This window comes from Lytechinus pictus, chromosome 11, assembly GCF_037042905.1.
Source record: "Lytechinus pictus isolate F3 Inbred chromosome 11, Lp3.0, whole genome shotgun sequence".
NCBI lineage: Eukaryota > Metazoa > Echinodermata > Echinoidea > Temnopleuroida > Toxopneustidae > Lytechinus > Lytechinus pictus.
Genome location: NC_087255.1, coordinates 17,183,503 through 17,316,948, shown reverse-complemented (window position 1 = coordinate 17,316,948; position 133,446 = coordinate 17,183,503). Strand labels below are relative to the sequence as shown.

At 35.8% G+C, this 133,446-nt stretch overlaps 1 protein-coding gene and 1 long non-coding RNA gene across 4 annotated transcripts; both read left to right on the top strand.

Annotated features, from left to right (window-relative positions):
- Positions 1 to 16,070: 16,070 nt before the first annotated feature.
- LOC129270904 (GTP-binding protein Di-Ras2-like) lies at positions 16,071 to 97,948 on the top strand. Of its 3 annotated transcripts, none has more exons than XM_064106890.1 (2): positions 16,071 to 16,207; positions 93,359 to 97,948. In XM_064106890.1, exons 1-2 carry the CDS (start codon positions 16,094 to 16,096, stop codon positions 93,986 to 93,988), a joined length of 744 nt encoding a protein of 247 aa, XP_063962960.1. In that variant the 5' UTR covers positions 16,071 to 16,093; the 3' UTR covers positions 93,989 to 97,948. The 3 variants fall into 3 exon arrangements, with proteins under 3 accessions (XP_063962960.1, XP_063962961.1, XP_054764213.1); XM_064106891.1 differs by lacking the exon at positions 16,071 to 16,207 and adding an exon at positions 91,092 to 91,395; XM_054908238.2 differs by lacking the exon at positions 16,071 to 16,207 and adding an exon at positions 92,831 to 93,120.
- Positions 97,949 to 109,006: 11,058 nt separating this feature from the next.
- LOC135156021 (uncharacterized) lies at positions 109,007 to 127,794 on the top strand. Its single transcript, XR_010295164.1, has 2 exons — positions 109,007 to 109,437; positions 124,446 to 127,794. It is a non-coding gene; the product is annotated as an uncharacterized LOC135156021 (long non-coding RNA).
- The last annotated feature ends 5,652 nt before the right edge of the window (positions 127,795 to 133,446 follow it).

Here is a 133,446-nt window from a genome sequence, read left to right as displayed (position 1 = left end):
GACGTCTCAAATAAAAAACTGTGTTTTTTTTTTACTCTCTTAATCTACGGTGGATTTTTCTGAAACATCCGCAAGTATTTTTATTTTTTCCTGGCATTTTGTATAAACAAATTTTCTTCAGGGTAAACCTCTCCTTTAAGTGTGTTCAGAAATTATTAGCTTTTGCCCATATCCTTTACTTTTAGTATCAACAATAGCAGGCAGATCTGATTCGAAGAAACTTTATGGCAGATTTTATTTTGGAATTAAACAGAAAGGAAACCTTACTATACTTATCATCATGGTTGAAACTTTCTTGTAGACTCACCAAGATACATTTTACTTAGTAATTCAATTTTCGATAGATCACAGGATCAATTCCTTCTCACCTATTTGATTACAACTTTCAGTCTCTGACTCTCAAGCATGATCCTTATCTTCAGATTAAGTAAAAGGTCAGTTTCACATGCATTTTGCAGATTTAAAAAATAAATAAAGGCATATGTTGTGTAGCTCTTTCCTTGTGTTTTAATTACAAATCTTACAATCAATGTTTATGTTATGAAAAATTAGACAAAGCTTATATTTATGTCGATAGGCTGATGATTAAAGGAAAATAAAACATTAGGAACAAGATAGCTTGTTCAAAAACAGAAATATCAAAGAAACAGATCAACGAAAGTTTAAAAAAATTGAATGAATAATAAAGTTATGAGCATGTGAAATTTAGATCATTATTGTAATGCAGATCCTCCCATTGGCAATGCGAGAAAGATGTGTGATGTCACATGTTAACAACTTTCCCATTATTTTGGTTATATATTTCACTCAATCTGTCCTTTTTATCACATCTATCAGTAGATAATGAATTCTTTATATAGGAGAGTATGTCATACAAATTTTCAAAGAATGCATTATGGATGAAGATTTTGTATTACCATAAGAAGAGCAAAAAGAGACATTTGAGGGTATGTCATAGTTCATCAAAGGGAAAGTTGTTCACATGCGACATCACACAACTTTGTCGCATTGCCATTGGGAGGATCTCCATAGCATTAGAGATCGCAATATTCAAATGCTCATGTCTTTCTCATTTGTCCGATTTTTCTCAAACTCTCTTCGGTCTTATTCTTTGATTTTCTGTTTCCACACAACCCACTTGTTCCAAGGTTTCATTCCCCTTTAAAGTTCGAAGCTCACTTTCCATTAAACTTTTACCTACCAATGATTTTCATTATTATATCCATGATTTCGTTACTACTCACATGAATAGTACATGGTCGTCAGCATCCTTGATCCTGATGTCCAATTTCATTACCAATTCCTAATTGCACACAAAAAAAATTAAATTGTTTTTACTGTATCGAACGGGATTCACGTTGTCAAGTCCAGTAATAGCTGCTTGCGCGTTTCGAAGGAATTTCACCATCGAAATAAAACTCATGATAGGAGTTTGGGGGAAACTGTCGTCTATTGTCGCATTGAGCTCGGGGGATACTGTCCGTTCTCAATGCAGTTGAGGATTGAGCTGTTTTTACTTCCTCGGGAATTCACGGTGACTTTCTCTGATTATTAATATGGACACAGTCATTGATGATCAGCTGGGCTGACGTGAACCCCATTACCATGATTCCATTTGCCCTGATTTTTATGAGTTTCCAAGAGTTGCTGAGGTGTTTGTCGGACTGTGCAGATTTCAAGACAATTATTTCGTCTTTCTGAAGACAAGTATGACTGCCTGTGGAGCTGAATGTGGGGAATCCACCGTATTTTATGGTATATGTATGCTTTAAAACAGAAATAAATACTACTACTTCAACGTGCATATTGTTTATTTATTTCCGTTTATCTTTATTTTTGGTTAGTACCAGCTTTATTTCCATACAAATTCGACGATATTGTTTTTAACTTTTATACTTTAGTTTCCTATCAATATTTAGCACTACAAGGTTCCCTATTTTGGGCAAGGGTGCACAAGAAGTGGGTGTTCAATTATTTAACAGATACGAAATCAGTTCAGTCATTGGATGAAACCTTTCAAGAAAAGTTAACTATCCCACCCTGATATTGTCTTTCCTATCTTATTTAAAACTGTTTTTCCACACTGGATACCATTTCATATTATTCACGATGCCGTATGTGCGATGAGAATAGTAGTACCGAGTGAGTAATAAACTGTTCAACTTTATGAAGACATAACAATGATTAATGTGTGGTTATGTCTACTATTCGAATTATTCTTTCCTCCGATATAAAATTCGATTTCTGCCAACTTAGGTGTGACCGCAATGACTGAATCCAGAACTCCATAATCCTACATGAGTTACTGTCCACTTCAATATTAATTAGCTTTTCAATTTCTAATCAAAATTACATGAGGATTTATAATAAAACGTGTTTATTAAACAATTCTCATGTTAATGTGAATTCATCTTGATTCATCTTGTTCAGACAAACCTTACTCTGGCACAAATGGAATTTTACATCATTCCGTATGATTATTCAAATGTAAACATATGCCACATAAGAATTGTATTAAATTATTTTGGAGGAAATATTTTTTCCAAGACATGTTTGATAGTTGTGTGTGATTTTTTCGATTTTTTGTTAATTTCATTTATTGAAAGAGGACATCGTAGATCATCTGATGATACAAACCTATTTCGAAATGTCAAGTAGAACTAAAAATATCAGTAAACTAAAGAGGACATACAAATATAATTAATCAGCTTCCCGCCAGACTGGACTATTAAAGCGGTATTTTTTTTTTAATTCGCCGGCTTCCCACAAGAAGGGACTTAGGGGTATTTTTTACGATTATTATTTTTATTTCACATATCGATAAAGTACATCGTAGGCTATCCAATGACGCAAAGTTATTTCATAATTTCAGGTGAAATTTCTGGTGAAATTAAATTATCAGCAAATTAAAAAGGGCATGAGAAAAATATATTCGTGAAATTACCCCTAAGTCCTTATTTGCGGGAGCCGATGAATTATCTTTGCATACCCTCTTTGCTGATACTTTTAGTTTTACTTGAAATTTCGAAATAGATTTTGCCTCATTAGATAGCCTACGATGTCCTCTTTAAATTTCCGAAAAAAAATAATCGTAACAAATTTTCCTTCTTGCGATTAAATAAATGATTAGGTTTTTAGGATGATATTCAATTTAAAGGCTAGAAAGAGTGTATTTTTAAACGGATGACGTCCGATAAATGACCAGCTACAAGCAGCTTGCCGTGGTGAGGTGAGACCAACACTCACCTCACTGGTTGATATGGTTGAACGGATTCTACGTTCGAGGCATTTTGAATTTTCGTCACCACTCCCAATGACGAACTTTGAAGCTGCCTACGATATCGTTAAAAGTTGAACTTTTCTTTGCCGATTTATCTCAGTTGATTAATTTTTACAGCATTTGACCTTACTCCACATGGTTCGCTAATGAAGCTATAACAGAAAAAGATGCCTTTGTGTAGGGTTTTTATATGGCGGGTGTGGATAAAGTTGTCATGTTTCAGAATTACTTAACCTACCTAGGTAATAAATATTTAATACCTTGCCTTTTTTCGATTTTAAATAACCCAAGAGGCCGTTCATAAGAACAGAATGTCCATTTAGACACTCTATAAGCATGATAAGAGTGTCATAAATTCCTTAACTTTTTTGGAAATGCATAAGCTTTAGATAAATTAACATAGAAAACAATCCGTGGCTCGATCAAATAAAGTACTTTCTTTCATTCATTTTAAACCCTTTCATATTTTCATAAGTATTGCCATAATTATTTTTTTCAACGTACGCCGCTTGAAAGTTCCCACTTGTTCAACATGTTCGAGACGTACTTGTTTTGTAATGTGTACGCCAGTATCTCAAATAATTTATATCAATATATTTGTATTTCAAATACTTTTTAATGATTTAAAACTGGTCCGCTTGAAATTAGCTTACTCTGATTGGACTCGACTGCGTATTTTTGGACGCTTTCAGTGTGTGTTTCTTATGCCTACTTTACATTTTCTACAGGCATCGTATAATGGATTCGTCTACGAATTTAAGGACACCGTTTGTGGCTACGGGCTACGAATTTATGTTTACGCTTTTTATTTTACAAACGTCGCGACGCGTCGGTACGATATTATGTGCTGGGCATTGTAGATGGGCCAAAGTAAAATCTGTATACATGGTATAGGGGACGCAAAGATATCGTACAGATACTGTTCGATGGTCAAAGGATCGTACATGTTTTCCGGCTCGGTTTCAGTGCATATTCACTTAAATTGTATAGAGATCGTGCAATACTCGTACATGGTGCGATTACCCTGCGCTAATCGTTCGATGTGCTGAAAAAGGCTACGATCTCACCATTTTGCAGTCTGTTATGAGTGAATGCAAGTATTACTGTGACTAAATAAATACAATTTTGATCTGTAAACGGAGCATTACGGTACAGTATTATCATACGATGTACCGACACGGTATGATCTCTGTATGATTTCCGAGAATAGGATATTTTTTTTTGTATTAACTGAGCATAAATGCACCATTTCCTTCCGTCGTACTATAGTCGAATGGCCTCTGTACGGCTTTTTGTGTGTTGTGGTCGTAAACAATATAACATTATAAATCGTAGCAGTATCCGCACACGAAGCCCCTTCCAAATCTTACACATCGTACAAATACCGTAGCATATGTAAACTTGTCCGTTCGCTCAATCTACATGTATATATCTGCTATATTGAATGTGTAAGGCTTTCCCGTGGCTTCAGACAAGTAATGCAAGTGTACGACAGATCATAGGTCACCGATAAACCAAACAATACTTAATGACTATTCGTTATGAATTCCGTCCAGTTTCTGGGTACGTTAGCTTAGCCTCCGTGAAGTTTGCGAAAGTGCGAATTAAGTGGTCGAGATGTGCGACCGAGTGTCGCAAAATCCACGGCACAGCCGATTAAAGAAAGTTCAAAATTTGGAAATTTACAGGGCAAAAATTTGTGTTTAGCTGCAAATATTTTCATGACTACGATGAAAGCATGGCCTTCCGTTCTAATAGTTTTATATGCATACAATCCCACTGGACAGCGTTATGAGAGGTATATTAAAAATATAATGAATAAAACTTTTACCGGATTGAGGATTTGCTTTCGCTTGTGAGGCAGCAAACTTCATCATGCCTTTATCGTAGATGGTGTAGATTCTTCTTCTGATAAAGTACAGTCCACCGACTGGTGTATTGTCGTACTATATTTGGCAGGTCTGGTGTGGAGTTTGTACAGTGCCATTTTAAAATATTATAAAAAGTCACTAAGTGCAGCTAAAAAACCATGCTCCTCTCTTAGCGAAGCAGGATGCTCTGTACCACTTGTTTGAAGAGGCTAACAGAGGTGACATTGGGTAGTAGCTCATCTGACGACGAATTCCATAACCTGATGGAGTCTAGAGATTGCTGATGGAGCACGTTTTCTCGACATGGCTTTCAAGCCAATCAAATGAGCATATTTAGTGACAAAATATTTTGGTCCTTCTTTTTATTTATTCAAAGTATAAATCGTTGTTGAAATCTGCCTTTCCTTTACTTACCATGCAGGTCTGAGGTTGCCTTATCGAGTCACAATGTACGTACGAACATCACATGAATACGTATGGTTTGCTTCAACCTTGAGAAACTTTTATCATATATCTACTGTGAACTGGACAAACTGAATTCAATAAGTGGATATATCTGATCCTTAAGAAGCCGATATAACTTAACTTTCAGACGTCATACTCTTGTATGTGCTACTGAAACTATACATGCGGACAGACAACATTCCATGTTATTGGTACAGTGATCATGGTGATAACCATCGTTGTGTTAGCATATTATGAACGAGGGGCGACTGAAATGTTTGAGCCTAACATAGAAAGGATTAAGATATGAAGAGCAACTTTGATCCGTAAAACTTTTCACAATTCTTAATCATACCCACCAAATTTCTTGGTCATTGCTGTATTGAGTCCAGTTTTACAGGTTCCTGTATTATAGTGTGAAATAAGAGATGGACAAACTTGAGTTGGCATTATTTGGGGTTAATGACATGGGATGATTCAATTGTTTTTGCTGCTTCTTGGTCTCAGGGTGATAATAATGAGCCCTCCTCTCATCCATAGTCACAACTTATTCTAAGAAATTAGATGGGTTACTCCCAGTGAGTGTCAAGTCTCAGCTAGGATCATCCATTTCAGCTGCATAAACTTGATAAGAGCTCGATACTTTGGTTTGTCTATTTTAAATGGGACACCTGATACAGAAATTTTGTAAAATAAGACTAGATATTGCTATAACCAAAATATTTGATGGGTAGGATTAAGAAATGTGAAAGATTTCATGGCCCAAATCTGGTTTTCATATCTTAATCCCTTCTATGCTAGGCTCAAAACTTTTCAGTCGCCCGTCGTAAATGTATTGTACGCGTGTGTCTGTGTATTAATTATTGTACCAATAACAAGGTAACGTTGACTACCATCATTTGTATTTCCAGTGTATGATTGCCAATCCTGTAAAGACATTTTGAGAACGTTTGAATAGTCTTGCTGTTTAGGAAAAGTGTTGGTTTATACGAGCGATTGATTTTTTTTCAAACATCTCCATTTATTGAAGCATGTTATGACTGCGTTTAATACTTCCCCTATAACATTTTATTACCACATACTTTTTAATAAAAACGATGTATGTATGAAAGAAGAAAGCGTGTATGTCGCCATCCAAACACATTAGCACTAACTCCCTGGTAATCGTAGATCGCAATGCGTTCGTTGATTTTGCGGTCATTGTGAAGAAGTTCGCTTTAACATTTGCAAAATTGTCCTCAAGTATATGCCAAATGGTTAATTCGTCTACACTTTGTCCATCCGGTTCCTTTATTAGTTTGCATCATTGTCGTACCTCATCGTAACATGTTGCTCTTAAAACCCTCCATGTTCTGTTTGCCATGAGAATGTTCTGTGATCAAAAGAATATAAAAAAATACATACGACATGACAATATTCATATATAGATAAATTAGCAATCATGTAAAGTACGATTACAAAGATATAATTTTTTTATATGTCTATACATGTATAATGGTAGTCCTGAAGCGTTTGATCACAGATTATACCACCGTGAATTTTGCATTCACTTGTTACTAATCAGACTACATTTACGCTGTCTCAAAAGTAACTATTTCGTAACTTGTCATGCTTTGTCGACAGGTTTTGGTTGTGTATTGGCTAGCAGCTAAACTTGCAAAAACAGAAACATTAAGTCGCAAAGTTGTTATCTGGGTTCCTTTTCATGAAGAGTATTGTAATGGAAACTGTCTATTGAGACACTCTAAAAAATAAGGTGCTAATTTTGCACTTATAGAGCTTGTATAGTAACTGCCCTTCAGAGTCCTGATATTCTAGTTCAAATTTGAATTATTTAATCAGCACTCCGAAGTACATGCATGCTCCTTAAGTGCTAACTTGGCAATTAATCTTTTTTTAGAGTTTAGCTGTAATAATGATAATGGAATTCATTATGTTTATTGGCTGCGGGGCATGGTTGCCTTGGTTGTTGCCATTGGATAGCAAAGTTACCATAACCCGTACGCTACGGGACCCAGATTATCAACTGTGGCAAAGTCGTCGAATATATACACAGTTAAACGCTGTTTTACATGTTTATACAACGCTGATTACCCTTACAATAGTTGTTTAAACAGTTTATACAGTTGTTTAAATGTTAAACAACGAACTTTGATTTTAAATATGTTATGCTCAATAAATTATGCATAACAAGTGGTAAAAACGTTGAACAACTATTGTAAGGTTATGGTAGTAAACAGCGTTGAATGAAATTTTAAATAGCATTTTAACTGTGTAGTAGTCGGACAGGTTATGAAACAAAGCGTGTATGTTACATGAGAGGGCAGGCAGTTAGCCGGTCGTCTTAGAGTTCGTTGCAAGAAAGCTTGGCATGGAAGCCAATTTAGTTTTCCTCCATCATTAATATTGTTAAAACTGAACTTATTTAGTAAATATCAATCAGATTTCTTTAAAACAAATATAATGAATAATTAATGTCCATTTCAATCGATTCATTAATATTTGGGAGCATACATGTACACCTACTTTACGGAACAGATGCATCGAGACATGATGGTTTCACTAACGGACCATGTTGACCACCTTTTTTATCAATGTGCATCATGTTTATCAAGCGTTCCAAAACTCACTATAAGCATGAGACTTTCAAATCCTGCGTAAAAAGAAGAAAGAATGAGTTTCATTATAAATTTAATTACCATGCACAGGATTTGTTAACGTTTAGACGATTCGACTTTAAAAGTTTAACTCAAGATAATTAATCGTAAAGTTATAATTATGAATCAATAACAGTCTTCACAAATGAGTTACCAAGTGAATGGAGGATGCTTTAAAGAGGATGCTGTATCACGTTTCGTATAATCAAATATATGCGCTCGTGATTGTGACCGAGATTTCTGAATAATATATGGCACCCACAACTTCGTTATGCCTACAGTAGGAAGCTCCATACTCCAGATCGAGATAGCAATCTGCCAGGCTTTCTTCTGTTCCTTCACAACTGACATAAAGAATGTCACCGGTTCCCTGCCCAAACCTAGCCGAACCAGGCGCTGCCAACGCCCCGTCGAAGCCGAGCATTCTGCAGACTACCCTTGCAGCTAATAGATCCCAACCGTAACGACTACAAACTGTTCCCCATGATCCACCGTACAAGACCTCCACTCTTCCTTCAGCATTGCTGGCGCCATTGACGAGGCGTACGTCTGGGTGGGAAAATAAAAGAAAATTGGGACGAAATGTGTCAGATTTATTTGGGCGCTATTGAGGTTTATCATTCATTATTATATTCATAGTGAAATACTATAAGTTGGTTTATTCAAAGGGTTAAGGATCGTCAAATTAATGGTAATTATGGAAGTAATGTCTATGTCTATGATAAGAATTTTCAATCGTAAATGGTACTGAAGAAATGGTAAGTTTGCTTCCAATATGACTTGAATAAACAATTTCAGATATATTCGACAATGAGCTGTAATTTCTAAACTTTTCTTTTAAAAGCGCCATTCTCGACATTTCTATGATAGTGATAATAATCTTTAATTTTCAGATATTTGGGGCTTTTCTAAGAGATCAACCAGGTTTGTGTTCCTTTTCCAGATCATACGAGGATAACATGTATATTATTTGTTTTTTGTTTTGTAGTGATCTTTATTATTCATTCAAATAAATGTTATATATACACAATCAAGGAAATATAAAACAAATGATAATTGCAGAGACACAAATTAAATAACAGTGTAATAAACATAGCAGACAAATTGTATCAGAACAGAGACATAATCCGAAATCATGCAAAAATAAAATTTCAAGAACTAATGTATGCAGCTAAAGCAAATAATAATGATAAAAAGACGTAACTACTCAAATTGAAAGAATGGATGTTACTTCATGATTAAAGATAACACATTAAAAAAACTTATCTTTTTTGGAAAATGAACTGACTTTCTTTACAAAATTGTTAAAATTGTATTTTTTTCAGGCTGCAGTATGTGCATCTTTAATGTAGGCAGTTATCACGTAGTTTTGATTTTTTTTTTTTTTTTTTTTTTTTTCATTTACGTTTTCCAATTTTTTTTTTCTTTTAGTGTTTTTTTAAAAACGTGAACAATTATTTTTGGTTTGACTTCTTTCTATCCAAACAATGAAAATTAATATAGCGAAAGTATCATGATCATGGCAGAACTATAATATAGAAATATAATGCATGACAGATACTTCTTTCGCTAACTGCTAATGCATTTGTTTCAGCTGACGATATAAAAGACACCATACTGACAGTAATTCATAAAAGGAGTTCAGTGGGTTATTTCACACTTCCCTATTTCTTATTACACCCATGAAATGTTGTTAGACAAACAATTTTTGTATCAAATTCATTTTTTTAATAGATATATCAGTTTTCCATACAGAATCAACAATTATTTAAAAGTGTTTTTATTTTCTCACGATGGAAACACTTTTATAAAATGATGTTGAAACGACAATATTAATTCAATTAATTATGGGCTTTTGTGTTAAAAGCGTGCAAACCGTGATACACGATAGTGTTAGACGAGATACTTTGTATTTATTTTGGAGAAATCTTTGGAGCCGTCACATTACTGAATAATTTTTAAAAAATATTTTAGTAGTATACTGCGATGGTAATAAGTTTAATTTCGAACGCAATTTTAATTCAAATAGTTCGACCTTTCAATTTACAATGACACATATTGCGTTTCTATTCATATTTTAACAAACATCACAATAACCGTATACATAGCATGGGGCGCCTACGATTGATAATCATTTGCATACCTCCGTTGATGAACATTTAACAAATACACCAGCAAAAATATTTTCAATATGTATAAAATCAAATAAAATGATAGGGAAAGAAGTACTTTACGATGGGTGTATAGAAATCTTTCTTGTCATTATAAATTTTTGTAAGAGATTTGTAAGACATGAATCGATTATTGATGAAGTTGTTTTGATGAAAGCAAAAGCACTTACGAACCATTCATATATTTATCATGACAATGCTTGTCAATACCTTAGAAGTACCACAGACCGCATCTCGCGACCACATCATGTATTGGTTTCTATAAAAACAGCTCATTTATTTAAGGGACTCATTAATGATCATGACGAATGATTATTCTATTATAGTTCACTTCCTCAGTCTCATTTCTAAAAAGAAAGATAATGTAAATGATGCAATTCATTTTTGCAGGGGGAATCGATATTTTCATACCATTACGACAAAATAGATAAAGAAACAAAATGAATGGTAAAACTCGTTGATCAAAGTGGATAGATAATTCATCCGAAATATTGTGTAACTTGGTTTAACTTTTACTTTGTACTGTGTATTATGCATTCATGAACAAATATTTGGATTTTCCTCAAAAATTGTTTAATCTGCTGGACTATTTTCTATATTTCTTTTTAAATAAGTTTGGCAATTATCATTTTCTTGGTGTTTATATGAATGATGATCAATGGAAATACATTTCCTTTTCGTATCATTCTGCAGTGTAGAATTTGCCTTCTTATATTCTCTAAAAAATTCGAGGGCGTAAAATACCTACTTTGTTAAAAATAACCTATAAAGAGTGTCTTTGAATAAAATCTAACAGCAAAGAATTAAAAGTGACATTATAGATCTGAATATGATAATACAAACATAAATTGATGTAGGCTTTGTTGAATAACTTTTAAGTGTACTAGTTGTTAAGGACTGATTATAAGATTTCGAAATCAATGAGTATGTATGCAATAAAGAATAATTTTTGAAGTGTCTTGTATCAATATCATCTCATTGAAATATTAGTAGTGTACTCGAGTCGTTCGGATAACATGCACATGCAAATGATTTTCTTCATGTATAGTAAATTAATGTTCAAAATTGAAACTATACTCTCTTTGTTTTCTTTGAAAGGCTTCATCCTTATCATTCTTTAAGAGTCTCTCTTAATTACTCCTGTTTGTGACATTAATCCATCCTTCTTACAATGTAGATTGTTTTAATGTTTGGTCAAGTTTTTGTTTCGAACTTCAGAATCAATCAGGGTTACTTTCATTTTCATTTCGTGACCAACTATGGGTGGGCGATGATCTGGTAATTTTTTACGCGCCAAAGAGAGGCATGTAACTTAATTGCTAACGAGCAGAATATTAATGTTTGGACTTGATGTTGACACATGTCGCTTAAATCCCCCCTTCAAAAATAGAAATAAACAAGTATGTTAAAATAAGAAGGAAATTACAGTATATTTGTATGTAGTCATCGGGTTATTGTTGTACTTTTGTTGGCAATCGATTAATACTGCTTGCTGACATAAGAAAGTAAACAGATACATTTTCAATATAGCAGTTTATGTGAGGGTAATATTATTTGAATTCGAATAAGAATGAACGTAACCGCCGCAACAATTAAATTGTCGTCGTGTTTATATCTGATATCAAGAAATACGACTTAGGCTCGTTAGGTTAGACAAATCAAATAAAACAGATTGATACACAACCTGTGATTTGTTAAGATCAATAGCATATTAGGTTTTGGTAGTTGACATAATTTTAATTTAAGAATACTATGAAATATGAGATTATCAAAATATCTTTTTCCTCGATACACGTAAATCGTTCAATGTTGTGGTGACTGCTCATTTTAATCTGAAACAATTCCTTTTTTAAGGATAGCTTTATTTGTTTTCAGTGTTATTTTGATTTTTTTGTCGCTTTCATTGAAAGGTTCTTAGACGCCATACAAAATAACATTGATTTTATAACATAATATTAGTTTACATTATTTAGAAGCAAGTACAACATTAGAAGATACAAAAACATTCGAATCATATTACACTTAAGAACATTGAATTTATAACATACTATTAGATTAAATTATTTAGAAGCAAGTACAACATTAGTAGATACAAAAACATTCGAATCATATTTCACTTAAGAACATTGAATTTATAACACAATATTAGATTAAATTATTAAAAAGCAAGTACAACATTAGTAGATATAAAAACAACCTTCACCTCAGGTCATCCACGCACAATTATATACCAATATAAAATGATAAGAACAGTACAATCTGGCAGAAGTTCAGACAAGATCAATTTTAGAGAGAAAGAGAATATATTACATGAATGAATAAGAATATAATGAAATTTTATTCTGTTTTTCCCAAGAGTATTTAGAAATAATCTCTTCCGAACTTACATTGTATTCTTAACATGCCATATAGTTTCAAAATGTCAAGGTCTCGAGATTGTACGATGTATTACATTGCCATTCTTCACAGTTATTACATGATTACTGTGATGTTATTGGGGCATATTCTTCTTCACGTTTTACCTCTTTCTGTTATATATGATAGAGAACAGTCTGCTAATGAAATAACTTTGCACGAATATATCCATAAACACAATTATTATGATGAAGATGGTCATTATACATGTTATATGGAATAATATTCTGGCATTTCGGAAGTAAAGCAACTTACCTGTAATAGTTTGTGCCGCAGTTTGGTACCAGCAAGATACAGCTATGCAGACATATAACAGGTAAACTCTTCTCAGCCCAGTCATCCCCATGCTGTTTGAAAAACAAAGAAACGAAAATATCTTCCAATTTCTTGAATTTGACTTCTTTGGCAACTTCGCACACACTTCGCGCCTTTCAAAAACTAAGGGCAGAATGTTAAGTTTGAATTCCAGTATGCCTTTATCATTACGACGCATGCGCACAAAGCCAACGCCCAACACTTCGGAAGTCTTTGAGCATACTGCATGGGAACAATCGCTGGAGTTCGAATATGCAAAAAAAAAGGGAAATCAGGGCGACGCATGCGCATTGCAATACAGTTCTTGAGTCAAATGAAGAACCAAATGACAAATTGTGCACTAAGCGTCATCTTTTGTGATTAAATTTCCAAGAGACTTTCGTTCACTTTTCGGGATAATCTTTATTCTCTCAAAGAAACCCAGCATGTATTCGAAATGTAAGCAAATGAAAACGAAATAAATCATAATCCAGGTTGTCCATCCCATTACATCCGGATCGATAATTCAACCAAAACTTTGAAATTAAATCACCATACATAAGGAAAGAATAATATCAACGTACATTTGGCACTTCGTACTTTTGAAGTTTTCCGCCAGTGGCTCACACTTGTATGTAATGTTCTAAGACATTGCATTTTATTAGAATGGAGCAACAATGAATGAATCAGGATATCTTAAAGAACGAAATGATGTATGTAAACTCCCTATCATGAAAACGCCTATTGGAAGTTACAATGTATTGACATGATTGATCGAAGTTTCTACACACTGAAGGCTTTATTATGAAGTCCGTTGCTTTTAAAATGAAGATGATTGAATGTCCCGTGTTTCCACTTGAACCGAGAACAAAACTCAGGTATACAAAACCACCGATATGGTGTCTATTGTCTGTATAGCATGATGAATGACTAGATGCATTTTACCATTAAATTTAGAACGAGTCATATTTATATTTCATATCTTTGCAGTATGTATTTTGATTCTTGTCTTTACATCAAGTTTTAACATTTAAACATTCAACTGTAGTTGGTTACTTGTTTACGAAATTTGTTTGTGGCAATTCGTTTCTACTTAAACTTTGGTGCTTTTAACTTATCCTTAATCACGGGATCTGCATTCCTTTATAAATGGTTGAAAACCAGAATGTCTTTATTATTTTTCTTCATATGATTGTGTTGAAAGTAAGGACTTAATATGGTAATGGTGGATCTATGAAGATACATGAATGAGCGAAAACCTGTATGGATTTTACAAAATAGATAATCTATGAAACAATATAGAATATCAAATTTTAAAACGTATCGTCAAACAAATTATCTTTACAAATTCACATTAAACCTAGGGGCTTGGTCGAAAATAACTTGCTTACTGTGAATTTGAAAGGAAGACAACGATAATTCGATTCATCGCTATAATCGATTTAATTACCCCAACCAAATTGTACTCTTTTTTCATCTTCTGAGTACTCAATTAATGGATGGCAGTAGAGGCCGAGCGCCGTCTCGCATTCTTACCAGTTAGTCGAGGATTGGTTCTTCTCTACTTCGCTGACATTTTTATGAGAAACACAGCCTAGCTATTTTCATATCCGTTCAAGTAATCCCGGCACGTCCTTGCATTATAATACTTTCAAGAATGTTTAGTTTTATAAAATGATGATATAAGTATCGTATTTTGCTAGTATAATTTACATTACCCAATTTTTGCAAATGTAAGGTCCTTACTTTTGTTCATTTTTGTTTGTAATTGTATTTATGTATTTGTATTTGTGTATTTTTTATTTATATGTGAAAAATGGAAAGAAAAGAAATGAAATAAATCAATAAATCTTAAATCTTAAAAATCTTAAATCTTAAATAATACATATTTTCCATAACGAAAAAAAATATATAGACCAATTACAACAATTTTCAGAATTAAGAATTACAGCTCTACAAAAGATGATGATCATAGCGTATATTTATATATTCCTGTTTGAATGCCTTATATCTTCTACGCATTCAAAATACTCTTCTAATGGGCTAATGCTATTTTGGGTTTTTTCCTCTTCATTTATGAATAAATTTTGTGTACGTTTTGTACTTCCGAAAAAAGTACTAATTGCGAATGTCCAAGTCGCATCTAATCTAGTAAAGAATATATTATTGCTTTTTGGGGGAACCAATTATTTTATAGCCTTAATATAAGATACAACTTCCAAAACAATATTAGGTCATGCTCAGCAATATATTGCTTAAAAGTTACTCTTAAAAAATTATACAATCTTTTGCATCCATCTATCCAACTGCGCTCTACTGCACCTGCATTGCACCCAATGAGGCCGCCATAATTATGAAGGTCGATCGCTGACGATGGCGGTCTCCTGCATTCGTTTTAATTGCCATTCTGTTCAATTAATACTGTATATTTGTTGATATTTGATGTCATTACGTATATTGCGAATGTTATAATTATATTGATTTGGTAAATATTGGATAATTATCTCTGACGTGAATGCAGAAATAAACTCAATCAATCAGTCAAGAACACAACTTGCTCTCCGTTCAAGATGCGATTTTTTTTTTCTTTCTAATATTCTTTTTATCTGTACACTATATTTCCTTTATACATGTACAATCGTTAAAATCTATAATTTATAATATTTTCTGTATGAGTACTTTGTTTAATCATTTCATATCTCAATTAATACTTGTTTAGCTTACATACGCATACTCTCGTGTTTGTTTTGACCATAGTTTTATATGTGAATAATAACAAATTAATTTTACGAATTCCTTGCAAATCAAAGCATTTTCAATAAATACCATCCGAAAAAAGAAAAAATAGCTCATCACTAATCTAATGATGGGTTCAGATCTCGGTGAATAACATGGCTTTATTTCTGCAATATTTGCAACGAATGAAATTTACAGATGTCTGCTGTTGCCTGCTACCCCGCGATGGCTCGTGACCCAACAATCATTCAAGAAGCTAAAGAAGACTTACATTCAACCCACGTAATGTCATCGGACGTCGTCCCTAAACACAGCACCAAAACGTTTGAGTATAACTACGTACGTGAGTAGGAAAGCAAAAAAAAAACACGTCTCAGTTTCTTACAGCAACATCATCTTATCCTGAGAAACCAATGTGAATTTTCTCCAATAAATAATAAATAATAATAAATAAATAATCAAAAGAAAATATATATTGAGATGATTATATATTATTACATCATACATTATAATTACTTGCCTGGAAGCAAACTTTCACGGGATACGCAGAACCGTGTATTTGTGAACGTTGTTTTCCTCTTTAATCAAAATAATAAGTATTAAGCCATTTTTATGTTAACTGCTTCAAGTTTACATGATAAAAACATGTATTTTTCAGTATAGATTCTCAGTGGAAATAGTTCTATAGAATATTTTCAATATACGTTCAAGTACCCCCCCCCCCCCCTCCAAAAAAATAGGGTCAAATAACAAAGAAATTCGGTTCTCAAGAACGGCTCAAAACCGTTTGAAAGGGTTCCAAGTATGTGTCAAGTAATGTCATTACAAATTTTGATTAAATTAAAATGATGATGTTGCTGGAATTAACTTTCTACATTGTCTTGGACGTTTCCTCGTTTCTGTAGGTCAGGACTTTGAGTCTGTTCTTTGGCTGTCTACATTGGGTGATTTCCTTTCGTTTTTTCCGTCTGTGTTTTTGTTTCATTGGCAAACCTAATGTCATCGTCGTGTCTTGACATGCAGATGTTTTGTCAATAATTCCATCTTTTACAGTATTGTTTGCCTGTCTGCTTTTTTGTACGTTTTCAGTGTATTTTTCATCTATGGCGTTGTAATTGTTTTACTGGCAAACTGGGTTTCGTTAGACCTATCTGTGTCTAAAATAGATTCAGAGATATGTAGCCAACGTATCTTGTATATTTCATTAAGTGACCTCTGTCTTCTTAGCGGATTTCCGCAGCTTTTCTTTCTTAAAATGTAGTCTTTAATACGAAAAACGTTAATCAATCGTTCAATCGGCCATTATTAAAGTGCCACCTTCATGACTTTTAACGTCCCTTGTACTGTTTTTATTGGATCCTTATGCCTTTGGACGTACTGATATTGTATCGTGATTTTGTTCAAGGTTTTGTCCTCCATATTGTTGACCATGTTGACTTCTTTATGTCCATATTTCCTGAAATCGTTTTTAGTGGTTGTAAAAAATTGTACATCAATTCACGTGCTTAATTAAGTTATGGTTAGTTGTTGGTCATTATTGTTTTAAAGGATGCAGAACTTCTTAATATTCTACTTTAGTTGCTTTCATCGTATTTGTAATCCATTTAATTTACATTTTCATCGAGTAAAAGTTTATTGAATGTTAAAACATTATTTTTAGGCGGGAGGGTGAAGTTTATCTTTTATTCTTCTGACGTAAATGATGTTTGTTTTTCTTTTTGTAATTATGAACTCACATCAAAATATTGTAAAACATTTCTCAACATGATATATTATCCTTACTTATTCCTTAATCCCGGCAATCACTATATTCAGTTTAAATTGTTACTTTTTCTTATTTCTAACAAAATGTAAAAATTCATAGAGATATCACAAAATTTAACATTTAAAGTAGAATACATGCAATTTAAATTTTATGTAATAAATTTAAATCCAAAAAGGAATAGATACTCATTGCAATTCAAATAAAATCACGATAGATTAATACTATTTCGCTGGAAATGGAGATGTCCACTGAGAAGCTGGACTTGTATATCGTGGACCCCTCAGATGATAATATATCGAAGGAAGTTGCGGAACTCTTTTGCGTAATGATAAAGAACAATACGATATTCTTATTTCTATCACGATTATTTCTTATACTACTAGTTATTCTTCTTCAGCCAATATGTTTTTCAGATAACCAAGGTGGTTTGGCTAATTCTTTCCGGTCTTTACTATCTCTTAAAATATTATAACACCTTTTCCATTTGTCACTTTTTAATGATAATAATGATAATGATATTTATAAGGCGCTTAATGCATATGTTTCTAAACGCACAATTTCCTGATTATTAATTGATTACCAGGAATATGATAACAAAAATGTAATCAATAAAACCAGTAAATTAACGAATTACCAAATCTCAGATTAAAAAAAAAACAAATACAAAATGAAACAAAGATGTGCACCTCCATATAGACCAACCCACAACTGATATACAAAGTGGAAATACCTAAATATTAAAAAGACAGGTCTTTAGAAAGGTCTTGAACTGATCGAAGGAGTTGGCATTTCATGTCATATTCTCGTGTTCTTTTCGTCGTAATTCTTTACTAACATTTTTGTGCTTTCATATCTATGTGTCTTTGTTATAGAAATTCAGATTTATCGAATTTTAGCTGGAAACGTGAAAGCAACCGTTTACACGCAAAATCTAACTTCTTAAGTGCCTTCGTCTTAAATATTCCCTTTGGCCTAGAAACACAGAATGTAAAAATGGTAATTAGTAGAGATTAGAAGTATTGCAGTAACAAGATTCTCTCCGTGTGAATATCTAGAAAAAAAAAACATCGCCATTTCTGTAAGCATCGACAATTATTTAAGAAATTACAGTTAAAGGATTTTAAGGATATTGAAAGAGGTTTCATAATGATAACAGAATCACACATGAAGGCAAAACAGCATTAAAATGATAAAGAAGATAAAGAACTTTAATTTATCAACCCCATGAATTTTATTTTACATGGACGGGAATCACAGATGATTCAGTTGATTTTTCTAAACGATTAATAAAAAAAATTGTAAAAATGTAAATATATCCGGATAAAAACAGGCGCGTCATTATCATGATTATGTTAAGACATCTAATTCATTATTTCATTCATTTGGATTGTGTGCTCTAATTAAGCAATAAACAGACTTCTGCTAGTACCCCAAAATAGACCAATCGCTCATCAGAAATGAGACGAGAGCTGATTATAAAGTGACTGACACAAAAATAGTCACGGGGAAGATGATGAAATAATCATAAATAATGAAATATAAGCATTGATTACTAAAAAGTTGATATATGCATTATGAAAGCAGATAAATTTGGAACATGAGAGTATTTCTCAAAGATAGGATTAAGTCTTCGTCTACATCCATACACGAGGAGGAGTCAAACCCGAATGTAGTAACTGCAACGAAATAATCAAAACTTGTGCACAGGAGTCAGACAGGGATCAGAGATGTCACCACAGCTGTTTAATATATTTGCTTCATATTATATGGGATGTATTGAGATATATTGTGTGCACAAATACTCTGCAGGGAATCAAAGGTAAAAATGACTCAGAAACGAATCGTACTAGGGTGAGTACATGAAGTATATTGTATGTTATTTAAATTTTATTATGAAAAGTCGAGGGAATTGTCTCTTATGACATTTAGTCTGCCATGTCGGGTTATTTGAATTTCATGGATGATTTAGATGTACGATTGTACTCAGTAATCACATCAAAACGCTCTACAGTTTATTCACTAGAGTCATAGTTGACTATAAACTTACTGTCTGGTCTAAAACATACATAGGAGTTAGACAGGGCTCTGAGATGTCGCCGCAGCTGTTTAATATGAAATGTCATGAGGACATAAATAATTGACTTCTAAATTTAAGGATATTGTACTCATACTTTGTCTCTTACTCATATTATTTCCCTGTCTACGTGGTATAAATAATTGGCTAGCAAATTTCGAGCATATTGTATTCATACTCTGTCTCTTACGCATCAATATTTCCCCGTATACCGACGAAGAAGTAATTGTCGACAGCGTCCACGTTCTTGCTCCGATAGAAATAATGAATGATATGTAATTATTATACGTGTGAAACGGCTTAAACTGGCAACAATCCTCACCTGAATTATTTATTTTTATCTGGAAATGTAAAATGAGACTGGCGGCCAGGGTTGTTTTTTTGTGTGCAAATGATCAATATGTCTCTTGTCTGCCGAATCAAAAACAATATCTGCACAATGCAAAAAAGTTGAATAAAAATACAATTGTAAATTATGTTCCTATTCATATGAGATTAACATGAAACCTGAAGGGTGAGGAATTAAGATAACAACTTGATGTATGTTGTGTACATTTCGTTAATATGAATATTTAATTTTAATTTGGTATCAAGATGCATCCCCGGATATTCAAGAGTATCGTTTTTATAATATTTTTACCAGATATATATAGTTATATTAAATGTACATAATATTGACAGCATTGTTTCGGTTTGATATCATAGAGATTGTTTTGTCAACGTTTAGTCCTCGTTTGCTTTTACGTAACCAGCTGAATTGAATTTTATGTGACTAAAATTTAACATTATTCTCAGTAAATTAATAGTATTCTCAGTAAATTAACATAATTCTCTTCAGACAAGAAAAATGGGATATAACACCATGTCGTTTGATTTTAGTAACAATTTTCAAATGTACTTGCACGAAGTAATTAATATAAATTGTAAGTAATATAGGACTACGCATGGATCCTTGAGGAATTCAATGATATATATTAAAACGTATTTGATAATGTAGATTCTATACAGATGCGTGCATATCTTACGATTATGAGTAACTTTCGAAACAGGGTAAAACATCCGTCGGAACGCAGAATATTGAATGTTTCCTCCTTTTTTGTTACCTTTGAAAGAGAATTTGAGATGCAAGATAATTTCCATAGGACCTTTGTTTGTACATAGTAAAAGTAGAATTCAATTCACTTTCATTCACACGTCTAAGTTACGCGATACATAGAATCTAACCTGTTGTCTCGATCCTTATATGTATTAATACCAATCTAAAAACTTAAAATCTGAATCACAAACCCAATTAAAACTCGAACAAGTGATCATTCGTACCGTCAATCGACATACGTTCTCCGAACAATATTTCGCAGTGAAGTGGGAAGATTCTATCACTGGTGCGAGCACTCTCGAGAAACTAGTTCACCGGTATCTCGATCCTGTCTTGAAATAAAATTGTAGTAAGAATAGTTAAGTCTTCATTCTCTTATGGACGAACACGGTTTCATACTAATGACTTCCCTGTTTTAATTTCACTCGTTTTAATGAACAACATTCAATCAGGATTGATGTGAGATGAATGAAGTACACTCGGTTTTGCACATGAATGTGACGCAGATCATTCCAGCATTTCCGACGTTGTCTCGAGAACATGCGATAAGACACAAGAAGTGGTCAATAAATAACGAGGTGAATACTGGAATGGTGCCCTCTTTAGATGGCAAGCAAGTAATCATATTTATTCATTTCAAAGCAAACGATTTAAATAAAAACTATGATTCAGTATCTTACAACAGAGGAAACTACAATAGAGACCTGCTGTTCTTTTAACATAACAGAGAGAAAAGGAAACACAGTGGGATTCGATTAGTTGATTACATAACAATTAACAAAAACTTAATAGGTAGATTTTTTTAACTGAGAATGATCATTTGAATCTTGTATGGCATCATTTCAGTGACCATCTGCTTTCCAACATTTTTATTACAGATTGGAAAAAAGCAAAATTAATGGTTTTGTGTAAATTGCCCGGCACTTGAAATCTGTCCATACAAAACAGGTGGCTCGGGCCATTTTTTCATCTGAAAATATGAACCTTGCCCCTAAGGTGACTTTGGTTATCAAGCTTGTAAGTCAAAATAAATTATAAGAGAACAGCAACTCACTCCCCGTTTAAGATGGGCAATTAAAAATTTCAATACTTTTTCTTATCAACTTCGTGTCCATTATATGCCTTATTGTATAAATATACTTATACACTTTTCCGCTTTATAAATTTCATCTCAAAATTAATAGACATACCACATATTCTATTAATTGGAAATCAAATCAAATCATAATCATAATCATATACAAAATAAGAGGAAAAACAACTAGTTCGCTATGTCACCGGGAAATTACAACGAACAGTTACAGACAATTCACTCTCTCTGTTGCATTGAAATACAGGTCAATCACGTCCGTTATACTTTGCAATATTTCTCATTATTCCATATGCACTTAATCACAAACATTATAAAAAAATATACAAGATGGATTAATTAAAACATTTTACACGCATACATAGGAAATGCAAAATCTATTATTGAACTCGTATTGTATATAAATGTGTATTACATCTGTATTATTGTGCAACTACCATGACTAGAGTGAGTTGAAAATCGTTAGAAATTATTCATAATCTAAATTGAAGTTTCTTTTATCAACATTACCTTGTGACTGTCATACAATAAATTTTCGTATAATATTATTTTTTCCTATGTAGAGTGTTCAGATCCCCAAAGCTTTAGAGTAATGTATATTCCATACTTATTCCGAAAAAATTTGAAGACGGAATGATAATATCAAGTTTAACGGATGTAACTGGCTAAAGAAATCTACACGATTGATTTCAGCTCAATCATGGTCACTGTACTATGTGCAGACAGAAATCATGTGATTATGGTTTTGTACTTTATTTCATTTGTGCAGATTGTTGGTAATTTTCAAATAGTGAAGGATACTCTTGATCTCCCAATTTTAAATCTATAGCACATTAATGAAGATGAAGCGTGTTCAAAATCAAGGAAAATATCTCGGTGTTGTATTTTTTGTTTATCTGTTCACAATTTCCAGTCGTACAAGGGTAGTTAAAACTAGTTGTCACTTCAGGATGTACCAACTATAATCCAGCAACCTCTTTTTATGCGTTTGTTCCATTTTAAATACGATTCTGATTAATTCAGAAACCTAGGAATAGAGGACTGATCAAGATAGGTCATTTTCAATAACACATTGCACATTAATTACAGTATAACTCGATGGTTTCATTTCTGCTACTTTATCCTTCTGTTTTCAGAGATAAAGTATTTTATTGTATTCATTCTCTGATTTGTCTGTTCAGAATCGTGACTGGTGATTTGTCTTATGATGTTCCAAATATAATCTAGCAAGCTACCTTTTATGGTTTGTACCGTTTTTCTTTATGTGATGCTTTTTATTCAGAAACCTGAGAATAGAGGACTGACCAATGTAATCCACATTCAAGAACACGTCAAAACATGTACAGATATTGCACTTTCTTGTACATTATACCTTAATGGTTTCATTTCTGTTTTTATCCTTCTGGATTTAGTAATTTATTAAGTATTCATTCTCTTAATTTTTTTTACAGGAAACCGTTCAAAAATATCAGTTACCATGCAAAACGAATACGTCATACAAACTAAAAATGGAATAACTATTAAAGAATGGTGAAAAAATAGCAGAAAGGTCGATGAAAATGTTATTGGTTGGAGGAAACCTACCTCAGCCATACCCTTGGACATTCCTGATTTTAATTGAAGATTCCCTTTATTAATTCGACCTACACGTGCTATTTCAGCAACCTAAACCCCAAGACTCCCCTCTTTTAAAATTTTATCCAAGGACTTCAACTTTGGATTTTTTTTCTGTAGATATCAATCAATTTGATTAAATATTTTTAAGTCAAAATCTAGGCATTTTATTTTAAACAGTTATTCATATTTTTAGGCATTAAAGGCGTCCACGCTATCCCCGTATACATTGTAGTTTAGTTATTTTGTTTTTTATATATGTTAATGAAATCTTTATGTATTATATTATAGGGTTAGCTAATTCATTTCCTCTTCGACAGGGTTCTTTGTTTCGAAAATAAATTCCAAAAGATAATTGTACAACATAAAAATACATCGGCATAAAAACATATTGTAGATGATAACCTATATGTCGAACGTAATGTTATAAATTATCACGACCTTTGGCACAATTACATAATATGATATGAGGCGAAAATTTCCTGACAAGCATTTTTTCACATGAGAGTGAAATATTAAACGAATACAGATCAGATATAATTTCGTCTTACAACTATGAGAATGCAATGAAGGGCATCAGTGTTACTACCACAAACACCAAACAGTTTGTTTTGACTTGTGAGTGTGATGATTCCTGTATAACGAAATATCCAAAGTTCAAACTTTGACCATATAACATTCGAACAGTTACAATAACAAAACACATGTATAAAGTACATTTTGTAAACCCCAAATTGTAATAAAGCATACATAATATATAGTAATCTACTTAAGATCTTTATTTGAAACCATTTTGAATTAACGTCCATTGTTAATTGAAATGGAATTATACAATATGAACTCCATGACAAATCAAAATACCTTACCACTTTATGAGAGCTCTGAATTCGTTTACTGTTTAATATTTTGAGAAAAGCTGATAAATAAGTGAACGACCAAATGGTATTTTAATCGCGAGGTGCAAAGCTTCTAGAATGATAGGCTGTGTGGCCGTATGGCCTAAATGAGTACTGATATCAAAACCAGAGCGAAATCCATCACAAAGACAGTAGTATTGAAGGGAGTTTGTTTAAAACTTACAAATCAAAGTATGAAAGAAAAAACAGTATGTTTAAAGAATGACATTTACCATGTTTACAAAACGTATACCTCGTAAATTCTAAGACTTAAAATACACTTCTTATTCATTTCTTTTAATTCGCTCGTTATTCTAAAGAGGTTGTCCTTACTAACGCCATGAAAAAGACGTTCGACCAAGTCAGACCAAGCTAATAGAGCCTCCTTCCACAAAGGATTCGAAGTAAAAACGGCAATTTTTTTAAGAGTAATATGAACCCTTAAAAAAAAGAGAAAAATATAGTCTTGGGAATACGCATCTTGAACATAATTATGAAACGTTAAGCTTCGAAAGTGAGAATTATTTTGAAATCTTTTGATCCATGAAATCTTTGGATTTAGAATGAATGAAAATAATCAATCATCTTAACCCTACCATTTTTATACCATTGGCATATTTGTTCTCTTTTGATTTTGTCGGGCTTGTTCATCAAATAAATGGATATAAAAAGAGTTTATGCCTCTCATTATTTGTGAACGTGGTTCAGGAAGTGAAGGCAAAAAAAAAATTTGGTCCCAACAGAGACAAGTACAGTTAATTTTCTTTTGGACCACGAAGTTATCGAGCGCTTTATTTCTTTAATATTTTCTGCGTAATTGTGATTCACCACTTCTATCAAATCCACTGAAAAGTCTAAACCGAAGTTTCTTGAGTAGTTTCCTGATACCCAATTCAATTTATGCTTTGGGAGTAGCTGTTTTTTTTACATGCTCTATTTTTTCCCAATCCATAATACGTAAGTTTTGGTAACATTGATCTTAAGGTTTGATATTTTCTCAAAGTTACCTAATAGTTCTTTTACATTTTATAGGTCTTCTGTAGAACCGTTTAGAGTCAAATTTGTATCATCTGCATATTGCAAAAGCTTGTTTTTTCACCAAGTTTGTTTAAGTGTCTGATCAATTTCCTTTTATCTCATTAAAAAAATGTGAGCTAATTGTTCTTTTCTTGATGTCCCTCTCATATTCAATCAATTTTTTTACAGTCGTTGTTGTACTTGTTTTCAAAATAGCAAAAAAGGAACACATTCGATGAAAATTAAGGACGCCGATTGCACCCGTACATGCCCTTGGACATTACTGTTCTTCCGTGGGGTCCAAATTGATTATGTCTTGTCATGTGTTTAGTGCACCAATCGCTGAACTTGGCTTTATATTTTTATTAGGGACTGTACAACATGAATCCTGTAGAAATGTCAAAAGAAGAAAAAAAATCATTAAGAGGGCGGGGTGCACAAAGAAATCCAAGAGCACCAATCGCTGCAACTTGGCAATATATTTTTATTAGGGATTATACAACATGAATCCTGTAGAAATGTCAAAAGAAGAAAAAAAAATCATTAAGGGGGGCGGGGTGCACAAAGAAATCCAGTAAAAAAAAATATCTCTGCACAAGAATGAACGTTCACAATATTATTTAATATAGACCTTAAAGAATATATGCATTGAATACTAGTATGTAGAAAGAAAACTTTTCTTAAATTCCGTAATTGTGTTAACCCCTCTCGTTTGCTAATATGGATTAGATACATTTACAGATACCCTTGTTTGATAAATATAATGACAGTTAAAATTAATGAGACAAAGTTTTGACCAAACCCGTATACTGTTTAAAAATCATGTAAAATGAAGTACACTAAATTTAGACTGAACGAATCTCATGATGAATGAGACGTTTTAACTATCAGAGAACTTGGTAACCTAAATTTAACTTTGAGTCAAAAGTCTATGAATTTTTGATCAATTTCTAGTTTTCATAATTTAATGTACTATAGTACTTGGAAATGATTTTAAAAAAATATCCTTTCATTAAAGAGAGAAATAATGTAATCTGAATTTCACCCCGCTCAACATGCTCAATGCATAGTTTAAATCTCTGTAGTGCTTAACATGTATACCATACGGTTTGTACAAAGGTATTAGTTGACATCAAACACTGACACATTTTCGGTTGTTGACAGAGGAATAGATAAATAACGTGAATATTGCATCGCTGGCCCAGCATAATTCATCGCAACGATTTTGAAGACAAAAATGCATCTGAAACTGTGCCGACTCATCACTTGACCAGCCAATCAGCCATGAGATATCTTGCTTACGTCACACACCGGATTGGTTGATTTTTTTCATTGATCGCCGATTGCATTAACGCACGATGGTATGCTCGTACCTCGATATGGAAAAAGCGCCACGCTATATATGAATGCCATGTATTGTGTGTGTTACAGTCACTTCACCGAGGAAGCCAATTCGTTTAGATGCATTCTCGCAGCATCCGATTTTTGTTGACTTTACAGGTGGATTTATCTACCAGTGTCGTACTGCTTAGTTCCATCACGTTGTCTTCATCTTGGAGTCATTGAAGGAGTATAAACTGCCATCATAATCGACGTCGTCTCCAAGGCTATTTCCTCCTCTTACCCCGAAGGCGACTTTCATACCTCATTAGCGCATAGATGTGCTTCAAAATATTTCTCCACGCCTACACGTTTCCCAAGCTACTAATTCTTGCGGATTATAGATAATTGTATGTGTCTGTCGGGGGCCAGGAGGAGTATTCGATTGGTCTCTCATCCTCGTACCTGAGGTGTGCTGTCTTTGGTCGACATTCCTTTCCTTTCTTTCGATTAACTGGGAATATTTAGCCGCTGAACTGGCTGCCAGTATCACAACTATCGAGGTATTTATTCCGTTTTTTTTTATAATTAGGTACTTATTGAAAATATAACAACAATAAAAGATTGCAAATAGATCAAGAGAATTCCGATCACATATTTAAAGTGCATAAAGGGTATAGACGTGGGTGCAGAAAGGGTATAGACGTGGTGTTTACTTTTTTATAATCCTTACCTAGAAATATTATTTTCATTGATTTAGTGTTTCTTCATATATTTCTTCACATGCAGTCGGATTGGTATTTGTTTTATCAATGTGAGATACACCATGTGCATGTATTATACTGACAGTTCGTCTGTGATGGTAATAATGAACCCCATTGTACATAGAGTACTTGTTATATGATATTTAATTTAATATAATTGATATAGAAATATAATTTACACAGTTAAAACAAAAATTGAATAAATTTTCCTTATCAAGAGGAAGATGTTTATGAATAGACTGAATATACGTATATATATATACCCCCCCCCCCCTTGTACATAAGTACACAGAACACGTGTTAGATGACTGCTATTCTTCAAAACTATTATTTTCCAAAGATTATTAGATACGAAATTTAAAAAATCATTGTCAAAGAAAATATTAATTCGTGATATAAAGTGCCTCTAATTTCGCCTTCGCGAGATTAAAAAAACCTGACAAATTAGGATCAAGTATATTTAATCTACGTTTTTGTGTATATTGATTGATCTAATGACAAACTATTCCTGCATTCCTGCATTTCTACAGACACTTTCTCGAAAGTACTATCGTTCGACTCCTTTTTGGTTCACAATTTAGCAACTTGCCAGCACTTAATTCTTCAAAGATATATCACTTATCCTTTTTTTTTTCATCTATTAGGTTGTTACCCATTCATATTTACCATAATTGCCCGTCTTCCTTTTACATTATTCTCTCGCAAGAATGTTACATTCAAAAGAAATCTCAAATATGACCTAAAGTTTACTTCAGAACATGCAATAACCATTCTGAATACTATTTCTGTGTAACTGATATGAATATTGCAATGAGTACCTACACTTCAGGCTACAATACATGATGTAAAAGTTTGAAATATGTTTTAAAAAGTAAATGAATTTCAATTTTCTTTAGCTGAATATAAAAAGCAAGAGATTAAATAAATAGATACATGTATATATTGATTAAATTATTCAAGCCTAACTATACACTCTGCATTTTAATCAGGGCACTATCCCTTTAATTTCAGTATCCTGTGTTGTTTTTTTCTTTCTTTCTTTTTTGAAGAAAACGGATAAATGAGGGTGATTAAATTGTGTGTTCATTCCCTGGTTTAAATTTGTTTTCTTTGGGAAGTGTCAGAAAATCCTTCGAATGGTATTTGTGACATCTGCATTCCACAAGTTCAAATTTTACATCTAAATTGATGTGACATACAGACGGGAAAGATCATTACTCTCAGGTTTAAAAGGCACACCAAGAATGCAGAGAGTCATTTTCAGGGTTTGATTAGTTCTGGTTGATGAAGGACAATTTATCTTAATGAGTCTCGCCTTTTAACAGAATACTTAATGATGCCGCATGTTTGCTTGGGTTTTTTTCACCATCAGTTCATTGCCTTTATACCTATATACTGAACCCCCCAATTATCTTGACCCATATGTAGCAATGAAAGCGTGAATGCATACAGTAGTTATAGGGAAAGAGGATTGTGTGTGCGTAGTTTTGGGCTGTGTTCACGCTGCGCGTGTGCGTGTGTGTTTGTATTCGGTACTAATCACGTTATTATTGTGACGCAAGCCCACAGCGGACAGATTGCCTATGAGTGGTATACAAATAATCATAATTTCATTAGAAGCTGAGGGGATTACGTGCGTGTATTTGCCAACATGTTCAGCATTCATTATGATGTTGAGCCCGTTGTCTGTGTATCATCCACCGTATGTTATGCATCAATAATATAGATTTGAAAGAGAACACTGTTTTAAATCCTCTTTTTGAAAAAGAAAATCAATGCAGTATTATCATAAATACAATATCCTCAAATAAAATAGCCTGATAGTATCTTTTTTTAGTTTGCTGTGGTTTGATTTATATTTGATATTACCATAATTGTTTGTTTAATATCATTCATACGTCATGAAAATTTATGACCTATGACCTAGCGTATAGAATGTGCAATGATCCGATATCTTCGTAAGATGTGATGAGAAGGGTTTTTTTTTTTGGGGGGGGGGGTTGATTACACAACATTTTTTTATCAACACCTTTGATCTTGTTCCAAATATTTGAAATGGAATATATATGTACACTGTTACAAAAACCTCTCCTTAAAGACGCAGAAATTCCCGCAGCAGAGTCTCAAACACACCTGTAATCTTATTACACGCCGTAGTCTTACAAGCATTGTGTAAAATTATAGACAATTATATTACATTTGATGTATGAAATCTACAAATTCCATGTTGTTTTCCCCATTTTAAAGTGGACCTGTTCTGTTAAATTGCGGTAAACTTCTTAATAACAATTTGCAAACTGATTCTGTTATTTTTATGTAATTTCTTTTTCTAACAGTGTACGTCATATAATAAACATGAGGGATTGTTTCATATCAAACTTAATACCGATTAATGTTCTCTCATAAAAGCTGGCATATGCACAAGTATTCTTAGAGTACATTATTTTAAAGGACGTATAGTGGAATTACAGGCATATGGAAGGTATGGACACCCTCTATCACACCATTAAGATATCTTCCTCATGACTTTCATACATCTTGCCTTTTAAGATCACCGTTTGCAGGTATTGGAATCCAGTGCATGTTGTTATAGTTGTCTTAATAATGAATGGCGAAACGGCATCCCCACCTGCTCTCCAACAGCCCTCCAACACACCATCTCTCACTCTGCACCCACATAACCATAAGCACACACAACTAACACAGACCACCATCATGCAATCCCCTTCTTCTCTCCATCTCATTCACCAGATCAATAGACGCCTATCTATGAATGCTAAGCAAAAGATATTCCTTTAAAGAAAATAGAAAAAACAGACGTGCATCGACCATGATAGTCACACATTGGATCTAGCAATTTGGCGCCATCGTGTAGCAAATATTTCAAACTGAATACACCAAGTGTGTGAAAATATGCGTTGCCTTCTAGGGTAGATGTGCCTTTTCTTGTTATTCGATAATACCAAGATGATAGGAAGGAAATCAAAAATTTTGAGTTAAATTAATTGCAGTTTGATTAGCTGTGGAATGGCCTTGCATTAGATTTTCTATGGAAATGGCGTGTGACTCAATGGTATTCCGTTCCGAGGACCAATCACTTTCTCATCTTCCTTGTCAATTATATTCCCCGGTATAAGCTGATAAGATAATGTTAGTATACTACCCAAGTACACCCACCTTAATGGTAAATAGTATGAAAACTTGATAATGTTTCTTTTACACCAGAATGTTTATAATGTTATCAAGCTATGCCAAGTTCACAAGCCCATGCCATGTGAGTACACATCATCTACAGTATATTGTTAGTGTAATCCCTACTTGTCAATGCAATAATTCTCGTATTAAACACGGCTGTGTCCGAAGACCAAAAGATATGGTCATGGGCCGCTAACACAAAGCTTAGCAATGATCTTACAACATTTTTCTACGATTGATTGCATTGACTGCAATGTGCAATTTATCGTAAAAATCAAGCGTACGATCAATCGCTAACCTTTGTGTTACGGGACCCTGAGACTGCTAACATCATCTTTACTGCAGGATCGGATAAGGGTTTGAATCATTCATGGCTTCAGAGATTCGATTTGCAACTGAAGGCAGTGTCAGCTTGGAGAATAATTATGCATGGTTCCCATCGGCAAGAAACCTCGCTGAAGTGTCAAGTCCTAAACTTGTATATCGAGGTTTTAGAGTTGGGTTTTCCCGAGAGGGGATTGCGAGGTATCTTGCTGTAATACCATCGCATCATGCTATTTCCATCCGACATGTCTTTCTAATCGTTTCCTGGGCTGAGCAGATGGAGAGGAGCAAGGATGAGGTTTATTTCCAGATCACAAGTCCTTCCTGAATAATGGTTTCATCTTAATAGCTGGCACTACCCATATCCTCTCTATTGAATTACATTAACATAGAGGGGGATTCATCGCAATTGCTCTCATAATCACCCTCAATTATCCACGATGACACCGAGAGTCATCCTTAAGATATCCCGAGAAGTGGTTCAAGCAGATCAAACGCTTCTCGCTATATTTTGCAACATCTTTCATCCATAATTCATGACGGTTTCTTCGCTGCAATGCGCAGCGGTCGTCAAGGGCAATAGATTAAATGAACGCACGCCGACGTAAAAAAAAAGAGGATTGGGAAATTGCTATAATTGCAGTATGAGGCAAGCCACACAAATTTCTCCTTATCGATTCGAGGTCTTCACGAGATGGATTATTGAAAGGTCATTGTTCAAAATAGTGAATAGTGGAAGCTAGACCTTGATGTGAATATTCAGTTTAGTTTTCAGCCATTTAAAATGCTGTACATCTTATCCTTTGCATTTTTTCTCTAAGACGACTGATCATCGTGGCATTGATAGCCGTAGATCAACACTCAATTATTGTGAGTCTCTTCTTATCACACAACGCACATTGTCATACAAATCAATCACGTCTTGAAGCTCAGTTCTTTACACTGCAAAATACCATCTTGCAAGCATAGATGCATGTATGACATGTACAGTATGTTCGTGTGTTTGTATAGTGTCATTACACTTTCAAACGTATTCGCTTGAAGGTATCATTTATTCTTAAGAACTGGCAAACTTGGAACACGATCCCATTAAATGTTTTAAAGGAACATGTCTTGCAAGAAATGATTTTCAAATACTACCTTTCGCATGTTTAGTCTACTGATTTATTTACATTGGTTCATTTTACATGGGTGGTATAGTATGGGTGCGTGTGTGTGTGAGGGTGTATTGTCTGTGTGTATTGGTTGGGATTTTTATTCATGGGAGTTATTGATATTAATTCTATTGATGATTGATTGTACGGTGTCTTAGAAGTTGAATGCAGTATAAAATTTACTTATAACTGTTATAACGACATACGTCTGTTGGTTATACATAGTTTTCCTCAGTGAAATATACATGTAAATTTAAAAAAATGTAAAAATGCAATTCAAAATTTGGCATTTTGATATTGACAACTCATTTCAATTCAACATGCCGGTATTAGCAGCGGTGTATTTAACATCATTCCGAATTGAGAATGGGGGGGGGGGTGGGAGTCCACATTTAGGGGGCGACAAAAGACAGTAGAAAGGAGGGTTAAAAGGGGGTAAGTATTGTTTTAAAATGAGATAAACGAATAAAGAAGCGGCGCATATGGCGATTTGGGCACAATCCCAATGGCGTCACTATTATTTGAATAGGGTGATTGGCCTGGGTGTTCGTTTTCTTTGATATGCCACAGGTTATCAGAAGAAAGATACAGTAAATATTAATGCTTGTTTCATTCTGCAATGTTAAAAACAAGCATAGCATCAACAAATTCTCGAAACCTTCGCAATTGTCTTTGCTTAGAGTGGGATTCTATTATCTTACAGCTAATATCATTTTACAACTTATGCAGAAAAGAAAGCATGTAACCTTTGCAAACATCGGACATTTTCAGCGTTGGTGTGGGCGTTTTTATTTCTTTTTTTTTAATGCAGACATGGTTGGTCTCATTGTAATTTATTTCATGAAAAACTCGCTATGTTTTTCTTTCGCGCATACAGAAAGGTTTCTTTATAAAGCTGTTAAGTGCGATTAAACGCACGACTGTATGTTCTTATGCATTACATTGGAGTCTGAACTCTATTTTTACTTAGCTTGGGTATCAAAGCTCGTTTAAATATAGATGAGATTGTATCGATTGTGCGAAGACTATTTCCCATATTTATTGTAATTCTATCGACCTGATGCAATCCTAAAACACCTATCTTATGTGTGTGTGTGTGTGTGAGTGTGTGGGTTTGAGGATGAGTATGTAAGTGCATATGCGTGGGGGAAGGTGTGTTTGTGTGTGTAAGTGCTGCGCTCAGTGCACAACTATTTGTCCATTGATAAAAATTTTCATCACTTTATCCGGTCCTGTCAAGAAATCTTTTTCTCTTTTGTTTGTTTGTTTGTTTGTTTGTTTGCTTCTTTGTTTGTTTGTACATGATCAAATTTAATAAATCGTATAAATCATATGAAATATGGAGAATGGGACATTTCAGCGGTATTATAAAAATACCACTGTTCTTCCATGGGGTCCTTTATAACGTAAATACATGCATGTAAAACAAATATATATAATTACTACAAAAATATACACAATACTTTATTGAATACATTACAAGAAAGAAAATGCAAAGACAATCATCCCACCCTACCACAGCCTGCTTTAAGACATTGGCCTTTTCAGCAATTTTCTTGCTCCGGATTTCGTATCCAAAGTGATCCGCTTCACCGCAATGCAAGTGGATTGGATTGTTGCCTTCTTCCACTGCAGGAGTCATTGATATCCGGATGAAACAATATACCAGGGAGTGTTTCATGAAACAAATAGGCACTGATATCCACTGACAGGTGTTATAAGGTACTGAAATCCTTGCATCTGAATGGGTCAGAGCAAATTTGTCAGCCGGAATCACTGACAAGACGATTCATGGAACAATGCACCTGGATTTGAAGCGAGATCTTGAATAGAATGGAAGCATGCAAAGGTCTCCTACTGCCCCCAGCTAGCTTTTTAAATCGGCTTGTAGGAAGTGAAGGCGTTTTACTCACAGGCTTTCAAAACAAAAAAAAAGAAAATTAAAACACAAAAAATCAGTGGAGTGCTTTCGTATCCATAATCCCAAATTCCACGATATTTGTGTTTCGACCATATGGCGTGTAATGTAGCATAAAACAGATGAAGTTGTTTTTATCTCTAGTTGAAGTGAGATTTCAAATACGACGTAAAAGATAGACAAGGTTTAATGGGGGGTTTTTGATGGAAGTTAAGGGATATTCTGGGAAAAAATATAGTAAATATGAATTATATGTTACCGTGTTTTTCTGCAAAAGTTAAGCGTGAATTTTTTTTTGCTATATCATAGTGATTGTCCACTAATAAATAAGGCTTACAATCGGTATCACTCACTGGCGTACAGATGGGGGGGGGGGCTTCGGGCCTATCCCCCCCAAAAAAAAAAAGTTCCATGACCAAGGGGGATGAGATTAGGGTCGAAACTGAAAGGGAAAAGGGTAAAATATGATATCACCTTCTGAAAAATATTCCAAATCTATCACAAAATTTTAATTTTATTTCTAAGGGGTCAAACTTTCTGATCCATTTGTTCCATATGCTATGTCTGCCCCCCTCAATATTTGTTGTTGTATTATGCTACTACTATTACTGATATCTAATTTGAACTTGTTTTGATTGATGTAAATAAGCATCATATTATGGTTTACACGACGAAATATAACTTCACTCGAAAAAGAGAATAATTATAATAATTGTACCAAACACCTTTATATTGACTATGTGTTTTAATGGGATGTCAATATTTGAATAGGTATTGCGTGTTATCTGCCAGGAATGGAGCTCCATCTGGAAGCGCTGCTTGTTTTGGAGTGACCTCTACAATGCCGTATCCACTTGCGTACACCGAAATATTATAAGTAGCCCTACCTCAATAATGTCAATATTACGACGCTGGATGTTCCACTGTTCTATCTGAATTGTTGGTACGACTTTAACCTTTGGTATTCTCATGGAGTAAGTCTACACTCTGGTATAGGTATGGAATCATATCTCTTTGAATGTTTTGTCTTTGGCGCTCTGTTGAGTCGTTTTAGAGAAATTCGTAAAGGTCAGCATCTGAAAAAAAAAGTATGTAATCAAATTTACACTGGTATACCTCTTCATGATAAAAATGCTTCGAGAAATATATAAAGCAATCTTACTTATGAAAGTAATACTACTCATCCATGTAAATTTCTGTCTGTTAATATTTATACCATTATTTCCCATTTTCTGATGGCAAAAGGTGGGTCACATTTTCCCAAGGAGAATTTGACAAGAAAAAAAAGGTTGTCACTAAAAAATTTACATTGAAAATATTGGTTAGGACCCTCAAAAGGGAGGCATGGGCCGGAAATCCCCCCCCCCCCTCCCTGGCAAGTTCGTTTCTGCCATCTTTAATGGTAAGGCTACCGTTTTAGAAGTGTATCTATTATTTACTTTGTAGTATTAAATCAGTGAATGAGAACACCAATCATACAAATAGATTGAACCATATACTAAAATGACTAATCTCCTAGTTATTACACTTCCAAGAAATCGCAAATAAATATTCAGACAAGCAATTCGATAGCTCTCATCTGCTGGGTACCTGCGATGTGCATTCGTTGAACATCAAGAATACAAGAAAAAAATAACGTGAACCTTTTGGCGAATTTCAGAATATCTGAAAAAGTAGATAGTTACTAGGAACACTTAACTGTATGAAATTGCTGAACTAGCAGTTTTTCATATCGTAGAAATGAACTCATAGACTTGCATGTACAATCAGAATATAAAAGGCTCCCATAACTGGAAAAAAAATTTAATGAAAATTGATGAAGGACCTTTGGAGATTTCATGCCAACAACATGAACAAGAAAACGGGATAAAACATTATTTAAATGTATCAATAATAAAGCAATTTAAAAGAAATCGTAGAAACACAAAAGATGATCTTTCAATTGACAGATCATCTAATAATGATAGTAAGTATAATCTACAAATTTACAAATTTTACAGTATTGAATTGTACTTCAAAGGTAATACCGTGCTTAAAATTACAAATAGAGAGAGAAACTGGGGTATAAACATGAACTGAAGGGAGGCATATATATCATTCGACTTCAGAAATCATGATAAGATAATAAACAAGTCAAATGGTGGATATCAGAGAAAAGTGAAGATAAAAAAAATTGCTAAATTTTGTAAGACGACTGATATTAACTGTTAACTTTTAAAAAATTTAATTTCACTTTGGTTCCATGTCATTTATCATTATCCCAGGGTAATATTTTCCCCGCCAATTTTACAATTACATTTTAGCTCTTAATAAAGCTGATGGCGTCCGTCGAGACTGTTTGGATCCATTTGGCAGCGCTAAAAGCTTTCTGCCCGATGCCCAGTGCTTCTCCAACTCATTCTTTATTCGATTTTATGGCGAATGGAAAATACTTTTGCAATGATCACGACAATCAGATATGAACGATAAACTAATGAGTGGTAGGTATTTGTATTTTTTGTTATTTTTAATCACGGTTAAAAAGCCTGCTTTCAGCTAGAAGCTGCTATTCAGCAAGGCCTTGGACAAATGATAATAACAAAAAATATCAACATAAAATAAGCATACAAATAAGAACGAAAAACAAAATATATCAAAGCATGAGTAAAATACAATTGGCAAAACTAAAATTGGAGTAAACAAAAGTGAAAAATAAATAGACGAAAATAATATTCAAAGTACAATTTCAAAACCAAAATGGTGTGTAATAATACACATCATTATTTGACTTTATTTTTTTCCTTTTCTTTGTTTCAAAAGATCCGATTCCATAATATTTAGTAAAATTATTTTCCACAAGGTTATTTTTTCATTAAGAATGTCTCATAAGTTTGATGTCCTTTTTTTCTACTTCAAACATGCTTTTCGTATGATGGTACCGTATTGTCCTATTCCTTCTTTTATGAAAACAAATCGTCAAAGTAGTGATAGAATCATTTTCACCTTTTGGATATGGAAAATACGTTTTTCTTGACTGACATTCATACCAATTTTACGCCAGGTTCAGTAATGAGTATATTCTTACCACGCACCGTCCACTTGTTCAACATTCCATGTCGGTTGTGCGACTAGTTTTAAAAGATGAAAGTACATGTATGAGGTTATCCGGTCCTTCAAAGCATAGTAGTCATGGTAGTAATGGTAGTCATGGGGAGAAAAAAGGTTAATAATGCCACGTGTAATGCATAATGATAGCGTTTCCCGATATGTCTATCGGTGTTTGATGACAATGGGATATGTTGATGATACTTTCATGACCATTATTGAGATGGAGATATTTATGTGTGGTGTTGATTTCTCCGACAGTTTCGGGTGAAGTAAATGCAGTAAGGAAACAGTTACTAGAGTCTGGAATAAATAAAAAGTTCAAGTTTATTTCATTTCATGTCAACACGATTAAATCAAATCCTTGCACAGGAAAAAGAAAATGACAAACATATGAATGCATTAAATATAAAGCATGTATAATGAATGATACATGGCATAAGTGTATGGTTATCCACATCTTCTAAAGTAAAGAAAAAATCACCAGTGATCGAGTGTATTTTTGCGTGATGTCCCCTTTCATTCCAAATATATTGCCACTATATGCATGCCCGTTCATGACCCTCAACCTGTTCTGCTCAGGGAATACGAAGAGATAGTGAGTGACAGAAATGTAATTTAGCGTGTGGGCTTCGATGTCAGTATTCGATAGCGGCTGATGAACGAACTTGCACGCCAAATGATCCCACTGTTTTACTCAGGTCGTACAGTGCAATTCTATAGATGAGAATGATTTGCCCGCTTGTTTTCGTATTGTGTGTCCCCCCATTTAATATTGAGATGGATCAACAGAGGAACTTAGTGAAGCTGTATGAAGTGTTGGAATCATCATGATCATCTCTTTCGTAGTGTATTTATTCCAAAGAGTTTATCATGATGATTACGTAGTGTATTCCAAATGTGCATAGTATGTTTTCATATAGTTATAAAGAAATAGGTATTAACATGATTTATATTTGAAAGGTTAAATATATGTTTTTTTCATATTCATAATTGACAATTTAACAGAGTGGTATTCATACATGCAGTAGTAACGATGGCATCCATATCGTTGGAACCTTATGGTTAAACCCAGTACCCCACCTCCTTCTCAGTGGCGCAATGGTAGCGCACGGTGTCATAGCGATCATGCTTCACCCAATATTCGGACGAGCAAACTTGATTAGACTATGTGCTTCCCTGTGACGCCTCATCTTGCCAGAGCATGTTTCCGCAGCACGTCCCCATAGCTGCAAAGCATCCCTAAAACAGACCCACTCCTGTGAGTTATTGATATCACCCACATTTCTTCAAGCATTCACTGAAAGATGTGCCACTGGAAAAATGCAACTCGGGGGGAAAATGGAATATGCAGTAAATACGTTAGAGTGTGTTGCTATGAGAACATGGCGTTGCAATGTGGACGTAATCTAATGCAGCGAAGTGAAGCGTGAAATATCGTTGCCTTACCGAACTCTGCTCACGAGCAAGAGAAGACAAAATACGCCACATAATATCAAAACACGTTGGTGTAACACAGCGTGGTGGTATTACCCATTGTATTGTTACAATGCATATGCTTGCAATGCATACTCGTGGCGTTTCTGAATATGTGATGTTTACGTATACTAGTGTGACGTGTCCATCTTCATCGAAATATCGATGTATTTTTAAATGCATCATCAGATATGATATTTAAGTCTCTCATATAAATCGTCCTTTACCTTCGAGAAATTGTTTTTCATTTTCTCATCTCCACTAATAATCAAGGTTGATTAGTCCCATTTATTTTACTTTTTGTAATGTGCAATGGTATATCACGTGGTGAGAACTGTTGTACAGTATCAGCATTCATTCATGCATCGTGAATCCGATGTTCGAATAGACTACCAATTCAGATGCTAAAGAATCATTTATTCCTATACTAATACAGATAAATAACAGTAAACAAATTTTAAAACAAAAGGAATTCCAAAATGTGTATAAAGGAGTTTCACTCTGTCGTTGCTAACCTTACATTTTCGGGCAAGAAAAAAGTATTTTTATTGTCGTCTTTTCTCTATGGGATTTATTAGTCCTACCCTACTGCCATATTTTGTTGACAACTGTATTGTGTATTGGATAAATAGATGGTCAGGATCCATGTGCATTCTAGGTTTCGGATACACTCTTGGGCCAGCTGCGGAAAAAATATGATTTTTAACCAATCAGAATTAAGCAAGCAGTTGAGACTTACACCTGATATTTTAAGTTGCAATTAAATGCAACTCTCTGCAATGGATCCATGTGCATTAATTTGAATGACAAGTTATACACCCTGTAGTTTTTTTTTTGTCAAAGTGATTCAATCCATATTGAAAAAAAAATTAAATAAAATCAGTAGCTGAAATGATAATACAGTATTTGTTACCCGAAGAACTGTATTTAAAATGATGATGGTTGTACTTTTTATTCTGATACGTTACTTTAAGTGCGGTATCAGAATATACACAAAATACATAGACAGATCATAGTTAACGATGATTATCATGAAAAAAATTCCCGAAGCAGGCGTAAAACTAAGGGCTCAACATGTTGAAGAACAAAATAATTAAACCGTGGCGTCTTTTTCCTCTCTGGCGCCAAAGTTGAGGCTTTATTGATATCCGTTGATTAATGGAGAACATTTAATATTGTTTTAGCTTTTGGAGATTTCTCAATTTTCACGACAAATATTGAGATATATACAGTTTTATTGCCAGCCAATACTCGGTTGTAAAGTTTTATTTGATTTGGTGTAACTATGTACTTTTACTTCTGTTTCTGTTTCTTTTCTGATTTCTTTTTTCCCGCTTCTCTTCCATGTGTCTTCTTCGTTTTCTTCTAATTCTTCTTCTTCTTTTTACTCTTCTACTACTTCTCCTTCTTTGTCTTATTCCCCTCCTTCTTCTCCTTCAATGTGTCTTCTTCTTCCTCCTCTTTTCTATTACTACTTCCACTTCTAGTACTACTTCTTTTTCTTCTTCTACTTCTATTACTACTTCTTCTTCTACTACTACTACTACAACTACTTTTCCTCCTCCTCTTCTTCTTCTTCTTCTTCTTCCTCTTCTACTACTACTACTCCCCCTCCACTTCTTCATTTCCTTTTCTCTTTGTCCACTCCATTATAACGATCATAACCATTATCTCCGCGATCTTTTCAAAGGTCTCTATCAGAATATATATTTTGTAGCATTAGAGTCTCTTTCAAATATTGTTTGAATCCAATGGCGCAATTCAGCCACTCATATCGCACTATAAGGTACATTGATTATAATGGATTATCTAGCATCTTACCCATTAGGCTAGAAGAAGGAGGGATTTCCGGCCCTCTCTTCAAGTGATGTGGAACCCTCGTGGCACTGTCGCCATCTATTTTATGAATGAGAACACCCGCCTTGATTATGAAGTGGGTGTTCGAGTTGCAATCCGTGAAATTGAATCTATATTTGTCACAAGCGGACTTCTCTCGACCGGACACTTTGATGGATACGACCATTATTTCGCTCGCCAAGTGTGTACCGACACGAGTCCACGGCCACTATGTTTAATGCAGAGTAAATAATCATTGTATTTACATGTATATTGAGGCTATGATCTGATAATGCCGGGCTTTTATTAGAATACATCTTCCATGGTTTCCCTTCATCGCACTGTGCTGCCATCTACTGACAAAAGGAAGCAACCCTGAATTTTGTTTCATTATTGATTTTTATTTTCTAAATGCTCTACATGAAGCTAAGGCGATGGGAGTCACATAGCCCCCCCCCCCCCCATCCCAAATTCTGAAATATCGACGTTTCAAAAGCAAGTATTTGTGAAACACCCCCCTGATCTGTGGAAAAACAAAATAGTAGTAAAAACTGTCGAGATTTTTGCATGGTTGTGGGTAATGAAAATTACAGATTAAATATTGGGATTGATTCAATATGGAGGGATTACGTAATTTTCGTAAAGTTTAGCTTTTATCCTGTCACACACATGGACTATTATACCCATGTGCATTTTTATGTAAATAAAAGTATATTTTCTATATTTGATCTCAATAGGTTTACCAAAAAGAACATTCTCTCACTGACCCATACCTAGAAAGCAAATTCACTTCAGAAGCGTGCATTGCCCTGCGAAATCGGTTTAGGCATGTGAGGCCTTTGCATAATGCAAGGTTATTATGGAACGTAATAACATCTTGGGGAAAATATTGCGTATTCCGTAATGTTGGTTAAAAATTATCCACGAAATGTGCTCTTTACTAATACAAGAGGGGGTTTAATACCAAGATCTGGAATAAAAAGGGGGAAAGTGTATCATGCTGTCATTTTCCCTCTGAATAAACAGGCAACAAAAAGCCTGGTCCATGCATTTGTCACCAGTCGAATCGACTCATGTAATAGCTTGTTATTTGGTCTTCCCAAAAAGGCATTCACCGTATACAGATGCTGCAGAATATTGCAGCTAGGCTATATAGTAACTCGCACTTTTATGCAACACAGCATAACCAGTACCCTGAAGAAATTACATTGGATTTATGTTGAAAAGCGAATCACATTTAAGATTCTTTGTTTAGTTTTTAAAGCTCAGTATGGCTTATCTCCATCATACTTGTCCAATTTACTAAATGATTATAACCCACGCCGTGACCTTCGATTAAGCAAACAAGTAATTCTTCAAATTCCAAAAATCCACACATGCTTTTATGGTAGTAGATCATTTGCTGGACAAATTACCCCTACATATCAGACAGGCATCCACTTATTCAATTTTCAAGTCCTTACTCAACACTCATCTTTTCCGAAACTCATAACTAGGTGTAGTATTGGTAGTTGTTTTATTGGTAACAATTGTAAGTTTAAATTAGTAATTTTGTAGTTCACAAATCTATTTCTTTGTTTGTATTACCTGTATATGTATTTTTGTTTCCTTTATTGTAAAGCCGTAGAGAAACCTTCAGTTTAATATGCGCTATTAAATAGAAGTATTACTATACTATTATTATTTATACCATACATCAGAAACGAAAACCCACTCACGGAAGTATTAACATTTTGAGGAAGGAGTTGTCTCAATTTTTCATCAATTATTTCCCGCCCACCACCACCAAAAATCATTACAGATTCCGGAATAATGAAATAATTATAATTATTTGGGACAGAGAAGACCTATACACCTAAACCACGTAAACGGTAATTATGGACATCGCTTCCGTTTATTGTAGGTTATCTAACGCCTAGAAAGGTCAGCAAAAGATCTCGAACTGCCAAAAAAGATGGATTTTGTGATCCGCATGTATTTAGCAGTGAAACTACATTTGCAGCATAAATTGGATGTATGGCAATAGAGTGTTTCGGTCTTACAAAAAAAAATGGCTGACTTGTATCATTATCTGCTCTGTGTGTGATGTACCACGCTATTCCTCGACCGATCAGTACCTTATTATCATGATATTGGTCTTTTGTGATGACTTTTACATTTGCGCATAATGCCCTTTACCCTTCCCGTGTTAAAATAAGATATTCGTCATCGCTAGTCCACCCACTGCTCCACTTCATGTGTGCAATATAAATAGACAATGGAGGATGATTGATAAGTTACAATAAGAATCAACACCAAAGGCGTAAAATATCGGTCCGGGTGAAAAAAAATTTGAACGTTATATATGAAACAAAGTAATATATCAATATCAATGAGATCACAAACAAATTGTCAGAATTATTACAAATTAAATATAACTGCCCAATATCTCTTACTTTAGAATGTGAAAACAGAGAAGAAATGTGTTTATATATATCGACAAATAAAAACAGACTTTATTAAAGTAACTTTTTTTCTTTAACAGAATAGAAATCTCTTTTGTACTTAAGTGTACGAGAAAGACAATTTTTAAAAATTGATAAAAATATTGTTTTTGAAGGTTAATTAGAGGAACATTATTTTGCCTAAAACGTCCCTACACACTTACCTTAACCCCTCCCCCCCCCCCATCATACCCACTCCCCCTCACCACTCTCCCCAAACCATCACACATGCCCACTTGAAAACTCACCACCACGCACAACCCCCCCCCCCCCCCCCTTCCCCAGTCACAATACTCACACATCCATCCACACAAATACACCCACACACATACACTATGCATCCAGCTCTGGTAAATCTATCTGTATTGAAAAGATAAACAAAACAAAACAAACAAAAATGAAGCAACCAAGGCATCTATAGTATCAAGACAAGGATGCATTGATTTGTGCACCCACAGCTTACCCTTTTTAAACGCCATTTGATATTCCGTATCTCTATATTTTTTAATCACATGTGTCACTTTCTGTACGGTTGGCAATATTTCCTGTTTTCTTGAACTAAAAATAATATATTTAACTGTAATAAAATACAATTTATTAATATCCCCAGGAAAATTGTTTTCCAACTGTCACTCCCAAGTTCTTTCAATTGTAACATTTTACTCATCTCAATAAAAATAAATGTTGGTAAGACTCAACTTCTTCTTTACAAAAGAAACGAAAATGATCTGTCTCAAAACCAAATTTAAAAAGTTCCCTTTTCGTGCATACAGCCCCTTGTAATTGTTTGTATTGAAAATAAAGGCTAACGAACATGTGTTGCTGCCCCCTGCGTTCGTTGGTCAAGACTTGGTATCGTGGTCATTAGATGGTAGATGGAAGGAACTGGGATGATTCGGAGTATATATATTTATATTCATTTATGTATTGTTTTTTATCCTTGACCAAAATACGAATTTGGATGGAGACATGTACATTTCGGTAAAAAAAATACAAAAAAAAAATGTCTTTATAACAAACGTTGGTACTTTATTTTATTGAACGAACAAAGTCACGACCAACGAAGGTGGGCAACAATTTATGTTGATCTAAAAAATTTATCAACACACTAATGAATTGTTAAGATTTTTTTTCTTAGTAGTAGGTCAAAATCAATCTCATGTGTAGTGTAGGCTTCGAAAATGTAAATAATCTTGGTCTATGTTCTAATTTTATTTTCTGAGCGACGGGTTGTGTTTTGGAGTGTCGGTCTTTGTTTTGGGGCATGAGTGGGATAGTAGCTCCAACCTCAGCATGCAGGTACAGAGCATATGAAAAAGAAAATGTTGTAGGACACAGTCATTTTACATCAAAGTGGTTATTTTGACCATTTTTAAGAGCTAACAAGTCGCGTGAACAGTGACTGATAACCAAGAAAAGCATGTCGCCTCGAGAGTTTTGAGAATTATAACTATTTGTATCTCTAGTCCATTTTCAAATATGCCATCATGATAATTGCAAATTGGAAATACTTGTTGACACCTATAAAACCATTTTTATATTATTTAGCGTGCTGTCGTCATGTAAGAGTGTTATTTTCTCCCGTGCCGTAGTCAGCAAAATACTCGAGGATGGAAGTATATAAAACCACTGTAGTTTGCTGAAGAGAGGTAATTACTTTTGAGAGTACACCAGGAAAGTGTTTTATAAAGTGTAAAGTGTAGTTTAAGGGCATCAGTTAAAGTGAAGTCCAAAGGACTACTTGGGCTAAAAAAGGGCAAATTATAAAGAAAATAGAAAATTCGATACTCAAGAAGAATAAAGAAAAGTGGTCAGTGCTTAGTGTTTATATTCGCATGTTTTTACATTAAGAAACCACCACTATTGGATTGTAAGGCAGACTGAAGATACATGTATTCATAAGAGTGTTATGGGTTTTGTAGACCTCATAATTTCACAAAACTGACTTGAAATACCCATTACTTTGTCACCACCCACGCGGGTTCCATCAAACATTAATATCTAAATAAATAGAGTAAAATTCACCGAGCAAAAAGCTGAAAAATCTCACCGAAAACGGATAACAAATGACGAAGTTATTGAATTTTAAATTTTAGCAATATTTTGTGAAAATAGTTATATGCACGTCATTAGGTGGGCTGATGATGTCACGTCCCCACTTTCCTTTTTCTTATGTTATTACATGAAATCATAATTGTCTTATATTTTCTACATGTGTGAACGATATGTCCCCTTTATAATGAAATAAGTTGCAGCAACGAATATCTAATGCATTGAACCTGTTGTCAATCCAATTTTTCCAGTTCTTGGTAGAAACAATGTGAATAAACCTAATTGCATATAATAAAATACAATAGAACAAGTTGGGATGTGGCATCATCAATTTGCTCATAGAATATTCATGAAGACATAATGCAAATCTTTAAAATGCCATAACTTTGTTTTTCTTTGTCCGATTTTGATCAAATATTTAGTGTTTTGTTTGTCTGATTGTTCTTTATCTGTTTATGTCATAATATTTTTAGTCCGGAGCATCCCTTTAATGTGGGGGTAATTCACGTAAGGCTAAAATCAATGGTTACGTGACTTTTGCTCCGTCGACAATTGCTCCGCTGTGAATTTCACAAACTAATGGAATGACCAACTTCAACCCGGATTTATCACAGTACCCTATCCTAAACCTAACCATGAACATAACATAAAACTTATTGCAACCCTAACACTAACGATTCATCTTCGACGAAATAAAGCACGGGGCAATTGTCGTCGGAGCAAATACCGTGTCACCAAAATGAATACCGAATTCAGAAATTTGAGAAATTACTCAGGGATTATTTCTAAGAGCAATAATTCTTTAAAATACGAATTCACTACAGGTACCCGTGTGGTCAATTTTTAGTTTTCTTCTCTTATTTCAATTCCAATTATTTATATTTCAATCTGATAACTGTCTATTGTAAGGTTTTAATGTTATTAATTTTGTATATTCTTCAAATGTGATTATGTTTTACTTTGTCAATTGTATGATAATTGTAAATATTAATTCGAAATTGAAGGTGGAAAAATAAAACAACTGAATTGAAATTGAAAAATATGGAGATAACTATGAAATATGAATAAATAAAATATGGGGTAGAGTTTAGGTTGGCTGATTGAAATTTGAGAACGTCGATAGATGGAATATAATATTTATGTAAGCATTAGTATTTATCCTCACGGTCTCAAAGTGGTTTGGTGAATGGTTAAACGTAAAAAAAAAATTCTTTTTGTTCATAACTCGTAGTAGACCTCGTTGTATAATAAAAAAAATCAGATAGCATTTTTACTGTGCGTAAGCGATGTAACATAAATTTAATAATAATCTTGATTTCAGTTTCGCTCTTTTTTTTTTTCTTTTTCTGTTCATTCAAGCGTGTGTCCTCGATAAGCGCAAGAAGAAAAACTTCGATTATGCTTTCAATCGCCACCATTTTTAGACTTGTACTACCAAGCAGGTTTTCAATTATTTTTATGTGTATTTCTGCATGAGTAGAAAGTGTATTTGATTTCTCTTAGAGTATAAACAACTTCTTGTCAATTTATTCGTTAACATGGAAAGAGATTCTTAGTAATATAACGATAATGATGATGATGATAATAATAATAGTCAGTCCTTATACAGCGTAAATTACAATGAAGTTTTTTGCTATCCGAAAAGGTGGATTGAGAAATTGAAAAAAATCATATATGGGAACCTCTATTCATAATGACATAAACATGACAAATTTGAGACTGGATCGAGTGAAATCAGCTGTACTTTATTGTCGCCACATTAACGATGTCAACGTCAGTGGTAGACGACAGATCTGTTAAAGACTAATGCACCATTACAGCCAGCATTGTCCGAAAACCAAAATTCAATTAACATTGGGTCGGTGGTGTTTCTGATGGATTATGTTATTAGGGATGTAGTGGTAGGATTTGAGGTAAACCACTCCGCCCATTATCAAGGCCCAGTCACTTCATATAAAAAGATGAAATATGAAGTAAAGTAACGCGATCACACGTCCTTATATATATTCATCTATTATTGCACATGGCGCGTATGTCTTATCGTTTTTAGATCTTTTTATCACGCGCTTTGTGTGTGTTTATCCACTGGCGGATTTTGAAATATAGGGGGCGCAAAGAGCACGTTTAAATAGAGGGTGAGCATATTTCTAAAATTTGCTTCATTTATATGTCCAATGGGTGATTATCAAAATATAGAAGGGTCCCGCGTCCCTTACGCTTGAAGGTAAAAGAAAGTAATTTGCCACAATTATTTCACGAGGAGCTTTTAAAATCAAGGTTAATTACCACCCTATTATCATACATATAGATCTGGTACATTGAAATGAACTCTTCTTTGTGAAATCATGAAATCTTAGCTGAAAACCGATAATTCTGATGATAGCCAACACAAAAAGGCAAATGTGGGACAGTGTATTAATATTGTTTGGAAAAATACCCGACATTTTGTGTAATTCCGTGCTTATTTTGCTCATTTCTTTGCAATTACACATTGTTTTCCAGAGCAAATTGACACACATTTTTTTTTCATTATTTACAAACGCTTGAGTGGTCATTTATTGCATTCTGTTCGAATTACTTTTTAGGTCGTTACCACAACTGGTATACGGACAACTTATTTTGGCTACCATTAGAAAAGCAATATCTTTTACTGGGTGTTTTTCCAAATTCATTGACTTTGAGACCGGGCTTTGAGATCGAGTATGAAGAGAGCGAAGTGAGACGTAGACCCGGAGGGGGCAGTCAAATATATTGCTGTACACATGCGTGACAAAAAAACGCGTTGAAAGGGGTGGGTCTTCTTTACTTTTGGACGCGGGTCGCTCGTGCACTCATCAGGGGTATCAAAAACACAAATTTTTACTCTTTTTTAGGGGGGTCTTGAAAGTCTGATCTATGGTCAATCGCGGGGTCGAACAATAAATTTTTTTTTTTTCCAAAGCTTTTTTTTTTAAGACTAGCCAAACGTGTTAAAAGTATTTTTTCCCCCTTGTTTCTTAAGTGTTCGGGCCCGAGACAATACTTTTTTAGGGGGTCATATTCTGGCGACAGCTTGTTTAAGGGCCAGAATGTGTAAATTAAGCCCGTGAAAAACTTGTTCAGGGGTGTTGTTTTGCACACATAGAAAAACTCGTTTAGGGGGTGTTTGGAAATAATTTGGGGACGCATGTTATGTGTACAGCAATACATTTGACTGCCCCCCCCCCCCCCACCCGGGGACGTAGATCCTGTTTTCCATCTGCCTATCATTCCAACTCTGAGGAACGGATATTGGTGTGCGATGGAGAATAAACAGTCAAGACCCATGAACCCATTTACAATTATCACGGATCATCTCTATCCCCACTGTGATGTGATGGCACTTTTCGCATCGTACTGAAATACAATGCAAATCGGAACGGTGAGAAAATTGGGGGATTCGCCAGATGTTGGGTTTTGGTGGTCCTTGTCGGAAGCGAACACATGCCCACGGAATTTGCACTGTGCACCGTGAAATGTTTACTTTGATTCTTTCTCCACCATTGAAATCTTCATACACTCTAAAAACAAATCAGTCAAAAATGACTAGTTAATAGGGTCAGCTGGGTGCAACTATTATTCTAGTCATAGTGGACTATTTTCTCGTCGTATTTCACTAGAACAGAGTTATTTCTGTCTAGAATATAATTCAGAAGTGTGACTAGACATATCAGTTGCACCCAGCTGACTACTGGTCTAGTCAATTTGAATGATTTTTTTTTTAATAATGTAAGTTATTTATCGGGTAATCATGTTATAAGATAAAAAGAGTTTGTTCACATAAAATGAGAAATACATAAGTTGTGGCCTTTTGCAAATACAAATGAAGAGCTCAGTTGCATCATTTTCATCAAATTTGATATTTTTTTTGTCTAAATGTAAAGATTTTAAATAGCTCTATAAGATGATCCCAAAGAAAATTTGAATTTCCCATTAAAAAGTGAACAAAAATGGGAAAGAAAAATCCCTTTTTTCAAAAGGGGTTAGATCCATTTCAGTTTGGTTGCAAAAGGGGTTAGATCCTCAAAGATATTTTTTTTGGAAAAGAATATTTTACAAAATATGAAGACAGGTAGATTTCTTTTATACCCAATTTTATGTTCACATGGTAGGGTATCATGAAAATCTAATTTTGCATAAGAATATTGCAATATGGGAGAATTAAAAAAATGATTTTCTTGGAGTAGATCTACCCCCTTTTGTAACCAAACTCTTCTGAAGAGCTCATTTTTCAAAAGGGGTTTGATCCATTTTTCATAAATTTTATTGTTTTTTGTCTCAAAACCTAGACATTTTTAGTCACTCCGATGATACCGAAGACAATTTGAAATTCACATTAAAACGTGAATAAAAGTGGCAAAGAAAAACTACTTTCTTATTCAAAAGGGATCGGATTCATTTCAGTTTGCTTGCAAAAGGGGTTCGATCCACAATGATTTTTTTATAGATATTAAAAAAATTGAAGACAGGTTGATTCATTTTATACCCAATTTTATGTTCACATGATAAGGTAGTATATCATGACATTTTAGTTTCTCATAAGAATATTGCAATATGGGAGAATTAAAAAAAACATTTTTTTTTTCGGAATGGTCCAAAGTGGATCTGACCTCTTTTGCAACAAAACTCTTCAAATCCTTATATGAATTTTGAAAAAAATAATGCCATTGAAAATTACTCACTGCATGGTTCCATTCGTGATTAGTATGTCACTGTAAATGTGACTAATACCTCGGTCACATTTGTTCTACGGCGGCCGTACGGCGAGTCGAACAGCCGTTTTATTCTTTTTTATTTCAAACCACCTCTATGTAGCTGATGCAAAAAAGGTTAAAACGGCTGTTTTCGACTTGCCGTACGGCCGCCAGAGAGCAAATGTGACCAAGCTATAACATTTAAAACTAGGCCAATAAATGGGTCTAATTTTATATTTATGTAGACATATCTCGGGTCCCTAATGCTTGCCATGGACCGAATCCTACCAAATTTGGGTTTGGGTATTTCCATCATGCGCTGCCGATGTATAGTAAAACAAAACAAAAAACACCGAATTGCAAAGAAAACGCGGTTTTAGTGACGTCATCGCTTCGGTCTTCTAAACATGTATGTCAGGGATGCTCATTTTCTCGCTTTGCTTCGCTCCGTCAACTTTGTATGCCGTTAACACGAAGTAGGGTATTATGCCGTACATACAGTGGTGCTCAAAAGTTAGTGAACCCCACCAGAAAATGAAAATATTTAAAGTGTTCAAGTTCTGCCAAGTTTTGCATTCAATTTAATGGTGAAGTCAGCATTCAATGGTGAAAGCATTCAATAAAGTTTGTTTCTCTGGGCTCGTCGAGCATTGTAGTGTTTTTGTCTACATTCAACACTCGGCATGACCAATGAAAGCTGGACATTCATCGGTTAGTTAATGAATTCACTAACATCTGACTGTCAATGTCATGTGAATAACATTCTCTTAATATCTATCTCATGTGATCCCATCATGGTCGCCGTCAATTAAGCCATGACTAACAGACGCTTTCGGTGATTAGACATTAACCTTAGACAAATTGTATGCGCGGAAGGTAATAAATAACCTAAGTTCTGTGGAATTAATGTGCAGTTCTGGTTTACAAATGGTTATCTTAGTTCCATGTTTTTTTTTTTTGGGGGGGGGGAATGTATGAATATTTCAAGATAGAGAATGAAATGAGATTGATTGATTGGATTGAATTGTTAGTAATTCATAATCACATTTTAAAGATTTTCCTCATAACATTCCAGAGAAACATGTTTGGTTTCTTGTAGGGGTCGTCCCTCTCTCGTTTTTAGTAAGGTCATTATGAGTGTGCAGAACTGTGCAAATCGATAATAATATTATTTGATATTACAAAAATCGTCTGCTTCTCAATTTGCTGTTCCAAATCTGAAACATCATCTGATACAGGACATCAGCCAACAAACACCGAGAATAGGAAAAAGATTCCTTTGTAAAGATCAGATTCGCCTTGGTAGCCGCTATTTTCAAAACACCTGTATGTTCTCATTAATATGCACATAATCAGGATACGGCGACTATAATTGCATCAAAAGAATGCTAACGTTCATCGTCCATTTCTTATAGGTCCATGGTTTCACTAACCTTTTAGCACAACTGTTTGTAGTAGTTAAATGGTGAGGCTTCAGTTTGAAAAGTCCCCCAATGTCTCCCTCAGAACATATCCTATCGAACCACTTTGGATCTACGTCATCACGTTCATCGTTTATACCTCAGTCACATTTGCTCTACAGCGCGCCGTAGCGGCGGCCGTACGGCAAGTTGAAAACAGCCGTTTTAACATTTTATTTTTGTACCAGCTACATATAGGTGGTTTGAATAAAAATGAATGAAACGGCCGTTTTCGACTCGCCGTACGGTCGCCGTAGGGCAAATGTGACTGAGGTATAATGAACGAACTTTTTTTTCGTGAGAGTGCTAGATTACATGAATTGCGTGAATGCCATTTCAAACAGGTCACGGTGTGCTCATTGTTGAACCTATCCAAACATTCCTTCATAAAAGATGGACATACTAATAATAGATGTTGATCTTGTCATCGCAAAATGGTCACCACCCTTCTGTGGTCTCCCAGCTGTAAGCAATCAGGCAACGGATGCCAGTTATTTGAGTGATTGGTGAGCAAACTTCACGCCTCATCTGGTGCTATGTCAGTGGCGTAAATACTTGGGCAGACGTGTGCCCTCTATTTCAACAAAGAAATCATTTGCAAGCGTCATTCTGGAAGTCATGACACCGTGGCAGGGAGTCCTAGTTCCGGCCAAAACCCGCTGCAATAATGCTATCCCCCTAATGAAAATGTCAGCCTATTTCAGAACCCGACCCTGCTTCTCAAATGATGGCCGTCGTTCGATCGCTTCCCTCCGCCTACTCCGACCCCAAATGCACATCATTTATATGACAGATAAAAATAGAGCAGACTGAGATGCATTTTTACCTGAGACTCAAGTACAGAGTGTTGAAGTACCTCAATCTTGATATTTGATTCTTCATGTTTATATTGATTTTTTGAAAGGGCACTTAGATGGTTTGCATCATTATATCAATAAAGCCCTATTTTAAGTGATTTTTATAACGTTGGTTAGATCCCTAAGGGCTTCTATCATTAGGCCTACGCATAACGATTCCCCGGTTTCACTTTATATTTGTTTTTGTTATAAAGCCTGTTAGTATTTAGTAATTATGAAATATTTTCCTTTTGTTAATTTCGTGTAATGAAGATACGGTTTTGTTTTTTTCTTTTTTGAAAATTCGAATTTCTGGCTTGCATGCTTTTTTATTATTCTAGATATATTTTGTTCAATGTTTGCTACCCAAAGGCTGAATTTGCATTAATTTCGCGATAAAAACCTATAATTTGCACAGTGATGACACTTTCAATTACCATAATGATTCAAATTAATAATAATTATTTAACTTAACAACATCAATTCGAATTTACAATGATTGTTAAAATTCACAATTAGATCATTAAAAAAATGATCTAGATCTTCTACACTCATTTTAAAACGTGAACAAGCTTGATTGACCCAATTACGATAACATTTTATGCATTCTTTCAATTTCAACCTTAATCTAGTTTCGAAATGTGAACGAAAACAGCGAAATTTCATAATAAATTGGGGGAAGTGCTGCCCCCGTAGACTAATCAATATACCAGCCGGATGTGGACTGCAGGATGCTGTCATGACCATTGAGTGTGAGTGGTCACTAGGGACTGACCAAGAGATAAAAGGGGATGACGATGGACATGAGCAATCATGAAGAAACATCTCATCGTAGGTTAGGTGGTTATGTGATACATTAAAGCAGACCGAGTTTTCAGATGGTTCATTTCCAGCCAAGCGCTTTCTTGGAAACAAAGAAGTTCGTCGTAATTTGAAGAGATTAAACTTCCGTATGTTTGGAAGTAAATCACTGGAGTGATAATATTATATTATTTTGCCTGACTCATTATGCATCTACCATGGAGCGAAAAAACACAGAGCTCCATGCATCTGCCATAGACAACTTTATTGAAATAAATTTATTGAAAAATTAGGGATTCAAGAATTTCACCCACTTCCATCAAATCACACTAATATAGTTAATTTTTACAATTTTTTTCCCAACATGTTCAATGTGCCTCTGAGGTACTTCTTTCCCAAAGCTATAACAATACCATGAAAATATTAACTGTTTTTAATTTAGTCTGTAAAGTCCATATGCCCATGCTGTCTGCTGGCAAAATAGAGTACATAAACTCGGTAAAGCGGAGAGGGATCGACTCGAATCAATAAACATCCGGGTACCTTAGATCTCCAATCATGAAAAGTGGGGAATAATTCGATTTTGTAGCCCCAGTGGAGGACGGCCTCATGGCAATGCGGTTCTTGTATACGCAGACATGCTATTTATTTCCGCGATGAATTGCCCTTTTATTCAATTTGGTGCCTCGTGCATGCACTCTGCTTCATGATAGTATTCTCATCCCTAGATGATACCTCGCAACAGAAGGAGCAAGGGGAGGGACGTAAGAATAAAGATCTTGTGTGTATTCCCTTTACACGCATGCAATCAATTTTTCAATTTAATTGCCCGTCTATTTTAGGCAATAAGGAGATGGATTTATATATGCTAGTGCTTCGTAGTACGTTCTTACTCTTTCTTATCAAGTAGTAATGATGATCCAGTATGTAATATTACATAATGTTTGCGGGCATGATCGAACTCGAACCAATAAGCCAGTTCACGGTTAGCTCATGATCAACTTTTCTCAAATGACCTTTGTGATTTTTCATTAGGATAAGCACTATCATTTTCAAATGTAGATGTTGCGTAAGCTTTACCGGTAGAGTATTCAAATTCTAAGAACAAAAGGCATTGTATAGACCAGGTGACTAGAATAGTACATCAGGGATTTGTACTAACGTGACATGGTGGTTTAAAATTTAATGAGATAAGCACCAACTTTGATGTCTTGATTATTCATATATTCTTTTTAATAGTGGTTTTCATTTACATCCACAAAAAACAACAATGCGTCCATGCACGAACGACTGGTATTTCACAGTTTGCCAAGTACATTGTGCAACATGCTATGATATGCATTCAAAGTAGGAATGCAACAAATACCTTCATAAAGTGTTCATTGATGTGCTATTCTAGTCACCTGGTCTATTCAATTTCTTCGTCCTGCTATGTAAGGCAAGCTTACGTAATATCTTGCTTTGAAATCTGCCTATCATAATGAAAGAAATGAAAGGTCGTTTGACTAAAATTGTCCATGAGTAAAGGGGCTTTCACAATTGCTCGTGCGACCGTTTGCGATCACTTGGACACAATATATGTTGCACACAATCGCAACGGTTGTAAGCAGTCGCACCACCAATTGTGAAAGGGGCTTAACTACGAACTGGTCTATTGCTCGTAGACCGTTAAATGAGTCATGTCCAGTACTCCCGGGGGGGCCACTTACATTGACGAGTGGATACCATATGCGCGACCAAAAAAACACGTAAAAAGGATGTCTTTTTCAAGATAGGGCACGTTACGTACGTAACGTGATAAGGGTGTCAAAAACACTAAAATAATGAAAAAAGGGTATCTATTTCGCTAGGAAAGCTACGTGTTTAGGGTCAAATTTGCGGGGATAAAACAAAATTAAAATGTTGTATAAAGGATGTCCTTTTTGCCCCAACACTACGTGTTTAGAGTCCCGATTTGCGCGAGGTGAGGAAGATGGGGTCGTACTATAAACCAAATGGTGTGTAAATTAGGTAAACTACGACCGACGGACCCGTGACACAACAATAAAATATCGCTGTACTTGTTTAGGGGTTCATTTCAGGGAATACTTGCAGTTTTGTTTCCAATACTTTTTAAGGGTAGTGTTTGAGACGCCAATACTTATACTTGTTAAGGGGTGCATTTCAGAACATGAAAAATACGTGTTTAGGGTGCTTTTCGAGACCCCGTGGTCGCGCATGGTATCCACTCGTCAATGGAAGTGGCCCCCCCGGGCCAGTACTATCGTGAGGAAAGTACTGTCATATTTAGGAATGTAAATCCTTCATTTACTGAAAAGCTTAGAAAGATTAGACAATGACTATCAACTTAACAGAAGGGTGTTTAAGTTTACGTAACTTCTAAATAGCCGTATGCCTCGGAAGGAAAAAAAATGTATTTTTAAATCTATTTTTTTCCCCAAATATTTCACGAAATCACACTTAAAGTGTGCACTTTCAATACCCACCACCCCCCTCCCCCTTAAAAAAACGCCGTCAAATTCACCTCGTTTGATTTGCTTGCTCGCTGTTAAGCGTTCTTTTACATTTTACGCAATACCCCCCGTAGGAATGAATTCCACAGCTGTGTATGTCCATGTGCTTTTAGCAAGATGAGACTATTACGTGACCTAAAGGTTATTACCATTCAGTAGTTTCATAAGAATCTTTCTGAATAACATTTCCTTTCCTGCGTTGTATCATCGGCTTGGACCTTGATATATTTTCCGTGTAGGACGTTACTGAGAGACATTTGAGAAAGAAAAACATACGCGAGTCGCACGTGAATTCGTTAAAGGTTTGCCATTGTATTTTCTTTTCAAATGACACAGACAATGACAATGAACGTATGTACCCTTTCACATTTTATTAAGCGGTCTGGGATTTATCCACTTACCTATTAACGCCAAATGTCAAGGCTTTCAATTTGTTTGGCTTGGCTTTCCATTTTCCTTCCCATTCTTCCTGACAAGAATTATTTCTTTCCCCCGTCGCAGCGAATATGTTAGTTTCTTTCAAAATGTCGCCAGTCAACAAGAGACGTCATTAAAAGTTGTTTTCACTTGATATTGATTTCCGCTTTGATGGTTGCAAAAAGAAATGTTAAATCAACGTTATGACTGAGGAGTAATCAGTACCAGTTACGAATAATATAGAAATCTCTTGGGAACAGTCTGTATATGTAGGGGTTTTTTTCAGGATACTTTTTTTGGTCGAAACGAATTGATAGAAAATGAATGAAACCAGTAGAAAAAAATGCATCTAGGCGCCAAATGTTTAAAAGGTGAAGGTATGAATGAACCTGAATTTGTTTCTGTATCAAAGTATAATATTTCCAGCGTCATAATTTTTTTCCATGAACTACAGGGCTCTGCACTTTATTCCCATAGAGAGATGAAAAAAAGTTGGCGTCGGTTTAACGATCATGACTACCCTGGCAATTATATCAGAAGATTAGGCCTATTTCTTGCTATCTGTAATAATGAGAGACACTTCTATGAGAGGCACTTCTATTTGGCTTTATGAGTTTATGAATTATTTATATTGATCTCCACGACGCAAGGAAGGTTTTAGGAGTTGTTAGCTAGCTTTCGCACTGCTGCGCAGAATCAATCTTGGAACGAAGCAAATGCATTGAAACTGCATGTCAAATCACAATAGAAACCTAGGAGGTCCTTGTCAAAAATTGGTGGATCGGAACAGCAGTTTCGTCCGGCTTTCCGGAGCGGACGAAAAATTGCAAATATGTCTTTTGTCCAGAGTCACAGATGAAACTGCTGTTTAGAGTCACTGACGTCGACAAAGACTTCATTGTCTTAAAATGGCATTTGACAATAGATTTTCTACGTTCCAGAAAGTGTCTGCGTAGCTGTTACGAGAACTCCCTATTGTTATTTCTACGGATGAAAAGCATGGAATAAGAATGTTTCAACTTTATATTCGTTCTAAAACCACAAATATATCCGTATACTTAGGGTTCCCTTGTATGTAAAAATAAAAAAATCATTAATAATAATAATAATAATGGTATTTTATTCAAAGACTGTTCGCAGCAAGAGCTGAATTGTACAGAACTTTTACATTAAAAAACAACATAAAACATAACAGTATCAAAATAGAATTATAAAAATACACAAAGCATGAAAAAATGTACTTTGGGGGTTAATATGAATCAACATAATATTTTCAAATATAAGTAATTGCAGAGGTTTCAAAATTTGCTTAAGATATAGTACATGTATACGAGAAAGTGGATTGGAAGGATTTATGATGTAAGTGAATTGGATTGGATAAATTTGACTTGAGAATATCGATATTTCGAATTAGTAACGTATTCAGAGTATAAGGAGAAATGGAAGTGGGTAACAATGGGTAAATAATTAGAATAAAGTTTTATATACAGAGAGTTTTGTATACTTATTTCGTTTTACTGAAACATTACAGGTAGTCGCTGATTATTCTAATTCAATAATAATAATAAGTCACATTGCATGGTGAGATAGAGAAAGAATTGGAGAGAATGATGGATGAAGGGAAAGAGAGCGAGAGAAAGAGAAAGAGATGGAGATGGAGGGTGAGAAAGAAAAAGAAGAAAGAGAGAGAGAGAGAGGAGATATGAAAAAAAAATAGGATTTAGGAAGAGGTCATAATACAGATCACAACAAACTGATTGTCTTTTTTATCTAGGATTCATTCAATAAGCTAATTAGATATGGGATTGGACTAAGTTTGTACCTTTGTGTTCTGCATTTAATCTGATCGTAGGGAGCAATTCTTCGGAGTGATTTTGTGTTTAGTCTAGGATTAGGCAACCAGGATCTGAAGGTGGGTGAGTTTTGTAGGGACTTGGCAAATTTGATACACAAGTCCCGTCGTCTTAATTCGAGTGATTTCAGGTTTGTGATTTGTAGGGCATTCTCATAGGTGATGTACAGTGGGCCAAGAATAATTCGGAGAGATCGTTTCTGTATTCTTTCGATTTGTGCTCGCTGTTGGGTAGTCAGACCTGGGTGCCAAACTGGCACAGCATACTCCACCAAAGGCCTCACGTAACCAGTATAAATGGTCAGTAGATCACCCTGTTGGAGTTTAAAAGGTCTGAGCTGCCTCAACATGTAAATTCGCCTGTTAGCCTTAGCTATCATTGAACTAATGTGGTCATTCCATTTCAGGTCTGATTGGATAAGGATACCAAGTATTTTCATCACATTTACTTCGTTCAGGGTCTGGTTGCCTATTTCAACAATCAGTGGTGGGGGTGGATTCTTCCCAAAGTCCACTCTCATCACTTGACATTTACTGGCATTCAAGTTCATTTTATTTGTATTACACCATACATTTAGCTCATCAAGTGTGTCTTGTACCTCACTGGCTGCACCCCTCGTTTTCACTTCACCTAGTGTCATATCATCTACATATTTCCATAACTCCATTTTGGATGATGCTAGAGCATCGTTGATAAGAACTAGGAAGAGCACCGGGCCAAGCCGTGTACCTTGTGGTACACCTGCGCTCATAGGAGTAATGTCTGATATGACACCTTGGTAGCGGACGCACTGGGTACGACCAGTGAGGAAGTCTATGATCCATGGGATGATACATGGACGACAACAGAGATCAATAAGCTTCGAAATGACGATAGAATGGTCTACTCGGTCAAAAGCCTTTGAAAAGTCGGTTGTGACTAGTGTAACAGAAGTTGATAACTTATCGGTATGTTTGGCTAGGAAGTTCAAAATGTCAACAAGACAGTGGGTTGTTGATCTACCTGGCCTACTTCCAAACTGTTTCACATCAAGGACCGGTGATATATCAGTCATTAGCCACTTCGTGATGAACAATTCTGCAACCTTCGCGAAGTGGTCGGTGAGAGCTATGGGTCTCAGCTTGTCGATTCTGGCAGGTTGTTCTTTAGGAACTGGCACTACTATTGCCTGTTTCCATCTAGTAGGCACTACACCCTCCGCATACGAACTGTTCAGGATGCTGCATAATGGAGAACTGAGTTCACAGGCAAACATCTTGATCAATCTTGCAGGAATTCCATCTGGACCTGACGACTTTCCTGGTTTGATACGTTTAAGTTCACGATACACTTCCCACGGTTGGACAACAGGGGGCGCCGTTTGTGATGGGAGGAAGGTTGGTAATTTCGAAAAATCCAGTTGAGGAATGTCAGCAGCAACTTGAGAAAAGTGCCTGTTGATGGCGTTAGCTACCTTTACAGTTTCCAGCTGATGAATCCCTGGAGCTTGAATTATTTGACTGGACTTTTGTTGGGAGGTCATGACCTTGATATGCCTATACCAAGAAGCAGGGTCATCTGTCTTAAGTTGGGCAATACGATCATGGTAGAAACGAGCCTTTGCTACTTTGATGGATCTTATGACTCTGTTTCTGCAGGCTTTCCAGTCTTTCTCCGGGCCACTAGCAAAAAGGTGCTGACGTCTTGTTATGAGGGACTTGATCTCGGGTGTAACCCAAGGTTTATCCCTGACATGAATCTTTACCGTCTTTGAGGGCATGTAAGCATCCATGGCTGAAAAGAGAGATGAGTAAAAGGCCTCACATTTTTCTGATGCTGTCAAGGCGTCTGTAACACATGACCAGTCATTCGACGATATCCACTGGCCAAAAGATGTCAGATCGGAGTCACGCATTGGTCTGACAACACGTATGGACATTTTGTTTGGCATATATTCACTTGTTGACGATGGTGTCCAAATGATAGAATTATGGTCGCTCATGCCAACAGGTGAGGTAATCACTGGTGAATCGTAGAACTTCGTCATATTCGTCAGTACCTTGTCGAGTATAGCTTCATCCCTCGTTGGTGAATTAACAACCTGGACAAGACTCGTGTTGGAGCAGATCACATCCGTATTAAGTCGGTTAAAATCGCCCATGATAGCAAAACCGGCATCTGGATGATGAGATGTCAACTCGTCAATAGTGCTGATGATGTGATCAACGAGCTCTTGCTCTTTGTCATTGTTGGGAGGTGAATATACAGCAGCGAGATACACTTCAGAAACATCTCTTGGAAGCCGAAAAGGGCGGATTTTACACCACACAACCTCTAAGTCTTCTGGGACGGGTATGGAAACAGTTCTCGGCTGCATGCCGTCACTAATGTACAGAGAGACACCCCCTCCTTTGCGATTAGTACGGCATTTTGAGAAATGTAAGAATCCATCCACATTGAAAGAGTTTGCTGTATCCGCTGTGAACCATGTCTCGGTAATGGCGCACACTTCCAGTTTGTTTATTTGGATCAAAGTTTCAAATTCGTCAAACTTGTTCGATAGAGACCTGAGATTAGACATGAAAATACGGGGGAAATCGTATTTTTTATGTTTCTTCTCTTTCTCATTTGTCACATGTAAGGGTGAGATGGATATCAAGTTCGATCGATCAATAGATGATCTCTTTTGGGAGGGATCTCTTAGTCCATCGTTTCGATAATTTACGCGAACGGGTATTTTTCGCAGTTTACGAGAGCCCCCTCTGCATCCTCGAGTTCTCGTAATCCCGTACTGCTTAGCAACCAACTTCGTTTGTGATGGCAACGGCACCTTTTGTTTGTTACGTAACCTATAAAGATCATTCACTGAGTACGTGAGGCGCCGAGGTAAGTCTATTGTCCGTTGCTCGATTAGAGTGGTCATTTTATCCTCAGTTTGACCAAACGACCTTCTTCCAAGTTCAAAGTCGTTTGAGAAGATAATACTCTTCGGTTTAACACACTGCAAACAGGTATACGTGGTAACAACACAAATGAAAAGCATCCAGAGTTTCATGAAACTTGAAAATACACCAAAAGCCATAGTTCAATATTGCACAAAAGTCAGTTCATAATAATTACAGATTCACATGCAACGAGACTTACTAGTACCTGAAAGAATAACTTTTCTTAGTCGTCTACGAAAGAAGAGAAATTTCAGCAACACAAATTGCTCTCTGCGCTAGGGAAACAGCGCCCTCTAATTTAGTTTATTTTGATATACTTGACGGTGTCTACATATCTACACACACCCTTGGGTTTCGTCTACAACGATTATGACTATGAAATATAAACATCAGTAGGGTTGCATGCACAATTATATCCAGTAGGAAAAACATTGCTACACTTATGACAGGTAGATGTAGGTCTATACAGCGAGCACTTATGCTGCTGATTTTTTTTTTATTAATGTCAACCTCACAAAAAAAAATCAAAATTATTTGAAATTGAGTGTACTTAAATCCTTGTATCCTGTTTATTCCCACTAATCACGCTAATTGCATTTTGTTGCTTTTTTGTAATCCTCATGAATTCACGATAATGATGATGACGTTTGCTACGACATATTACGTAACGAAATGAAAGGATATTATTCCTATGGTCGATATCTCATTTTCATAAGCGTCATGAATCATCAATAACCCGGCGAAGAGATTCACAATCCGATCCAGGGTGTTGAGTGATTTTGTTCTGTCATAGTGTGACAGTATAATACTATGCTTAAGATTAATTGAGCATAGCCAGATAACGTAAAATGATTATCAATCATATATATTTGGATTATAAATTCAGATAGGTTAATGAACAGTATTTTCATTTTTAATTTTTCGATTGATTGCCAATTTTTTTTTATTTGAGGACTTACCTCGTGATATTGATACTCTTCTTAAACATATGTGTATGATGCGTGTCCCTGTATTATTATTATTTTTTATATCTCTTACGAAGCTGCGGGGGATGTATATTTCTTTTTATTCAAATGCTGCAAAACAGGCTAGTCGCCACACATTAAAGAATACATTCATTGTTTTGAAAGTATTAACAAACATTATTTCCGAGGAAATGATTTCAGCACTCTGGAAAGTATCGAGAGAGATGCTTCTTGCCAGAAATTAGAAACACTGCATATTTGAAAAAAAAAATCCATTACTTACAAAATTTCTTTACACGAGACTGCTACCTAAAATTGCATCTTAGATTTTTTTCTTTTTTTCTTATTTTTAAATCAAGACTGTATAGCCCTTTCCTCATTACCACCAAGTCAGATTCTTGAAATATCTTTCTATAGCACCATCAGACGATCTGTTCCCTTTCCATTCTAGCTCCTTATCTTGTTTCTAATTTAGGCTTAAGATTTTTGTGTCAATACACCTGGTTCCAGGTAAACAAAAAATAAGACCCTCTCTACACACGCCACGGTGGAACGGGGAAGAGGGTTCCATTAGTGCGCAAGTCAAGTAAAGTTCACGATCATCAGGAGATCTCGCGGGGAAAAAATGGCGGGAATATCAGTGCGAGGGCGCGCTTTGCCCCTAATTTCATTTGTGGTTTGATAGAGTCCATTGATTTGGAATCGTCTGAGGCTCACTTGGGTTTTGTTGTGGAAAATATCTGTTTTATAAGAATCATATCTTATTATTTTTCTTGGCATTAATTCCAGTAGGAATGATAATGATAAAATGAGTGGCTTCAGTGGCATTTTGTTATTATTATACATGTTACACTTGTATGTTTAATCGTCTTTTAAATAATTCATATATCGATGACCAACTTTCATTCATTTATCAGCGTTATTTTCAAGATGCTAAATGTAGGATATAAGTGGTCCAGCTCAATTTCATTTAATTGATTTGTTCGAACTCTGTGACGAAATTGTTCTAAGCATTTTCAATCAAGACGTTTTCATTTTCGAGACAGCTCTTATAAGTAAGATATCTGCATTCAAGTATTGTTAAGGATTCAAAGAGAAGAGCATGGTCCGTAAGACCCCTAATTATAAACACTTTATGTTCATGGTTTTCGGGGGCGAAAAAGTATAACCAGAAAGAGCATTAATTTTGTTTTTTAATTAGCAACATACTTCCCATGACGACTTGAGCCGTTAGGTAGCCATCGACTTTTCGACTTTGCTCTTTTGATTAGGCCCCCCTTACTAAAATCATTTTAAAAGGTCCAAAACATGAATGACCTACACATAAGAACATTTGTTTTGTTACAACTTTTATAATTCTTTCATTTAATCCTAACCATTATGACCGAAAATTCTTAATCTTAAATTTGTTTTGAGTTTCAAAATGGAAAATGATTTTCCGCTCAATGTTCTGTGTTTGAATATGTAGCAACTTAAAGAATATTTGAAAAAAATAATGATAATGCTCTATGTTGAAAGATTCAATCTATTTACAATTATTTCGAGTGGACAGCTTATACGATATAATCATAAAAATAATCATGTGACTTGTAAATCTATAATAATGTGATTTGTAAATCCACTCTGTAGAGTGCTCAAGACCCATAAAGAGCTAATAGTTTAATAAAATAGTTTTCAGAAGATTTAAAAGTCTCGACAGAAGGTGCATTTTTTAATGTCTTCAGGGAGGTTATTCCACAAAGTGGGGCACGCATATCGAATGAGCTTTCCCCCAAGTTTTTGAATCTTTTGGAATAACTAGGTAGCCAGAAGTGGATGGGCGCAAAGACCTACTTGGTCTGAAGTAATTGATAAAGGAAATACTTTATTGTAGTGCTGATCCGTAAATGCTATGAAAAGCAAGAAACAAAATTTTAAATATAATCCGATTTTTTATCGGGAGCCAATGCAGCGAATTCAAGATGGGAATGATATGAGAGCGTTAATTTGAAAAAAAAACCTCTCGATTGTAAATCCATGCTTTACGCTGCAAAAGTGCTAAGGAGTGAAAGGGATTACTAATAATTCTTCCAGAAGTTAGTTAGCTTTTGAAACAAATTAGTACCCAGGGTATTCACGATTTTTCCTGAGATATGTTTATAAAGCTCGTAGCGCTCTCTAATTGAAACGATCGGAATACTAACATGACTAAGGTGGTGATTATTGCCGAAGACTCCTTAATCTGCCTATCTTCATTGGTTCTTAGAAAGAGATGACTATCTTATCTCTGAAGTATTATAGATCCGTTAAATTTCCCTTTGAAGATAAGGCGGCGTAATGGTAGCTTAGAGTCAAATATTGATAAGATCCATTCTTCTGATAAAGTTTCTTCTCCTAAGTATAGCTACAATTGTATATTTGCGATTGAATTGAAGAGGAATCTCCACTGACGTCAGGTCGGTTTTGCTTTATTCAAAAGCATAAACAATCAAAGAAGATCTTAATAGTGTTTGGTGAGAGTTTCTCGTGAGTTATCTATTTATAACTTTAACTCTGTGAGCATTACCAAACATATCATGGAATTTCAACAGGGGATGATAAACAGCCAAATAGTCAATTGGTCAAGAGAGGTGTCACGTGGGCAAAGGCGACCGCCATAAGTAATGAAAAAGTGGTGAAAGGAAGAAGGAGTATTAAAAAAGAAGTACTCTTTAAATGCAAAGGAGCCAATCTATAATATGATAATATAATAATAATAATAACAATATATAGCCACTTCAGTTTCGAAAACTATTCTACCAGCGGGCCCTGCTATTATTATTACCCCGGCTTTAGCTGAGCTGCCTAGGCGCTCAAGCATTAAAGGATTTTCTTCCTATCAGGTACCCATTCACCTCACCTGGGTTGAGTACAGCACAATGTGGATGAGTTTCTTGCTGAAGGAAATTACGCCATGGCTGGAATTCGAATCCACGACCCTCTGTTTCAAAGTCAGACACTGGCCCCTAATTACACTCCCCTCAGAGTGAGGTGAGGGACCAGTCTTGATGGAGTAAGATTTCAGTCTTTCATGAGTGCGTTTCAACCTTTTTGGGGGAGTAAATGTGTGCATCCTTTTACACTCTCACTTCAATAGGGGTTGAGAATTCGCTCCTGAAAGACCGAAATCTCACCCCATCAGGACTGGTCCCTCATCTCACTCTGAGAAGAGTACGATTAGGGATCATATTAGCTCATTTGCATTTAGAGAGTATGTATAGTGTAACTCTGTAAAATCATCTTGACCCTTCATCAATATGAAAGTCATCTAGACACCGTATGAAAAATAATCCAAGGACAATGTTTAGATGAGCAACATGCTGGCGAGGTTCCATGACAATTGCTCCGCCGACATCTGCTCCGCCGACAATTGCTACGCAAAATACGACAACTGCTCCGCCGACAATTGCTCCGGACAGTTGCTCCGCCGACAGTTGCTCCGTCGACACTTGCTCCGCCGATATTTGCTCCGTCGACACTTGCTCCGCCGATATTTGCTCCGTCGACATCTGCTCCGCCGATATTTGCTCCGCCGACAGTTGCTCCGCCGATAATTGCTCCGCCGACATCTGCTCCGATTTTACGACAATTGCTCCGCGACAATTGCTCCGCCGATATTTGCTCCGCCGATAATTGCTCCGCCGATAATTGCTCCGCCGAAAATTGCTCCAATTATACGACATTTGCTTCACGACAATTGATCCGCAGTCTATTGCTCCGCCGTCATGTGCTCCGATAATACAATTGCATGAACATCTTACAAATTGTTTTGTTGTTGTTTTGTTCTTATTATTTTTATCTATTTATTTCATTCTCCCCTATCATCACAGCTTTCTGCTTAAAAAAACCAAATTGTTCTCCCTGCCGCCGCCACTGTCTTGACAAATTGTAACGCAGAAGGGGAATGACACACTCCCCATTGGAATTGTGAATCTGGATTTTTATTCATATATTATTATCATTGGTTTCAATCCGGTCTTGAGCGGGGAGAGAATGGGGGGGGGGTGCTAGACACAATATCTCTTCCATAGGCGGATCCAGGGGAGGGGCCGAGGGCCCCTCCCCCACTGGCTGAACAAGAAAAAAAAAGGAAAGAAAGAAAAAAAGATGGAAAGAGAAGAGTAAAAAGAAGAGGAGGAAGACGAGTAAATAAAATAAGATGAGGGAAAGACTTGGAAAATAAAAAGAATCTTTCATGTCACTGTATAAAATTTTCCCTCGCGCTTTGCGCTCGCATTGCCTGTTAGGTGATTTTTCATATCTTGTTCAATAATTATGGAGTTTAAATATCAAGTTTGGAAGTCAATATACAAAACATATTTCACCTCGGGAATCGAACTTTCATTGTTTTGTGTGATTTAAAAATTGATTTTTTAAAAGTGCTCTGTAAAAATGTCAGTTTTATGGTCTGAATTTTAACATTTTCTACTCGCGCTGCGCACTCGCAAATGTTGATATATCAGGTACCTATTATTTTCGTGTATTCCGTAAAGTTTTCAAAATATCCCTTTTCAGGTCTGATTGTCAAAACGTATCAGCTAGCGCTGCGCTCGCATTTGAATGGAGAGTTATGTATTTCTCAATATTGAATATACAAATAAACTACTTAAGAGGAAAAACCCTATAGAAACCTATACCCCCGGGGAGGGCACTCAGTATATAATGCATAGTGGGTATTAACCCAGGGAGCCCCCATTTAATGACAGTTTATCAAAAAATTTGGCTCGCGATTTGCGCTCGCATTCATGGTTAAAAATATATTAACTGATGCATCCTATTTATGACTACGAAAGTAATTGAAATGTCCAGTTTTCAGACCATAATATCATCAGATTTCGTGCCGTCATTAGGCATTAATGAGTAAGATATTAATTTAGAAATTAAATTGTCCCTTTTGTTTTGTCTCGCGCTTAGCAAGAGGAATAGGAAAATAGTCATCATTTTCATATGATGACATGTCCTAAGGATGTCCCGGTCCTATATATGTCAAAACTCAAAGTAATAATAGAACATATCAGCTCTTCATTAAGTGCAATCCATATCCACCTCACAAATTCACAAAGTGCTTGAAATATAGAGCAGAAATTGACTCTTTTTTACGTCGGAAAATCAAATAGTTTATTCTATTTAAAACATTATCCAGTTTCAGATCACAATATCAAAAATTTTCTGCTCGCGCTTTGTGCTCGCATTATCAAGTTAGGAAGATCCCATATTACTCATTCTTTTCATGGTTTACAAAACATGAATAGAGTGTCCCGTTTTAGGTCTAAATCTCGATTTTTTCCGCCCGCGCTTCGCGCTCGCTTAAATTGGTTAGTTATATAGCTATCCTGTTCACGATTACAAAAATTGATTGAAATTTTCCATTCTTTATGTAAAAATTTCAAAATGTTTCAGCTCGCGCTTCGCACTCGCTTTATATGATTTTTAAAGTATCTAACGTCTTCATGGCTATCTGCAAGCAATCTTTAACAAGTTCCTTTTCCATCAGTTAATTTCTGCTCGCGCTTCTCGTTCGTAGTAATTATTTAATTGCATACACATCTTTCTCATGATAACAAACATTGACCAGAATGTTCCAATTTTAGAAAAAAAAACATAAAATTTCCTTTTAAAATTTAGCTCGCGCTTCGCGCTCGCATTATATAAATAAGGATTATGATATTATATATTTATGTTGATTTATAAGAATAAAGCTAAGTGACTTTAGGACTACCCCTTCAAAGAAACCAAAATCATCATCGAGCGGCCGATCGGGGAAAATATGGCTATAAACCCCCCCCCCCCTCCTATTGGCGAAGGCTAGATCAGCCCCTGCCCTTCTGCTTTCCAGCAACTTATACACCACACATTTGCGCCCCCCTCTCTCTCCCTCTTTCTCGTTTTGTTCTTTCACACTATTAATTTTCATTGGTTACCGCTTGATTTATTGTATATTTATCAGCATTACAATTGTTAATATTTTTATCAATATTTTTTAATACGTCTTGGGCCTTATCTACCCTTGCACCTTTTTTCTTTAAATTTGTTTCAAACGAAAGCATGATCATCACTGGCGTACAGATAGGGGAGGGGCGTGCTAGGGGTCACGGATCCCCCCCCCCCCATTCTCCCTACCAATGAAAAAAAAAAGAATAAAGGAAAGGAAACTAAATGTCATCCTTGTCTGGCCCCCTCCATTTTTTTTGTTGGCTCATTACGCTACTGGTGAGTTACTATAAGACGAGACTTCGGTTGTATTTTTTTCTATTCTGTGCAATAGCAACAATATAAATATATTTTAATAAATGAATATATGTATGTATCTCTCTCATAACGTATAAACAAATAATGTTGTTTCTAAAAGACAATAATATACATTATACACATATATATACCAGTAATAATATAGTTACATATTCATGAAACCCAATAACGCATCGCACTGAATTTATAATGCGAGCACGAAGCACGAGATGTTATTAACCTGGAAAGGGGAAATTTATACGCATTTTTTTTTATTGTAAACATAAAGCATACCTATTGAATTTCACCTGGAGCAAATATCTCCACTTCGGAGCATATTTCGCCAGAGCGATTTTGACGCTAAGAATTTTTTTTTTGTCCCGTCATGATAATTACATGAACACGCGTATTTTTTTTTCATTTTAATCACCAGGCACGAAATAAAACTTAAACAAATGCCCCCCAAAGAATAAGAATTAAGAATATCTATCCCTCCTTTGTGCTTATCCCTTTTTTCTATTTCTTTCTATGTTATGTATCAGGGGCCGCGGAACCGGGGGCTGGGGGCTTCAGCCCCCCCCCCCCCTCCCCCCTTTTTTTCCAAAACCGTGTACAAAAACGTAAAAATGACCATATGATTGTGATTTTTAGCATGGTCAGCCCCCACTTTGAAAACCGTTCCGCGGCCCCTGTTTATGTCATGTAATATATCAAATTTACTTTGCAATATATATATTATAATATACACATTTGTAAATTGACGTCTTCATCCTGTGCTACAATTGTTATGCGCATGAAAGTACGAATTAATTTAAATGTCGCAATATCGGAGCAATTTACGGCGGAGCAGATGTCGGCGGAGCAAACATTGACGGAGCAGATATCGGCGGAGCAATTGTCGCGATGCAATTTTCGGCGGAGCAGATGTCGGCGGAGCAAACATTGACGGAGCAGATATCGGCGGAGCAATTGTCGCGATGCAATTTTCGGCGGAGCAGATGTCGGCGGAGCAATTATCGGCGGAGCAGATGTCGGCGGAGCAAAAATCGGCGGAGCAGATGTCGGCGGAGCAAAAATCGGCGGAGCAATTGTCGTATAATCGGAGCAGATGTCGGCGGAGCAATTTTCGGCGGAGCAGATGTCGGCGGAGCAAATATCAGCGGAGCATATGTCGACGGAGCAAATATCGGCGGAGCAAGTGTCGACGGAGCAACTGTCGGCGGAGCAAGTGTCGACGGAGCAACTGTCGGCGGAGCAACTGTCCGGAGCAATTGTCGGCGGAGCAGTTGTCGTATTTTGCGTAGCAGTTGTCAGCGGAGCAGATGTCGGCGGAGCAATTGTCGGGTCACCGCTGGCGATGCATTATAATGATTCATAAAAACAGGGAATTCTCCCTATTTTTAACGGTTCGTGACTGCATATTTCGTAAAATAGTGCAACAATTTATCGCACTATATTTTTTTTAGTTTTCAATATATTTTATTACTGTATTAAAACAAATTTTCTATTTCGCATTCATAACTTTGGTATTCTTTAATAAATTTTCGCAAATTTCAATTAATGTGTTTCACTGTGTGTTTTGCTATTTTATTAAGTCAGATTAAATTCATAAAGGAAATTCTTATAATTTAATTACAAACAGGCTATTATCTTTGAAATAGCCCAAATGTTCCGGATATATTTATCAAGGCATTCTATTAGTACATTAATGACATGAAATGATTATGATGTCAAGTATTATCAAACCTGACATTCCCTTTTTGATCAAGACTCAAGACTGTAGCAAATATGTAAGCATTATTAAAAAAATGCTCCGGTCTCGCGTCATAATGAAGTACCCGTGTATGTTTGGTATATTCGAAATAGGAATTCATCATTTTCTTTGTTTCTATTCTGATCAATGTGCAATGTGCAATCTACATATAAATTCATGTTTTTTCCCCGGGGGGGCCACTTCCATTCACGAGTGGATACCATGCGCGACCATGGGGTCTCGAAAAGCACCCTAAACACGTAATTTCCATATACTGAAAATGCACCCCTTAACAAGTATTGGCGTGTGAAACCCTACCCTTAACAAGTATTGGAAACAAAACGATACTCATGTTTCCTGAAATGAACCCCTAAACAAGTACAGGAATGTTTTATTGTTACGGGTCCTTCGGCCGTCGGCTTTACCTTATTTGGTTAAGTACGACCCCACCTTCTACACCTCTCGCAAATCGGACTCTAAACACGAAGTGTTGGGGCAAAAAGGACATCCTTTATAAAACATTTTAATTTTGTTTTATCATCCCCGCGAATTCGACCCTAAACACGTCATTTTTCTAGCGAAATAGATACCCTTTTTTCATTATTTTTGTGTTTTTGACACCCTTATCACGTTACGTACGTAACGTGCCCTATCGTGAAAAAGACATCCTTTTTACGTGTTTTTTTGGTCGCGCATGGTATCCACTCGTCAATGTAAGTGGCCCCCCCGGGGTTTTTTCCGATTCAGATTTGTCCGTCTTCTCAATAGAACCATTTAATTTGAGGGGATCATATGACATTGGTTGCTGCCGGCTTTTGTCTGCCTGGTCCCGTTATAGCGCAGGTGTTTCACATGTTTCATTGTCATAACAATAACACCCACTGCAACAATCAATCCAGGAAGAACCTTGATATATTGTGCGTCCCAGGAAAAAGGAAACCGGGATTCCCACATCTTTTTTCTTCAAAGGCCAATTAATTATGATATTTCATTTTTATTTTAAACAAAGCATGTTTATTTTAAAATGGTATATCTGCAGATCATATTCATTTTCAAAATGTGAATTCATTCTCAGCTAGCATTGTATATCTTATATCATAAAGCACATGTTGCTTGAAGGATGAAATCTTTCAATTTTATATCTATAGGTAACACCTTCAATTAAAATGTCTAAATTGAAACATTTATTTCGCTATTAAAACTAATAAGCACTATTTTAAAGTTGTTTTTTTATTAAACCACTTTTCGAGCATCAGATGTATCAAGAAGAAAGTGTTTATAGAGTCTCCTTTTTAAAGGAATATTCAGATCAATAGAAAGATTCAAACATCCCCAAAGAATCAGTCAATAAAAAGTGGTATTACAGCCACTGTATGTTTTTTTAGGGATTAGAACTTTACACTGATATATATTATATATATGATTTCATTCACTCTATTGAAACCTTATCACTGTGGCCGACGTGTAAGCCGCTAAATCCACGCTGTCTCTCTTATAGAATATGAGTTATTCTTATGAGACTTATTTCAGAATGGCATTGCCATTTAAACCTGTGTTCATTCAAAGCACATATATAAAATTTAATTCCTTGGATTTGGGGTATATTGAATATATAACAAACAATGTTGTTTTTTCGAAGATCACGCACTGATTATAACAGGTATAAGGAAAACGAGCACGAATTATATTTCCCTGCTTCCATCTCCTTTCAGGGGAGCGTTTCATCAATATTTTCATCCGACAAGTTGTAAGATCTGACATCTTTCCATGATTTTGATTGGCAGAGAGGCACTGTTCCTATGGTAACTGTCGGATAAAATGGGATTTGTCGGATAAAACGTCCGACAAGTCCTTTCATGAAACGCCCCCCTGATCTCACAAAAATTAAGTTGCCAAGAAATTAATTGGCATATTGTTCAGTACTTCACAGGAACAAATGATTGAAATGGATTGTGTCACATTTTAGAACGCCATCAATCTCACTATTGGATGGTGCTAGATTTAGAATGAAGGATGAACACGTATAACGGATATGATAAATGTTACAACAATGTAATTACGATAATAGCATTGCTTGCCTGCATAGTCATTTCAGACTTTAATGTTTCTATTGTCATGATTATATTTAGGGAGGTTTCAAGGTTACCCACGTGCAAAAATGATCATTACTCATATCTTTTCCTCGGAAGCTAATTAACTCTCTGCATAAATGGAACATGGGGTCTTTATTGATTGGATGCACACGGACTCAACAGGCTCCGGAGGGAGGGAAAATGCTAATCTCTTTAGCATGTCATTATTAGATGAACCCGAAGCGCTTGGATCATATCATTAACATCGTTTTGTTTACTCGTTTCAGACAGGGCTACTTGTTCATGATATGGTGATGAAAGTGGTGACTGTGGTGGTGGCAGCACTGATGTTGGTGGTGTTGGTGGTGATGATGACACTGACATGATTGGCCAAATATTTTGAGGGGGCTAGATATTAGAGTTGCGAGTGAGCGAAGCAGCGAGCAAAAATTTCGACATATTTATTGCAAAAATCAAATTTTAGGATAGATATTTACGTAATATTTTGAAAACAGTATTATATTTCACCATTCTCTTTGTAGGACTTTTCTTCTTCTTTTTTTTTCTTGGTCGTGAATTTCTTTTTGGTCCCCCCTCCCATCTATACGCATTGGATGATGATAATGGTGGTGGTGATGGTAATCATGATGATACGGATGATGAGGATGTTGATGATGATGGTTTTGATGGTAATAATGATGATGATGGTCGTGATGGCGATGACGATGACGATAATGGTGGTTTGATGATGATGATAATGACGATGGGGATAACGATGCATTCAGTATTCAAGTCATGTTCAGTATTAAATAACTCCGGTAATGGTTTGTTTTATAGCCGGCAAAATCTAAAGAAAATATTCACACATACATGACCCACCCCCGCCCGCCCATAAAAACACACACAGATCTTTATGGGTTCCCCCCCCCCCCCTTTATATGCAGGGAGATTGACACTTCATAACGAGTTCCGTAAGAAAATCAATCGCAGACAAACAGGGGGAAAGCCATTTCCCTGTTTCCATTACATACGTGAAGCAGTATACAAACATACCATTTGTATATCTATAAATATCTAACCCCCCCCTACCACCACTATGACCAACATCCAATCCCTTGAAGACTAAAGTGGGGGTAAATTTATAATAGGTGCTATCACTCTCAGCCCACGCAAACAGGGCTCCTAATTTAATGATCTTTAAAAATATATGCACCTCCGAACGGATTAAATATTATAGCCTGCGTCGACTATCTATTGAAAGCGGAGATAAACAACGCATTCTCTGCCAAAGGGTTCGAATAAGCTTTAATATAATAATATTCCAGCGCTATCCTTCCTTCATATTCCATTTCGTGATAATGAATTGATTATTTGTAGCATCATTACTATAGAAAATTGAACCTTCACTGCCATAGCTGCTGTCTGGTGAAAATGTAAAACATTGAACAAGAAATCGAGAGTTGCTCCTAGTCCTTGTCGACCTTAATTATTGTGGAATACCTCTTCAACATTATCCTGTCAAGGGCGTAGGCTGGCTTGAGCATGGGGAGGTGCACATCCTTGGGAGGTGAAACTAAAGTGGTATGGGGGTGCACACCTTGGGAACGTGGAACTAATGTTCGGAAAATCAGCTGTTGAAAGCAAAATAAGGGGTATAAATTTCGTTTTGCTTGCCAGTGTCTGAACTCCTCTGCCTCAGCGGAAGGGTGCACGTGCACCCAGAGCACCCCTCAGCCTTTTCCTCTGCCTGTTAAATTTGCGTAATATGTCACTTCGATTCGATAGGAATTATTTCAGATTCAACTGATTTTACCGAAGGCGTCGTCTTATGAAGATATGAAAGTTTTTTTTTTAAGTCTCTTATCACACTAATATCACCGAACTTCATCATTTTTTCATTAAGAAAAAGCATGACATCTCAGAATCTCCTTCTCTACAGAAGAATAAGTCTACCCTATCTTATATAAATGAAGTAAGCGTTTTTGTTATCTACTGAAGATATTAAGACACTAGGTACATGTATCTTGGATATCTGGGTAACGTGGTCTTTTTAAATCCATCGTCATGTTTTAAGAGGAGAAATTGCGATATTCGTTCAGATGATATTCATTTTTCGACTTTTTTAGACCCCCATCTTTTCCTCCCTATCCTTATTTCTCTCCTTGTTGTTCTCTCTTCTTTTTTCTTCTCAGTATTTCTTTTTCCTATTTTCCCCTTTCCTTTGAATAATTTTTTCCTCCTTTCTTCACTTTTGTTCTTTTCCTTATCCTTTTTTCTTCTAATCCTCTTTCACTTCCCCTTATTCTTGTTTTTCATCATCTTCTCTTCCTCCTTCTTCATCTTGTTTTCAAGTGGTCTGCCTTTACAAAGCAAAAGAAAGAAATTGTGATAGCTAAAGTATGATCGAATAGAAACGCGTCATGCGCATGGTTCGTATCGAATCATTAATAATTATGCACTTCGGCGGAGAATTTTGTCTCCATCTCTCATTTATCATAAAAAAACACTAAATCCATTATTACACTTGTGTCGATGTTATACATAATTATGTGTAGCTGTCGGATCGTATAGAGTGTATCGATCGTGATATCTGTATGGCTGTTCTCACTTCGTTTGTCGTTTCTTTCAGTGTCGATACGTATTATCTTTCTCACATTGGTTGATGCAGAATGGTGCAGAGTGATATTCTTATTTAGTTGTTTTTTCTTCGATCACTTACCCTGAACTCATCTTCTCCCGCCTCCCTGCCTTTCTCTATCTCTACCCTTACCTTAATCTCTCGTCACCCTCCCCTCCCCCGCTTTTCCCTCTCTCTTTTCTCTTTTTCTCCCTCTTTTTTCCACTCTCCCTCCCAGTCTGTCTTTCTTTCTCCCTCTCTATTCCCCTCTCCTCTCTATCTTCCTTTCCTGCGCCTTCTTACTTGCCCTATTTTGGCTCCGCCGAAGGATCTGTAGCGTGGTTAGCTTTAGGAAACATTACACGCACGGGTTCGTCTCTACGTACCGAAGCTCTCTCAAGTAAATTGCATTTTTCACCTGTCTCAGTTCGGAGTGTCTGCCGGCTATCATTGATTGACGAGGGTTGAGAAGGGCAACCGGGGCCACATCCCCCCTATTCCATTCTCCAAAGAGGAACCAATTAAGTCTATGCATTCCATGACAGTCATAATCACTGACTGCTCAGATGTTATTTCGATGTCAGTATATTCTCATTCGAGTCAAGGATGTAAATGGCTTGAAGAAAGGATATAAAGCAATTCTATGCAGCATCCCTTTCCCCTTTGTTATACCCTGATCCGAAAATGATGCAGATTTTCCTTTTAGGTCAAACAGTGTACTCTAGATTATATTTCCCCTTTTCTTTCTCTCTTTTTGATCTGGCAAGCTCTTGTCGTATTCCCTAAAGACTATAAAAATGCAATCGTTTCTAATGCAGCTTTTAATTTTTACCATCGGACATGATGAAGATATACATTATGTAAAAGTGAAAAAGAATACTATTTCTTCCTTTTTTAATATCACTTTACGATGTATTCGTATAGTGATAGTATCCTGGCTCATATCAGAAGTAGAAGTAGTAATAATAGTATTAGTTGCATTATTAGCAGTAGGTGCTAGGTACTAATAGCAGAAGTGTATAGCAGCATTAGCAGTAGAAGTAGTCATGGTAGTATAGTAGTAGTGATGGTAGTAGTATTTCTTAATATCTTGCCGTAAAAATTTGCATGGCCATTCATTTATGAAATACGCACTGTCAAAACCCTCCCCATGATCAGTACTCGTTGAGGGTTATTGTCAATACCCATGATACCGTTGGTAATAATCTCATAGCGCCCTCCCTCAGAGGATCTATATAAACGAAGATGCGCAGCTGCAGATCACCAACGCATGCTGGGCGATGTCTTATCCTCTAAGATGGCGGGTCGATGACGCCAATGTATAAGGTCTTTAACCCCCCCCCCCCCCCCAAAAAAAAAAAAAAAAAAAAAAAAAAAAAACACGCAGAAAGCTTTTGTTATGTAGCATTATATGAAATATCATAGAAGATATTTCCTTTTTATTTTTTTTTTCATTATTCTCAAAACTAAAATAATCTTTACTTAATAACTTGTTGATTACAGAATTCTGTAATCATCATAGGCTTTGTACACTGGTAGCCCTGAGGGCCGTTTCATAAAGCTGTTCGTAAGTTAAGAATGACTTTAAGAACGACTGGTGATACTTTCTTGTGGCAAATGATAATCACCATTAAATGTTTATTTGCGATTATTTAGCGCGTAAGAAAGGTTCACCAGTCGTTCTTAAAGTCGCTCTTAACTTTCGAGCAGCTTTATGAAACGGCCCCAAAGTGCGTTGCTATGTCCGTGTATATTATTATCCTTTGGACTAAAGTTTATCTTTTGTACCGAATTTGAACAGTTGATTATAAAGTGGTTTCGACATAAAGTTGAAAGCTAATGACGTATAAATTACTTGCTCTGCGCTTGTTAACTATTGACATCTTCCAAATCATTCAGAAAAAATAACAGATGTTACCACGTTCTCCTTGAAACAGGAGAATACTCTGCGATTCACAAAGCGAGTGGCTGACGTGTACACAATTATTTTAATGTCATTCCAGAAATGCATTATAGGCAGTCTTTGCATTGTACTGTAGTGAGCTCCAAAGACCGTGAATTCCTAATGAGCCCCGATCATTATTCAACGAACGCACTTGAACACGGAACACGAGTTTGTCGATGTAACCGATACCTCGCCTGCAAACTGGAATTCGGAAGACTGTCCTCTTCTCTCTTCAAAATATACATTGTATTACGTCGCCAAGTGCACGGTTGAAATGTGTCCGGTTTTCACAAACCTCTGTCCTACATCTAGCCCGTATGTAAAATCACCATTGAATAGGTTCGTTCTCATTCTCAGTATGCTTCTGGGGCCAGGGTGGTTGGCATGGGTGTCGATCACGGGGGGGATGGGGGGATATATCCCCCCCAATATTTCAAGTGGGGGGGATGGCCTGTATTATCATCCCCCCCAATAATTTAGGGTAGAAAAATTATAATAATGATGATGAAAAAATTAAAAGTTTGATCATGATAATTATAGTGATGATTATGTCATCAATCAGTTTGTTTCCTTCGCAATTTGTGTATATTGTTATTAATTAAAAACATTCTTTTTCAGGACTATTAAACAGATGGGTGGAGGTTCAGGATGAAAAAGAGTGAAATGTTTTTGTATATGATATTTTTAACACATGACATAAAAGGACCCCAACGAAAAACAACTTTTGTTGATAGGGTGTTCCATCCCACCAGTGGTGAAAAAAATAATTTTAATACATCAATTAATTCAAAAGGGTGGACAATAAACGGGAGTAAAAGGGTGGCAAGATAAATCGTCTAAGGAATGACCATATAGCTATTACATACAGTAATAGCTCTATGGAATGACGGTAAGCCCGATGGCGCACGAGAAGCCACATAGTTTGTAATTTGTGCTAGTCTTAATTGGTCCGAATCTGCATGTTATCATCATGCATTTAAGAAAAAAGATATTGCCAGTCGGGTTAGATTTAAGAGAGACATTGTATACACAGAGGCGTCGATTCGGGGGGGGGGGGGGCGATCACCCCACCAATGAAAATATTTGGGGGGAACATATCGTTTTGCCACCTCCCAATAATTCCGCATGTGCAACTAAAAAATAAGATTGTAATGCTACACTGAAACCAGCAAGCGAGATTGAGATACCAACTCGATTTTTATTTAAAATCGTGCTCAAAATGTCTGCTTTTCAGATTGGAATATAAAAATTTTCAGCTCGCGCTTCGCGCTTGCATCATTTCTGTACCAAAACCCCATACTTTTCATGATTAAATAGGTGAATAGAATGTCCCGCTTTCAGTTCTATACCTCAAAAGAATTCCCGCTTCGATTTGCAATAATCTTTTGATGGATATATATATCTTGTTCTTTATTAAAAGCGTCCATTAAACTGTCTTTTTTTTCCAGATCGAAATATCAAAATTTTCAGCTGGCGCTTTGCGCTCGCATCTATTGTTCTTCTAGATACCCATCTTAATCATTGGTACCAAAAATGCTTAGAATATCAAGCTTTCACGTCAGAATATAAAGAAATTTTTAGCTCGCTCTCTAGTGAGATTCATGTATTTATGCTCCTCATGAGTTACTACAAACAAACCTAAACAGGTACATTTTTCCTGTTTTCGTGTCATACTAAAAAAATTCAGCTCGCGCTTCGCGCTCGCATTGTTGGTGAGGGTAAGATATGTGTCTATTTCTCATGAGTCATATATATATGTATGCATATATATATATAATATAGGCCTAGTGTGTGGGTGAGTTTGTTCGTTTTGTATGATCGAGCGCCTTTGGAACGTTGATTCATGATCCCCCCCCCCCCAATCTGAAAAATGGATCGACGCCCCTGTGTATACATCATGCTCAGTAAACAGATCACTATGCACATGGTCCAGACAATTTTTGTCATTTTTTTCTTTCGTATGAGTTTAGAATAGGCTTACTTGTAACACAAATTGAATTTTCAAAAAAAAATTATATAAGTACAGTACACTACAACAATGAAGGAGTTTCCAAGAACACCATGCATATCAATTACTCCAAAATGTCCTAACTTGTGATTTTAGTGGGGGTAATGTTGAAAGATCCCCATCCACAAGAACTTTTGTGTGAATCATCCCCCCCAACCAAGAATACCGATCGACACCCATGGTGGTTGGGGACATTTAAAACATTCCTAATTGTACACATTGACATCCAGGCGTCCTCGACGAAGTGCATAACCACTTGAATGGGCTCTTCATCTTTCGAAGACCTCCTCCCCCTTCATGGAAGCAGTGTTTTCTTTCACTTAATTCATCTCTTATATAATAGCTGACTATCAGTTTCTTATGTGTTGACTTTTACAACGGAATCTCGACTGACTATTATATCCTTTAGCAATCGTTTATTGTCAGTGCTCTGGTGTTATCAAGCCTCTGCACTTCAGGATTTCATGTAAGAAAGTTCAAGGTAGGAATGAAACATGTCTGGTACCAATGGGGACAAAACCTAATTAACTTTAATTTGATGTGGACATTAATGAATTTGAAACACAAATGCATAGATTAAAGGCGACAAGGTGTCTTGGCTTTTCTGGTAGATTTGCATGATTTGTATACGAGAAACGCAAGGTTAGCTTTGCTACGACGTAATTTGCACTATTTTGGGACACGAATAGTTTATGACTAGTTCAAGTATCGATTTGTGCCACGTCGTTCCATGTCGTGAAGTATGCAGTCCAGTGCGGAACAATGCTTGATGTGTGCAATATTTAGAATTTGTCAAACTTCGGCACGACAAATTATGGATACAATATTGTCGCGACCTGTGCAGCGTAAGTCGTGCCATGACACGATTGACACGAATTTCACAACTAATACGCAACTACCTCACGTATAGGTCATACATATGATATACAAATTTTCAATGTTTTTTTTAAGAGCAATCGTTCCGAATATTACATGAGCGTGCAAGTTGAAAGGGTTCATTTAAATACAGGAAGCGGAGATGAATAGATTGCTTCAGCTTGCACCGAATGTAATATTCGAATGGTCGCAAGAATGACAAAATAATGAATATTTGTTTTACACAACGCTTGATTTGTAGGCATAGTCCAACGAACGTAGATCAAATAACCAAAATAGAGGAAAAGGGGAATAGGACTAACATAAATCTAGGTAGATCTGCTCGGGCCTTGTTTAGCCTTTCATTTTGCTAAATTTCATACCTTCGCGTGGTGTATGGAGCGCAGTGATGCGGATATGCGCATGCAGTTAAGCGCAGACCAACGAACGTAGAGGGCAGCAACACACAAGCGTGTTGCTATAAGGAAGGTCAACTCGATACGCGCATGCAGCTGAGCTGCGCGCGAATTTATTGTTCATGCCAACGAAATCAAATGCCGATCCAATACAACAACAAATTAGTAGCGATCAAGAAACGAATATGAAAGAATATGACTACAACAATATCAAAGATAACATTAAAAAATATGTTGAGGAATATACATACATATAAAAACATACTTTGATATTTAAAACTTTACAAATATAAGTTTCAGGAAACTAAAATCATTACCAAATCGGTGATTGTTGTTATCAGCGATTTCACCAGACGGCTGTATTAGGTGATTTGCGCCGAGACGATTTTGTGACCACTCGCAAAGCATTTCGGGATTGAATATAACCACCTTATTTTCTCTGAGCTCTTCGCTGAACCCATCATCACTCTATGCTTAAGCTACATTATGCTCCGTCGTCTGCTTAGATCTCAACCCCTAGTCAGTCTAGCACTGGTACTTATTCTGCTAGGCGTTGATCAGCATTTATCTGCAGCCCATAGGCCGTGACTCATTTATTTATTAGAACCGGCAGCAGTGCCAATGGGTTTTAAACAAACTTATTCACGTACATCTATCAGTAGTATTTCATTTCTTTTCACCATTTTCCCAAAAACTTATAAATTTAGAAATACATTCCAATCAGTAATAAGTGAAGTCTACATCTAACTTAGATCTTGATCATGTTGATCGATAGACCCAAAGCTTCAGTCTCTGTATTTTGGTTGTTCTGCTGAACTGCGCTGGCTCACTCTCACCGATGGAGATTATAGTAATATGTCAGAAATTGCTGAATAAATCCCCAGAAACGACGGTTATTCCTGTCTAGTTGATCGATAGACCCAAGTCTAAAGATCTAACTTTATTAGTCTAACTAGACAAATGCTTTGACCAGTCTCGATCTGTTAAGATGTTGTTCCACACTGGATATCTAACTTTAAGTAGATCTAGAATAGATCTAGCACGACTTGTTGGTATGAGATAGTCTATGCAAAAACAAAAAAATAATAAAATAATAATAATAAACTCAAAACAGACGGATTTCACCCTGTCATATATAGGACGCCTAAACCTAGACCATTTGAGGGTTGGTCCATGCAAGCTAACTTTGGTTTAATTAAGGCCAGCCTGCATGGGCTAGCTGCTAGGAGGTTATGATTTTTTAGTCCGTTAAATGCCTACAGGGTAAATTCCTTGAGTCTAACTGTTAGATCTAGAAGATTATATGGTTGACAAGTTACCGTTAGGCCTTAGCGTTAGACATGAAATCCTTGAAATTCACTTTAGAAAATGCATATAAAATCACGACGAGCTCAGTCACTTTGCTCTTTCGCTTTCGAAATTTCTCAAATTAAAATTACGCGTTCTGCCGGCCAAACACAGGCCAGGCCCCGGAAAATTAACCAATTGCAATATGGCAAACAAATTATGTAAGTCTTTAAACATTGATTGCAGAGAAGCAATGGTCAAATTAAGATATGGATGCTGTCTATCAAATCAACTTTCTGCCCAAAATCAGAAATTAAGATGGTCTAATCTAGCCCCCATCCCTAGTCCAGGCCTACCCTAACTTTAAGTTACTGGGTTAGGTCTAACGCAAAACGATGGTGGCACTCTGCCAAACGATGTAACATTGCAATCAGTTTCCATCAATTGGCTGATTTTTCTTAGAAATTATTGAAGAAAACCAGGGAAAATGTGGATAGGTGGCCGTTTATTTAAGCTTTAATTTGGCTTTGGAAGTTTGGTTGCTCAATCGACCTTCGACGCGACGCAGCCTGGCTGTGCAGCTGCAGCGCAGCCAATGCATGGGGTTTTTTCGCCGTCCATAGTCTCGGACTCGAATTGTCTATTGTCTATGTTGCTAGAAGGTCTATGACGAGTCGCCTGAAGCCCCAGCGCATCATCAACGTCACTAGCTAGCTGCGCGACCGACCCAGACTCGGCGCACCCAGGCCAGAAAAATTACCTCGATTATTACGGTGGTTGTCTATGCATTTATTAGTGGTGCAGCGAAATTCAGCAGAAGAAAAAAAGAGATATGAGGTATCCTCGTCATAGACTTAATATTCCAAAATGAGGAAAAATGTCAAAATCATGATTATTTAAACTAAATATTTTCTTTAAAAATGAAAGTAATATCTGTAATATTTTTACCCAGAATAACCGATCTAATAATTGTTCATTAAAAAAATATTTGAAATTAACAAATGAAAAAAAATCAACTCGACAAATTTCCCAAAACCCCACCTTATTTTTTAGAGTGGTCACAAAATTCGAGCGGAGTTGACCTTCCTTAGAGCAACACGCTTGTGTGTTGCTGCCCTCTACGTTCGTTGTTTCATACCTTCGCGTGGTGTATGGAGCGCAGTGATGCGGATATGCGCATGCAGTTAAGCGCAGACCATGGTACGCACGTTGAGTTAGTGATGTATTGCACTGCAAACTCCCTTGCTGGGTAGTGCAATCCCGGCGGGGGGGATACTCGACCAAAATAAGTGGTAAGTGGTATATGCCGCGGGCGAGACAAAAACGGGGGCCTTGGAGCGGGCTGATTGTAAAAAGGAGGGTCCTCGGAACGGGCTTCGGAACTACAAATGTTTGTGAAAACGGGGGTCCTTGGAACGGGCCGCCGGGCTCGCTCGCGCAGAGGCAATGGTCGGACAGCGCTCTGCGGCCGCTTTTCACCAAAATTACAGCTCATTGTAGCAGATCAATGCGGCCGGAACGGTGTAACGAAAAATATGCGAAGCTTTGGAACGGATCTCTTTCTTCTTTTTTTTTCCTTGATAAGAAGAAAATGCTATGCTTTGGAGCGGCTTTCTTTGTTTTTTTCTCTCAATAAGATAAAAATGCTATGCCTTGGAACGGAAAATTTGAGCGTAAAAAAGAAGGTCCCCTCCGCGGCACATACCCACTACGCATTATATACTGAGTGCCCCCCCCCCCCCCCGGCCCGGGAGTGCAATAGTCGACCATTGCACGGGTGTCATGTGTTGGCGTGCTTAATTTGGCACCTATATAGATCCTTGTCATTTGATTGGTTGTTTGATATCGACCATTAAGCCCATTTTACAATGACGTCATCAACCGTGCAAGTTTTGATCCATACGATTTTGTCCATTGCACGCGCGCACCTAGACTGCAGGCCATAGACAAATAAATACCAACGAACGTAGAGGGCAGCAACACACAAGCGTGTTGCTCTAAGGAAGGTCAACTCCGCTCGAATTTTGTGACCACTTTAAAAAATAAGGTGGGGTTTTGGGAAATTTGTCGAGTTGATTTTTTTTCATTTGTTAATTTCAAATATTTTTTAATGAACAATTATTAGATCGGTTATTCTGGGTATAAATATTAAAAATATTAGTTTTATTTTTAAAGAAAATATTTAGCTTAAATAATCATGATTTTGACATTTTTCCTCATTTTGGAATATTAAGCCTGTGACGAGGATACCTCATATCTCTTATTTTCTTCTGCTGAATTTCGCTGCACCACTAATAAATGCGTAGACAACCACCGTAATAATCGAGGTCATTTTTCTGGCCTGGGTGCGCCGAGTCTGGGCCGGTCGCGCAGCTAGCTAGTGACGTTGATGATGCGCTGGGGCTTCAGGCGACTCGTCATAGATCTAGCAACTTAGACAATGACGTCTAATTTGCCTGGCCTGATTTGAAGTGTAATGGCTTCAGGGCTGATGTTTATCAACGATGATTGTTCAAGGTTAGATTTCAAATTTTAAATGTCATTTGACTTTTAAGTCTATAAATCTGAAATAAAGGCGCTGTATCCCCAAAATCCGGGTCTAAATTTCAACTCTGAGTCCGAGACCATGGCATGGACGGCGAAAAAACAACCCATGCATCGGATGCATTGCATTGGCTGCGCGCTGCGCTGCAGCTGCACTGTGATGATGCAGCGAAGAGCTCAGAGAAAATAAGGTGGTTATATTCAATCCCGAAATGCTTTGCGAGTGGTCACAAAATCGTCTCGACGCAAATCACCTAATACAGCCGTCTGGTGAAATCGCTGATAACAACAATCACCGATTTGGTAATGATTTTAGTTTCCTGAAACTTATATTTGTAAAGTTTTAAATATCAAAGTATGTTTTTATATGTATGTATATTCCTCAACATATTTTTTAAGTTATCTTTGATATTGTTGTAGTCATATTCTTTTATATTCGTTTTTTGATCGCTACTAATTTGTTGTTGTATTTGATCGACATTTGATTTCGTTGGCATGAACAATAAAATACGCGCGCAGCTCAGCTGCATGCGCGTATCGAGTTGACCTTCCTTATAGCAACACGCTTGTGTGTTGCTGCCCTCTACGTTCGTTGATAAATACGTAGGCACCACAGCACGCATGTATGTACGCAACAATCAACGCAGACCGAGCTCGCACTGCATGAGCATATTTTACATCGAAGTTCATAAATATCATATCATAAATATCATTCGTGCAATGGAGAGAATACTTTATTCTGTGAAAGATGAAATGAATGAGATGAATGAACGAGGCGTAGCCGAGTTGAATGGATCATTCACTTTTCACCTCATGAAGTATTCTGTCCATGGCACTCATAAACATTTATTATTTGTATAATAGTTGCTCCCTTTGAATGTTATTTGACCTTCATTCCTCCAATCAGCTATCAAGGATATATGTATCTGCTGTGTAATGCCTGTAAGTGTCAGAATTGCCCCCCCCCCCCTTATGCATACGCATGCGCGATTTGGCTATCATGAACAGTCATTCCTGTCGTGAATTACGTCAATCATGGTAGTCGTGACCATTATATTGACCATTCACGCACTTCGTACCCTGCATGTTCACAAAGTTGCTCGCTCAAATCGGGCCAATACGGGATCTTAACATTTTTAAGAGCCTGGTCACACCGCCCGAGCGTTGTTGGAGCGGTCGTGGAGCGGAGAGAAAAAATCATCACCGCTCGCTACCGTTCACCACCGTTTAACCAAAGTTGGCCTCAGTTAAGGCAACGCCGAATACGCTCGGCCACCGCTGATGGTCCCTCCTACCGCTCCGAAAGTTTTGAGCTGCTCAAAATATTGCGAGCGGTGAGGAGCGGGCAATTTTCCGCTCCAGCAAAGTTGACTACTGCTCTAACAACGCCCAGTCAAAGTTTGGCACCGCTAGACGAAAGTTCGTGAACGCTTGGGTCCGCTAGGCTAACGCAGGAATCTTGAATCCTGGACAACCGCTGCTTCGCCAGCGTTGCCCGGCCGGTGATTAAACGGTTCACAAACTTTGGTGGAGCGGTTGTAAGCGTTTTCCGAGCGGACACAGGATTGCTGGAACGGTGCTGGGGGTCAAAGTAGCGATCCATTGCGGTGATGAACCTTGGTTTAGCGTTGGTATGGAGGTGTCGGAGCGGTACCAGAATTTGGCTATAAATACGGGGAGAAATGAATAAGGAGCTCATTTGGAATCGAAATGGGCTGATAATCCATGTTTTTTTAATTTACATGAGAAACGTTTTGATTTCCGTGGATTTCTGTTTAAATTCTATCATCATCATTTCGCCCGGTGTCTAAGCTATAAGTCGATACCAAATTTAGCTGCCCGTTTTTGCCCGTTTTTATGTTAGAGCCGATTTTACTTGAGACATCACCCCAAAAACCTGTTCAAAAACGGTCATTTTTATACCGTGCAGTCATCGCAGCGCACCGTGTGGGGTGTACATTGCCGTTCATTTTTGAAATTTTGCACGGCGGGGACGATTCCCCTTCCATTCCATGAAATTCCGGGCATAATGTAAACAAAATGAAGGTTGATAACGCACATAAGGGCTACCCAGCCCTCTTCCAGAGATAAAAGTTACTTGTAAAATAATTTCTGCCAAAAACCTAGAGTAAAACATTCTTTGTGTTATATACTCTACGTTTTAACCAAGTCTACACAGCTTGATAAAGCACGGTTAATATTTTTCAGATTTTAAAGTATTTTTTAATCTAATGATCATTTTAATGCCATAAAATTATTTTTAGCATCTCATACACACTTTTTAGGCATGTGAGTAGCATAAACCAACATTCACTCTGATCAATCTTAAAGTAACACATAACACAAAGTTTATATACTTCACATTGTTTAGCGTAATTTTTCTTTTCACAGATTCGCATGTTTAGTTTTAATTTTAGTATGTCAGTGCTTTTGGAGGATACCGTATCGGCTGTGAGACTATTCAAGTGGGAGATTGCTTCAGGGAAGAAGGAATTAGCCAGTAGGGTGGTTGTGATGAACATTGAAGTGACCTCATACAGTTCATCATGGGATCTTCTTAATCTTGTATTTTTCTTGTTGCATATTTATTTAAGTCAAGTTGAGTTTCTCCATGGATGATCTTATATAAGTTGATGTTTCGGTGATTTCGCCTCCTTTCTTTAAGAAACATCCAGCCAAGTGTTGTCATTATGTTTGTAACGCTGGATCCCCGTGTGTAGTTCCCTGTGACGAACCGGGCGGCTCGTCTCTGTACCATTTCCAGCAATTTGGTGTTCTTCACTGTTCCTGGGTGACATGCTATCGAAGCATATTCCAGGTGGGGTCTAACAAGCGTGTGGTATACACGTTCCTTCACTGTTTTAGAGCAGTGATAGAAGTTCCTTCTGATGAAGTTTAAATCCCTCGGTCCTTTGGCGGTTGCCTGTTGTGACTGCTTAACCCATTTTAGGTTGTTTTATATTATGTATTCCTAGGTATTGATGGTTATTTACTTCCTTTAGTTGTTGACCAAGGAGTGAGTAACTGGTATGTCCTTGTACTCGCTTTCTGGAGATCCTCATGACAGTGCATTTGGATGCGTTGAATTTCATCCCCCATGTGTTTCCCCATGTGACCAAATTATCCAAGTCTTTTTGTAGTGATTCTTCATCGGAGGAGTTGGATATTGCTCGGTAGAGTATGCAGTCGTCTGCAAACAGTCTTGCCGTGCTGTGAACTGCTTCCGATAGGTCGTTTATGTACAAAATGAAGAGGTTGGGGCCGAGCATTACCCAACTCCTCCGATGAAGAATCACTACAAAAAGACTTGGATAATTTGGTCACATGGGGAAACACATGGGGGATGAATTTCATCCCCCATGTGTTCCCCATGTGACCAAATTATCCAAGTCTTTTTGTAGTGATTCTTCATCGGAGGAGTTGGATATTGCTCGGTAGAGTATGCAGTCGTCTGCGAACAGTCTTGCCGTGCTGTGAACTGCTTCCGAGAGGTCGTTTATGTACAAAATGAAGAGGTGGGGCCCGAGCACTGTTCCCTGCAGTATACCGCTTAGGACTGGTAACCAGTTTGATATTGATAATTAGCTGGTTCATTTTATGACCCTTCTTGTAGATATAGCAGCGATGTTCGCTTTACGCCAATCCTCGGGAAGGATCCCTTGGTCTTATGACTGTTTAAATATGAATTGCAGGACTGGGGCTATTTCTTCTTAAGGCCCAGGGCCCGTATTCCATAAACGAGATAAGCTTTTTGCTTAAGTTTAAGCAATTTGTCTTAGCATTTTGCTTGTCTAAGAAATCTTCCCTAACGATATTCTATAAATTTTAAGACATTCGTCTCAAGTCAGACGATATGGCTAAGCAAATGTCTCAAATTCTATGACGTCATGAGAAAATTGCAACGTCACGCAACTTTCGTCGCGAACGTAACAGCTGCTCCTCGGTAAAAAGTCTATGCGTTTTATGTGTTAACGCAAAAATCGCATCATAACAAATATCAAGATGGTAGCTGAAAATAAAAGGAAGGCCAATTTACTGAAGGAGAGAAAATCCACTAATAGCAGAAATAAGAGAAAGGGAAAAGTTCTTGAGACCCATGCTTAATTTGCGTACGTTTCAGGATAAAGAAAAGACGTGGACCGAAATTGCCTTAAAACTATAACAATTAAGACAACTCACAACTAGTCTACAAAATGTAGACCCATATCCGCAGTGTGTGTACCTCAGCTGATTCAACGAGTCTGTATAGCAGACTAGGTCTACTGAGGCCGCTCGCCAGCAGATCCCACCTCACGAGCCATTCAGAGTCTGCATAGCAGACTAACTCACAACTGTCTTAAAGTTAGGGCAAAATTATTAGCCATGTTGTATTCATGAAATATAGACTCTGCAGTTTCAAGAAAAGTTGCTTAGCCATTAATCCTATATCTGTCTTAGTCGCGAAAAACTCTTAGCCGAATTCTAAGACAAAATTCTTAGCCAATTCTGTATGGACTACGCGTTTTGCCTAAGAATTTTGTCGTAGACAGAAAATAAGACAAAATGCTATGATTTTTGCTTAAGCATGCTTATCTCGTTTATGGAATACGGGCCCTGGATCCCTACGTTGTCCTTGCACCTGGTTTTGATGTATTTCCAGAACTGTTTATTACCAGCTTCTGAAAGAGTAGCTATGAATGTCCGATGTGCTTTTCTAAGTTCTTAAATGACTACTCTCTTAATTTGTTTGTATTTGTCCCATTTATCTTGCCCTCCGAGTTGCTTTGCCTTTGAATAGTACCTCTCCTTCTTGCGACAAAGTTTCTTGAGTTTGGGGGTTAGCCAGGGTACTCTTGGTTTTCCTGAAACTGTTTTTGACGGTACGTGCTGGTTGACAAGGTCGTGCATTGTGTCTCTAAAGTTGCACCAATTCTCTTCGACTGATTTACTGCTGGGATTTGAGTCCAAAAAGAAAGAAAGAAAAAAAAAAAAAAAAAAAAAAAAAAGGAACTTGATATCAAGTAAACTGAACAGAAGAAAGAAAGAAATATTAAAGCCTATGACAGTTTTTACTATGAAAAATACACAAATTTTAAACTCTCCCAATGCGATTTTGTTCAGAAAAAACTTGACAACCAACAATAATTTTTGTTTCGCCCCACGAAGAAGAAAATATGTTTAAAAAAAGGAGAAGAGGGAAAAATAAGAAGCACAAGAAATATGAATAAAATATGGGGAGGGAATAATTAGAGCAAAAAATATCGGGTCTTTACATAAAAAAAGAAAATTTCGCTCAAATTTCGCACTCGCATTCCCTGATAAGTGAGATACAGTAATCTGCTCATTAGGATACCATGGAGCATAGAATAGGCCTATCCAATTTTAAAGTTAATATGCACAAATTATTTTTCTTGCGATTCGAGAGTTCCATTGCATTCTGTTCATGCTTACAAAAAGTATTGAATATCAGAAAAAAATCAACTAGCGCTACGCGCTGGCATTATTAGACAGGAAGTGAGATACTTATTCTCTTCATGTACTACAGAAAACAGTAATTCAAGTGTTACCGTTTCAAGTCAGGCACCTATTTTCATCTCGCTCCTCGCATCAATTGACCATCTTATTCATTTTATTCCTCTTATGCGTCGTTTCAAAAAGTGCTTTAGAATCAGAGGTTAACAATTTTTTTCTGCTCGCGCTTCGCGCTTGCATCAATTGTTAGATAGACCCCAACCAGTTCATGGTCACAATAAGTGTATTATAATTTTAAGGATTGGAGCGAAATATATTAATCAAAGGTGCTTCGAATGTCCAGCTGTTGGGATGGAATAACACAAATTTTGAGCTCGCGCTAAGCGCTCGCATAAACTGTTTAGTTAGATGCCCATCCTGCTCATGATGAACAAAAATGCTTAGAATGTCAAACTTTTAGGTCAGAAAATCAATATTTGTTTCAGCTCGGGCTTCGCGATTTCATCATTATTGTTTAGATAGATACTCATCCCGTTCATGGTAACAAAAAGTGCTTTAGAATATCAAATTTTGGGCCTGATCTAATATAAAAAATTCAGCTTGCGCTACGCGCTCGCATAGAATATTTAGTTTAGATTTTGTCCATTCTGTTCATGATTATCAAAAGTGCTTAGAATGTCTAGATTTTTAGGGCAGAATATTTAAAATATTCACATCAATTGTTTAGATAATCAGCCATCCTCCTTGATGACCCAAAGTGCTCAGAATGTCAAAATTTTAGGTCAGGACATCAACAATTTTCGCGCTCGCAAAAAAGGTTTGTTTAGATACTATCCTGTTCATCATTGATGTTCATGGGGGCGCCATTTTTCGAAAAGTACACAATTGCACCAAAATCTGGTAGGTCCCACTCGGTGCAAAATCCTGCAAATGCACCTGCCTTGTTAGATATCTCATCATGATTGTAAGAAATAAAAACTAAGATGTACTTAAAACTACAGATTTTAGTGTAGACTACCCTGTAAACAAAAATATAAAAAAATAATCAATTCACCTTTTTCAAATGGGCTTGAGATGTACTGTTTGGAAAGCAATGTCAGGATTAATGACAGCCAGTTCCCCCGGGAGGGGGCACTTCCATTGACGAGTGGATGCCATGAAAAAAAAACCAAAACACGTAAAAAGATCTCTTTTTCAAGATAGGGCGTGAGTAACGTATGTAACGTAATAAGGGTGTCAAAAACACTAAAATGATGAAAAGGCCTATATATTTCGAAAAAAAAAAGACAAATACTTTATAAAGGATGTACTTTTTGCCCCAACAGTCCGATTTGAGCGAGGTGTGTGGCGGTACTAAACCAAATGTAAAGGTTAAGCCGTCGTCCGTGATCACGTCCATGACATAACAATTAAGATATCGTTCTACTTGTGTAGGGGGTCAATTCAGTTAATACTTGTCAAGGGTACCGTTTTGTTTCCAATACTTGTTAAGGGTAGGGTTTCACACGCGAACACTTTTCAATGGGTATATTTTCAGAACATGAAAAATACTTGTTTAGGGTGCTTTTCGAAACCCCATGGTCACGCTTGGTATCCATTCGTCAATGGAAGTGCCCCCCCCCCCCCGGAACAGTTCCGTAAATGACCTGCCACTGTTTCATTGAAGCTATTATAAACACAATCTGCTGAGAAAGCCCCCCCCCCCATACACACACACACACACACGCAGGTTATATTAGTAAATGTATCAAGTAATCCTCATAATGGCAAGAATCGTACCCGAAATATCAAATATATAGAAAGCAAAAGCTGAGTACAAAGACTTTAAAGTACCCAAATTTGCCGTAATCATGGTAATTGCTTGTGGTGTGGTGATAACAGCAGTAAACCAAAGCTCTGCCCTCCACTGTCGTAGTGGTGCGGGTTCAAATCCCGATCTTGTCATGTTAGCAAATATATGTTGTATTCATGTTGGAAGGCTAAAGCATTCCCTACCTCTGGTTTTTATGGCATTCTTTAGGCAAAAAGCATTCCCATTTTGAATAGTAAGAGGCGATGCTATGCATGAGACAAACTGTACCTCTTAAACGGTAAATATCGTTGCCTCGCGGTGCATGCTTTGTTCTGCATTGTATGCAGTTGTTTCATTTAAACCATGGTTGAATATTTTTCATTTGTGATCATAAGGAGGCGTTCATGGCAGTTGTCCATTCTTCATTAAAAATACATTTTGTTGAAACTTCCACTACCGGACTATCGACCAAGAAACGTTAGAAGCTTGTTTTAAGATCAACCACTCCCCCCCCCCCCCCCCCCCCCATTTAGATGAACACTTTTCTCCGGGGCATATCAATTATTCTGAATGCATTACTTTACTTCAATTTTGCTCAAGATGGATGCAGATCTTTAATGTTATATCACTACAGAAATATTATTATCATTGTGAGGGCTAGGGAGGGAGTGCGAGAAAAACCGAAGACGGTGAAGAGCAGAGAGGAAGCAGAGAAAGCGTTCACCTACGATCTTAAAATTGTGTAAAGGCATGCTTGATCAGCTTTCGCTTTATCCACTTCAATCGGGGACACAATCTGCGATGGGACCGATTTCGTTCGACAGAAGATTGAGAAACATACCCATCTAGCCTCCTCATTATTATCTCCGTATTTCGACTGAAAGTCACGTAAAGCAATCATGGTACGGGCTTACCCTGTGTACCATACACGCTGCGGGATCTCATCGGGGGATCTCATTACTGAAAACATAGCGAGTGCCACATTGATGTCGGCCATCCTCTGGTATCAGAATTAGATTGTACCAGTTAGTGATTCATTGCAATTTTATTATGGCTATTTGTGAAAAAAAAATCACCATTTTGACTATACGTCAATTGTATATTACTCGGCAAATCTGATTTGATTCTGTTATAATCAGTAGCTTTTAACCACATCATATTACGTGACCACCTGGGGATTGCTGGTGTCACTTCATATTCATTTTAAGAATATTAAAAAACGCAATAAATAGTTGAGTTTTGGAAAGGAAAATTAGTCAGACCAAGTATAATAACATCTCCATGAAAGCATAGCACAAGCATCATTCTGGACAAATCATCCTGCTGGGAATCGAATACAGTTTGGTGACTGTGCACTGCAAAAACTCCGGTGTTGATTTAACACCAGCCCGGAATCTATATGTCCACACCCTGAAACAACACCAGTTCGGAATCAAACCGATGCTGTTTTAATACTAGTTGGTGTTGTATAAACACCTTTCTGGTGTTAGACCAAAACGAAACTGGTGTTGTTTAACACTTCTCTGGTGTGGACATATATAGATTCCGGGCTGGTGTTAAATTGACACCGGAGTTTTTGCAGTGTGGTCGTATTTGGGAAATCAAAATTCTAGTTTTGCAATGAAAATAGTAATATGTTGGCGATAACAACTATGAACTGTATGCTTTGGTTGTTTTAGAGACATTTTAGTTATATATCTTCCTTTGAGTAAACTGCATTTGCAATGTTAAGGAAGTCTTCATTTCCTGCTATCCGCTATACAGGTGGGTGTTACATATTATAAGCCTTTCGTACATTGCGAGCGACTTTACGAACGACTGGTTATCCTTTCTTGAGGTATAATATGCGCACCAAATATTCATTGATGTTGATTTAGCTCATAAGAAAGAATCACCAGTCGTTCTTAAAATCACTCGTAACTTACGTACGTACAGCTTTATGAAACACCGACCAGGACCATTGATGATAATTTAAAAAAAAATCCGTTCAGCTTATATTCAATCAAATCAAATTTTTATCAGAAGTTACCATCATGAAAAGTAACCCTCAATCGATATTGACAGGACAATAAGTTGTTGAAGACAACACAACAATAATTAAAGATAAGATTCGATGCAATTCGAAGATGTTAATTGAAGATGAGAACTACAACAACAAAATATCGTTGTGGCCGGTCTGACGTGGATTGGAAAGCGATCTTATATGGTTTCTCACTCATCAGGCTCACGAGTTCTTGGCCCCGGAACAATCCATTGCTAATTTGAAGGAGCAGTGCTGATTGGTTCCTATAGTCAGTCTACTGAGCAAAAAGCGCTTGTAACGATATTCTTGATAGGCCATTTCATATAACATTCGCGTTACGGGGCCCTTTGCTGTGTATATATGGCACGCACGATGTCAGATTCTAAGCACTCATTACAAACGTCTCAGGACATCCAAGACATAGAAATTAACATCGCTGAAAGAATTTGGTGAATTATTTACTCTGCTGCTTTGAAGCGGCCAATCGCCAACACTTTTCCCGACCAAGGGCGTGTTCATATTTTGTTTCAATGCACCTCATTCATCCCCGGGACAACGTTTCAAACAACCATTAGGAATAAACAAACTATAAATTGACTACGTTGTGAGTATTACGAGTTTATGTGGTCTTGAAATTGTTCCAGTTTTGTAAAAGGCTTGCTTGATTTTGACAAATCTCAATCTTTACAGACATCACAGTTGAGCAAGTGTTAACTTCAAACTACGAAATGTTTCATGTGAATTTATCATGTATTTTTAGAAAAAAAAAGTTAAGGAGAATATTGCTTCGCTTATATGCTAAATCCTTGTATTCTCTTCTTCTTTTTTGTTCTCTTTAATAGCTTCCTCGTGATCGCAGCATCCGCCTTCGCGTGATGCCCGAGCAGAGCAATGACTACCGAGTCGTGGTCTTCGGCGCTGGTGGCGTCGGTAAAAGTTCTTTGGTGCTCCGATTCGTTCGTGGGACTTTCCGAGAATGTTACATCCCAACCATTGAAGATACCTACAGACAGGTCATCAGCTGCAACAAGAACGTCTGTACTCTCCAGATTACCGACACAACGGGGTCTCATCAATTCCCTGCCATGCAGCGGCTGTCGATCAGCAAGGGTCACGCGTTTATTCTCGTTTATTCCATCACCAGCCGACAGTCCCTTGAAGAACTCAAACCTATCTACGACGTCATACGTGAAATCAAGGGCGACGTGGACGGCATCCCCATAATGCTCGTTGGGAATAAGTGCGATGATCCTAACCGAGAGGTCAGCATCCAAGAAGGCATGGAACAGTCGAAATTTTGGAGCTGCGCCTTCTTGGAGACTTCAGCGAAAACCAATTACAATGTAAAGGAACTCTTCCAGGATCTGCTCCAGCTGGAGAAGAGAAGGAGCATGAGCCTTCACCTCGAGACGAAGAAGACAAAGTCACAGAAAAGGCGTGAGAAGTTGAAGGGGAAATGCACAGTCATGTGATCTTTCATTTTGATGTGACAATCGGGTTTTATATACATTCCTGTCGCCTGGTTGTTGCTTGACTATCACCTGACTGTCACCTGATTGTTGCTTGGTAATCTCGAGACATTCTTGAAACGTGGATACCGTCATGATGTTCGACCTCTAACGCGTCTTGAAGATTTAAAAGGAAGTGGTGCGGCATGTCAAGTAGAGACAGCCCACTACAAGGAAGGGCATGTGCGGTGTCTGCCCACACGCCAAGTCACATGTTGGTTAAGCATGGTTTTACATAAATGTCACCAGTATCCATTGCCACCTTGTCTTGTAAGTGTATACCGTGTGAAACCATGTGATTTTATTCCTTTGGATGTTGACTCTGGTAATACCCACACAAAAAATATAACCTGAAGAGTCCTTGTTCTGACGCTGGCCGTCAAAGATAGATTTAAACAAAAAAATAGAAAAATAAAAAATCGGTTAAAACTGTTTAACAACATGATGTATTAGTAATACAAACCCTGGTTAAAAAAAAGATTATGAGGTCTTTTGCTGAAAATGATAATAATTTCTAAAATGCAGTAAGTCAATGAGGTCCATATAACTTTTGATTATAAATTGATTTAGTGAAAGATATTTGCCAGTATGAGGTTTATCCTGCAAATGGAATAATAAAATTGGTCATTGTGTTTTTTTATATTTGAATAAAAATAGATATTGAATATTAAACTGGTTGGAGTATTCTTTATTTCAACATATTTTCGTCATTTAGATAGTTTTTATCAGACTGGATTTTTAAAAGTCAATATTACTCAAAGTTATGCCCGTAATAGTATACTAACCGTGAAATTTTTCTATATTTCATGTAATGTCTTGATTATCAAGCAGGAGATCACAATTATTTGATAAAGTTAATTACAATACCGATTAAAAAATACTAGTCTATTTTCAGCTTCATAATCTTTCAACTCATTTATTCTCAACGATTGATGGAAAGACAATCTATGAACTGCCCAGTAAAAATCATATCACCAACTTATACTTTAGATTCTTGATCAATATGAAACAAGTAATCTTCTAAATGTCCGTTATATTGAAAACAAAAAAGGTCAGGAAAGGTTAAATAAAATGACCAATCTCCGTGACAAAAAAGAAGCAAGGCAATAGCTACAAGTGTAGCAAAACAGTGTATGATTTATTTCGTGTGTTTAGATATCCAATGCAATACGCAGAGATTTGTCAATTATTAACCAAGTGTGTCGTGTATACTCGCATCTAGATCTTCGTGTTTGTCATATAGTTTTACCTTTAACTGTTTAAACTAATTTACTATGTGTGTAAAACACTGTCAATATACTGTCTTCAATTTATCGATATGAGTGTAGATTTATTTTATTTTTTATCAGGAATCCGTGCTGACATAAATACCGTCGATTCTTTATGCTGCACGCACATTAAAGACTATTTTTTGTAGTTCATCTGTATCAGCTTCAAAGGAATGCTTTCACAAGGAGGTGTATCATGAGAAACGGATGATGGTTTCCATTTTGTATGAACATATTGTCATTTAATTTAAATTTGAAAATCAAGGTAAATGAAGATATACAATTTATATCAAAGCAATGTATTTTATTCATCTAAGTCATAAGATCATATTTTATATATTCATGTTTTTATTCATCTTTATATTTTATCATGTAAATGTCAATCTTAATTTGAAAAACACGTTTATTGTTGCTTTTACTATTACTTTTATTACAATGGAAAAGACGTACTGATTTCTTTTTAATACCTGCATAACCACGATACTCTACCTATACAGCTTGTATGCCCCCAAATCAGAGGCCGCAAACAATAGCAAGTTCGAGTTCTCAATTACGTTTATTTGATTCAGAAAGTAAAAAAAATGCAATTCCAGTGAAAGCATTAGATTAAAAGAACTGCATGGTTGATTTTTTTTTGGGGGGTTGACCAAATTGTGGAGTAATTGTTACCATTGTGTACACAATATTTTTTGCCATAGACTTCACGAGATGGCGAGGTATTTTATCTCGCCAAGTTGATTTCAATAGCCTTATTATGTCGACATAAAGATATATGTTTTCTTACCAAGTTGACTTACAAAGAAATGCGTGGCGACTTGGCGAGAGTCACTATCTCTTATATGTCGACAAAGTCAACGCGACATACGTTATCTTGCCAAGTCTACTTATACACAATTGTATATTAAAATACGATATATGTCATCGACGTATCTTGCCATTTCAGCTTATAATTTTTAACTAAGCAAGATTATTATCTCGCAATGTTGACATACAACTTTGGGGGGCGACTTGTCAAGATAAATAATCTCGCCATGACGACATACAAGTTATTTTAAGTCGACCTCGCAAGATAACATATCTCGCCATTTCGGCGTGTCAATGGTACTTTTAAACTTCGATAAATAAAATAAAGGGCTATTACACTTCAACGTCTAAAGGCAGCGGGTTTTTTTTTCGACTAACGTTGGTTATGGCACGCCGTGTTCATAATCCAAAATATTGATATCAAGAATTACCAGAACAACACATTTGGCATTCCGTATAAGGAAAATGGATTCTTGATATTTTGTGTTAACAAAATGCAATTATTGTTATTTCGAATGGAATGGCGGACATGACAATGAATGAGATTAATTAAAGGGGAAACGGCTGCCCACATATGTCGGCACACGCTGGCTCAAGCTTGTATGAATGACAGACCATAGAACTATAATAGCTCTATGGACAGACCAGTTACTTCTTTATCACTGAATGACATAATTCTGTATTCTTTTTTATTCATTATGTTTGGTAATCAATAATAATGTGATGTCACTTATTATCATGTCACTCAATTTCCATGGATGAGTTATTGATTTAGCTTAAAATTATATATAGGCACCTTATTTCACGCCCATTTTCATTCAATTTACCACAAAGATAGTATACCTATTTTTATCACAGTTTACCTCATCTATTTTTGAGGGGGTGAATATGTAAAACTGTGCAATACCAAAACGTGTTGATTTAAAACGTACTGTTACATCGTGTTCTTTTTTTTTATGTTCGTCTTTCGTTGAATTGATTTTAAGGTATTATCTTGTAGGAAATGTTGTATATATTATACATTAATGATATTTGAGATTTGTTTATTTTGATATACTGTACATTGTTTGAGATTTGTTGAATATTAACATGTGGATGAAGATCCCGAACAGTTGCCATCTGATGATTCCATCACCCGGAGCAGTTATAAAGGAGAAGGACAGAGCCTGCTTTATCTAACTATCTAAATTTGAGAAAAAAACATAGTCTAAGAAAAAAGCTCTATCTTGTCAGCATGACAGGAAAACAGGTTGCTGACATAAATATGACGAGCAGTGACAATGATGGTTAAAATAATGATAATAATGATAATGTTCATAATGATAAGACGTACATTTTTAGCAGGTCAATATGGAAAAATGCTCATATTTCCATTTCTAATTTATTTTCCATCGCTGCTAATTTGATTATAAAATATTTAAATTTGTATTTCGAAAAAATGATATAGTTAATTAAACTTTTGGCCATCAATATTCGTTTATCAGCTGTTTAGTTGCATAAAAATCGAAATATATCTCTTATACTGATGATTGAAATAACAAGTATAAATTAGTATCATGTAAAAGCTAAATAGCATTTGAAATATCTCATATTGCAATATTTGTCCGATGTGATGAAGTTTATTGATTGTTTAAAAATTTGTTTATTTTATGAAATCAAATATGGATGGTGTCGGCATAATTGCAAGGTGATCAAAGATAACAGTTTTATATTATAATTGTAAATAAAATCATAATATTGTTTGCATAAAAAAGAACGAAGAAAGGTGAAAGGCAGATGTTGAGTATTGAATGATGAACTACCAACTATTTCATGTTTGTTATTAAACACTAATAGAATTATTTGAAATTAACATAGTTATATTAAAGGTTTCGCATTTGTGTTTGTACATGACTTTGGGATGCGTCTTTCGTGATCAATGTAGATTTTTCTCTCCGTGACGTGCGGAGGGTTCACAAACACAGTAAATCTATTCAAAATGTCTGTCAAATGACAAAGAGCAGCTAAGAGGTCAATGTCTAAAATTGGTGTACCGAAACAGCAGTTTCGTCCCAAGTTTCAAAGCTGACGAAAAATTGCAAATATGGCCCAGAGTCAAGGACGAAACTGCTGTTTCGATTTACCAATATTTTTGACAAATTTTTCTTGGTTGTTCTCTTTCCTGAACAGCAGTTGACAATACATTTTCTATGTTCTTATACGCCAGGGAGTCAGCTCTGTCGAGCTGGATCGAATGTGAGGGGTATTCTACCGAAGGTGGCATAGGTAAAACCAATGATCAATCTAGGGGCACATCATGTTGCCAGTGCCACGCAAAGGTGCAAAAAGGGAGAAAAAAAAAGCCGGGCAAAATTAAAAAGATAAAAAAGTTTATTCTGAGGAGAAAAGACAAAATAACCACAGACGTCAGAAATTGGAAGGTCGCGAATGTTAGCATTAGCCTCTTTGCTCAAATGTTGAAAGAGTGTAATTTTAGCCCGCCCCGAGATATGCAACTCAGTAAATTTTGACTGTGTAGGTTATACCTCGGTCACATTTGCTCTACGGCGGCCCTACGGCGAGTCGAAAATAGCCGTTTTATTCATTTTTATTCAAACCACCTATATTTAACTGGTACAAATAAAATGTTAAAACGGCTGTTTTCGACTCGCCGTACGGCCGCCGTATAGCAAATGTGACCGAGGTATTAATGAATCTCCTTTTAGAACTTTGGATCAATACTAACTCATAAAATCACAAACGTGCTAGGCATTTACCTGATAGAATTTCTTATAATTTCCTATTTATTATAAACGTATACGGACAAGACATTGGTATTGATGATGGTGATGATGATGATTATGATTATGATAGTTATGATGACGGTGATGCTTATGATGACGATGTTAGATAATGATGATGATGATCATCATGACTGTAATTATGATGGTGATGATGATAATGATCGGTGAGGACGAAGATGACAGCTATGATTAAAAAGGTTGTTATCAAGACATCAACCATTCTCCTGAATAAGTAGTCCTCATTTTCATTACGGTTTCATATTTAGTAGTTAAAGCTTGACACCCCTTTATAAAAATTAACCCTTAATGTGCTAAAGGGGCACTGAGTTTCCATACCAAAAGACGAAAAAATTGAAATATTAGCAATATTTTAATCAATCTCAGACGTTTTCTATTCTTTGTCTTAAGTAAATCTTGCCACTGAATATCTTAATAGAATGTAACAAAGTTTATTGTATGTATTACTAGTATTTTAATTCATTAACAATAAACATAAATGAAACAAAAGGCAGAAAATATAGAATTTTTAAAATAAAAATTATCAACAATAATACTAATATAGGGTATTTTTATAGCGCATAATGTCCATCTTTTTAATAACTTAAGGCGTTCCTTGCAATGTAGTATTACACCGGCTAAGCTAGGCTTCAGATTCTGGAACTTTTTTTGAGAAAGTACTACCTGCTTCCTACCCATTCACTTCACCTGCGTGAAGTGAATAACATTGTGGAACAATCTCTTGCTGAAGGAATTGCTCCATGTCTTGGATTCGAACCCACGACCCTCTGTTTCAAAGTCCGGAGACTAATCAATTGGACCACAACGCTCCTTATCAATGTTTTTTCTATTATTATCATTATTATTGTTATTATTTAAATTAGATCTTTAAAGGTATGGTCCAGGCTAGAGATATCTATATATCAATAAATAAAGTAAAATTCAAGAGCAAAATGCTGAAAATTTGACTAAAATCGGATAACAAATAGTTATTTAATTTTAAAGATTTGCATTACTCCCGTGAAACAGTTCTAGGCATGTCTTTATGAATATTCATTAAGTGTGCTGATAATGTTATATCCCCACTAGTTCTTTTGTATTTCATTATATGCAATTAGGTTTATTCAAAAATGTTCTACCAAGAACTAAAACAATTGGATTGACAACTAATTAAGTGCATTACTTTCTTATTGCCGCAACCTATTTCGTCATAATATCATTTATACATGTATAAAAAAGTGAAACATTTATGATTTCATGTAATAACATAAGAAAAGGGAAAGTGGGGATGTGACATCATCAGCCCACTTAATGAATATTCATGACGATGTGCATATAACTGTTCTCACAAATTATTGATAAACTTTAAAATTCAATAACTTCATTATTTGTTATCCGATTTTGATGAAATTTTCAGCATTTTATCTACTTATTTAGATATTAATATTTTCAGCCCGTACGACCGCTTTGAAGTCATGAAGATCATGTATACGATTTTTTTCGAGTGTATGTGAGATATGTATAGGCCTTGGTAACTTTATTTCGATATATATACCTTAAACCAACGAAAAGCAATTAATCCATTATGATATTGTCGAGGGATAAACCATAATTTTATAGCTACGTTAATGAGAGGTGCATTCCTTGTACGCATTCAGTGCAAAAATCTTGTTCTTTAGTAAAGCCCATTGATAATAGAGCTGGTATTAGTATGCTTGAGTGAATTCCTGTGAAGGAGACAGGCTTGTTGAAGTGTATTTGGAGAATAGCTTGAGGAAGGGTATAAGGGGTGACCAATGTTCGACAGTTGCTTCGAGCCAGGAGAGCTTGTCATTAAGGCATGCATGGACATATTTTGTTCCATGCCTATTTCTATTAATATAGCCTTCTTTTAACAAGATTTTGACCTGTCACTGAATTGTGTGGACAAGCGAATCCTGTAGTTGGAGTTGGACTTTCTCATCCAGTGAGGAACTGTAAGCAGGTAAGTAGAACATTTAATGCGTTTTCTTTTGTCTGAATGATGTTTATAGACCAATGTCATTGTTGTTTGATTTTTGGGGGGGTAATTTCTAACTGGGGGCTTCAAGTAAGCCTAACAGAAGACAATATATGCACTGACCTAGCAACGCATGCACCTGGTTTATTGCATAATCCATTGAATGTGCTTTCGTTGTTCTTTGGAAACCCGCAGTTATGGCGGTCAAAAGTTACAGAGGTATGAATTCGAATTCATCTGTACTGTAACTATGATGTAATCTAATTTACCAATGAACAATTTTCGGTCTTGGGTTTATTAAAAAAAATTATGAAACTGTAAATATTGTGTAATATTTCTTTCCTCATGTGATTTCAGATTTAAATTAAACGTTCAGCATGATAGTTGTTAATTGAACTATACTTGTCTTTCAATTTTAAACAATATTCATGAAAGAAAAACATGTTCGAATTGATAATTAAGACTGGTAGTTGATTTTACGTCTATGTTTTCAGGTATGGACAGTGCGACTTTTGTTTTTTAGCGGTAAACTTTTTTTTCTTAGAGATTTTTGCACATGTTAAATATGATTTTTATCCCCGCTCCCCCATTAATTTAAGGTCTCTTTGTCATTCATTCAATTGCGATACTTCATTTTGTACGATACCGTTTCTTTAAATGATATTACATGACTTGTGTAATGAGTTCAAGTAATTTCTTCGAATTATTTTTACAACTGTGACTTTGTGAACTCTTTTGTATAAATTTGATTTGAGGGAAAAACAATAAAACATCTTTTTTTTTTTTACCAATACCTTTTTGGCGGACAGAGTTTGTTTCGCCGGTGTGGCCGGGCATCAGAATTTATCATCCCAACAACATGTAGGTGTTGGATTCATTATGTGATATAGCCTATCACACGTGACCTGAATTAATTTTAATTTGTTCCTTTTCTTTATGGAAACCAAGTATCATGTACATCGGCATGATTAGTGGGAGGGGATTTAAATTTCTAAGAATTTATGCTAAAAACATTTAGTCCGTATTAACAGTTCTAATTTCACTTTGCCACTTCCTTCTTAACCCTAATTAGACTGGGCTAATTTGACGCCCCCACCCCCATGATCTCGGCCGTCGATTGTGCGATCACGACGGAAATTGGCAAGCTCTTTACCCTCGGCACAATCTACAAAACTATAAGATCAAATTCTTCGAAAAATCTCATTGCTAATTAATTATGCTAATTCATGTGTAAAATCAAAAGTTTGCTCTAATTAACTATTAAAGTAATCCCCCTAAAATGCTATTTTTAACGGACTTTTTATAGGAATCTGATCAAATGTACTTTTAAAAAATGTCAACATCACATATTTTCTATGTATTTTACTGTTTTCTAAATTTCTTATGAATTTCTTATTTTTTTTCAAAGGAAATTGTCTTGGACTTTATTTTGACGATAAACAATATAAAATTCATTAATTTTAATTAGTAAAAGGAAAATAATAAAATATTTATGAAGTTTGGCTAAAATCATTATTTGCATTTGATTTGTACACGAATTCACGTTTTAAAGCAATTTGGGGTCTACATGCACTTACGAAATGTCTTGTAATTTCAAAACCATGTACCCAGGGTCGCAGATAGGTCTCAAAAGTTATACGAGACTTGAAAGTAAATATTCAGCGAGCGAAGCGGTCAAAAAAATTTGCGCGACGGATTTATCACGAAAAATATTGAGGGGGCTGAACCCCCCCCCCCCCCCGTTTTATTAGGGTTAAGACTGAAGACTGATACATGTTTTCAAAACACTGAAAATTTCATTAAAATCGGATGTGAAATAATAAAGTTATGGCATTTTTAAGTTTCGCTTAAATTCACAAAACAGTTACATACACATCCCGGTCGGACTGCAAATGAGGGAGTTGATGACATCAGTCACTCACTATTTCTTTTGTATTTTATTTTTTGAAATATTCTATTTCTTTTTAATCATTGTCCTGTGAAACAAGGTTTTATTCCTCCTTGAACATGTGGAATTACCATTGTTTAAGATTTAATGGTTCAGTGAAGTTGGTCCTTATTGTCAAATCTGTAAAAATTGAAATATTGTATAATTAAAAAAATTAAAAACAAAAGAAATAGTGAGTGAGGGATATCATCGATTCTCTCATGTGCATATTGTTTATATAACTATTTTCTGAAAAATAAGCAAAACTTTAAAATGCCATAACTTTCTTATTTTACATCCGATTTAGATGAAATTTTCAGCATTATTCTTGTCTGATTTTTGTCTATTGAATTAAATCAACGTTTTTCTGAGGTGGACTTGACCTTTAACAATATAATCTAAGGCTCGGTCAGTGGGGGAACCAGGGAAATAGCCGGCCCGTGCCCCCAGCCTTTTGGGAGCAATAATATTTTTTTTAATTTAAATATACCATTTTTATTCAAGTATGCCCCCCTCCCCTGGAAAGTGAGGACCCTTTTTTTTCTTTCTTGTCAGATTTTCCGAAGACGAAATGACCTTCAATTTTTGGTGAAAACCTTTTTCTTTTTTTTTCATCGGGGAAATGTGCCCCCCCCCCCCTTGGAAAATCCTGGATCCGCCCCTGGGCCCAGTGGTATGAAAACTCTGATATAAAAAGCAAAATCAGAGTGATCATTTTCATTTGCAAAAAATCACTGAGTTGGTGATTATCAAAAACAGTACAAAAAATAATGAGTTTTGCCGAAAATCAATTATAGAACAAAATACTGTGCATGGTTATGGATTTGTAATATCTTTAAAACATCTCAAGCAGATCTGTATTTTATGTAATATAAATTACATAAGGTTCTATTTGTCGGATAATGAGAAAGATTTTCCTCTCTATTTGATGCTTTAACCAAATAGATAATTTTCATGCACCCCTGTATGAAATTTAAAAACACAGAGTTGAACTCCTCAATTGCCCTTATAACATTATCATTTTTTTATTTGTTTATTATTATTATTTTTTTGTTACACAAGTCATGTCGTAACAACACCATTTTATATTTTATACAACACTTAACTTTATACATCACAGTAGTTGTTAACCAAACATGCTTTGAATGTTTATATTGAATAGGCCTACCAAAAAATCGAAACTTTGTTGATTAAGAATTTTAACATTTGGTTAAACTATTAAACAAGTAATGAAAAACTAAATTATAGTAGACAACGTTTCACATGTATAGAAGCTCTTAAATCTAATCTGTATTCAAGATTAATTATAAAAGAGTTTGGCACTCGGCACTGTCGGGGATAAATTATGATGATATATTATTCAACTGGTAAACACTAATAAACAGCGATAATCATCGCTGTCCTCTGATGCGATGGGTCAGGATTTTGACTGTCAAGTCATGATTCATAGCTGGCGCTACACAAGCTGAATCTGTGGCTAAGACACATGCAAATTCCGTTTTAATGTAACCATGATAGGAAATTACTTCAAAGACATGAAACGAAAAAGATTTATATCTTCTATATTATTCTTCATATGAGGTGTAAGACAATTTATCTGGTGTTTGTATATTAATTATTTGGCTGTTTATTCATTTTATTCATTTCATACTTTTCTTTACCATTCAATTCTTCTTTCGTTAACCATTCCTTCTATTCTCTTATTTGTTTCTTGTAACACACATTTACTGAAATTATGTTTGATCATATAAATATAGTTCTTAACATGGTAGTCAGAATATGTATTTGTCTGGAATCAAAATTTTTTTTTTTTAATTACTTAATAATAATTTTGATAAATTTTATATCATTTGTAATAACTTTAAGAACTTTATATTAGTTTTAAAAACTTAGACAATGCAATTTTTCAGATCTTGAATCTAAAATCTTATGTCTTTATTTAACATTTCATTCACTTATTCTCGAACATTGAAACAAGAGAAGTGACCGGCAATAATAATTCCTTATTAAATTTCCATTCAACACAATTCAAGGTAATATGAATCAAATTAATTTGAATAAGGCTAAAAACACACACAAAAATAGATAGTAAAAGACATGATAATTTTACATAACGATATCGAACGCATGATATGAAACCTGGAAAATCATAAAATAAAATTGCAAGACATATCAAACACACGGATGTTATGATGAATACTAGTATTGTTGCAGTAATTAGTTCTTCAATGAAAAAGTCTGTCATAAAAGGTTAACAGGTCAATTCTCACTATATCATCATAGATCTAGTTCTGGTACATTTACAAAAACTGAATTTTGAGAAGTCGTGAAATCTAAGCTGAAAAACGATCAAACTAAAGATGGCCCATAAGACAAGCACATGTAGGACAATGCATTGTTATTGTTTGAAAAAATACCCGGCATCCGTCGGGAAGTCAGTGCTTATAGTGCTAATTTGTCAGCAATTACACAATTTCTTCCTAAAACACTATATTTATTATCATGGCGACACTTGGGCGGACATTTTTTTTCTTTCAGTACGAAATAATTTTTACAGTGCGTCCCAAAAAAAACTATACACTTTTGAAATGTCTGCCAAATAAAAAAAAATATATTACTTTGGGGGAAAGACTTATATAAATCCCTCAAAAAAAGTTTGGAAATCTGTGTTTGGCCATTAATTTCTCCCAACTCCCAATTTTACACAATGCATATTTTACATCATTAAAGAGATCATTTAATTCTCTTTAAAGTGATACCATGCTTGTTATGATCATGCCATCACAAAAAGAGCAGGATTCAAAAGTGTTGGATGAGGTCTGAATTGAAAAGCTGCAAAACGAGCAAAAAAAGTTTGGAAATCTGAGTTTGGCCATTTATTTCTCCCAATTTCCAATTTTACACAATGCATATTTGATATCATTCAAAAGATCATTTGATTCTCTTTAAAGTGATACCATGCTTGTTATGATCATGCCATCACAAAAAGAGCAGGATTCAAAAGTGTTGGATGAGGTCTGAATTGAAAAGCTGCAAAACGAGCAAAAAAAAGTTTGGAAATCTGAGTTTGGCCATTTATTTCTCCCAATTTCCAATTTTACACAATGCATATTTGATATCATTCAAAAGATCATTTGATTCTCTCAAAAATGATACTATGCTTGTCATGATCATGCCATCACGAAAAGAGCAGGATTCAAAAGTGTTGGATGAGGTCTGAATTGAAAAGCTGCAAAACGAGCAGAAATAGTCATGAAGGGTCAATACAGAACATGATTCTTTTGTCTGTGTCAATAGAGATGAAAATCCATTCAAGTCAAGCCCCTGCTTCCGTAGTGATGGTTCTGTGAGATAACATGGTTTGAGTCGTGGTTTGAAATACCCATGCATGTTTGTTTGTTATGTGTTTGCTTGTGCAGAGGTGTGTTTGATTCCATGTTAATGTTGATGTTAAGGTGCATGAAAATAATTAAAAGAAACCGCTGATAAACTCAATCATCACCACGGAAAAAACAACAGTGACTATCAATATTGTGTCATTTTGCAGCTTTTGAAATTTGACCTTGCCCCACATTTCAAGGCACTGCATCTCTATGTGACCCATAATCATATCATGTAGGGTATCATTTTAAAGCAAATTAAATGTTCTATTCATTAATATTAATTACTCATTGATATTTACTAAAACCGAGGAGGGATTATCGATCAAAGTCAGATTTCCAAACTTTTTTGAGGAGTTTATATATGGAAAGCCAATAAAGTCAACTTTCAAATGACATCAAAAATTTGGAAATTTATTCATGCTTGAGCGAGCACTGCCCACTGACACAAAAGGTATGAAAATTAGGCTTGGCCGGAATTAGCCTTCCAATTTCTTTCAGGTTGTTTGTTTGGTACTTGCAAAGTTGAGGGTTTTGTGATGAATTAATGATCAGTTTGTTGTTTGAGAAGATTCATGCGTTATTAAATTTAAATTTAATGCATGAGTGATCATGAATTGCAATTTTTAGTACAGCATTTTGACTTTATCATGTGGATCTCAGCAATGTGTTCATGAGAGTCGGGAGAATAGGCGGTAAGATAGGACTTAAGTAGGTGAAGTACGTTGATGGTATAAAGGTCAACAGCACATTTAGCAACCCCTCCCTCCATCTCTACCCCCCTCCCCCACTTCTCTCATCCTGAGAGACTAAGCTCGGCTAGACTGGGCAGGAATTAGCCTTACAGTTTTTTGAGTGGTTAGTCCTTTGGAATTTGCAAGGTTGGTTTCTTAGTCAAATTTCATGAGTTAGTAAATTGAAATTTAATGCATGAGTGAACAGGAATTGTAATTTTAGTGTAGCATATTCATCTTGTGGACCTCAGCAGTGTGTTCGTGAGAGTCAGAGTAAGGTGATGGTACCTGTAACAAGCAAGAGTGCGAGATATGGTAAGACTTGGTTAAAGGTCATTCCTCTTGTTTTTGTCCTTTTTACAAATTAAAAGTCATATAACCCCCCCCCCCCCCTCCACCTCCATTTCCCAGGCTCCCCCTCTCTGTCTCTCTCTGTTTCACTTCCCGGATTGTAGCCTATTCAAATCTTAACTGCCAAGTGACCGGTGGCTGGTTTTTTTTCATTGAATGATTACCAAGAAATGTACTGATTATGATAATTTATGAAATAATTTATTGAAAAAACGGAATGTTTGGTTGATCACATTGCACATTGAATGAGTTGATTTACATCTTATTTTTATATTTTAAATCTAGCACATGAAATCTCTTCATAACACATACAGGAAAAGCTCTTAGTCATTCTTTTATACATTGGGAAAGAATTTCATATGTGAAAAAAATATAACGACTAAAACAATAACATACCCGTACATGTATAACCTGGGAGTTTAATTGTCGTTATTCATACTAACTCGGAACTGTTGCGTTCAAAACTCATTTCTCGAATTATGATTCCTAAAATTAAAAAGAATCATTTGTTAGTTATAAAATTCCTTCAAAGATAATTGACAAATTTTACGTCATCATGCATTTATTATCTGTCATTAGCCAATACACACTTACCTTACCTTACTTTTAAAAAAATCTTTCTAAAGCTTTCTTCCTCAATAATAATAATAATAATAATCCGTTTTTTATATAGCGCTTAATACATCGGAACGACGTGTCTAAGCGCTTTACAGATATCTTATTACCCCGGTCATCGGATTCAATCAGTCATCCCCGCACACAATGTGTGCACATCCTCCACTCCCTGGGGAGTATTCCAGTCAGTCGCCGGTGAGGCGCATACAGTACTGGACAAGCTACAATGACTTTCACATCCTACCGGGTACCCATTTAGCACCTGGGTCGAGAGTGGCAAAGTGTGGATTAACGCCTTGCCAAAGGACGCCAGACCGCGGTGGGATTCGAACACACGACCCTCTGTTTACAAGGTGAGAGTCAGAACCACTACACCACGGCTCCTCCACCTCCTCAATACCCTCCATTTTCATCTCTTACCAATACTATAGTTTTCTCTTTTCTTAAGACTCTGCCTCGTGTGATAAACTGAACTTGTTTAACTATTCATTGTAATATATTACACATAAATTCAAGATGTCACCTTTGTAATTTAAAAAGCACGAATAGGCTCTCGTCAAGATAATGTAATACATTTGCTTATACTGTTTCAAAGTCTTAATTTGCCTGAATTAGTTTTAACTCAAAGAGGCATACATGTGGGTCAATTTAGGTTCTATTAGAAAAAATTAGATAGAAATGAAGCTGTAATTTATCTATGACAATGCGGGGTGCAAGATAGACTACGAACGTAGATTGAGATGATACAGATATTGAATATTGATTAGTCTCAATTGCGTTCTCTTCCATCACAAATGCCAACACGTTATCATAACCAGAGAACATAGGTCAATTATTAATGAAATCAATGCTCATTACGAAAAGTGAAGCATATTCAAAGGCTAACAAAATTGGAAATTATTCAAATGTGTGTATTATAATTAACGAAAATCGAGAACCCGATGTTTAACAGTAGATTTATCTCCTTTGCTGCCACCATACGTCCGATGAAGATAGCAAATAGCTAGGCCATATACCCGTTTTACCATACACCTCTTTGCCCGTTATGCCTACTGCGTATAGTGTACGCCACGTCCCTTCAGAAACACACCCATCTTCAAATGCATATACACACGATGACCCACACACACATACGTTGACACACACACGATCTACTCACGCACACACTCACGGTCTCTCTCACTCACGCTGCTCCAGGCTGCACATACTCCCAACACAAAAAAGTACCCTCGCTTCCTTATATCACGCACACACACAGATATTGTGTGTTCGATGTTGATGTGTACGGTTATATCGGTAGGGTTTTTTCCTCATTATAATTATCCGGAGAAAGACAAGGCAGGGCAGAACCGGCAAGGAAAATCGTACGAATTCCCTACCAGCGCATTCAATGTAGGATTGATATCACAGGGATTGTAGAGAAATGGGTGGAATCCATATATTTTCCCTTCAATCTGTCTCCTGATTTAACCAAAACAAAAAGAGCACTTGCTCTTTGTCACTGAGAGGAAATATCCAGTACTAGGAATTCTGAGTAAGACTTCATTTCATAAAAGTGAGTATTATTATCCTGCATCATTTCAATGTTACACCATCCATTCAACCATTACTGCGTTGCTATGATAATTAGAAATGCACCTATTTTACTGCATTCCATGTTCCCATGTTACTATAATAAAAACGGCTTTCTAACAAAATTTAGGGCTATCGGTCGCCAAATTCTGTGCTAACATCACCACTTTTGCAAGATGAAGGTGGTATTTGTGAAGAAATGCAATCTCTTCAAAATCATCCTATTTCTGACGAATGTACGAGACAGTGCGGATATGCCATATAGGCCTGCATCACATTCTTCTGAGTGATATATTTTGTATAGTTCCTTAATCCGGTGCAACGGAATCATTTAGTACTATAAAAGAAAGGCCGCATAAATCATCTTTTCTATTCCTTTCACTTTTTAGGCCGTTCCCTTTGTTAGTTACTGTTAATTCAGACGTATCCCGACACAAGCGCCTGTTTTGTGGTTGTTACGCCTTTTTCCATTAACATAATTGCAATACTGTATTCATATTTTGTTTTGCTTATGATTTGTATATGTACTTTATGCATGTTAATAGGAAGAAAGCGTTTACTGGAATTGAATCGAAATAAGATATAAATAAAGGGAAAATGCTCTCCTTTGGAAAAATTGCATTGTTTTATCCTTATTTGAAATGATAGTTTCTATACCTGCATGAAAATATCTACCAAAGCATGGAATCAGTCTTTATTGACTTGGTAGGTCTAATCATTATGATCATGGTAATGCGGAAAAGGTGTATGTACGCGCCGTGTGGTAGTCATAACGGAATAGTAACTTACAATATTTATGAACAGGCCTTACCATTCAGCTACATACACAGGCATATGGGCTAAATCTAATGTTTAAATTTTAAAAAATGCTGACCAGTGGAGGTGGGATGGACAATCTTCCCTTTTTTTTCTTGTTATACAGTCCCACATCTGTTTTGAATTTTCTATCTGAATATATGTATTTCATTGTTTCAAAAATTATTACGATCATTGAACAATGTTTTGATAAATAGATACCATGTTTGAAGGGTCATAATCTTGATTGCACTTCACAGCGTATTGGCTGCATCGTAAACAATCTACACTGGTGATTATACAAAATGGATTTCGACGTATCAAATTCGAAGAGAACAAATTCTTCTTGCTGGTACCCTAGACATATTCCTGTTAAAAGTACTTTCATTTCCTGAAGCAATGCCCGTTCCAGTCACTAAAGGCCTACTGAAAATTAAAAAAAAAGAATAAAAATGTTATCCAATCTCGCAGAGTGTCATATTTTTGACAATGATTGAGCGTACACGAAAATTGCGAAATTTTATTTTTAAATCTCAGGCTATATAAGTTAATTATGGTAAATATTCCGGCAACACAAACCAAATTTTATACTCCTGTTTAGAATAGGATTTCGGCAAAACAAAATCAGTTGTGCTTTATCGATAATCATTCACATTTCAAATTCCCAATTAATTTGTTTGTATGAATTTATGTTACTGTGCGTTATTATAAGCAGTATTTCATTGCATTTGAGTAAATTATTTGTGGGAGAATAAATCTATTTGAGGGGGGAATGTATATTATAACAATGCTATAATATCCTGGCTGGGATAATATTCCTCGGTACATTGTTTAATGTAACTTAATGAAACCGTTTTGTTTTACTATATTTCATGACAGCCTTGTCTAAACAAACAACATCCTAAAGTGTTAATGGGAATGGGATTCGTATCCTTTGTATATTTTGTATTTTTTTCTTGTAGAGGTGTTGTGGCTCCGTGGATAAGTCACCGGAAATTGAACCACAAGGTCAGGGGTTCCACTCCCACCGTAGCACTCGCAATCTTTGGCGTGGTGTTAATCTACATTTGTCACTCTCCATCCAAGTGTAGTAAATGGGTACCCGGTAGGAAGTAATTCCTTGAACGCTCAAGCTCCCGATCAGGGTAGCCAGGGAAACAGTATGTAGCGCCTATATAAAAGATGTATATCATCATTATTATCATTATTATTATTATCATTATTATTATTGTCATCATTATTATCATTATTATCATCATCATTATTATTATTACCATTAGTATTATTTTCATTGTTATCATTATCAATTTCAAAGGTACTATAAAAAAAAATATGAAAAGGTCAACAAAATCATGTTCAAATTTCATTTAACAAAAACTGCATGAAGAAAGACAATGTTCAGTGTGAAATAAAATGTTAAATGCTTTGACTTAAACACTTTGGACCTCATATTCACAGTGTACTCTGCGTAAATACACTATGAATAGTTTCACAGTATGGAATCATTATCACTTTGTTAAATTTTGGTAATTTTAACAGTGTAATCACATCTGCACCTTGTGTTTGTGAACACATTGTGAACACTTAACTGTATAAATGTCCACAGTGTGAAAATATCGTCACGTTGTTACATTTGAGCGTTTCAACAGTATGAATCACAGCTTTACAGGGTTCACTTTGTGAACACACTGTGGACACTAACTTTGTGGAGGGGTCCACAGCTTAGAACTACATGTATCTTCGCCCTTTTAACTATGAACATTTTCACAGTGAGAATCGCTCCTTTACATAGTCCTCTTTATTTGCACACTGTGAACAATCTGATGAGATGTCCACATAGTGTGAAACCATCTTTACACTGCTAGACTTGAGCATTTTAACAGTGTGAATCTTATATGCACATAGTCCACTATCGGCACTATGTGAACTCACTATATTGACACACTCTGTGTGACACCGTGTTCTTTCGAACAGGAAAGTTAAATACTAAATAAATTCATATACAACTTGAGTATCACCCGAGCACCCATTTACGAAGGAAGAAGCATCAGTTTTTACTTAGACTATCAACATTTTCGACAGTGGAAGATGAAGGATCATATCCAACCAGTAATAGTCGTAAGGACAAATATTAAATTTAAAATGTTAGGTCGACATGTAGGCATTTCCACAAGTAGATTCAGATTGAAAATGATGATTCCTAGAAATAACCGTGCTCGAAAGAGCTTGGCGTCACACATTGTGTTCAGAGTGAATGTGTTTACATAGTGAAGTATGTGGAGATGCGAGTCAGTGTTGAAATGCTCACATTCAACAGAGTAAGGATAATAGAACATTGTGTTCCACAGTACTGTGAATACACAGCAGGATACCACATTCTTTCCAGCAGCGCTAAAGACCCCAAATAGCAATAAGAAAATTAAATATGAAATTAATGAAAAATTCTGGAACTGGAAAGTTGGAATTGCTTTGGGTTAAAAAAAAAAGAGTTAGTAACGCCATGATGATTATCTATTCGTAATTTATGTAAATTACTTGCCTCACTGTTACTAGGCAAAGGCAGTGACATTGTTTGCTTTTTACAAAGACCGCATCAGTCAACTGCCCTTGAGCCTCCCTTGTTCATGCACACGACATGCACAATACATCTCTCTTTGTCTCTGTCTCTCTCTCCCTCTCTATATCCCCCTTTTTCTATTTCTCTCTGTTTGTCTCCCTCTCTCTCATTGTATCTCTCTCCCTCTCTCTCGTTTACCCCCCCCCCCCCTCTCTGCCCTTCCCGCAAACTCTCTCTTTCTCTCTTTCTCTCTCTCTCTCTCTCTCTTTAACCTTCCTCGTTTTTAATTGTCGTATATATTCCAGTTGCACAATAATATATATGCCCGTTTCCATACACACATAGACCTAATAACTGGCTAGTATATAAGGGTCGTTCAGTAGTCCATGTAAAGTCAATGACTGCACAGCCTTGTAGGTTTATCTTGTGAAGAGCACATCTGGTTACCGTTTTAAAGTTAATGATCAGAGCGACCCTTCACCGTATTAGTGACATATTACTTTATTTACAGAGTCTACTAATTATGATTTCGATTTCTTTCGTAAGAAACATAATTCGTTTCTTGAAGAGTCTGAAAATGGCAGGTGAATGAAAGGTGACACGACATTTGCTCCGGCGACAATTGCTCGGGGCTTTATTTCGTCTAAGATGTAGGGTTACGGTTAGGGTTGCAATAAGGTTTAGGATAGGGTATAGTGTTAGGTTATAGTATAGTATAGGCTGAAAATATTCATATTTAAATAGAGTATAATTCACAGATCAAAATGTTGAAAATTTCATCAAAATCGGATAAGAAATAACAACGTTATTGAATTTTAAATTTTATCAATATTTTGTGAAAACAGTTATATGCACATCGTCATGAATATTCATTAGGTTGGCTGATGATGTCACATCCTCACTTTCCTTTTTCTTGTGTTATTACATGAAATCATAAATGTTTCATTTTTCATACATGTGTAAATGATGTGTCTCCATTATGAGGAAATAAGTTGCGGCAATAAATAACTAATGCACTTAATCAGGTGTCAATCCAATTGTTTTAATTCTTGGTAGAAATTTTTTGAATTAACCTAATTTCATATAATAAAATATAAAAGAGCAAGTGGGGATATGACACCATCAGCCCACCTAATGAATATTCCTAAAAACATGCCCAGAACTGATTCATCGGAAAAATGCAAATCTTTAAAATTCAATAACTTCGTTATTTTGTTATCCGATTTTGATCAAATTTTCAGCATTTTGCATTGTGAATTTTACTCTATTTATTGAGATATAAATATATGTCATGATATGTCATGTCATTAAATGAAATGGAGTAGCTTAAAATGTTGATGAAGTATGTGCTACATGTAAATTAATGTTTTTTCGTTGGTAGATATTGTTTTACATAGTGCTCCATATACCTCTTTATTTCTTAGTCCTCTGATACTATAGGATCATTTGAGATTTACTCATTATCCGTTCACCAAATACAATAAAGTGCATAGTCGAAATCATAAAGGACAATGTCAATGCGATAATACATAAAAATATATATTCTAAACGGGAACCGAGGTGGACTGAAGTGACTTTGGCTAATGAATGATATAGAACCGAATGGCTTGTCAAGTAAAAACCATGCTTGGATGAGAGGCAAGTCCCTGCATGGGACGTAGCCTCAATACATATAATACATATGAACATACATATATACAGTGATAAATATCATGATACCAACGTTAAGAGTAAGGGGGTGTTGCAAGAAAATATTTGCGATCAATTGCAAATATTCTGTTGCAATTTTACAACTGAAAGATCAACGTTAGCTGTAGCATATCATATTAACCTTCTTGTTTCAAGGAGCAAATTACCAATCAATCACTAATTTGCAATTAACTGCAAGACGTATGATTGATTTAGGGACCAAAAATTGACTGGCAATTGATCGCAAGTTTCTTGCAACACCCCATTCGAATATGAAGATTCAACTGAAATCTAGATGTATTTGATGGTAGCAGGGGGTAACTCCCAACTCCCTGATGAGGGTCAGGTGATACTGGCAGTGAGAATTGTTATCATCGTCTGGAAACATGTGACTCATCAATAGTGAGCCTAATCTATTACTCATCCCTCAGACGAAATATTGTAGAATGTCGGCCCTACATACAGCGCAATACGTAGGCAATAATTGGTGGAATCGATTGATTTTGTTTTTGTATTTGTCAACACCGTCATTATATTCCTGATAAAGCATTGTTACGTAATGATTTAAATATAATTTACACCATGTATACACATAAAAAAAATTGAATAGATTGGCGATGGACTCTCACACTCAAAATTTCTGGAATGAAAAAAAAAATCATGACCAGACGTGGGGGTGACCAACCAAGCGCTGTATTTAGAGTTGAATTTTGATGGTTTAAATTAAATTAATATGCAATTTTAATGAAATCATTCTGACATCAATCTAAAACCCGATCAAGATTTATTTCAAATCTTTCTCATGTAGAGTGAAGCGCTTGATAAAACGTCTAAAGTAAAAATATCTACGTATAATAGTTCATCCAAACATGCCAAACAAGTCACTAGCAATGGTGGAATACATAGAGGAAGGTCAGGAGGAGAGAGATGAGGGGAAATGGAGAGGGAGAGGGAGAGTGATAGAAGGAATTGTTAGTTCAACAGAATCAATATATATGATTATTAGTGAATATTTAAATAGGAATAATATAAATACACCTCTGGATTTAACATATTTTTAAGATGAATCCTGCACCATTTTCTTTTTAGGGTAGGCTATGGGATATCAGTTTTCTGTTCTGGTTGAAATAAATCGAAATATAAAAATTTTACAATTTCGTAAATCTGCTATCAGGTCAAGTTGTTAAAACTGATAATGTTTCACTCTAATATTATCATTGTGTATACACTAGCTCGTCCCCCCTCACCAAGTTTGTTGGTATCTGTTTGATATTTGTTTTCATATCAATATTTATTTCATCAAAGTGTTAATTCGTTTTGTCGATATAATATTATTTGATGTTTGTCATTTGTATTTGTGAATATCCGTCTTTGTTTATTTCCCTCGGATACATACATGTTAATATAATTTAGGAATTTAATTAATTAATATTCAATCATAATTATCTTTAATGATGTGCTTGATCCCATACAATAGATTTTTTATTCTTAACAATTAATTCATATTATTTTTCATACAGGACCATTGACTGTAAGATGTTAACATTATTTGTTGATCTTGATATCTTGTACTTGAGATATGACTGGATAAAATGTTTTTTGAAATGAAATACACTATAGTTTGCTGTTTCGGCCAGAAATAGAACTTGCTCGGCCACTCAACGTCAGGGTATGCAGTACCAGCCAAGTCATATGTTTACTGATCTGGGGTCCGTTGCAGAAAGAGTTGCTTTTAAACGCAAGTCAAAAAATCAATCGCAAGTCCAAAAAGCGCACTGTTGATTGGTTGAAAATCAAGTTGTGCATGATTTTTAGAGTTGCGTTTGATTGCAACTCTTTCTGCAACAGGCCTCAGTATAGTATATGTAATACATGTATAGTTATCGCATGCTGTACTGCAGGTCTGTGTGATAAACCATGATAATGATAAATCGAATGTTTCAGGCAACGATTTCATAGTTTGATCATCCACTGTATAGATTAGAAGGTCATTTAGAATTCAGTGTATTATTAATTCGTTTCAACAAAGGCCCATCAGACATTTTAATACAATTCGGATACATATCCCATGATTATATGCATATATTGAGGCAAGGCATTGCGAGAAAGCCGATGAACAGAGGAAAATTTGTTATTCTTGCTCATTTTTTTTATCAGGCATGTGAACATAATGCACATGCAAGGCGAACTCTCAAGAGAGGTTGTGACGTGTCAACCTATTCCTGCCATCTTTGGTAGAAAAGCGTCTCATCCACAGTCCGCCATTGCCCAACAAAGGCGCATGCAGCATGCACATACACACCCTGTATTATCTAAAATGGCGGCGTGCATTGTGCCATGTCATGTCATGTGTGAATCGCTCACACGTCACTATAGTATGGGCGCTTCGTTAAAACATGCATGGCATTGAGGAAGCTAACTGCACTCCCTTTCCACATTAATTAGCAGTTTCAAAGCATATCTATATTGATGATTTAGAAGAAGTGAGCTGATGAATGCTCATGTTGCTTTCATACAAGCTCATTCTATTCATATATTTATATCAATTTCAGTAAAAACACACAACGCCTCCTATATATCTTCATTTTCAGCTCAAAAGCTCGATAAACCACATTTTGCTTTGTTAAACTCTGCGAGCGATAAAAGTGTGATAGAAAACACCGCTTTGAATTCATGTATTTTGTTATTTACGCAAGAATGAATTATTAAATTTCTAACCATGCACACCACAGAACCACGTAAAAATTAAGTCTTTTGAAGAAAGTGGTTTCAATAGTAAAAGTGATTATTTAAATCTTTTAATATTCGTTTACCGTCACAAGTTCTCTATTTACAACGAATGACGATCTTTATAAATAAACACATCAAACACATACACATATATCGTGTATATAAAGACAGACAGAGAGAGGGAGACTGATAGAACTTTGCATATAGGCCTAATATTCTCTTACCATCATTTCTTTCAAAATATTTCGATATGGAGAATTTCCACAAGCTTTTGTACATGTATAATTTCTCACAATATAGCACCAGGAAGACATTCACACGAATGTTTTCATTGATAGCTTATTTATTTTAAGCTTTACAACATCAATGACGTTAGGTTTCCTTAATTGTTTTGTTTTATAATAATATTTCTTTACATTATTTACTTTCGGTATTATGACTACTCTTAACGGTGGCGGTGACAGCTTTCCCTTTTTTATTATCCCTCAACAACATTGTACCCGTAGCTTTGTAATATTCTACCAGTAGAAAAACAATAGGCCTACATTTAAACATTTGTAATGTAAATGTAGATGGATACCATTTAATGAGCATTGTATAGCCTTCAGATCCTGCATTTTAGAATAGACATAAGTCACCCCATTTCTGTCACAATGCAAACAATGTCGTGGCTAGATCCACTTAGTGAAATTAAAATCATCACATTTAATGGTCAGGTAGGTTTGCACTTCCATTAAAAGCAGTACTCACTCGCCCCCAATTCTGTGTTATGCTCAAACAAAGAGCATGTTTACTATGTACTGATTATATACATGTAAATGGCGCATGTAGAATGTGATATGATAATATAATATATGATCAATTATTATATCCCAGCCAGTGGAAATGACTACTCAGTCGCTATATTTAAAGGGGAATGTGTAATTTAATAACTTACATTTAAAAGAATATAACGAAAAGATATACGGTTGTAAAAAAATACTCACCTCCCATTTTCTCTGGGCTTAAAGAAACTAAAAATAATAGTCCTCGATCAAGAAATATTTCCAGTCGTATCCATAAATTACCTGCATATCTTTATACCTATTGGTGAACATTATGCATTCTTTCTTTGGCAGTAAAGGAATTTTATATGTCCGCAGATCTAAAAAAAAAAGAATGTGCAAAAAGAGAGCTCGGTACATCTTACTTCACATAGTTGACAATGTATTGTATTTCAGTTTTTTAATTCAGCTCAGATTGATACAACACAATTCCCTTTGATTTCAAAAATGAAATTACCCTTTGATAGTTTTAGTTGATAAAAGAAACCATTATACTGCGACTCTCTAAAGGTGACAATACTCCAATGCTTTTTTGATAAGCTTGGTTTCTTTTTTTTTATAATATTAGGGTCCGCAACTCTTCACTTAATATTTCTGCATCGTGATAAGTAATTCTGATCGAATAAATGAATCATATCAACCCAATGAGAAATATAGTATTTTCGTCCATGAGGAAGACTGGTGAATAGATCGAACATGTTAGGTATTATTTCCACCTCACTTTAGTGTAATGATAATATTTGTTCTTGTATTATGCAGCGAGATTGGAACCGAGTAAGAACAAATTATTCAGAATGTTCAAGGCAGATTGGAAAATGGAAGGACGTAATATAATATGTAGTATTCTCAGTATGAATTGCATGCGTTACAAATGGATTCACGAAAACTGATATGAATCGGGTACTGACTTAGCAATATCGTGATGATTATTTAAGTTTGCTCAACAATCATTGTCACTATATTATTTCATGTTTTTTTTTAGATTCATTTTGTTTTTAATCATTTTAATTTCATATACCTATTAGAATGAACACAGTGTCCCACAGTGTGTTCACAGTGTGGATACTCAATGTGGTATCACCTTCACACTATTAAATTTGAGCATTTCAACAGTATGAATCATACATGATTCACATAGTCGACCATGCGAACACGCTGTGAACAGTCACACTGTAGAGGTGTCCACAGTCAGACAGTGTGAAAATATCTTCACACTGTTGAATTTGAGTATTTTAACAGTATGAAAAATATGTCCACTATGTGAGTACACTGTGTGACATTGTGTTCTATCCAGTAGGGATATACCATTTTCAGATCCATGTCATAACAAAATCGGTTCCATGACATTTGTTCCGGCGACAATTGCTCCGATGGAAATTATGCACGTTTAAAGCCAAACATAGAATCTAACCTCCAAACTAAATAAACCTATAATCATTATTTTATATTATTCTGAAGCAAAAACTCTATTACAATCCTAACTCTAACCCTATGCCATCTGATATATTAAGACCAAAGCAAATGTCGTGTCATCAACAATTTCAAGCTAAAAAAAATATGTTCTTAAGAGAGGAGCGAATTCACTGCCTTCAAGGCTACATCCACAGCAACTATAAATAGCAAGAGAATAGCACTCCTAAACTATTGAAATAATTATTGGTAATTTAGTAGAGTGTATTACATTATGCGAACTAGAAAAGGATCAATAAGTTTCTGTACTCCCTGTACCATTTCTCCCACACCTTGTAACCTCAGTTTCCTCAAGGGAACCAAAGGACTTAACAGTATACCTTCTATGATCATTTCTATTTGTCGATGATTTGAATTGTATTTACACTTTAATCTGAGATTCGCAATACATAAATGGTTGTTTTATGAAAAATGTATTTGTATAAAAAAAATATAATGTTGCAGTGCTTATAGTTTGATAAAGTGTTTACTGAAGCAATATGCCGCCCTTTCACACGGTAAAACAATCCGGTGAAAAATAAGGTAAATGACGAATATTTAGCACATGTGAAACCAAACTAGAACATGCTTAGAATCACGAACGCTAATCACAGTCACGATTACAATCGCAATCATTATTACAATGATGATTCAGGATTCACGTGTGAAAAGGCCCATGGTTATTTTCATTAGAATCCCGATTTGCAAATGGGCCTTTCACAGTGAGGAAGAATGAGAGGAATAACTATTAAAAAGAATAACATAGGCACACACCAAAAATATCTTTCACACAATCTGGCCCTAGGTTACGCGATTCTTCTTTAACATGTTTAGGCTGCACTGTTATGATCTTAGCATCCCTAGCTATATGTCAATCATTTCTGGATAACACTGATCAAAATGCCGGTTGGCCTTCAAAGCTCTTTTAATATTTGAGGGCTAATTATGGTTAGGATGAAAAGGATGAAAACCTAACGCCAAGTACTAATTAGGTAAAGACCTTCGACTGAGTCTAATTGTTATAGAAACCAGGGGAGCATTTCACGAAAGGATTTGTCAGACGTTTTTCCCGACAGTTCCTGTTTTATCCGACAGTTACCATAGTAACAATGCTTCTCAGCCAATCAAATTCAAGGAAAATTGTCAGATCTGACATCATGTCGGGGGGAAATGTTGAGATGAAACGCTCCCCCATGCAGGTCACCGCCTCACAAACCTTGAGTAAATATATTATATGACATCCTTTAAATGTGTTGTTTTTCTACCTAAGATTCACGCACACACACACACACCAAGAGACCCACACACACCAATACACGTAATCTTTTATAATCTTTGAATCAGTAGTTCAAAAATGACTCGGAAAAGGATGCGATATGACACAGACAGGATAAGTTCTGACCCAAAGGAGTCACATCGGACCTTATTCCGCATCACTTTTTTTTACCAGGAACGTAGTGTTGCCCCAATAAACCGATTTCGGGATCAAATCTGACCCGGGATTTCCTAGAGTACACCTTTTGTCTTCATCCATGCGTTACATATCGGTAGTTCAAAAATGACTCGGAAAAGGATCCGATGTGACACAGACAGGATCAGTTCTTACCCAAAGGAGTCACATCAGACCTTATTCCTCATCACTATTTTTAAGCAGGAACGGAGTGTTGCCCCAATAAACTGATTTCGGGATCAAATCTGACCCGGGACACCCCCTTATCTTCATCCATGCGTTACATATCATGAGCCCGTTCAGCATTTAAGCATGACTCTAAGTCACACAAAACTCCTTTTGAAATGCCCCCCCCCCCCCCGTACTGGTTATCTAAAGAACACCTGTCAAGAGAAATATGTTTGTTTTCATTACACAATATCATAACTTGAAAAATTGTATTGACTATTTTTTTTTCCTTAATTTCAGTTTCTGTTTCAATATGCAATTGACGGTGTCGTCTGAACAGTTCCCAAAAGGCACTGATGTTCTTCGCTCTTGATCATATTTCACGAAATTAAATGATTTTAATATATCACCAAATCATGCATTTGTCCGTCGAAATTGTCCAGTCGTATGGGTAATTATATTTGTATCATGGCAAAAACATGAACTATATGCTTTATAAAGTAAAAAAATCTAATATTTTAAATTAAAACACAATGTCGCGAAAGATAAACAACAATGCCACAAATAATCTGTTACCGCCATGATAAAAGATGGGAAATGTCCGTCAATGGTACGCAAGCCAGTATATATGCAACAAAGATACCAATCATTTGCATTTCTTTAAGACAAATCTTATACATTTATTTAAAGGGACTTCTCTGCACTGTTTTCATTGTTTAAAACTTTCATAAACTCCCTGAGCAATTAGGGATGGCGTTTCCAGATAATTTCCATAATTTGTAATTCCTTAATCCTTTCAATTTCTAACTAATCATAAAAAAGTAGAATGGATAACTTTGCTAGAATATGATGCACAAGCAAGACTGTCTCAACATACAAATGAAATGAACAATTAGGCGTATACTTCAACTGTTTATTAAAATCGCATTTCTATGTATAGGGGAAGGCGGGCTAAGTTGAGCATAGGGGCAAGTTGAGCCACCGCCCCCAGGCCAATAATGAATGAGTCAGACATTGCGGTGGTTTCATGTATTGATGACCAATTGCATAACCCCTAACCCCACCACATTGTTCTCAACTTTGAAACAAAAAGTACGTTTTTAGAGGGGAAAATACAAATTTCAGTCAAAAAAGTAAAATAGGGTGTGAATTAGATAGGTGCTTTTTACACACACACGACTTTAAATATAATGAAGACATAAGAACAACATTGTTATTCCAGGTATGGATCCTCATTCTTGTCATAGTCTTTTACATGATGGATGCATAAGAAATGGCTGAAGCGAAATTATCGCATTAAGTTCGGACTGGGGTAAGGTGTGCCAGCCAACATGGGGCAAATTGAGCCATGGTAATTATTATGGTAATTTATATAAAAAACAAACAAACCTTAAAAAGCCATCGATATGCAGGCAGAAAGGAGCAAATTTACATGACTGTTCTCTTCCTTTCAGAGGATGTTAGCATTTATAGAGAATTAGCAAGTGAAAAGACTTTAAATAAAAAATCGACATGCTGGTTCTTCCCTCATACATTTTGTACATAGTTTTTGTGGCTCAACTTACCCCAGAAGGTGGCTCAACTTACCCCACAGATGGGGCAAGTTAAGCCATTTGACATCTCTTTTTTCAAAGGTGACAATGACTTTCAGTGTGGGGGTAAAAAGTTATATATAGGTGAAAAATATTTCAGAAGAAAAAAAAATTAAGGCAAGGAACTTATTTGTACAAGATTATTAATCATATCAATTCTAACATGCAAAAAGCAAAGTGTCACAACTTACCCCGCCTTCCCTACGGACTTGGTACTGTTCTGTTGGAAATAACAAAATATAAAACTGAAACAGAACTGAACAATGAACAAAATTTGCTTTTCTTATTACGCAATTATCGTGCTTTTATTTCTCTTGTAGTGTCATCTTATTTTGTGTCATTAGCATAAAAAAACGGTCTCGGTCTCAAGAGAACAAAGAGAAAGATCTTAATTGCCATTGAAATGACTTATAATGTGAAAGCAGAGAGGCTAATTTCTAACTCTCCCCTTTTTATCTCCCCCCCCCCCCTCTTTCCGCTCCCTCACTCTCTCTCTTTCTTTCTCTCTCTCCTCTTCTTGCCATTCTCTCTTACCCTTCAGTCCTTTATTTATATGGATCTCTTTCCATTTCCTTTTTTTGTTTCCTTATTTTCGACATTAAGAATGAATAGTTCTATACAATACCGCGATCGTTGATAACAATCTACTACTGGGTGTGTAGTGTGGTCGTAGATTAAAATCTGAAAAGAAAAAAATCGGTAATATTGTTCGTTCGACACTGAAAGCAAACATGATTGCAATCATGATTATTCTTGCGCATAATACAAACTTGCATATCAACGACCATCTGGTGGGTGTTTCATAAAGCTGTTTGTAAGTTAAGAGTGACTTTAAGAACGACTGGTGATCATTTCTTTTGGTAAATGATATAACTAGAGCGCAAAAAAAGGATCACCAGTTGTTCTTAAAGTCGCTCTTAACTTACGAACATCTTTATGAAACGGCCCCCAGGAGTGGAAAATGAAATATATGCATAGAAATATGAAGGGGAGATAAGGCAGTGTGGACATAGTGGGTGTGTTTATACCCAAAGAAGGAGCGTTGACAATGTTGTGAAATGATTAAATAATGCAATCATCGTATTGAATGACATAATGTATACAATTCGGATTCAGAAGCAGGGATGTAGCTGTTTTTATTAATATATCTCATAAAATATCAGTTATTGGAATCTAATTCTGTGTAAAGGTATTGACGAGTATTATCGAGTATCCATATATACCGCGAGTGCATAAAGTATACTACTTCCTCTCTAAGAACAGACAACCTTGTATTATATCGTACTATTGAGGTTTTACCGGGAACTGGCAGGTGCACTAAAGGGTGTAATATACTAAAATATATTCTCAAGGGAATAATTTACTAAATTTTTTATGTTTCCTGTGCAATCCAATGAATATATATACTGATGTTGGGTTTATTTCCAAGTATCCATATATATTATATTGAATGCATAGGATATATTATGGCTGGAGAATAACCTAACCTACTTTAACAATATCATTTTTATAAGCATTTAGTTCTATTACTATAATGAAGAGTGGCTTCAAAGACAATTACATTCAGTGTACATGTATATTACTTCAGCGGGGATGGTCCTCGGGCTATTTCACGGTTCCTTAAAACTAACCATCGCATGTGTTTTATAACATATCTGCCTTCTCATTTTCACAGCCTTGCTTGTTTTCACATCCAAATTAATAGCTATTCTTTTTCTTGTTTTCTTCTGCTTACAGGCCTTCTGAGCTTCTGCCGTACGTGCACATGCGCACAACTTCCGCTATTCAGTATCCTACCACGTGACAGCACTAAATTGGCCAATCAGCTACGAGTACGTCGTTGGTACTTTAGGTGGACTTGAAGTTCCAAGAAGGACGTTTTGAGACCAAGTCGGCAAGATGTCGCAGGTAACAGCGCTAAAGAAGACCGTGGAGCAGCTTCGATCCGAAGCCAAGATTGAGCGAATAACCGTATCTCAGGCGTGCAACCAGCTCCAGGAATACTGCTTACAACACGAGGCGGATGACTGTCTACTAAAAGGAATAGCTGCACATGCCAACCCTTTCAAGGAAAAGCAAAAGTGCACTATTTTGTAGGGATAGGGGAATATATCCCACGTTATAGAGAAGATATTCGTCAAGTTTGGACTCTCGCACAAGTAAAACGATCCCTCGATTGGGTTAAGTGTACCTGTAATTCACCATTTCTACCACTAAAATAGGGGTTGTTACGTTTTATTTTACAAAGAGTCAAGAAATCACGTAATTTGATTAAGTTCGTTAATACTCAAGCAAACTGTTTGACTCTGTTTCAGATAGATGCTCATTCTTTTTCATGATGCTAGAATAGTTACTCCTGTATAATACAGTGTATTCCCTTTTGTATCACAACCTGGTGGAATAAAACTCTTGCAAATTTGCAATTTTGTCTCCTATGTCATGTCAAGTAAAAGCATAATGACACAATGGAAACAGAAAAACAATATTATAGTGATAAACTACAGCATAAAATAGTAACAAAACGTAACACGGGGATTTCGCTTTAGTTAATTTTTTAAAAAATCACAATTTCCCGTCTTCTTCCCTCTCTTTTTTGTGTTGTATGTCCATGTCATCTGTGTTAATTGTTTATCATTCCACCCTCTTTCTATATTGTTCCTCTCTCTCTCTCCCTCTCTGTCGGTCTCTCTGCATATTTATTTCCTTCCCTCTCCATCTAATTATGTCTCTCATTTTCTATCTCTGTCTCTCTCTCTTTCTCTCTCCCTCACCCCATTACATCGTCGATTTTATATCATGTCATTGTTAGGCTGTGTATGGATGATTGCATATTCAAGACTATGACGCAATTCGTCATATTTGAAGGCAATGATTCGAACAAGCAAGAGAAGCGAAAATAATTGATTATTATACTTGTAGTGATACTTATTGAGTAATCGTTGGAATACAGTAGTGTGAGTGTGCGCGCGCGCGTGTGTGTTTGTGCGGATGTGTGTGTATGTGTTTTGTATGTAGATATGATACATTTCTAAGTGGTTCCCGTTTGCTTTGAAGTGTATAGTGTATATCCTCACATCATCATAATATGTTTGCCCGATATATCAACTTGCAACTGCATCGATATATTTATATCGCATCCCCGAGCCACATCATTACAAATATACTGTACTATCAATCATGATAATATACATTCAACTCATTGCTGTATCCACATATACAAAGTTAACGGTTTTCCAAGAACACGAATAAAGCGGGAATAGATACCTTAATTGTCATAATAACGGAATAATTGATGTTTTAGACGTTGTAAAACCATTAATGATATACTTACCAACTCTTCAAATAGCGAGGAAAAATAAGATCAAGGCAACTGAATGTAATTTATAGTCATTTGTTCATTTGCCAATATTGTTAAAAAGACATGTACTTTGTTTGATATTTTGATATCACATGTACAGGTTTATCATTGGTTTCATTGATATAAAAATATCGTTTATTTCTTTTACTTATCGTCATCATGGTTGTTATAATTTTTCTGTTATATGACCTATTCTATTATCACAGTAACAATAATGATAAAGATGATGAAAAAATAATGATGATAATGATAGTAATGATAATAATCATCATTATTATCATTGTTTGATCATTATTATTATTATTGTTATTATTATCATTATTCTTATTATTATACCTGTTGTTTTCAGAAGTGTTGTGCAATAGTAGAATGGTAATGAAAAAAATTGCGTTATAAAAAATAAATATTTGTTAGTGACGTTATCTTGCATGACTTTTTATTCGTCATGATGGTGAGTGCACATTCAATCCAAATATTCACATTTGACGTACCGGTGCTTCATCAATCCGGGGGGTACCAGTGCGGGACAAAATTATGAGAAAAAAAAGATGTTACAAATTCAAACCCCCAAAAAAAATTATTCGCACAATTTTTTAAATAAAGAAACCCTCCCTGCATGATTCTTGTGAGTTTACTATATTGAGTATTTATAAGAACTTGTTTTATCATGTTCATGTGGTGTTGTAGATGTCAAGGATGAAAACGTTTAAGAAATTTGAAGATTCTTTTTTTTTTGCAAGTAGGATAGGCTTTGTTTGAAATATATTCGCCATTTTCATTTCTATTTAGAATGGTATTGATAAACAGCAATTGGTAGTAAGGTATACCATGTATATTGTGCGTAAAAAGTAACTGCGTTTCATCGATTGTTAAATCTGTTTTAAGATTATGGCTTACAAATATTAATGAAGAGCCCTTGATAAAAATTACAAAGTTTCCTTTTCCAAAGGAAAATAGAAAAGCGCATAGATAATTAATAAATGATTGAATATGACATACATTGTTCAAGATGTTTTGACCAACCTGTTGGTTAGATTAACATAATAATGAACCTAACAACTGCTGGTTAAGAAAAATCTCCATTTGTTTTGCATGTAGTTTTCTCTTAACCAACAGTTAGTAGAGGTAACTAATGTTTATTTTCTGAGAGTGTTAGGCAGTACTGTATTGGAGAGCTAAAACTCACAATATGAAAGGCAAAGATTATAACAGCTTATACACAGTAAATTTGTTTTTAGATATTCACAGGTTGAAAATATAAAGAAATTAGTTCATATAAGTGGATAGCCACTTATATGAATTAAGTGATTCGTTTACTTTAGAATCAAGTGATTCGTGTACTGCTAACATGTTGTACTATACTGATAAAGAGTCAAATTTTAAAGGTCATTTAAAATGCTTGTAATGAATTAGTGCGAAGCTTTCCAATAATCAGATTTTTTCAACTTTATGGATCCGTATTTTATGGTCTTTAAACAAATTAGGGATATACGTAGATAATGATATGATCTAATAAGTCAAGTAAACTGGTGTTCGGTTAAGAAACATTTCTAGTAAAGTCCAAATGTGTCCATAGGCTTAATTAGATTTTGCTCCTTGTGTTTTATATTGTACCTGCAAAGTGATTTGATTATCAGTTATTCAGTAAATGGATGTTGTATACGTTTAGTCATAATTTCAAAGCCTTACGACTTGTATGAAATTAAAAAAGAATCGTTAAAATGGTAATGCATGTAGTTTGACGTCAGTTTTGTGCGGTGAAATCTTGCAGAATGTTGCCCTCGTTAAATTAAAATTTAAATAGCCCGGATGTGGAGAGCTGGGTGTAAAAAGGCGTATGTAATTGATTGTAAGAGTGGAAACTGGTTAGATAACAAGTGAAGAGAGTGAGACGCTAGGGAGGCGGTGAGAGAGGTGTGGGCATGGGAGGCGTTTTCTTAAGATTTGGTCCCGCGGGATGAGACGGATCTCTCCCACAGCCTGGTATACTATACAAAATTCGATGGGGGTAAGATCTAACAAGAAATGAGAGAAATTTCACTCATTCTTCACTCTCATTGATGGTTACGTCCATGATCACTCAATGTGGAGTGAAATTTAGAGTGAACATGCCACTATTTCACACAAATTCCCCTTTAAAAAGAGTGGAATTCACTTAACAAGTGAAAGCCTATCTTAATCCATGGAGCTAGCTCCATAGTAAAATTGTATTCACAACTTACGAAACGTGCATTATTCACTCGATTTGGTTAAGAGAGTATACGCCCATAGAGGTGGGGTCAAAAACAAGGGAGGGGACCGAGAGACAATCAGGGGGAGATTGTGAGAGATAAAGATGATGAGTCATAATATGAAAAGTTTGGGAATTTTCATTGAAAAGTAATTCAGGGAAATTGATAAGCGCAGGGACACAGAGCAGTGATAGGTTCTAGAGAAGAAGATAAAATTTAACGCCATGTATGTTTTTAAAGAGGGATGTCAGGACGAGATATAACCAGCTAGCTGCTGGAATGTGTATCTGAAACTTAATTCACTCTGAAAATGATTTATTTTACCAAAAAGGAAAGAAAATGTAGATATTTATGAAGGTTTTATGAAATCCGCTAAAGAATAATGGAGTTATGAATTTTTTAAAGTTTCGAATTTGTGACGTCACAGGCTATCAGCTGATGTGATATAAATTCCATTATTGCAGTGAATATAATTAAATAACACATTATTTCATGCCACCTTTTATAAGATTTCTATATTCATCATGTTGTTAAAAAATAACTTTAATTTATATTGTATTAGATGATATTGGAAAGCTGCTCGCACGAGACTTCAGAAATGTAAAATAAATAAAAAATAATAACTATCCTATAATCTTTAAGTGGATTTTCATCAAACATTCACCAATATTTTTCTCAATTTTTACTGCTTTTCAGGTTGAATTTCTTCTTGAAATGAAATGAAAGGGGGACTAAGAAAATATTTTTAAAAATAAACAGCTTCAACCCCAAGATACTAAGATACCTGTAATATTCATGCAAATCGTCCACCTATATCCAGGGTCATTTCCTTTATATCCTGTTGAGTACACTTTCCTTTGAAAATCTGTTACAACGAGATGTTGATTTTTATCCATTTATATCTCTTTATAATAGATAGTCATGTTCGACAATACCTTGTGATCATGATAATAGCAACATATCATAATAATGCCAAAAAAAAAGGCAGACGCAGTCTCCCATGCATTAAACGTTTGAATAAACTCGAATTTTCATTTTGAAATCGTTCTTTAAAGGGATTCTCCAGGCTGAAAATAATACGATTTCAACAGATAAAGACAATTCAGACAAACAAAACATTGAAATTTTTTATCAAAATCGCACTCTAGGAATAAAAAAGCTATATGGCATTTTAAAGATTTGCATAATTCCAGTGAAACAGTTCTAGGCGTGTCTTCATGAATATTCAATGAGCAAACTGATGATGTCATATCCCCACTTCTTCTTTTGTATTTTATTATATGAAATTAGGTTTATTCGAATTTTTTCTACCAAGAACTAAAACAATTGGATTGGTAACTGATTAAGTCCATTAGTCATTTATTGCTGCAACTTATTTCATTATAATGGAGACACATCATGTACAAATGTATGAAGAAATGAAAGAATTATGATTTTAATGTAATAACATAAGAAAAGGGAAAGTAGTGATATGACATCAGCAGCTCACCTAATGAATATTCATGACGATGTGCATTATGTTGTCATAAAATATTGCTAAACTTTAAGATTCAATAACTTCGTTATTTGTTATCCGATTTTGATGAAATCTTCAGCATTTTGCTTTGTGAGTTTTATTTATCTTCAGCCCGGAGTATCCCTTCAATGATAAAATAGACTCGAGTTTTAACGACGTGTTTAGTATTATACGGGTTAATCACTTCATCTACATGGTCTACCAGCAGTTGGGCCCCGTCTTTCAAACAATTACGATTGATCCGATCAATCTCAACTATGGAAAGACAGCAATGTAATGATTTTTTTGTAGAGGGAATTTGCACAATATCTTTTGTAAACAAAGAGAAACACATTGAATTTACAAGAAGACGAAAGATGTATAAATACATACATAATATCTAGAAAATATTTTTAACAAACATACATTTTAAATGTTGACGTTGTTGGCTTTCCATAGTTGTGGTTGATCGGATCAATCGCAACTCTTCGTAAGACGGGGCTCTGATACATTTCACATTGAGATATAGTCTATTACTACAGGGGCCAAACCTATTTGGTCTACCATAAATTTGGACTAACTGCCCTTTGATCCACTATACATTTAGTCAAATATTATTCTCATTTTGTCTCATTTCCATATTTTGAATACATGACAGGGTCTAGAAAACTCTAAATTATTATGGCTTAAAATAATCTTACTTCCCTTTTCGTCTAGTAATAATTTTGTATTTTTTCAACAAGAAAAGTTGATCGAGATTCATATATAGATGAAGTTGTGTTAGACCATATAAGACGAAATTAATGTGCATAGCCGAACTGGAAATTATCATTATTTAAATGTGCTAAATCGGCAGCTTGACCAAACGGTTCGTAGTCAAACTCTATAATTATACCATTTGGGATGAGACCAAAATCATGAAGAGTAGACAAAGTTGATTTGGCAATTTACCATAAAAGAATGTTATCAGAAACTCTCCCTAATGTCCTCTTACAACTCCCCGATTTGAATTCCACCTGAAAGATCCCCAAAGGACTCCGCCCCCCCCCCCAAAAAAAAAAAAAAATCAATAACAAAACTGAAAAACAATAAAACATTTATCAAATTGGATAACTCCCTGAGGCGAATATCTTTGGAGGACATCTTCCCCCGGAGCCTCAGAATCAGTTTTTTTAAGTGGGGTTGAGCCGAAAGTGGGGGCTGAACTTACCATATTAAAATCAAAAGTTTGATTTTACGTTTTTGTACACTCAGTGTTACTGTGAAAATAGTGGGGGTAACTGAAATTCTTTATGCCTATAAATATAGACCTGGTATATATAATCATACAAACTTCAGTTTAGGAAAGCGCATAAAGAAAACCAATTGGACAAGACAAACAACTTTTAAATACACTACAGAACAATACAAAAAACCCAAAATAACAAGGAAAAAAGTACTAAAACTGGTATAAGGTAAGAAGCTGGAGGCAGGAGAGTGCCCTCCCTTCTAGAACGGCCATTTCCCCTCTTTAAACATTCTATATTTTGCAGAGCCCCCCCCCCTAATGGATTCTGGATAAGCCCCTTTAAAGTTAAAAAAAAAAAAAAAAGATTAAAAAAAAAAAAAAACGTAGACTCCCTCTCATGAATTATGAAACAAAAAATTTCAAAGGGGCATAGAAAGAATCCACCCCGTTAGAATATTTGCATCCACTACTACATCCTAGCCCCCCTCCCCCATACACACATACATTAAAAATCATGGGGCCGTCGCTGGTTATTAATTTTGGGCTCCCTTTGCAGACTGAATTTTTTTTCTCTCTCTCATAACTATAATGTTATTTGCCGCTGAGGGCGCAACAAATTACGTCGCATGCATGATGATGCGATTCATTCATTGAAAATTCCAATTGACGATGCACACAATTTACATGGCTGCAGGAGATCATCATGGCGATCGTCTTTGAGAATGTGCGGTTGAGTTCATTATCAGATCAAGGCGACATAGCACAACAAACTCAAAATGTGCTCAAACTTCAAGTGTCTACACAAGATGCCAAACCAATTTTTTCATTATATAATGGTAAGATCAACTAAGTTTGGTAGCGTAAGCTTGTGAAATGTAATTGATGGTGTGGTAATTTGCGAACCCGAATTGACTTTGTTCTCTGACGTGACTGATCTGCATGCGCATGCCATGGCATTGGCATTTTGCCTATTCCATCATCGCCCGGCATACTTCGCCGGGGTTTCTGTCACTGTTACTTGTTAGTGTTTTGTTAGTGTCACACACATATGCACTGTTGTCTTGCTCCCATAATAAACGAAACTGTGTGTAGATCTAGATCTGTGAGATTTGAGAAAGAGAGAGAAATGAAATTAGAATATCTTTAGATTTAGAAATAGAACTTGAAGTCATGTATGTTTATTATTAATAATAATTACCTGCCAGTGCGTAGCGAGACTAACCAACGTTAGACTTGGTATAACGTTACTCCGTTAGACTAGTCTTACAAAGTTAGACACAGTCACTCACTCAGACAGTCTAACTCTGCATGCCTTATGGCGGCATGTCTCGCAAGTCGCAAAAGACGCAATGCTGCCGATGCATCTTCACTGGACATGCTGGAGCTGAATTAATTGTGTGTTCATGGACATGGTGTATGGAGGCGTAGCGTCTGTATTAACGTTAAGGCTAATAGTAATACTAACTTAAGTTTAGTAGACTCTAAGGCAGCTAACGATCTAGTGTAGGAAAATAGGGTTATTTTCTTACTACTCTGCTCACCAGAATGAGTAACACTCTAGTCTGACGTCTGAATAACAAAACAGTGAGAGACCTGGGGCCTGTTTCATAAAGGACTTGCTACTGTTGTAACTTTGCCATAATGGCAACTACCATGGTAACCCCAGGAGCTCTGGCCCGCTTTGCGGGCCGGAGCCCAGTGTAATACTAGTCAAACATATGGGTCATTCCACGGGGTTGGGGCAACAGCACTTTTTTGTGTTCCCTATGAATTGTTGGCTTTATCCTGAAAATGTGTTTGGCGTTTGGATGTTGCAATGTGGTTTTGTTGGAAGGCAGTTATGTAAGCAATTACTTGATGCAGAAATAAAAATGTTGAACCTCAAATATTTTTTATGGTGAGACTTTAAATGATGATGTCCAGACTCTTTTTTGGGGTATCAAGTGTGACATCCAAAATGGTCATTTTCAGTTGAAGATATCTAATTAAAAGATAAACTTAGTCAAATTCAAATGGCCATGATTGATAAAGCAACATTTGTTTAATAACAAAACAGTAATGGGATAGCAAATGAAAAGAGGCTTCATATCATAAATCATTCCTACAACATCGCATACCACCGTTACATGCGATGTCCGCGTTTATTTTTTTCTGTAACGGCGGTAAAGTGGTAAATAACTAAAAGTCAGAAATCATTCTTTCCAAAGTTATGTGTCAGAAATAAAGGGCAGGCAGTAAGCAACTTTTCATCAAAAGATTAGCTTTGAAAACCAATGTTAATGTCATGTAAATTAATCGAGGGTCGCCGATGTTTTGGGCGATGTCCGGGCCAAATTTGTAACGGTGGATCACATTTCATCGCGTATGTAAAAAGGAGAGACCGGAGAAGAGACCGTCGTTGTATCAGACGGACGGGATGTTAGCCG

Coding starts and splice junctions, on each gene's coding strand:
- LOC129270904 (XM_064106890.1), top strand. CDS start 16,094: ATGGCTCGTGACCCAACAATCATTCAAGAAGCTAAAGAAGACTTACAT. Junction 16,208..93,358: donor AAACGTTTGAGTATAACTAC/GTACGTGAGTAG, acceptor TCTCTTTAATAG/CTTCCTCGTGATCGCAGCAT.